A 140,197-nucleotide genomic window follows, 5' to 3' on the forward strand; every position below is an offset into this window, starting at 1 on the left:
GGCTGGGTCCCCTTTCCTCTCTGGCTGTGGGAGTGGAGGGGGACTTCCACAGGAGATGGAGGAGTTCCCCGGGCCCTGGTACCTGTGCGCTGCAGCGTCTCCTTGCCGTGCTCCTGGTACCAATATCTGTTTCCTTTCAGGTCATCCAAATCAGAAAAACACATACTTCATCCCTACTCCAGTCCAATGCATAGGATAGATAAGTTGGCCTTGGTCCTTGTGTCTGGCAAGAGAATTCCAGCAAGACAGGAACATCATAAAGGTCAGAGGAAAGTTTGTTAGAAGAAACACTATGGAAAAGATGGCACCTGCATGTCCTCCCTGCCAAGAGCACCTGCAGCCTAGAGCACAGGGCCAGCCCACTGGGACCATCTGCTCGTCCAGCAGGGAAGGGTGGATGTGTGCATCCCTTGGCTGAAAGCAGGCACAGAGCACAAACAAGCATGGCACCAACCGGTGTGTGGCCCTCGTCCAGAAATTTAACAAGCCATCACTTCACCAAAATATCTAGTGTTGGGCCAACGTCCAATGATCAGAAGCCACAACCATCAGTGACAGTTCTGATGCAGACCCCAGCGAGACCCAACCGCTCCACAGCCTGAAGAACAGGAAGAAGGAAAACTTGCACCACCCAGCAGAGGCAAATCCAAAGTCTAGCAAAATCCCTGCTTAGGAATCCACTAGTGCTCAAAGAGGTGAGAAGGAGCTAGCCCAAATGACCCTTGCTCCTCATGCTAACTGCATTGCTGACCCAAAAAGAGATGACATTTGTGAATGAATCAGCTATATTGATCCACCAGGTTCTGCATGAGAAGGTGATTTTTTCCCCATCAGATTATCTGCTTAAACCACCAAAGGTTACTTTCCACACCAGAATCTACCACTGCAACAGCAGTCAAGAGCCAGGGAGCCCTCAGACCCAACATCCTTACACACGTATACAGGGTTAGCTGCGTCTTGTTCCCTTCTGATACACTACAACCTTGCAGATCATGTGGTTGGAAGCACAGCCACTCAGTATTTGACCAACAGAGCAGAATATGACAGGATAGCCAGACAGTGGACACAGAGATACCCCACTGAATTCAAACCATTTGTATGCAGTGTAAAGGAACCATAGTCTTCTTCTCACTCTGCTTCAAATCTTTATACTCTTTACAATGTGGGCTTCTGTGCATATGTTATACTGACTCTACTCTCTGCTTTTATGCTTTGGAGACTGGGAGACTCACTCAAAAGGTAAATGCTATCAAGAGTAGCACTTTGTAGCTGTCGATTAATTATGTTTAAAATGTCTAATTAGCCAGTTCTGGTGGCATTACCCACCAATTGGCTTCAATCTGAGGATAGAGGTTCAAAGCCAGCCAGGCAGGAAAGTCTGTTAGATTCTTATCCCCAATTATCTGCCAGAAAACCAGAAGTAGTACCATGGTTCAGGGTGGTAGAGCAATAGCCTTGAGCAAAAGATCACAGAGACAGTTCTCAGGACCTGTGTTCAAGTTCCTCAACCAACAAAAAATAAAAAAGAAAGTAAGAAAATATCTCTTTGTACCTGGTTGCTAGTGGCTCATGCCTGGAATCCTAGTGACTCAGGAAATCCTAGTGAGTCTAAGGAACAAGGTTCAGTCTGTGAGACTGGTATCTTCAATTAACTACCAAAAAGTCAGAAGTGGTGCTGTAGCTTAAGTAGTAGAGTACTAGTGTTGTAAGGGAACTCAGGTCAAGAAACACAGAAGCCACCACTTAAGAGGCCCAATTAGGAGTCTTTATTGGAGAGCAGTTAGACTGCTGATAGACTCTTTCTCAAAGACCAGCAGCTACAAATGCAGCTAGCACAAAGCTTATATGACCAGGGGCTGGGAAGGTGGCTCAGTGGTAGAGTACTTGCCTTGCATGCCTGAGGCCCTGGGTTCGATTCCTCAGCACCACATAAGAAAAAAGCTGGAAGTGGCGTTGTGGCTCAAGTGGTAGAGCGCTAGCCTTGAGCTGAAGAGCTGAGGGACAGCACCCAGGCCCAGAGTTCGGGCCCCACGACCGGACCAAAAAAAAAAAAAAAAGCTTATGTGACCAAATCCACATGAGTTGTGAGGAATTTATCCTAACAAAAGTAGTGTACAGAAGCAAAGATAACCAGATGAAGACACTTAAACCTAATAAAGCTGTGGAAAAGAAGCAAAGACAATTATCTAAGGGAAGGAAGACTTTCCTGGAGCTTAGCAACTCAGGACACCTGTGTAATCCAAAGAATGTCCTCTATCACCTCTAGAGATTTTCAGAGCTGTGTGGAAAGCCCCTGTGCCCAGCAAGGCACCAAGATGGCTGTAAGGACAAGGCCTATTGCTTCAAGCATATTGCTTGTTCCCAACCTCCTAACTTCACTGGCTTTAAGAGAAAAAACACCTCAGGGACAACTCCCAGGCCCTGAGTTTAAGTTCAAGACCAGGTCCGTATTCTACTGACAAGTCTTGTTTTTGAGGAGCTATCTATCTATCTATCTATCTTTCTATCTATATGCTGATCCTGGTGCTTAAACTAAGATTTTGAGTGCTGTCTAGAGTTTTATTTTTATTTTTGTCAGTCATGGGGCTTAAACTCTGGGCTTGGGTGCTGTCCCTGAGCTCTTCAGCTCAAGGTGAGCACTCTGCTGCTTGAGCCCATAGAGCCACTTCTGGTTTTCTAGTGGTTTATTGGACATAAGAGTCTCATGGACTTTCCTTCCCGGGCTGGCTTTTTTTAAAGTTTTTTTTTTTTGTGTGAAAAAACTATACAGGGGGTTACAATTACATAAGCAGTGTAATGAGTACATTTCTTATCAAGCATTGTTGCTTCCTCCTTTGTTTCCCCTTACCATCCCTGCCCTCCCATCGGCCCATCCCCTATACATGAGTTCCTTTTATTGCCAGTCCTGGGGATTGAATTTAGAGCCTGGGCACTGTCCCTCAGCTTCTTTTGCTTAAGGCTAGCACTCCACCACTTGATCCACAGTGCCACTTCCAGCTTTTTCTGTTTCTGTGGTACTGAGAAATGGAACCCAGGGCTTCATGCATGCTAGGCAAGCACTCTACCACTAAGTCACATACCCAGCCCCCCCAGGCTGGCTTTGAATCATGATCCTCCTATCTCAGCCTCCTGAGTAGCTGGGATTTTATGTATGAGCCACTGGTGCTTGGCCTTATTTTTTATTTTAAGGGTAGCACCCTACAACTTGACCCACAGCTACACTTGGAGCTTTTAGTGGTTAATTAGAGATAAGAATCTCCTGGGTTTACTGCCCTAGTTGACTTTGAGCCACAATCCTCAGATCTCAACCTCCTGAATAGCTAGGATTACTGGCATGAGCCACTGGGGCTTGGTCTCAATGTATTTTTTGTGATGTACTAAGGACACTTGTCCTCAAGTCTACAAAATGTGTGTGTGTGTGTGTGTGTGTGTGTGTGTAGCTAGTCCCGGAGACTGGAACTCAGGGCCTGAGCACTGTCCCTGAGTGTCTTTTGCTCAAGGCTAGCACTCTACCACTTGAGCCACAGCACCACATCTAGCTTTTTCTGTGTAGGTGGTACGGAGGAATTAAATCCAGGGCTTCATGCATGCTAGCTCTGCAAGCACTCTACCACTAAGCCATATCCTCAGCCCTATCAAAAAAAAATTTTTTTTACACATGACAGAGGTTTTATTCTTTTTTTTTTTTTGCCAGTCATGGTACCTGAACTCTGGGCCTGGGCACTGTCCCTCAGCTCTTCAGCTCAAGGCTAGTACTCTACCACTTGAGCCACAGCACCACTTCAGATTTTACTGCCCAGGCTGCTTTGAACTATGAACTCACATCTGAGCATCCTCAGTAGTTAGGATTCCAAGTGTGAGCCAGCAGTGCCTAGCCAGTGCATAGTTTTCTTAGTAATCTCAATAAGATATACTTCACATAAAACAACCATTTTAATCCCTCAGCATTAACTAATTCACAGTATTATAAAATAAATCATATCATATTTCACTCAAATTGTATTAATATGGCATAAATTGTACTATTTCATTTACATTAGTATATATTTTCTCGTTCCTGGGGCTTGAACTGAGGGCCTTGGCACTCCCTGATCTTCTTTGGCTCAAGGCTAGGCTAGCAGTCTACACTTGCACCACAGTCCAACTCAGCTTTTTCTTTTTTTTTTTTAATTATTCCAAGCAGTCTTATTAAATAAGGTGTATAGAATGAGATATCAAATCAGGAAAGAGAGATGGAGAGAGATGATTCTTTTACATTGAAAACACACCAGCTTTTTCTGAGGAGGTCAAAGTCTCATAGCCTTTCTTTTCAGGGCTGGCTTTGAATCACAAACCTCAGATCTGAGCCTCCTGAGTGCCTAGGATGACAGCTGTGAGCCACCAGCCCCTGGCTGATTTTCATGATTATAAAGCTAACTACTCAGGAGGCTGAGTGCAGAGGTATCAAGGTTTGAGACCAGCCTGACCAATAAAGTTGAAGAGACTCTTTCTCAGCAATTACACGAAGATATAATAGGACTCCACGTGAGTGTCAAGGGGGAGAGCACCAGCCTAGCAAGCTGGACACCTGAGTTCCAGCTCCAGAAACACCGCCCCTCCCCTGCCCGGCCTTAAAAGGGCGGTTGGCGCCCTCTAGCGTCGCGGCTCCCGCACAGCCCTGGTTGCCAGCTTTGCAGCGCTGTTGTGGGGCTGATGCCAGCTTCACCTTCACTATGGCCTCTGCTGCCTTCCTCCTCCTCCAGGCCTGCAGGTCGGTTCCTGCTGACTCCAGCCGCCCACCGCCCCGCCCTCGCCTCCCCGCCGAGCAAGCCCGCTCCTGTGGCTGCGATGCGCTGTGCCTTTCCGCTGCCTCCAGCCCCGCCCGCAGCTGCTGTCCACACCCCAAGCCAATGCTGCTCCTTGTGGGTTCCAAGCTGCCTGGCTGGCGGCCTTCACTCCAGGCAGCTGGACATGGGGCGGGGACAGACTCCAGGAGGGAAATAAAATCTCTGCCAACACCACAGCACGTGTAGAGAAAGGAAACTTTCAGCGCGGTGCTTGCCAAGGCCTAGCAGGAACCATGCTCCAACAGAACTTAACAGTGCTCCAACAAAGCTCCACTCTGCCTGTGCTCCCGGGCGCGGGGTCCCTGCTTCTGCTTCTGGAGCTGGCGCTGCTGGTGTTGGTGGGGATGGTGGTGGGGGTGGAATTCCGGGGTCTGGCTAGAACATGGGTAAGGGTCATGTGTCCATAGGGCCCATGTGAGGATGAGCAGGTGTCAGGCATGGATTGTTAAGGAAGCAGATCATCATCATCCACCTGCCTTGCTGGGCTAGTCCTGCTTGCTGCCTCTTAAAGCAGTTGTCCACACAGGCAGCGCTGAAGCTGTTCTCAGAGTTCTGCCTTCTTTTTTTTTTTTGTCGGTTGTGGGGCTTGAACTCTGGGCCTGGGCGCTGTCCCTCAGCTCTTCAGCTCAAGGCGAGTGCTCTACCACTTGAGCTACTTCCGGTTTTCTGGTGGTTTATTGGAGATAGGAGTCTCATGGTCTTTCCTGCCCAGGCTGGCTTTGAACCGCGATCCTCAGATCTCAGCGTCCTGAGTAGCTAGGATTACAGGCATGAGCCACCAGCGCCCGGCTAGTTCTGCCTTCTTTTGCAAAAAATAATGTATCCTGTCATTGCTGGAGTTTTGTTGTTGTTGTTGTTTACACATTCTGGCACTTTTCTTGTTCTATCTGCATGTTAAGCACAGAACTGATCATTAGATTTCCTGTCTCAGCTGCTGCACTCAGGTTCTGCCCTTTCTTCCTGTCTCATTGCTTAAGGATGGGGACGCATTTCCCTAGGGAACAGAAAGGGAATCTCCTTCAGATCAGAGCTGAGTGTAAATGATTGCATTAGGTGAGCCAAACCCTAGAGACTGATGGGGTCATAACATACACTTGCAGAGGGGATGGGATTTGTACCCAGAGCCTAGCACAAGTCCTCTTCCACTGAGCTACATCCACAGCCCTTCGTTAATCACCAAGGCATTGCTGCCTAATACCTGTATTCCTAGCTACTCAGGAAGGTGAGATTTGAGGATTAAAGTTTGAGGCTAATCTGAACAAGAAAGTCTGTGACTATTACCTCCAATTACCTACCAACAAATCCAGAAGTGCAACTGTGCCTCTAGTGGTAGAGTGCTAGCCTTGAGAGAGGGAGAGAAAAAAAACAAGGATAGTGCCCAGGGCCTGAGGTCAAGACACAGAACAGGTACAAAATAGTTTTTTTTGTTTCTTTTAAAATTACTCTCTGAAGTGGAACCGGCTGGCCTTGAACTTGGTATGCAGCACATGCTGGCCTCTGATCATATTTCTCCCACCACACTGGCACCAGAAGAATGTGTTTTGCTGAAATGAATGATGCTAATGTGTTGTGAGTTTGATGATGCTACAAGTGCAAATTCCGGGTTGACTCTGGGAACGCTGAGACTTATTACTCACCCAGAGCTGGCAAGCATGTGGAAATTCCTTTCCAGAGTAGCCACCCAAGTTTGTATGGACACTGCAAATATGTTTCTAGAACAGAAGTTCCAACCTATCACAGAGGACATTGTAAAGCCAGAGAGAGTGGGGCTGATGGGGTCAGGTGGCCAGGATAGTGAGAACTAGGGAGACAGCAGGAGAGTGCACTGAGCCCAAGAGAGCACAGCTGCTCATGGTTCCCAGGGGAGAATTAACCACAACCTGACCTGCACAGGGCTGCAGCACAGCAGGGAGCAGCCTGCAGGTGGCAGGCCTGTCCCTGGACACTGGCCCAGCTAGATGTGGACAGAGAGGTCTCCTTGACGGAAGGGGTTCCCTGTGTTCTGTGCAGTGCAGCCCAGGGCTTGGCAGGCAGAGGACACTTAATCAATGTCAGTTGCTGGAAGGAAGGAGCCTTGTTCTCTGCATTGCAAAGTGGAGAAAATGACAACCCCAAGCCCTTCTAGCTCTCCTTCCAGTTGCTCAGATTCTTCTCTTGCCTTTCCTTGTACTTCTCAGCATCCCTGAGAACTCTTGTACTTTCTGAACTGCTTCAGATTTATAACAGTCTCCGTGTGTGTGTGTGTGTGTGTGTGTGTGTGTGTGTTTGTATGCTGATCCTGAGACTTGAACTCAGGGCCTGTCCCTGAGCCTTTTTACTCTAGGCTACTCCTCTACCACTTGATTCACAAGTTCACTTCTAGCTTTTTGAAGGTTAACTGCAGATAGAGGTCTTCAGGACTTCCCTATCGGGGCTGATGCCAAACCACAATCTTCAGAACTCAACCATGTAGGTAACTAGAATGAGTGATGTGAGCCACCAGCATTTAGCTCAGTCCTGAAAGTTTTAGTCCTATCCATAAATTAGATGTCAAGAAAGGCTTTAAATAATGATTTTACCACCCATGGTGCCACTACACCTATTGAGAGTATAAATTGGAATCAACCACAATGGCATCCAAACCACTTACCTGAGAATAAGTGAAGAGGGATCAGGAATTTGTTACTTGCTGTGTGAATATTCTGGGAAGCACAATTCAGCCTTATACCTCCAAATTGGGATAAGGCCAACAGACCCAAAAACTTAACACAAATTTGAATGGATGAGATAAACTGAGTGTATTACCAGCCATGTACAAAGCAATAGATGCCTGTGCCTCCAAAGGGCTGTATTTACCCAAAATTTTCCAAGTACCAAAGTTGACATCTTCCTGCCTACTCTGCAATTAGGGAGGGGTTGTGTTTGTTTGGTTTTGGGGTGTTTTTTTCCTCTGTCTTGAGTCTTGAACTCAGAGCTCTTTTGCTCAAGGCTAGTGTTGCACTAGTTTGAGCCACAGCAGTTCCTTGGGTTTTCATATGGTTCATTGGAGATGTGTCTCATGGACTTCTCTGCCTAGGTTGGCTTTGAATGGCAATTCTTAGATCTCAGCCTCCTGAGTGTGTAAGATACTGGGCATGATCCACCAGAGCCAGGCTTCAGCACTTATTTATATGGTTCTACATTGATTAAAAACAAAACCCGACAACAATAAAGCAGGACTTGGGGTTGTGAAGACTTGTACTTGGCTCAGTGGTAGAGCGCTTGCTTTGTATGCATGAGGCCCTGGGTTGGATTCCTCAGCACCACATAAGCAAAAAGAAAAAAGGCCCGAAGTGGCACTGTGGCTCAATTGGTAGAGTGCTAGCCTTGAGCTGAAGATCTGAGAGACACTGTCCAGGCCCAGAGTTCAGGCCCCAGGAACAGACACCCTCCCTTCCCCCCCCTCCCCCCCCCCCCCGCGCCCCCCCCCCCCACAAAAAAAGGCTGGACTTATATCGGCATCGTGTGGTCACATTTGAAAACTACAGGCCTGGATAGATTAAACCTATACTCTGGGACATTTGTATGTCTATCCTTTTTTTCTTCTTCATTAAACACCTTCTTCGACTTAAAATATATATATCAGAGATTGAAAATGTGGCTTAGTGGTAGAATGCTTGCCAACATGGATGAAGCCCTGGCTTTGATTTCCCCAACCACATGGAAAAGGCTGAAAGTGGCAGTATGGATTAAAAGGGTAGAGTTCTAGCTTTGAATAAAGGAAGCTCAGGGAGAGTGCCCAGGCTCTGAGTTCAAGACCCAGACCTGACTATATATATATATGTATATATATATATATATATATATGTATATATATATATATATGTATATATATATATATATATACATATATATATATATATATATATATATATATCAACTGAGAGCAAGTAGCTCATGCCAGAAGTGATGTTGTGGCTCAAATTGGTAGAATACAAGCTTTGAGTGATAAAACTCTGGGACAGTGCCCAAGCCCTGAGTTCAAGGCCCAAGAAATGACACAAAAAGAAAATCACTATCAAAGTCAGGTAGTGTGGACCCTGCTATACTCCTACCTACTCAGGAGGCAGAGGTCTCCCATTCATGGCTTCAACAAGCACTGACAGGAAAGTCTGGGGCTTCTTATTTCCCAAAAGCACGAAGGGAAGCTGTGGCTCAAACGATACAGTAACCTTGACCTAGAACAACCTTAGGGGCAGCACACAAGCCATGAGTTCAAGCCTCAGGACTAGCACATATATAAAAAAATAAAACCCTCAAGTGAGAATTTTTTCTTCAGGTCTCTTCTCAAAGGCTCAACACAGGAAATCCCAGATTCCAGGCAGTCCACAGAACACAGGTAAGGACTTTGCACAAGGAGATCTTCCAGTTTACCGATACTTTCTCTAGATATCGTCTTGGAGAATTTCACCACAACTCAGAAAAGTTCCCTCCACGTCATGATGAACACCTAGTACACAGTCAGCTCTGTCCCCACGCCCACACCATGTCACCTGTCCTGCAGCACTGCCTTCCTCCTGCATGTCATGGTCCTTCCTTGCTCTCTTACACACCCTGCCACCTTTCTCTTCTGCTAGCACACATGCTCCACAACCATGACAGTTCTGACCTCCTTTGACTTTCTGAGAGATTCCAAATTCAATCTGCAGACCAATGTCAAACGCCTCAGAACCACATTGTTAAGTAGTCAGAGCACAGGCCCTGCTGTCTGGCAGGAGATTCCTGTGTTAATTTGTTTCTGAGAATGAAGCTGAGCAGAAGGGAGTGTTTTGGTCAGGGTTGAAAGGACCAAGTCAGCCTTAGAGGGAAGGCAGGGCACAGCAGGAAGCACAGCGCCTCTCGTGGCAGCAGGAGGCAGAGCAGGGCAGTAACAGGGTGCAGAGAAAACACAATCCCCAAGGAACCCACACACAGTGGAGTCCCACTACCACAGTCCACCAGCTTCCAGAACTCTCTTCAGGTTTTCAATTTACCACCTGATGACACTCTCCCTAGGTCAGAGCTCTCATGACCCATTCTCCTTGAAATGCCCTGACACACACATGTGGACATGAACTCCACTAACTTGCAGATCCTCTCAGCCAATCAAGATGGTACCGTAATCCCTTCCTGACTCTGCTCTTCAATCCAGAAATGTGGGTGGGAGCAGAGCTGGGACTAACCAGAGCTGAGGGCAGGTGGAGGGAAGGTGGGCAGAGAAGTTGCAGAGGATCAGGAAGGGAGCTCACAGGAGAAACCTGACATCCCTCCTCTCTGCTCTTCCCACAGGTGGCTCCCTTGAGGGCACTGGGGACAGCACAGACCCACACTGGAGGCAGCAGTGCTAGGAGGAAAGCAAGCTGCCTCACATTGCCTTTCTCCTCACCACACACACCCTGTGCAAGGCTGCCTGGTGCTTTGGGAGGCAGTGACAGGAACACACCCCTGCTGCTGTCACAGGGACACCCAGAAGGCCAACAAAACACCAGCTCATGCAGGATGACAAGAAGGGACACAAGTATGGAGAAGAACTGATGGTGCCTTAGTAGAGGACTCAGGCCTGAGCCTAGTCTCACCTACACAGTCTGTGCTGTGGCCTAGACAAAGGAAAAGCTCCTCTGATCATAGGTGCTCATGGAGAAGGTTCTAGAAAAACAACACAACTGAGGAGCAGGGAAGACAACCCAGGTGAGGACTGAATACATGACAGTCCAGAATGCACTGAGCTCCTATCCACACCTGCCTGTTCTCAGCCTAACCCTGGCCCCGCCCACAACACAGCTCAGCAAACAGGATGATTCTGGAATTTAATCATGTTTGATTTTCTTTCTCAATTTTGGGAATCATTCGTTGATTTATTCAACCTTTTTCCACGACAACGATTTGAAACACAGACCCACATCCACATTCTCTTTATCAGTGGGGAAGCAGCAGCTGCAGCTCAGAGCAAGGGAAAGTGAAGTCAGGGTTGGGGAAGCCCTGGCCCCGCCTCTGCTGGAGCAGCAGCTGGAGGGGAAAGAGACCCAGGTCAGTGTGGGGAGGGTCCTGGTGCTCAGGGCTGGGCTGGCTCCTCAGTTCCTCACAGGAGGCTGACAGCACACAGAAGCCTGCACACGGTCAGATCCCAGGTACAGGAAGAGAAGTCAGGAGCTCATGATGTCCCAGGAGGGAGGAGGAGAGGCAGGAACAAATGCTGTGCCTCTCAGACCACACAAAGCAGCTGTGTCACACTGCAGGAGAAAAGCACAAGCACAACAATGCAGATCAGTCACTGTTAGCGACACACTCTGAGCAGGCCACTAACACCCAATGCATAGACCCTGCAACTACAACACAGCCTTCCCTGGGCCTTAGCCCTGCCCCCCATCTAGGGTCTGCAGGTTGTCACCTTTTTCAGCTCTGAGGGAAGCATCAGAACCCTGGTCACTGTCGTCTCCTGTGGTGGAAGAGAGGAACTGGTTAGAGAACACAGGCGTCACTGGAGGAATTCCGGGGTGCATGAGCTCCCACAGGTCCTGTCTGCACCACAATAAAGGTCACCTCCTCCCCCATGGCACTCACTTGCAGCCTTATCATAGCCTTCTCTCTTGTCACCTATAGGGAGAAACACCATGTGAGAGGCAGGACACAAGCAGTGCCATGAGGGCCTGGATGAATCCAGGGAAGTTTCTAGAAATGTGACCATAGAACCAAGGAAGCATCAGGAGACAGGAGTGCAACAGTTGGGAAGAGAGACCCCAGGACCTCCTGGAGTGTGAGCTCAGTGGGCAGCTGAGTCCCTGTGGGCCTGAGTGCTGCAATCAGTTCCCATCACCACCCTCAGGAGGGGGAATTTTGTGTCCTTCGTTTTGCAGGTGATTTACAGAAGAGGAGCTGTCAGGCTGGGGAAGGCCCTGAGTGTGCTGCAACTTCCATTAGGAGTGCAGCTCACACTTCTGCCTGGGGCCTGAAACCCACAAGTGGCCCAGGAACTCAGACCTCCACTTTCCTACCTCTAGTCCTCTTCCTCCACAGCACAAAAACCACCAAAGCTACAATAACCAGAAAGATGCCCACACCAATGACAATTCCAGTGTTGTGAATGGTGGGCTGAGCAGGCGGCTCTGGGAAGAGAAGGGAAAGGAGGATGAGCACTGTGAACCCAGCTCTCAGTCCTTACCTGCTGAGAGCTGCACATGCCTCCTGCTGTCTCTGAGCACAGCTGTGCTCTGTGCCCTCAGCCCTGCTTACCCCATGTCAGGCTGAGGGGCTCAGGCAGCCCCTCATGCTGCACATGGCATGTGTATCTCTGCTCCTCCCCAGAAGGCACCACCACAGCTGCCCACTTCTGGAAGCTTCCATCTCCTGCAGGCCTGGTCTCCACCAGCTCCATTTCCTGGGTCTGCTCCTCTCCATCCCGCAGCCAGGTCAGGGTGATCTCCGCAGGGTAGAAGCCCAGCGCCCAGCACCTCAGGGTCATCTTATGTTCAGAGGTGGGGTGGAGGGTGATGTGTGCCTTTGGGGGATCTGAGAAGAACCCAGAAATTCAGATGCATCTCCTTGTCTCCCATGGACCACCGTGCAGGTCAGTTGACCATGCTGAGGATACACAGCACAGTGAGTGGGGGCAGGGATGGATGATCCAGGCTGGAACTAGGCTTCTGGAATCATCTCCTAAGCCTTGCAGAGTCCTAGACTCAGTTGAGATCTCCATGGCCAGAAGCCCCTGATCTCTCAAGAGTTACTTTTCTCTGTCCTGGGTGGAGATAAGAGAGACTTTCTTCAAAAACGTGGAAGAGACTTCTAGCCGCATGGGGCCCTGGTTGAGGACAAATGCTGAGAGCCTCCTAGTGCTTCCAAGGGCCACTGCCAGAGTGGAAGGGCCAGCTGCACACTTGTTTCAGGGACAGTCTTCCCCTCCATGCGTGGAGAGATGAGGAGAGGAAAGAGAGGAAGATGGAGAGAGAGAGATATAGTGTGTGTGTTTCACTGTCGTGAGGTCAAGGTGGATTCCAGAGCCACTGTGTGACACAGCATGTGCAAGGCAGGGGCTCATGGTCCTCTGGGCAGGGGAAGGGGTGTGATGGGCTGGGTCCCTTTTCCTCTCTGGCTGTGGGAGTGGAGGGGGACTTCCACAGGAGATGGAGGAGTCCCCGGGCCCTGGTACCTGTGCGCTGCAGCGTCTCCTTGCCGTGCTCCAGGTATCTGCGCAGCCCCTCCACGCACCTGTGCTCCAGGTAGGCCCTCCAGCCCTCTGCCACACCGGCCTCCTCCCACTTGCGCCTGGTGATCTGAGCCGCCATGTCGGCCGCAGTCCAGGAGCTCAAGTCCTCGTTCAGGGCGATGTAGTCCTGGCCATCGTAGGCGAGCTGATAGTACCCGCGGAGGAGATGGCTGTTTGCGCTCAAGTCGCAGCCATACATTCTCTGTAAGGTGTGAGAAGCTGCCCCGCCCCAACGGTCAGCCCTGCGCCCCGCTGGGACTTTGGCCTACACGGAGAGGACACCGGCCCCACCCCGCGGCTCTTTCCCGGGGTGCCGGTCCCCCGCAGCGCCCGCAGCCTGGGCTGAACCTCAGTCCTGAGACCCCGGGGGCTCGGGCTGGTCAGCGGGAGGCGGGGAGGGGTCGTGACCTCCGACCCGGCGGCGTCGCTCACTGTCCGCGCTCTGGTTGTAGTAGCCCAGCAGCGTCTGCAGCCACACTTGGTAAATCTGTGCGCTGTCCTTGCTGATCCGCGTCACCTGCTCCCAGTACTCGGGCGGCTCCCGCTCCACCCACGGCGCCCGCGGCTCCATCCTGGGGTTCGCGGCGTCGCTGTCGAAGCGCACGAACTGCGCGTCGTCCACGTAGCCGACGGCGATGAAGCGGGGCTCCCCGAGGCCGGGCCGGGACACGGCGGTGTCGAAATAGCGCAGGGAGTGGGGGCCTGCGGGCGGGCGCGGGTGAGAGCCGGGAGCGCGGCGGGAGCGGAGAAGGGGTTCGGCACGCGGGAGACGCAAAGGGGGTGCGAATGACCCCGGCGGCGCCCAGCGAGGGCCCCCGAGGACGGGTCAGGCGGAGGGGACGGGGACGCGGCTGCCCGGGCCCTGCCCCCCGACGGCGCCTCACCCCACCGCCACCCCTCGCTCTACCCTGCGGACTCGTGTTGCCCACGGGTCCCAGACTCACCCGCCCAGGTCCCGGTCAGCGCCAGCACCCACGACAGCAGCCGCAGGACGGATCCGGGCGCCATCAGCCCAGCCCCAGAATCCGGGGAGAATCTGAGTGCTCATAGCTTCGCGGGGGACTTTAGAACCGGGAACCCCAGTGACACTGATTGGCTTCTCTAGAACCCGACAGCCAATAGTCGCGAGAACTGTGGTCGCGTCATCAGTGTCCGGGCAGAATCGGCTGAGCTTTCCCACCCAGAGCAGCTCTGTTTCTGAGAAGCTGAGATCTAGGCCAGGACACCTGAGCTTTGTCCTGATCCCTGTCCTCCTGCACCAGCACTCTATCCTAGCCTCTTCTGGGTTTGGCCTGAGGGCGAAGTCAGAGGTCCTCAGAGACTTTGCTTCTGTGATCTATGCACACTCACACATTCATGTCGACCCCAAAGGTATTTGTATCATATGGGTTCTGTTACTATTCACTGTTAGGGCTGGGAATATGGTGTAGTGGTAGAATGCTTGCCTAGCATTCTAGGCCCAAGACTGGCTAAAAAAAAAAAAATCACTTCTAGATATGAGAGTCTTTATTTTTTTCTTTTTTTTTTTTTTGCTGGGGTGGGGGGGTGGGTCCGGTCGTAGGCCTGAACTCTGGGCCTGGGCACTGTCCCCTGAGCTTCTTTAGCTCAAGTCAAGTTATCACTCTACCACTTGAGCCACAGCACCACTTCCAGCTTTTTCTTCATATGTGGTGCTGAGGAAATCAAACCCAGGACCTCCTGCATGCAAGGCAAACGATCTACCACTGAGCCACCTCCCAACCCATAAAACAGTCTTTAAAGCTGATGGCTCATGCCCTGTAAGCCTCTCTACTTTTGAAGCAAAGATACGAGGATAGAGGTTCAAAGCCAGCCAGGGCAGCAAGGTCCTTGAGACTCTTATCTCCAATTAACTACCAGAAACTGGGAAGTGGTACTGGGATTCTAGATGATGAATTGCTAGTTTTGAGTATAAATGCTCAGGGACAGCACCCAGGTCTGAACTCAATCCCCTTTGACCAAAACAACAACAGGCCTTCAAAGTACTTGACTTGGGGCTAGGAATGTGGCTTAGTGGGAGAGTGCTTGCCTAGCATGCATGAAGCCCTGGGTTCAATTCCTTCATTCCACATAAAAAGAAAAAGCCAGAAGTAGCACTATGGCTCAAGAAGTACAATGCTAACCTTGAACAAAAAGATGTTCAGGGACAGAGCCCAGACCCTGAGTTCATCAAGCCCCAAGACTGGAACAAACAAACAAAAAGCTTGACTTTTCCTGCTCCTAGTGGCACATGATTTTAATCCTAGTTACTCAGGGGTCAGAGATCTCAGAATCCCAATTGGCAGTCAGTTGGGTCAGGAAACTGGGAGATACTTTTCTTTTTCCTTTTTTTTTGCCAGTCCTGGGGCTTAGACTCAGGGCCTGGGCACTGAACCTGAGTGTCTTTTGCTCTAGGCTAGCATTCTACCACTTGAGCCACAGCAGCACTCTTGCTTTTTCTGTGTATGTGGTACTGAGGAATCCAAATCCAACCCAGGGCTTCATGCATGCTAGGCAAGTATACCAGTAAGCCACATTCCCAGCCCTCTTATCTCCAATGAACTACTCAAAAAACCAGAAGTGATGCTGTGGCTCAAATGTTAGAGAGAGCACTAGCCTTGAGCAAAAGAAGGTCATGGACCATGCCTGGTCCAATGACCAGCAAAGATAAATAAATACATGACTTGACAGAAATGGAGGACAGAGGGTGAACAAATGCAGCAGTGCTATGCACTAGATGTGCATGTGAAAAATAAACTATACAACTAGTGGGTGATGCCAGAAGGGAAAAACTGGGAAGGCAAGGGAAGGGCTGACATTGTCCAAAAGGAAATGTTCTGTTCACCTGACTTCTGAAACTGTAACCGCTGTGCGCTCACCTTTAACATAACAATATAATCTTCAATTGTTTATAATTCTAATAAGTTTTTTCAAGTTAACAGAAAGAATTGTTTATTAGTCTTGTGTGGTTTTGTGTGTTGCTGCTAGTTTCAGGCCCTGGGTGCTGTCTCTTAGCTATTTTGCTGAAGGCTACCACTCTGCCAATTGAGACAGAGCTGCACTTTTGACTATTTTGCTGATTAATTTGCAGTCTAGAATATCATGGTTTTCCTATTCTGATTGGCTCTGAATTTTGTAATGGTGCCAACATGGACAAAATCCACTTGGCTTTTTCACTCACAGCTGGTACTCTACCACTTGAGTCAAACCTCCAGTTCCACGTTTTTGTTGGTTAATTGTAGATAAGAGTCTCTCAGATTTGTCTGCCAGGGCTGGCTTCAAATATTTTTTTTAATTAAAAAAATTATTTTTTGGGTCCTGTCATGGGGCCCGAACTCTGAACCTGGGCGCTGTCCTTCAGCTCTTCAGCTCAAGGCTAGCACTCTACCACTTGAGCCCCAGCGCCACTTCCAGCTTTTTTTCTCCTGCTTATATGTTGCTGAGGAATCGAACCCAGGGACTCAAGCATGCAAGGCAATTGCTCTACCAGGGAGCCACCTTCCCAGTACCTAGCTTCAAATCTTTTTTTTTTTTTTTTGTGGTCCGGTCGTGGGGCCTGAACTCTGGGCCTGGGCGCTGTCCCTCAGCTCTTCAGCTCAAGGCTAGCGCTCTACCATTTGAGCCACAGGGCCACTTCCGGCTTTTTTCTTTTTGCTTATGTGGTGCTGAGGAATTGAACCCAGGGCCTCATGCATGCAAGGCAAGCGTTCTACCACTGAGACAACTTCCCAGCCCACTAGCTTCAAATCTTGATCCTCAGACTTCAGTCTGATTATCGGTGTGAGCCCACAGTGTCTAGTTGGTACTGTGATATTTTGAGATATACCACTCTAAAATCTGAAGAGCTTACGTGCAAAGAAAATCTCTTCTTCATAAGGAAAAAAGTAGAACTGGAAAGATGTAAGTTCTGTAATAGACAGGAGATTCCACAGCTCACACTGCCTCATCTTCGCCAGGGCTGGGTTCTAGGAGGCTGCTTATACACCAAACTGTTCCTGCAACCATCTCTGGGAGGTATCCCCAACACAGCCACTCACCCTTTGTGTTGAGAATCCCTTTCCCTTAAGCTAGCTTGATTCAGTTTCTAGTACTCAGAACCAAAAACCTCTCAATAATGTTTTCATGTTTGTCTTCTGCTTTTCCATAAAACTGTTTGATCTACAAGAAGTATAATTTTTTTTTTGAGTGTGTGTGTGTGTGGGGGGGGGTTAGTCGTGGGGCCTGAACTCTGGGCCTGGGTGCTGTCCCTCAGCTCTTCAGCACAAGGCCAGTGCTGTACCACTTAAGCAATAGTGCCACTTGTAGTTTTCTGGAAGTGGAGATAAGAGTCTCACGGACTTTCCTGTCCAGGCTGGCTTTGAACCGTGATCCTCAGATCTCAGCATCCTGAGTAGCTAGGATTACAGACCTGAGCCATTGGCACCCAGCTGGGAAGAAATTTTTTGTCTGTTTTGTTCACTTGTGATAATCTAAGTACTTATAATAATACCTGGCCCATCATTGATGTTCAAAAATGTTTACTGAATAACAAATATTAGCCTTTCTTAACAGTATTTTCCATGCCAAGTTTTATTCAGTGTATACTTCCCATTTACTGAAGAAATTTCAGCCCTGCAATTTGGTCTTTATTATCTGTCCACGCTGCTTTGGAAAGATTTTCAAAGTCACTGTTTCCAACTATTTTTCTCCTCCTCCTTTGCATGGTTGAAGCTGATGAAGGAGTTTTTTTGGCCGGACCCACATGCCTTGTCTTGGGAGGATTAAGAGCAGCATCGCCCTCTAGTGGAACAGGGCTTTGTAGGTCAGAACCCCACGCAGGTGTGGTTTACAGAAATCCAAGAGCATTAGGGGCTGGGATATTGTTCAGCTGTGGTCAGGGCCAAGCAGACAGCAGCAATCTGTAATGGAGGCTAGAGTTGGGACTACTTTCTTGTTGACCCCCAACAAGAAAGGGAAAACTGAGTTACCACAGCTTCAATCCTCAGATCTTGGCCTCTTGAGGAGCTACAAGTACAGCCTTGCTTCTGACTTTAATGGGAAATTGGAGACAAGTCTCTCAGATTTGTCTGCCCAGGATGGCTTCAAACCACAATCCTCAGATTTCAGCCTCCTGAGGATTACAGGTGTGAGCCACCATCACTCAGCTGATTCCATGTTATTTTCTCAGAACGGAAAGAAAAAGACAGCTGTTGAGGGATGCGAAGTTGAAGCCCTCCACTAGACCAGTGGCCTTTGTCTCTTGTTCTTGGCTTCCCTCACTGAAAATAATTTGCTCTTGTTCCATCCATGTCCTTGAAAATTCCATTATTTTGTCCTTTGAAATGGCTTCATAATATACCATTGTATATAGGTACCCCAATTTTTGGATCCACTCCTCAGGAGTGGGGCATCTGGGTTGTTTCCAAAACTTCTGCCATCTAATATGGAGTGTGAAAAAGTAAGTTGGGTCCATGGCATGGAAGAGTGCTTCTCGGTGAGTAGACTTCTTCAGTGATGGAAACAAGGAACAGCTTTGCCACCAGGCCTCACTGTCCTAAACCCACTAAGCAATTGTCACTTGTCACCAATTGATTCCAGTTTCCTGTCTGTTTACAGACACATACACAGCCAAGCAACAGCCCCATCTCTTCATCAGCTGCATGCACACACACACACACACACACACACACACACACACACACACACACATACACACACACACACAAACCTGCTTATCTCCATGAAAACTTGCAGCTAGCAGCTGCAAGTCACTTAGCCAGGGCTAAGTTCCTCTGAGGTTTGCTTTTAATTAAACCTGTTGTTTCTCAATGTCATTGCTCATTCAAACCTTAAGCCCTTTTCTGACAAACTTGTTGGATGCAAGGCAAGTGACACACAAGAAGAGATCTCAGGGGCTAGGAAGGTGGCTCAATGGTAGAGCTCTTGCTTTGCATGCCTGAGGCCCTGGGTTCGATTCCTCAGCACCACATACGCAAAAAGAAAAAAGCCAGAAGTGATGCTGTGGCTCAAGTGGTAGAGCACTAGCCTTGAGCTGAAGAGCTGAGGGACAGCGCCCAGGCCCAGAGTTCAGGCCCCACCACCAGATTTCCTTCCCCCCCCCCAAAAAAAAGAAGAGATCTTAGAAATAGTGTCCCGACCCGCAGGATGTCAACGAGGGCGGTGAACCTAAGCGAGAAGGAATGAAGGAGCAAGAGACATGAAGAATGACAGCAAGACAGGGATTCTGATCAAGCTGCCAATTTTTATTTTTCACACAGGTGTATTTATATGCTTGGAATAAGGAAGCTTTTTCATTGGCCGTTAAGGAAGCTTTTTCATGGGCCGTAGCAGCTGCAGGATGTTTGCTTAGGGCAGGGGGAAAGGGTGGTCTTTAGCAGTGGCAGGATGTTTGCTTAGGGCAGGATGAGGGTCGGATTCTGTAAACTCAGCCTCAAGATGTTCCAGTGAGATAGTCAAGTCTATCATGTTGAGAGACTCAACCTTTGGCTCCCGACATCTCCCCCTTTCTTATTTAGAAAATTGACTATTAATTGTTGGCTGCTCTTTTTAAGGGGGTGACAGAGGCTCTGTTCTTCTAAGGGCCCAGGGTTTTTCTCCGCTCCTGAGCGAGCGTCCTCACTCAGGGAGGGGAATTTTACAGGCCTTGGCATGTTTTTTGAGGAGACGGCTTATGGGTATGTATGCCAACCGTCATGCACCAGAGCTTGCCACTCAGGGGTCTTGGGTTTTGGGATCTCGCGGATCCATCCCCCTGCAGTCTTACGTGCACCCTTGATTTGAGCATTTTTTCTTCCTCCCATAGGTGCATCCTCCCCCAAGCGGAGGGGCCTATAGGAGGAGGGGCGAACCTATCCCTTATGGCAATAGGTCTTGACTGTTGAATGGTCAGGAGTTATGAATAAGGAGAAGGGTTTTCTAAATAAGAAAAAAAAGGGGGGGGGGTTCCCACTGGAACAAGCTCATGGCAAAACACTAATTAAAGCCTGGGGTAAATCCTAGATCTCAATGCCTTGGTCTGCCATATCAAGGCGATGGTGATGAACCTGTATGGGCTTAGAAGCCAAGAGATCAATCTGTTGTTTAATAAAAGTTACAAGCCTATTTAAAGCAATCCTCCAATGTTGGTCTGTACTGTTGCGCGAAGGTAAGCCACTTTGTTTCCACAGTCAACCGTTTGGCTCCAGGTACGGGGGGGGGGGGGGCGAAAATAATCCCCCTTTGCATTCACAGGGGACACCAAAAAGAGTGGTCATGAGATTTTTTGTAGCTGGAGGGCCAAGGCCACCATATACAAAACCCCTTTAAAAGAAACATTTCAAACAGGAGGGTCCACATCTGGAGTTCTAGCTGCATCTGTAAGAGAAAAGGAATCATCCTCAGGGGGAAGGTTTCCCCTGGGTTGTGGTAAGCCATTAACCTGTTTTATCAAGCGTTCTGGCAGCCACCTGGGGGCCAATACTAAAAATCCGAATACCCAAGCCCATGTTTATCTGTTTTTTGGGTAGCTTGGATGGGCTCAACGGTTCCTTGTCCTGATTTTCTAAGACCCATACCAGGGACAAGATCCATACGGAGCATTTGATGCATAACCACAGAATTGGGACTAGCAAGAATAACTTCCATCTGGGTCAAGATATCCCGGCCCCATAGGTTAACAGGTCAGGAACAACAAAAGTAGTAACAGTTCCCCTATTGCCCTCTTTGTCAGTCCAATTAAGATCCCTGGAGCTGACCAAAGGGTTTTTTGACTGCCCTATGCCTTTAAGGTCAGTTAGGAACGAGGTAAGGGGCCATCTTGGCGGCCAATATTTTTGGGAAATAACTGTGGCATCCGCACCAGTATCCAAAATTCCCTGAAACTCCTTTCCTTCAATTCGCAGGGTGAGGGTGTTTCTTTTTGAGTGATAGGCTGAACCCAATATGCATCAGAAGACCCCAAAGAAGCAGTTCCTCGTGGTGTGGTCTAAGCAGTGGAAGAACCCCCTGAATTTAATGGGAGCAGTACCAATTGTGCAAGCCTAGTTCCAGCTGGAATAGCTGCAATCCCATTAATGGCCGTGGCCAAAATTTTTATTTCTCCTGTATAATCATTATCAATAATACCAGGAAAAACTTGGACACCTTGTAAGGTAGCAGAGGCTCTTCCAAGAATAAGGGCACACATATGAGGCGGAGGGGGTCCCAGGGTCCCAGTAGGTATTATTTGAGGTCCTTGTACAGAGTCTAGTACTGTGTCAGTGGCAGCACAGAGGTCCAGTCCTGCACTGCCTGGGGTTGCCCGCTGGAGGGAGGCAATCGTGGAGACAGGTGGGGGGCTTGTGTAGGACAGGGAGTTTGGGAGGGGACAAACCCTATTGCCCCTGGGCTTGTCTTGGGGATAGTCGGGGCCAGCCCGAAAAACGAGAGAGAATGGGTTGTCCAAGGGCATTTGTTTTGGATCTACATTTGTTGGCCCAATGACAGCTCTTACCACATTTGGGACAAACAGTGGCAGGGAGTGGTCTACCTGTAGCTTTGGAGGGCACTGCCCCTTCACTTTGTTTGCCAATGGGACATTCGCGTGCAGAATGGCCAGGTTGTTTACAATTAAAACAAGTACAAGAGCCGGGGACTGAACTTTGAAATGCCTTGGTAAAGGCAGCACCTATGGCGAGCCCCATGGCATGAGCGGTCCCTACTCCAGCACAAAGCCTGACGAATTAAGAGAGGTCACCCTTGTTTTTATGTGGCCGGAGGACATCTTGACATGTCGGGTTAGCATTTTCAAAGGCAAGATGTTTAACAAAGGCACTTTCACTTTCACTTGGCCCAAGAAGCCTTTCTGCAGCCAAGTTAAGCCGCGAGACAAAGTCACTGTAGGGTTCATCTGGCCCCTGTCTAACTTTTGCCAGGGAAGTAGTAGCCGATCCCTTTTGAGGGAGACGCTTCCAAGCATAAAGGCCAGCATTTTGAATTTGTGCCAAAAGTCCGGTAGGAAAGCACGCCTGTTTAACATTGGTATCAAAGGGCGCATTACCCAAAAGTTTAGTATAGGTCCAGGTTTTTGAAGATGTTTTAGCCAAATTTTTTTGCGCGGTCTCTCTACATTGTTCCTTAAAGTCTGCATTCCATAAAACAAAATCACCCCCACTAAGAGTGGCGCGGGCCAGGAACTTCCAAACATTAGGGGTGAGCCAGCGCGCACTTTGGTTCTCTAACAAGGCTAACGTATAAGGGGCAGTCGGGCCATATTGGGCACATGCATTTTTAAGCTTTTCAACAAACCGGAGGCTAAGCCTCTTATACTCTTGTTGGCCTTTTCCCTGGGTGGGTTGTTCCTCTTCATCCCCTGTATCCTGTTCCTCATCTTCCTTTTCCTCCTCTTCTGATTCATCCTCCTCACCCTCTGAGGTCCTATCTGTCTGGCTCTGAGTTACTGGAAAGGCGAGAACTGATTGATGGTGTGATCTAACCTTAATTTTATTAGGCGGTTTTGGCGTATCTGCCAAGGCCAGTGTGTGGAGTTCATAATCAAGGGACCGCAGTTCTTTTAAAAGTTGAAGGTGTTCTCGTAAAGGGGCCAGGTTAGGTAAAGGGGGGAGAGAAAACATCTGGAGGGGCAGTGGGCCCTTGAAGGGCCAGGCCACAAAAGGAAGGGGGCGCATAGGAGGGATGCGGAATATTTGGGGTAGAGGGTTTAGTCTGAGGTAGAGGGTGACTGAGTAAGGGGGGCCAATCAGGCTGGCGATATTGGGCTGCCTCCTCTTCCAGGGTGGCCTCCTCCTCAGGACTTAAATTATCCTGAGGGGAACGGGCAGCCTGGAGTACAGGATAAAAATGTTCATCTACCTTTTGAGAGGGAGTTTCAAGCTATTTTAGGGAGGTTTTAGATTTTTGAACAGGATTTTCAGTAAATTGACCAGAAGGCATATTTAATACAACCGATGGGCAAGCCGCGGGGGGCCGAGAGGCATGTTGGAGAACCTCCTCTCCCGTTTTTACAAGTTTTAAAATTCCACTATCAAATAGAGAACATTTTAAAATGTCATTAATCAAATTCCAATAGGAAAAGGTGGTAGCAGGAACCTTTTCCGGACCAAAGGTTTCATAATAATCTTTTAAACAATCTCATACTCTTTGCCATCTTTTTGCATCTATGATTCCTTCAAAGGGGAGCCAAGGACACAAGTCCTCTATGAATGAGAAAAATAATTGTAAATCCCTTTTCTTAACCCGCGTTCCCCGTGTCTTGAAGGCCTCCTTGAGGTCTGACAGAAATAGATCATGTGACGACATTGCTTGTCCCATGGTGGGTCACTCACCATGGGCCGTCCCCACTCTCCTCCTGGATCTGTCTCTCCGCGGGGGTCTGTCGAGGCGATCTCGGACTGTACTTGGCCAAGTTTTCCCGGAGGACAGTGTTCCTTCCTTAGTCAGAGGCTCGTGCCCCACGTTGGGTGCCAGTTTGTCCCGACCCGCAGGATGTCAACGAGGGCGGTGAACCTAAGCGAGAAGGAATGAAGGAGCAAGAGACATGAAGAATGACAGCAAGACAGGGATTCTGATCAAGCTGCCAATTTTTATTTTTCACACAGGTGTATTTATATGCTTGGAATAAGGAAGCTTTTTCATTGGCTGTTAAGGAAGCTTTTTCATGGGCCGTAGCAGCTGCAGGATGTTTGCTTAGGGCAGGGGGAAAGGGTGGTCTTTAGCAGTTGCAGGATGTTTGCTTAGGGCAGGATGAGGGTCAGATTCTGTAAACTCAGCCTCAAGATGTTCCAGTGAGATAGTAAAGCCTATCATGTTGAGAGACTCAACCTTTGGCTCCCGACAAAATAGCAATGTGTACACCACAGTACCAATATCTTTTACCTTTCAGGGCATCCAAATCAGGAAAAGACATACTTCATCCCTACTCCAGTCCAATGCATAGAGTAGATGAGTTGGCCTTGGTCCTTGTGTCTGGCAAGAGAATTCCAGCAAGACAGGAAAATCATAAGGGTCAGAGGAAAGCTTGTTAGAAGAAAAGACAGCACAGAGAAGTGAGAAGGATCTAGCCCAAATGTCCCTTGCTCCTCATGCTAACTGCATTGCTGACCCAAAAGGAGATGACATTTATGAGTGAATCAGCTATATTGATCCACCAGGTTCTGCATTAGAAGCTGATGTTTGTTTGTTTTTTCATCAGATTATCTGCTTAAACCACCAAAGGTTACTTTCCACACCAGAATCTACCACTACAACAGCAGTCAAGAGCCAGGGAGCCCTCAGACCCAACATCCTTACACACGTATACAGGGTTAGCTGCGTCTTGTTCCCTTCTGACACACTACAACCTTGCAGATCATGTGGTTGGAAGCACAGCCACTCAGTATTTGAGCAACAGAGCAGAATATGACAGGATAGCCAGACAGTGGACACAGAGATACCCCACTGATTTCAAACCATTTGTATGCAGTGTAAAGGAACCAAAGTCGTCTTCTCACTGTGCTGCAAATCTTTATACCCTTTACAATGTGGGCTTCTGTGCATGTGTTATCTGACTCTATTCTTTGCTTTTATCCTTTGGAGACTGGGAGACTCTCTCAAAAGGTAAATGCTATCAAGAGTATCAATTTGTAGCTGTAGACTAATTATGTTTAAAATGTCTAATTAGCCGGTTCGGGTAGTTTTATCCACCAACTGACTTAAATCTGAGGCTAAAGGTTCAAAGCCAGCCATGCAAGAAAGTCTGTTAGATTCCTATCCCCATTTCTCTGCCAGAAAACCGGAAGTAGTACTATGGCTCAGAGTGGTAGAGCATTAGCCTTGAGCAAAAGATCTCAGGGACAGTTCTCAGGCCCTGTGTTCAAGCCCCTCGACCAACAAAAAATAAAAAATAGAAAGAAAATATCTCTTTGTACTTGTTGCTAATGGCTCATGCCTGGAATTATTAGTGACTCAGGAAATCCCAGTGAGTCTAAGGACTACTAGTCTGTGAGACTGGTATCTTCAATAAACTACCAAAAAGTCAGAAGTGGTGCTGTAGCTTAAGTAGTAGAGTACTAGTGTACGGGAACTCAGGTCAAGAAACACAGAAGCCACCACTTAAGAGGCCCAATTAGGAGTCTTTATTGGAGAGCAGGTAGACTGCTGATAGACTCTTTCTCAAAGACCAGCAGCTGCAAATACAGCTACCACAAAGCTTATGTAGAACAAATCCACATAAGTTGTGAGGAATTTATCCTAACAAAAGTAGTGTACAGAAGCAAAGATAACCAGATGAAGACACTGAAACCCAATAAAGGTGTTAAAAAGAAGCAAAGACAATTATCTAAGGGAAGGAAGACTTTCCTGGAGCTTAGCAACTCAGGACACCTGTGTAATCCCAAGAATGTCCTCTATCAGCTCTAGAGTGTTTCAGGGCTGTGTGGGAAGCCCCCTGTGCCCAGCAAGGCACCAAGATGGCTGTAAGGACAAGGCCTATTGCTTCAAGCATATTGCTTAGCCCCAACCTCCTAACTTCACAAGCTTTAAGAGAAAAAAACCTCAGGGACAGATCCCAGGCCCTGAGTTTAAGTTCAAGACCAGGCCCATATTCTACTGACAAGTCTTGCTTTTGAGGAGCTATCTATCTATCTTGGCATTGATCCTAGTGCTTGAACTAAGATTTTGTGTGCTGTCTCAGAGCTTTATTTTTATTTTTATATTTTTGTCAGTCATGGGGCTTGAATTCTGGGCTTGGGGGCTGTCCCTGTGCTCTTCAGCTCAAGGCAAGAGCTCTACCACTTGAGCCACAGTGCCACTTTCCATTTTCTAGTGCTTTAATGGAGATAAGGGTCTCACTGTCTTTTCAGCCTGAGCTGGCTTTAAACCGTGATCCTCAGATCTCCGCCTCCAGAGTGGCTAGGATTACAGGCATGAGCCACCAGCACCCGGCCTTATTTTTTATTTTAGGGCTAGCACCCTACCACTTGAATCACAGCTACACTTGGAGCTTTTTGTGGTTAATTAGAGATAAGAATCTCATGGGTTTTACTGCCCTAGTTGACTTGGAGCCACAATCCTCAGATCTCAACCTCCTGAGTAACTAGAATTCCTGCATGACCCATTGGGACTCGGTTTCAATATATATTTTGTGATGTACTAAGGACACTTGTCCTAAAGTCTACAAAATGTGTGTGTGTGTGTGTGTGTGTGTGTGTGTGTGGTGTAGCCAGTATTGGGGGCTGGAACTCAGCACCTGAGCACTGTCCCTGAGTGTGTTTTGCTCAAGGGTAGCACTCTACCAATTGAGCCACAGCAGCATGTCTAGCTTTTTCTGCCTAGATGGTACTGAGGAATTAAATCCAGGGCTTCACCCATGCTAGCTAGGCAAGCACTCTACCACTAAGCCACATTCTCAGCCCTATCAAGTATTTTTTTAAACATATGACATAGGTTTTACTCTTAAATGATTTAGTAATATATAATAAGTTCTTAAGTCCTAGCATCTAGTCTTTTTTTTTTTTTTTTTGCCGGTCATGGTGCCTGAACTCTGGGCCTGGGCACTGTCCCTCAGCTCTTTAGCTCAAGGCTAGTGCTCTACCACTTGAGCCACAGTACCACTTCCAGCTTTTTCTGCTTATGTGGTGCTGAGGAATCGAACCCAGGGCCTCATGCATGCCAGGCAAGCACTCTACCACTGAGCCACCTTCCCAGCCCCATCTAGTCATTTTGATTAAGGTAAACTAATAGTAGGCCAAACAAGTACATTAGTATTCATTGCTCTAACACTTACCCAGAATAGACTCTTTAAGGCTGGCTGCTGCTTTGTACCAGTTACAAATCACCACTTACTACTTTTGTATAGAAAAAGCCCCTGACCATTTAGAAAGTGTGAGGGAAAACATTGCTTGATCCCTTCTTTCTTCATAGGATTATACTTTTTTGTTTGATCCTATTAAAATCTAAGAAAATCTACCCCAAGTAATTGTAACCCCTCTGTAAAGTATTTTCACAATAAACATAAAAAAAAAAGAAAAGAAAAAGGTGACACTAATACATTCCTTGAGCTGAAAACAGACAATATACACTTATTAAATTCCTGAAAATTAGAGGTAAATAGATGGCCCTTTGAACAAATACCAAATTTATTCAAAGGACCTAGACTGAATACTCTGCAAAAAGTTCAGGGACCTACAACAGTGTCCAGAAATGATGGAATGTCTCCCAGAACAGAGGGGAGGGCGTCTACACACCACCCATAGAAGGAGCTTCTCCTGTCCTATCCATGGATGTGACAGTGCTTGTAGATTTCTGATTGGATGTCACACACAAAGGCCAAGAGGGTTTCTAGAACTTCCTCCCTGTTCTGCCGGAAGTCATTCTAGAGGATGCTCATCTTCTCCTTGGTCTCCTCCTAACTGCTGCAGCTGCCATGGGATCCCAGTGCCCAGCTTCCTTGGCCTTGAACTCTATCTCCCTCTGCAGGCCGTGCTGTGCCATTTCAGCCTGGGCTTCCCTCTGGCCTGCCTCACCCTTTGGTTCTTTAGTTTGTGGATCTTGGACACCTTCTCCATGGCATGCATCTCAGCCTGCAGCAGCTGCTGAATCCCCTGTCCACAGTGGAGGGGACGCAGAGGCAGAGCAAAGGCCCTACTAAGTATTATGCTGTATCTTAGCTAATTCATTCTCTGTATGCAGTCACAAAAGTAGCTGTGGATGACTGGGAATGAAGGCATTTGTATTAAGCCGGGATCTCTTTCTCCACTCCTTGGTTCATGCCAGTGACAGTGTTTAACGTTTGTCAGTTTGTAATGGGAGAATTTCCTTTTATTTATTTTTTGTTTTCTTTTTCCTTTTATTTTTTGTAGCTCGGAGAACACTGATGTATCATGTCAAACACAATGACTTTGCTCCTGAAGGCACAGTGTCCTGTCCTAACGTTTCCTGCAGTCTTGAGAGAGATGATTGCTGATGAAACACAAGTTGTAGATGTGAAGACAGACAGCAGCTCAGCCCATCTCAGCCATCCTGCACCACCTTCAGGATTACAGAGATTGTGGCCTTGGTGTTGAGTCTGGAGAACTGAAGTCTTTTTGTTTTTTTCTTGGTTAGTTGTGGTGCTTGAACTGTGGGCCTGATCACTGTCTCTGAGCTCTTCAGCTCAAGGCAAGCACTCTAAGACTTGAGCCACAGTTCATTTCTGGTTTTCTGGTGCTTAATTGGAGAATAGAGACTCAGGGACTTTCCTGCCCTGGCTGGCCTTAAACCATGATCCTCAGACCTTGCCTCCTGAGTACCTAGAATACAGGAGTGAGTCACTGGCCCCTGACTTTTTTTTTTCATACCTGAGGTTTGAATTCAGGGCTTGGGCTCTGTCGTTGAGCTACTGCTCCTGCTTCCTCCTCCTCCTCGTCCTACTCGTCCTCCTCCTCCTCCTCCTCTTCCTCCTCCTCCTCTCCTTCTTTCTTCTTCTTCTTTTTCTCAAGGCTAGCACTCTACTACTTCAGCCACAGTGACACTTCTGGCTTTTTCTGTGTATGTGGTACTGTGTTGTACCAAAGCTTCATGCATGCTAGGCAAGTACTCTACCACTAAGCAAAGTACTCTACCACTAAGCAACATTCACAGCCCCCAACTCTTTTTTATATTAAAATACCTACCAATAAACCTAACCAAGAAGAATAAAGACCTCTACCATGAAACAAAAGGAGTTGATGAGAAAGACCTCCCATGTTCATGAATGGGCAGAGTTAAAACTGTTGAGCTGCTTGGAATGGGTGGGTTTTTAGGAAGAGAAGTGGTGCTGTGGCTCAAAACAATAGAGCGCTAGCCTTGAGTACAAAAACTCAGAGACAGTGTCCAGACCCTCAGTTCAATTCCAGGACAACCTCCAGCCATCAAAAAAAAAAAAAAAAAAAAAAAAAAGGAAGAGAAGGGCAAGGAACCGGTTTGAATGAGCCTGTGTGAATCCTCTGTAGCTCTCAATTGGGTGCTCTTTGGCCATGAGGCGAGTAGGGTTAAGGATTAGAGTCTCAGCAATTGAATCTGGTGGTTTGGATAATTTGCATATCCCCAGTGCTGGGATTACAGGCATGTGCCATCACACCTGCTGGCCCACACTGCTTCAGGATCTGCCCTGAGTCTGGGTGAAAGTTCTGCCAAGCCCAGAGCCAGCTAAGCAAAGCTGCCCCTGCTTCCATGCTGACATCTCACAGCATGATGTCTACTCAAAGCAGCAAAGGCTGACACATTTCCCTAAAACAGGAGGTAAGAGGAGATCTTTTACTTATCTTTCTCTGTGACTCTGTCAGTGTCTTTATCTCTCCCTCCTCTCTCTCTCTCCATCTGTCTTGAACCTAGGGCTTCTTACAAACTGAGCTTGCTTGCCTAACTGGCACTCTACTACTAGAGCCACAAGTCGACCCCAGCCTTTTTACTGGTTACTTGAAGATGAAATCTCTCAGATTTTACTGCCCAGGCTGGCTTTGAACTATGATCCTCACATCTCAGCCTCCTCAGTAGCTAGGATTCCAAGTGTGAGCCAGCAGTGCCTAGCTGGTGCATATTTTTCTTAGTAATCTCAGTAAGATATGCTTCACATAAAATCTTTTTAATCCATCAGCATTAACTAATTCACAGTATTATAAAAATAAATCATATTATATTTCACTTAAATTGTATTAATATAGCATAAATTGTACTATTTTATTTGCATTACTATATATTTTCTCCTTTCTGGGGCTTGAACTGAGGGCCTTGGCACTGTCCCTGAGCTTCTTTGGCCCAAGGCTAGGCTAGCAGTCTACACTTACACCACCGTCCACTTCAGCCTTTTCTAGTACTTTATTGGAGATCAGAGTCTCATAGCTTTTCTTTTCAGAGCTGGCTTTGAATCACAAACCTCAGATCTGAACCTCCTGAGTGCCTAGGATGACAGCTGTGAGCCCCTGGCTGATTGTCATGATTATAAAGCTAACCACTCAGGAGGCTGAGTGCAGAGGTATCAAGGTTTGAGACCAGCCTGACCAGAAAAGTTGAAGAGACTCTTTCTCAGCAATTACGCGAAGATATAATAGGACTCCATGTGAGTGTCAACGGGGAGAGCAACAGCCTAGCAAGCTGGACACCTGAGTTCCAGCTCCAGAAACACCGCCCCTCCACGGCCCGGCCTTCAGAGGGCTGGTGACGCCCTCTAGCGTCGCGGCTCCCGCACAGCCCTGGTTACCAGCTTTGCAGTGCAGTTGCTGGGCAGATGCCAGCTTCATTTTCACTATGGCCACTGCTTTCTCCACTGAGCTGGCAGGTCGGTTCCCGCTGACTTTAGACGCCCATGGCCCCCGCTCTCGCCTCCCCAACACTTCCAGCTTTTTGGGAGTTAACTGGGGATAGAGGTCTTCAGGACTTCCTTACTGGGCTAATTCCAAACCACAATCTTCAGATCTCAGCCTCCTAGGTAACTAGAATTAGTGATGTGAGCCACCAGCACTTAGCTCAGACCTGAATGTTTTAGTCCTTATCAATAAATTAGATGTCAAGAAAAGCTTTGAGGGCTGGGAAGGTGGCTAGTGGTAGAGAGCTTGCCTTGAATGCATGATGCCCTGGGTTCGTTCGATTCCTTAGCACCACATAAGCAGGAAAAAAAAGCCAGAAGTGGCGCTGTGGCTCAAGTGGTAGAGTGCTAGCCTTGAGCTGAAGAGCTGAGGGACAGCGCCCAGGCCCAGAGTTCAGGCCCACGACTGGACTACCCCCCAAATAAAAGGCTTTAAATAATGATTTTACCACCCACGGGGCTACTGCACCTATTGAGAGTATGAACTGGAGTCGACCAGACTGGGATCCAAACCCACTTACTGAAAAGGGGTCTCATCTATTTGTTATTTCCTGTGGGAATTTTCTGGGGAAGCACAATACAACCTTATACCTCCAAATTGGTATAAGGCCCACAGACTGCCCAAAATTGCACAAATTTCAATTGATGAGAAAAACTGAGCATAATGCCAGCCATATACAAAGCAATGGATACCTATGCCTTGAAAGGGCTGTATTTATCCAAAGGTTTTCAAGTACCAAAGCTGACATCTTTCTGCCTCAGAACTATTGTAGGTTTTTTGTTTGCTTTGGGTTTTTTTTCCCCATCTGTTCTGAAGCTTGAACTCATGGTCTGGGGACCAACCCTGAGCTCTTTTGCTTAGGTTAATGTTCTACCACTTTGAGCCACAGCAGTACTTGGATTTTCTTATAGTTCCTTCGAGATGTGTCTCGTGGACTTTTCTTCTTGGACTGGTTTTGAATGGTGATTCTCAGATCTCAGCCTGCTGAGTAGCTAGGATACTGGGCATGATCCACCGGAGCCAGGCTTCAGCACTTACATAGTTCTAAATACATAGTTCTAAATTGATAACAAACACCTACAACAAAAAGCTGGAGTTATATCGCCATCATGTGGTCATATTTGGAAACTACAGGCCTGAATAGATTAAAACTATGCTCTGGGACATTTCTGTTTATCTTCTGTGTTCATTTTCATTAAACATCTCCTTCCACTTAGAAAAATGTCAGAGATTTGAAATCTGGCTTAATTGTAGAATGCTTGCTAACATGCATGCAGCCCTGGATTTGATTCCTCCTACCACACAGAAAAAGCTGGAAGTTGCCCTGTGGCTCAAGGAGTGGAGTACTAGCCTTGGACAAAGAAGCTCAGGGACAGGCCCTGAGTTCAAGTCCCAGAACTCGCAAAGAAAATGTCAGTTGAGGGTTGGTGAGTTATGCCAAAAGTGCAATTGTGGCTCAAAGTGCTCTAGCACTAGCTTTGGGTGAAAAAGCTCAGGGACAGTGCTTAAGCCCGGAGTTCCAGCCCAACAAGTGACAAAGAAAATCACTATCAACGTCAGTAGTGTAGATCCTGCCTATACTCCTACCTACTCAGGAGGCTGAAGTCTCAGAATCATGGTTTGAAACCAGCACTGACAGAAAATTCTCTGGGATTCTCCTTTTCCAAAAGTAGGAATTGAACCGTGGCTCAAGTGGCACACTAACCCTTACCTAGAACAAGCTTAGGGGAAGCACACAGCCATGAGTTCAAGATCCAGGACTGGAAGCATACAGAAATCCCTCAAGTGAGAATCTTTTCTTCAGACCTCTTCTCAAAGATGCAACTCAGCAAATCCCAGATATCTGGCAGTCCACAGAACACAGGTAAGATCAAACCCCAGGGACTTTGCACAAGAGGATCTTTACGTTACCAACACTTTCTCTAGATATCCTCTTGGGAAATTTTGTCACAAGTCTCAAAAATTCCCTCCCAGGTCATGATGAACACCAGTCCCACAGGTAGATCTGTCCCCACACCCATACCCAGACCCACACCATATCATCTCTCCATTAGCACTGCCTCCTCCTGCATGAAACGGCCCATCCTTGCTCTGTTAGAGACCCTGCCACCTGCCCCTTCTAATAGCACACATGCTCCACAGGATGCCGGTTCTGACCTCCTTTGACTTTCTGAGGGATTCCAAATTCAATCTGCAGACCAACTCCAAAGTCCTAAGAACCACACTGTTAAGTAATCAGAGCAACAGCCCTACTGTCTGGCAGGAGATTCCCGTCTTAATTTGTTTCTGAGAATGAAGTTGAGAAGAAGGAAGTGTTTTGGTCAGGGTTTGAAAGGACTGAGTCGACCTGGCAGGAAGGGCAGGGCAGAGCAGAAGCACAGCGCCTCTCCTGGCAACAGGAAGCAGAGCAGGGCAGTAACAGTCAGGGCCCAGAGAAAAACACAGCCCTCAAGGAACCCCACAGTGGGGTCCCATCTTCCACAGTCCACCAACTCCCAGAACTCTCTGCAGGTTTTGAATCCATCAGTGGATGACACCACTCTCTAGGTCAGAGCCCTCGTGACCCATTCTCCTTGAAACCCCCTGACACACATGTGGACATGAACTCCACTAACTTCCAGATCCTCTCAGCCAATCAAGATGGGGACCATAATCCCTTCTTGACTCTGCTCTTCAATCCAGGAATTTGAGTGGGAGCAGAGCTGGGACTAACCAGAGCTGAGGGCAGGTGGAGGGAAGGTGGGCAGAGAAGATGCAGAGGATCAGGAAGGGAGCAAACAGGAGAAACCTGACATCCCTCCTCTCTGCTCTTCCCACAGGTGGCTCCCTTGAGGGCACTGGGGACAGCACAGAACCACACTGGAGGCAGCAGTGCTAGAAGGAAAGCAAGCTGCCTCACATTGCCTTTCTCCTCACCACACACACCCTGTGCAAGGCTGCCTGGTGCTTTGGGAGGCAGTGACAGCAACACACCCCCTGCTGCTGTCACAGGACACCCAGAAGGCCAACAAGACACCAGCTCATGCAGGATGACAAGAAGGGACACAAGTATGGAGAAGAACTGATGGTGCCTTAGTAGGGGACTCAGGCCTGAGCCTAGTCTCACCTGCACAGTCTGTGCTGTGTGCTAGACAAGGAAAAGCTCCTCTGATCATAGGTGCTCATGGAGAAGGTTCTAGGCAAACAACACAACTGAGCAGCAGGGAAGACAACCCAGGTGAGGACTGAATACATGACAGTCCAGAATGCACTGAGCTCCTATCCACACCTGCCTGTTCTCAGCCTAACCCTGGCCCCGCCCACAACACAGCTCAGCAAACATGATGATTCGGGAATTTAATCATGTCTTATTTTCTATCTCAAGTTTTGGGAATCATTCATTGATTTATTCAACCTTTTTCCATGGCAACAATTTGAAACACAGACCCACATCCACATTCTCTTTATCAGTGGGAAAGCAGCAGCTGCAGCTCAGAGCAAGGGAAAGTGAAGTCAGGGTTGGGGAAGCCCTGGCCCCGCCTCTGCTGGAGCAGCAGCTGGAGGGGAAAGAGACCCAGGTCAGTGTGGGGAGGGTCCTGGTGCTCAGGGCTGGGCTGGCTCCTCAGTTCCTCACAGGAGGCTGACAGCACACAGAAGCCTGCATTGGGTCAGATTCCAGGTACAGGAAGAGAAGTCAGGAGCTCATGATGTCCCAGGAGGGAGGAGGAGAGGCAGGAACAAATGCTGTGCCTCTCAGACCACACAAAGCAGCTGTGTCACACTGCAGGAGAAAAGAACAAGCACAACAATGCAGATCAGTCACTGTTAGCGACACACTCTGAGCAGGCCACTAACGCCCAATGCACAGACCCTGCAACTACAACACAGCCTTCCCTGGGCCTCAGCCCTGCACTCCATTTAGGGTCTCCAGTTGTCACCTTTTTCTGCTCTTAGGGAAGCATCAGAACCCTGGTCACTGTCGTCTCCTGTGGTGGAAGAGAGGAACTGGTTAGAGAACACAGGCGTCACTGGAGGAATTCCGGGGTGCATGAGCTCCCACAGGTCCTGTCTGCACCACAACAAAGGTCACCTCCTCCCCCATGGCACTCACTTGCAGCCTTATCATAGCCTTCTCTCTTGTCACCTGTAGGAGAAACACCATGTGAGAGGCAGGACACAAGCAGTGCCATGAGGGCCTGGATGAACCCCTAGCCTTGACCTCATGGGAAGTTTCTAGAAATTTGACCATTGAACCAAGGAAGTATCAGGAGACAGGAGTGCAACAGTTGGGAAGAGAGACCCCAGGACCTCCTGGAGTGTGACCTCAGTGGGCAGCTGAGTCCCTGTGGGCCTGAGTGCTGCAATCCGTTCCCATAGCCACCCTCAGGAGGGGGAATTTTGTGTCCTTCGTTTTGCAGGTGATTTACAGAAGAGGAGCTGTCAGGCTGGGGAAGGCCCTGAGTGTGCTGCAACTTCCCATTAGGAGTGCAGCTCACACTTCTGCCTGGGGCCTGAAACCCACAAGTGGCCCAGGAACTCAGACCCCCACCTTCCTTCCTCCAGTCCTCTTCCTCCACAGCACAAAATGCACCACAGATATAACAACTAGAACTGCAAAGATGGCCACACCAATCTTGGGAATGATGGGCTGAGCAGGCGGCTCTGGGAAGAGAAGGGAAAGGGGAATGAGGGCTGTGAACCCAGCTCTCAGTCCTTACCTGCTGAGAGCTGCACATGCCTCCTGCTGTCTCTGAGCACAGCTGTGCTCTGTGCCCTCAGCCCTGCTTACCCCATGTCAGGCTGAGGGGCTCAGGCAGCCCCTCATGCTGCACATGGCATGTGTATCTCTGCTCCTCCCCAGAAGGCACCACCACAGCTGCCCACTTCTGGAAGCTTCCATCTCCTGCAGGCCTTGTCTCCACTAGCTCCATTTCCTGGGTCTGCTCCTCTCCATCCCGCAGCCAGGTCAGGGTGATCTCCGCAGGGTAGAAGCCCAGCGCCCAGCACTTTAGGGTCACATAATGGTTGGAAAGGGGGTGGTGGGTCACGTGGGTCCGGGGACTCTCTGAGATAGATAAAGTAGAGAGGATCCATGTGCAGCCATGTTGAGTAACATCTGATGTAACGAATGACAGGAGCCAGAACTCCAGCCCCTCCAATGGTGTCATCTAGGTGGGGTGGAGGGAACCCATCTAAGCTAAGCAGGGACCCAAAAGAAAGGCCTGGGATTTCATTCCCAACATCCTTCACGGGCTCCATTTTCTGGCTCTCAAGCCTCACAGCTGTGTCTCTAATGGGAGAAGCCCAAGTGCAACAAAACCCCCAAGAGATAAGGAATGTGCCTACCAGTCTCCTGAGACACATTGTCCTCCAGGGAGGACTTCCGAAGATAGCAGGGAGTACTGCCCAGGAGACTCCAGAGGGAAGTTACCCTCAACATGAGCCTCACCCTCCACAATAGAGAGCCACACCCCTGTGCAGGGGTTGTCCTGAGAGAAGAGTAGGGGCCTTGCTGGGGCCATGAGGATACTGGGAAGGGGAGCTGGGCGACATCATTACCTGTGTAGTTCAAATTGTGCCTTCCGAGCTTCAAATATTTCTTCAGCCACAAGATGCATTCAGTCTCCAAATAGATCTTGTCGTGTTCTATGTTGTTCCCAGAGGCCTTCCACTTCTGTGTGGTGTACCTGGCAGGGGATGAGGCTGCCAAGTATTCCTCAGAGTCCATATCCAAGATGAGGTAATCTTCACCGTCATAGCCATACTGCCAGTGCCCGCTCTTCCTGCCATCTTCCTGCAGCTCACAGCCATAGATGAACTGGAGGGTATGGGAGCCTACCATCCCCCCAGGAAAGGCATGTCAAGGAAGTCAGGCAAATACTCAAGGCCTCTCCACCATGGTCCCCGCCCCCTCCCCTCCCCCCACTCCTTCCTTCCCTCCCCCACTTGATCTCTTGGCCAACCTACCTTCTTTTCTTTTCCTTCTTTCCCTTTCTTTTTCTTTCTTTCCCTTCCTTCCTTCTTTCTTCCTTTTTCTTTTATCTCCTTCCTTCTTCCTTTTTCTTTTATCTAAGACTGGGACTCTAACTTGGTATCTGATGCTTTCACTCATGGGCTGATGCTCTACCACTTAACCACTCCTGTAGCCTCTCTCTCTCTCTCCTCTCTCTGTCTCTCTCTTCTGGTGTTCTTATCTTGCTGTTGGCTCTGCAATCTTTTTTTTTTTTTTTTGGGTCCGGTCATGGGGCCTGAACTCTAGGCCTGGGCACTGTCCCTCAGCTCTTCAGCTCAAGGCTAGCGCTCTACCACTTGAGCCACAGCGCCACTTCCGGCTTTTTTTTTTCTTTTTGCTTATGTGGTGCTGAGGAATCGAACCCAGGGCCTCGAGCATGCAAGGCAAGCGCTCTACCACTGAGCCACCTTCCCAGCCCCGGCTCTGCAATCTTTTGTGCTGGGCTCTAGCATGTAGTGGGAAAGCCTTCATGGAAAGGTAAAGACTGGGGTGTTTTCATGAACTGTGCTGTCTAGATAACACATTCAGCTCTCTACCTCATGTACATGGATTAGAGAATATTCCACAGGTCTCTGCTTTGCTGACTGACTCCAACTATATGTGTGATTTCCTAGAAATAGAATTCTAGTACACAGTGTTACCATAAAAGGACACACTGTATTTCACTTTCCATGAAGTACTCAAGGAAAACAGACTCAGCATTAACAAGCAGTAACTTCTGTTGAAAACTCTGAAGACTTCCAAAGCCAGATAGAACTAACTCTGAGATTGCTCCATTTTGAATTGTGTCCTATTCTGAGATTTCACGGCCCACAGATCTGAGCAATCTAAATCACACTCACATGTTATACTGAACACTACTATACATCACTTATTCCCTGCTTTTCCTTGAGCCCTTTGAAAGTTGGGAAAGTTTACCTGTTCCTTCCGGAGCCTCTGGTAGCAAATGAAGCAGCTTCATCGTCAGGCTTCATTATATCACTCATTGGGGAAGTGAGTGTGTGTGTGTGTGTGTGTGTGTGTGTGTGTGTGTGTGTGTGTGTGTGTGTGTGTGTGTGTGTGTGTGTGTCTTGGGATTTGAACTCAGAACATGGGTGCTGTCCCTTAGCTTTTTTGCTCAAAGATAGTGCTCTACCACTTGAGCCACAACTCCACTTCCAGCTCTTGCCTGGGCTAGCTTCAAGCCATGATCCTCAGATCTCAGCCTCCTGAGCAGCTAAGATTACAGGCATGAGCCACAAGTGCCTTGCATGCTCACTGGTTTAAGGACCCTTCACAGACTGGGAATGTGGCTTAGTGGTAGAGTGTTTGCCTAGCATGCATGAAGTCCTGGGTTCAATTTCTTAGTACCATATAAACAGAAAAGGCTGGAAGTGGTGCTATAGCTCAAGTGGTAGAGTACTACTCTTGTTCAAAAGAAGCTCAGGACAGTGCCCAGGCCCTGAGTTCAAGCCCCAGGGCTGGCAAAATAAAAATAAAAAATAAAGACCCTTCACAAATGTGTTATCAATTCACAATAGCTCATGGAATTAGTCATGGTACAACAAATGAATGACCAATTCCATGCATTGACCAATGCATGGAATATATATATGCACAATTGGATATATATGTGTGTGTGCATGTGGGTTTTTTTCTTTTGGAGGGCACTAGAGTTTGAATTCAGATACTTGAGCTTACTAGGCAGAAGCTCTATCACTTGAGTCATGTCTCCAGTCTTTCTTTCATTGCTTCTCAAATAGGGTGCTGCATTTATACCCAGACTTGCCTAGCCTGGACTACAATCCTCCTATTTGTGCTTCCCACATAGCTGAGATGACAGGCATGCGCTGCCATTTCCAGCTTTTTTTTTTTTTTTCCAGTCCTGAGGCTTGAATTCAGAGCAGGGGCACTGTCCCTGAGCTTCTTTCGCTCAAGGCTAGCACTCTACCACTTGAGCCACAGAGCCATTTCTGGCTTTTTCTTTCTATGTGGTACTGAGAATTGAACCTAGAGCTTCATGAATGCTAGGCAACCACTCTACCATTAACCCACATTCCCAGTGCCCACCCCCCCTCTTTTTTTTTTTTTTGGTCGGTTGTGGGGCTTGAACTCTGGGCTTGGGCGCTGTCCCTGCGCTCTTCAGCTCAAGGCGAGTGCTCTACCACTTGAGCCACAGCACCACTCCCAGTTTTCTGGTGGTTTATTGGAGATAAGAGTCTCACGGACTTTTCTGCCCGGGCTGGCTTTGAACCATGATCCTCAGATCTCAGCCTCCTGAATAGCGAGGATTACAGGCGTGCGCCATTGATGCCAGGCTCTCTCTCTCTCTCTCTCTCTTTTTTTCAGTGTGGAGCTTGAACTCGGAGCCAGAGTGCTGTCCTTGAGCTCTTTTTGCTCAAGGCTAGCTCTACCACTTTGAGTCATAGCATCATTTCTGGTTTTCTGGTAGTTTATTGGAGATAAGAGTTTCAAGGACTTTCCTGCCCGGACTGGCTTTGAATCTTGATCCTCAGATCTCAGCCTCCTGAGTGGCTAGGATTACAGGCGTGCGCCACCAGCGCCCGGCTATAGAATATTTTCATTCATAGACAAGTATAATGATTCTAATCAAACATGTTATAATGATTCTCATCAAACATGGTATAATGATTCTCATCAAACATGGTATAATGATTCTCATCAAACATGGTATAACGATTCTCATCAAACATGGTATAATGATTCTCATCAAACATGGTATAATGATTCTCATCAAATATGGTATAATGGTTCAGATCAAATGAAATGTTTTCGTTCATAGTGAATATAACAGCTCAGATCAGTGGAGGATTTCATGCATAGGTAAGTATGGCATAATGCTCCGATCATAAAGAAATATGGAATAACATCATTTACAGGAAAACAGGTGGAACTGGAGATCATCATGTTAAGCAAAATAAGCCAGACTCAAAAGACTAATATCACTTCGTCTTTCTCACATATGGAATCTAGATTAAAAAACAACAACAACAACAAAAAAGACATGAAAGTCAAAAAGGGACTAGTGTGGGGAGAGAGGGGAGTGGGGTGATGAGGGGTGAGGGGTGAGGATGACCTAATGAAGTGGTGTTTCTGCATAGTAGTTGTCAGGGCTTTGAGGACAAGCATGGGTCCTTCTGCTTTTCTAATTCCTTCCTCCAGCCCCCAAAGATGCATGCTGCTGGCATCTGGGACAGCCAGACTGTGTGATGCTTAAGGTCAAACAGACCCTGATGGTTGAGACCTTGCCAGTTGTCTCAAGTGACAACTTGTCAGGAGGTTTGCCGCCAGTCTCCAGCCCCTGAGGGTGGGATAATGTGAGGTCTGCTTCCCACCACTCTGTCATGGCACTTACCTGCACGCTGGGGGTGTGTGGAGGCCAGGCTCTTGCTCAGAGTGTTGTTGTAGTAGTTCTGCACATTTCTCAGACTTAACTGGAAAATCTTCATCCGGTTTATGAAGATTTTAGTCTCATCGTCAAAGTAACTCACGTCTTCTGTCAACCAGTGAACCAGTGGCTCTGCTTTCTCCTTCTCACTGTTGTAGCGGATGAAGGGCAGATCGTTCACCAAGCCAGTGGCCAGAAAAGCAGGGACTCCTGGACTGGACTCCGACACAGCCAAATAGAAATACTGCAGAGAGTATGACCCTGCAGTAGGAAGCGTGCATCCACAGTGAGTGACAGAATTTATTGAGTGAGAACTAGCTCCCAATATGTGTATATGTGTGTGAATGTATGTGTGAGTGCTCACATGTATGTGTTGTGCATATGTGCATCTGTATGTTCATGTGCATATGTGTGCATGAATTTACATATGCATGCTTATGTGTGCTGTGCAGCTGTGCACACCTTAAGTGCATGTTCATGTGTGCATGCCTGTACTTTGTGTATGCATGTACTTTATGCATATATATATGCAGGCCAGTTGAATGTTTACATGTATACACTTGTATGTGCACATTAGTACCTATGTATGTGTGCACCTGCATATGTGCATGTTTGCATACACATGTGTGCTTGTGTAAGTTGAATGTTTACATCATCTTTGCACCTGTGCATGTGTATGTGAGTAGACACACACACACACACACACACACACACACATGAATGTACAGACATGTGTTTTACCTGTCAAAGTAACAGAACATATTACATGTATGAGAATCCATGTGTGTGCATGCATGGCTGCACACACATATCAATGTAGGTATATGTACATGAGCATGCATTCATATACACACATGCACTTGGCATACTACACAATGCATATATTTTGTGCACACATGTGTGTGCATGAATATATATGTGCATACAGTAGAAGAGGCAAGACACAGTGTAAAACAGTGGGAACAGAGAACAACCTATAGGTCCAAGAAAATTGTTATTTTTTTGGGTGAGGGTTCCAGTCCTACGACTTGAACTCACTACCACTTGAGTCACAGCTCCACTTCCAGCTTTTTAGTAATTATTTGGACATAAAGGTCTCAGGGACTTTCCTGGCAGACTTGCTTTGAACCGAAATCCTCAGATCTCAGCCTCCTGAGTAGCTAGGATTACAGGTTTGTGCTATTGGTGTACGGCTAGCCCAAATGAACTCTAATTCCATAGAGTCTGTGCTAACAGATTTTAGAAAAGGGGCAAAATGTTTGCTTAAGGCCTCATCAGAAAGTTCCTGTGGAGAATGGAGACATGGCTCAAGTAGGAGAGCACTTGCCTAGCATGCTCAAGGCTCTGGATCCAGTCCCAGGGAGAAGTCCCCACAAAGATGTTCTCAATTGAGACAGAGGGATTTTGAGCAATAGATATTTCAAAATACCCTCAGAGTATGGGCTGAGATCAAAGTTCTGTGAAACAGGATTTTCCTCCAGTTCTGACTGCAGCATCTGGAGCCTGGGTGGGCCCCTGACTCAGGACCCCTGACTTCAGATGCTTCACTGGGAACTGGAGAAAAAAGCCAATAGGTTAGAAACCCTGATAAAGACTCAGAGACTCTGTTCTGCTAGGCAAATACTACCTTGAGCCACACTGCCTGTTCCTTTTGTTGTTAGTTTTTGGGTTTTTTTTTTGGTTTTGTTTTGTTTTGGGTTTGCTTGGGTAGGCCTTGAACTATTATGCTCCAGTCTCTGCTTCCTGAGATTCTCCTCCTCCTCCTCTTTCTTTCTTCCTTCTTCCCCCACCCCCCACTTTCTTTTTTAATACCAGGGTTTGAGGTCATGGCTTCATGCTTGCTAGGTCGGTGCTTTAGTGCCTCAAAGATATTTCTTTTTTTTTTTTTGTCCAGTCGTGGGGCCTGAACTCTGGGCCTGGACGCTGCCCCTCAGCTCTTCAGCTCAAGGCTACCGCTCTACCACTTGAGCCACGGCGCCACTTCTGGTTTTTTCTTTTTTGCTTATGTGGTGCTGAGGAATTGAACCCAGGGACTCATGCATGCAAGGCAAGCGCTCTACCACTGAGCCACCTTCCCAACCCCCTCAAAGATATTTCTAAACGTCTACTGCTCCAGATCCCTCTATTCCTCAATCAAGATTGTATGTGTGTATCTCTGTGTGTGTATGTGTGTGTTCCTGAGGCTTTAACTAGAGCCTGGCACTGTACCTGAGGATTTTGGGGGGTTTTGTTTTTGTTTTGTCGGTCATGGGACTTGAACTCTGGCTTGGGAGCTATCCCTCAGCTCTTCAGCTCAAGGCCAGTGCTCTACCGCTGGAGCCACAGGCCCACTTCCGGTTTTCTGGTGGTTTATTGGAGATAAGAGTCTCAAGACTTTTCTGCCCGGGCTGGCTTTGAACTGTGATCCTCATATCTCAGACTCCTGAGTAGCTAGGATTACAGGCATGAGCCACTAGCACTTGGCTCAAATGAACAGCCCGGCTGTTTTGGGGGTTTTGTTGTTCATTGTCTAGTGCTCTACCATTTGGGCCACAGCTCCATTTCTGGCTTTTTTCTTTTTACTTGGAAATTGCAGTCTCATGGACTTGCCTGTTCAGGGCTGGCTTCAAACTGCAATCCTTAGATCTCAGCCTCCTAGATAGCTAGGATTCTAGGTGTGAGCCACTGGTGCCTGGATGCTCCAGAGACTTTTGAGTGCTTATTATTCTCTCATCTGGAATACTTTGTCTCCACCTTTTGGCTACTATTGGTCTTGTGCCAAAGTCTGAACTCAGGGAGGCCTCACCTCTCTTGCCACCTCTCAGCCCAAGAAAGACATACATATGTCCCAATACTCAAGGAACATCCGTTGATTATGTATTCACTATGTGCTTGGGAATAAATTGCATCAGATGAGTTCTCTTTTTTGTTGCTCATTGCATTCTTAGTGTGTATAACAATACATTAGGTAGCTAGAGGGAAGGAGACTTGCTAGGATGAAAAGGATTGTCTCATGTAGTTGTAGGGCAAATACAAACTGTATCACACAATGGTGAGAGCACATTGCAAATCTGTAGGATAAGTAGGCTGGGAGCAAACATCCCATGGAGGTAATGTAGAGGGAGAATTCTTTACTTCTCATGGACCTCAGTCTTTGTCTCTTAAAGTCTTTAACTGATTGAAAAGGGCCTACCCACATGTAGGGAACAACCAGCTTTACTCAAAACTTACTGATTTAAGTGTAAATGTCATCCCTATCACTCTCACAAAAACATCCAGAATAGTGTTTGATAAACTAGCTGTTATATTATGGGATGGCCAAGTTGACATATAACATTAACTATCAAGCTGGGTCCTGGTGGCTCACACCTGTAATCCTAGCTACTCAGGAGATTCTGAGGATCTGAGTTGGAGCCAGCTGGGGCAGGAAAGTCCTCGAGATTCTTATCTCCAAAGGCAGGAAGGGGCTAAGTGGCTCAAATGATAGAATGCTAGCCTGGAGCACAAAGAGGCTCAAGGGCAGTGCCTCAGGCCCTGAGTTCAAGCCCCAAAACAGACCCCCCCCCCAAAAAAAAGTAGCCCGGCACCATTGTCTCACGTCTATAATCCTAGCTACTCAAGAGGCTGAGATCTGAGGATCACGGCTCAAAGCCAGCCCAGGTAAGGAAAGTCCGTGAGACTCTTACCTCCAATAAACCACTCAGAAAACCGGAAGTGGTGCTGTGGCTAAAGCAGTAGAGCAGTCGCCTTGAGCTGAAGAGCTGAGGGACAGCGCCCAGGCCCAGAGTTCAAGCCTCATAACCGACCAAAAAAAAAAGTAACCACAATCCAAGAGCCAGTGGCTCATGCCTGTAATCTTAGTTACTCAATAAAGATTATGGTTCAAAGCCAGCCTGGGTAGAAAAGTCCCTGTAAGACTCTATCTCTAACTTCTCAAAAACCAGAAGTGAGACTGGCTAACAGTAAAGCACCAGCCTTGAGCAAAAAGAGCTCCAAGACAGTGCCCAGCCCAAGTCCAAGCCCATGACCACAAACAAAAAAGGTGAGGGATGCGCTGAGTTGGGCGCTGCTGGCTCAGGCTTCTAATCCTAGCCACTGCGGAAGCTGTGAGCGGATGTCAGTTTGAAGCCTGCTGTAATAGGAAAGTCCATGAGATTCTTCTCACTCGAGAAAGGAAGTGGAGCTGTGGCGTAGTAGAGCGCTAGCCTTGAGCAAGCCCCATAACCGACAATCAAAAACCCCACAAATAAAAACAATAAAGCTCCAGAAACGCCAAATCTGAGTACCCAGGGTGCTGAACTAAGATCTGCATCGCTCCTGCCAAGATTTTGGGAAGCCACCGCTAAGAAACAAAAGGCCGTGAGGTTCTGGGTGGCAGCGCTCTGCGTCCTCCCCCCTGCCCGCCCTCTCCTCGAGCCTTGCCCGCTCCCTACTCACGGGGTCGCACCGAGGTGAGGACTGAGGCGAGGACCATGGCAACCCGCAGCATCGCGGGGCTCAGAGCCCCAGGAGTCGGGTCCACACCGCGGACCCAGCCTCCGACTTCAGGTCTCAGGAGCGTACCCTGTTGGTTTCACTTTCATCAAGAGTCTCAGAGCAGAACTTGGGTGGTGTAAGAGCGCTACGACACGTCCGCAGCCCCGGGGCTAGTAGGAGGGGGCTGCCCCAGAGGCAGAGAGTCTGTGTGATCCCCCTCCTTGGGCTTAGGGACCCCCTGCACCGTCCTGGCGGCCTCTCTTCGTGTTTTCTTCCTGACCAAACAGGACTTTGCCACCCAGTGGAAGAGCTGGTCCCTGGAGATAAGAGTCTCATGGGGGAGAGGGGAGGGTGAGGGAAATAGAAAGTCAACGCAAGAGAGGGGATTGGTCAGATTAGCTTTTAAAAAAATGCATAGCCCTACCACCGAGTGTACTCAGTGTTCAACCTGCCCCTGTCCTTCCCACCTGTTTTTCTTTTTTGGTACTAGGGGGTTTGAACCTCTGGTTTTATGCTGGCCTAGGCAATTCTCTCCCCCTTGAATTCCCATCTGTGCCTCACGTTTCCTTGCTTTCTTCTTCCCGCCCTGTCTTCCTCTCTCCCCTTCTTTCTTTCATGCTGGAGATTGAACTCAGCTGCTCTACCACTTTTTTTGCTTTGTTTTTGGGGGTGGGGGTCTGGAGTATGCCCTGGAGATTCCCCCCCCCTCATCCCCCTCAGTTTCAAACTCCCAACCCGTGCCAGCTGCTGCCTGGACACTCATGACCAGACCAGGCCTCCAGTTCTCGCTCCTATTGGATGCTGGGTTCCTAGAGAAGCCAATCAACTTCCCCAAGCTTAAGTTCTCCCATGGCGCCCCAAACTCTCCTCCTGCTTTCTCTCGGGAGCCCTGGCCCGCACTGAGACCTGGGCAGGAGAGTGCGGGGTCGGGAGGCAACCGGCCTCTGCGGGGGGAGCAAGCAAGTTTCTGCCTCTGTCCCTTCTCCGCTCTCCCACGCCTTCTCCCGCAGCCCCACAGTTCCGTCTAACGAGGCCGTGCGCCTCTCTTCCTCTCCTGGCCGTATTAAGCTGAGACACCCCGATCCCCAGGTTCCACCCTAAGGGCTCTCATCCGCTCCGGCCCGCCCCCCTCCCTGCGGTATTTCCACGCCTCCGTGTCCCGGCCGGGCCTCGGGAAGCCCCGCTTCATCGCTGTGGGAGCCGCAGCGCCGCGGGAGCCGCCCACGCGGCGGCCCACAGTTAGCGCCCGGTCAGCGCCCGGTCCTACCGAAGGAACCCGCGGAACCTGTGGGGCTACTACGAGTTCCGTGAGTCACTCTGTGCTGGGTTGGGAGTCTGATCTCTCCACGGCCCCCGACCCACGGATCTGACCAGAATCACTCAGAGTTTCCAGGTTCAAACCTAGGCTTCAGGCTTGGCCTGAAGAGTCCGTTGGAACGCCCACCCAGGCTTTCATTTTCATTCACAGCCGAATTCCCCAAGCTGAGCTGGGCGGCGCTTACCATCGGGGCGGGGTCGTGGGCGGGGCTGGCAGCAGGCGGGGCGAATGGGAGGGGCTTCTGGGAGGGGCGGTGATGTGTGGGCGTGGTTTGCGGGGGTGGGCGGTGCCTGGCGGGGGATGGCCGCGGAGAGGGGCAATGATGGGCGTGGCTGACTGCCCTGGCCTGAGCCTCACATCACACTGACTATGATATATGGCTGGGAAGCAGAGACAAATGGGCATTTCCTCGGTGGGTATCGTCAGTACGCCTACGAGGGCCAGGATTAGCTGTTTCTGAATGAGGACCTGCTCTCCTGGACTGCAGCAAACCTGCCTGCTCAGATGACCCAGAACAAGTGAGAGGCAGTGGGGGAAGGGTGGAGTAGTTCTGGCTCCTCAGATACCTGGAGGTAACCAAAGTAACTGACTACCAGGCCCTTTTGGCATGTGTGTGTGTGTGTGTGTGTGTGTGTGTGTGTGTGTGTATACACACACACGCTTGCATTGAGGGCCTTGGCATGGTCCTTGAGATTCTTTTGTTCAAGGCTAGCACTATACCACTTGAGCCACAACACCAGTTCCAGCTTTATCTGTGTATGTGGTACTGAGGAATTGAACTCAGGGCTTCATGCACGCTAGGCAAGCACTCTACCACTAAGCCCCATTCCCAGTCCCATTCAGGATCTTAACAAGGAACAAGAGATGATCAAAACCTGGCTCTTATAATAATTGCTCCTTAACCCAATTGTCCAATCCATTCTTAGGGTGGTCGCATGGCACTGCTGCAGTGGTTCGTGGGTGGGAGACAATGGGTTACTAAAGTATCTGAATTTCTGGATTTCCCCCTTGGATTCTGGATCCCTCCCCCCCCCCCCCATCCCTCAGAGACACACATAACCCACCACTCCCTCTCTGACCATGAGGTCACCCTGAAGTGCTGGGCCCTGGATTTCTACCCATCAGAGATCACGCTCTCCTGGCAGAGAGATGGAAAGGACCAGACCCAGGACATGGAGCTGGTAGATACTAGGCCTACTGTGGAGCACATGGGCAGCAAATATGGCGCTGGGAGGGGGTTGAGTGGGCAGAGCCTAATTTACTGTAGAGCACATGGCCAGCCAAGATGGCTCTGGGAGGGGGTTGAGTGGGCAGGCCCCAATTGATCTTCTGATCAGTGCCTAACCAGCCCGTGAAGGCTCAGGTGAATGATAGGGTGTGACCTTGACAGTGATTGGTTCCTCTTCCTCCCTTACCATGCCACCCACCCTTGTTGTCTTTAAAAGGGGCTGCTCTCTGTTAATAAACGAGTTTTTCTACCTGCTGGATTTGGCTCTCCGCTGTGTCTGATTGTCTCCTGGGCTGAGGGAGGCTGGGGAACGGGAGAGCGCCGCACTTACCTTTCCTCGGACCCCGTCTGTCTTTTGTGGGACGGACGAAGACCCAACAGCCTACAGGAGATGGAACCTTTCAGAAGTGGGCAGCTGTGGAGAGAAGCAGAGATACACATGCCATGTGCAGCATGAGGGGCTGCCTGAGCCCCTCATCCTGACATGGGGTAAAAGAGAGGGGTGTGGGCACAGCCTATGGAAAGCAGGAGCAATCTGGAGCTAGGGGTCAAGGTCCCTCCCCTTTCCTTCCTTTCTGTTCCTAGAGCTTCCTTGTTGTTCCACCCTGCCCATCATGGAAATTGTTACTATCCTTGTTCTTCTTGGAGTTGGGGTGGATGTTATGAGGTGGGGGAGGGAAAAACAGGAGGTCAAGGGGCCAGGTCTGAGGCCTTGTCCCAATGGGGGCTTCAAGTCCTAGCTAGAAGTGTGCTCTACCATAGTAATGGGAAGTAGCACCATGCAAGATACTTAGCCAGCCTGGGATCTCATTTGCTGACACCAGTGGGTATCAATCATATGGAAATAGAAGACAAAAATTTCGGGCTGGGAAGGTGGCTCAGTGGTAGAGTGCTTGCCTTGCATGCATGAGGCCCTGGGTTCGATTCCTCAGCACCACAGAAAAAGCCGGAAGTGTCGCTGTGGCTTAAACAGTAGAGCGCTCACCTTGAGCTGAAGAGCTGAGGGACAGCGCCCAGGCCCAGAGTTCAGGTCCACAACCGGCAAAAAAAAAAAAAAAAAAAAAAATTCACCCTTGGGCTGGGAATATGGCTTATTGGTAGAGTGCTTGCCTAGCATGCATGAAGCCCTGGGTTCAGTTCCTCAGTACCACATATACAGAAAAAGCTGTAAGTCATGCTGTGGCTCAAGTGATACAGTGCTAGCTAGCCTTGAGCAAAAGAAACTCAGGAACAGTGCCCAGGTCCTGAGTTCCAGCACCAGGACTGGCCAAAAACAAAAAAATTCACCCTTGTGACAGTGGTGATGGGACCTGATTTCCAGCAATGAGAGATGAGAGAAAGTCCCTGCTGAAGACAGATCTCTCAGAAAGGAAGCATATTTCTTTCTTCATGTTTCTGGATCTTTCCTAGGTCTGCAGTCACAGTTCTGGACACTCTCCTGGGGCTCAGGACTAAGGAATTCCTCTACACTTCAATGGCCCTTGTTTCTCACAGATTGATTTTTCCCACAGATGGAAATAAGGGCAGCTATGTTATGTTCAGGCTGAGAACATGTATGTTGGGTCAAAGTGTTGTGCCCAGGTCGCAGGACCCCCACCAAGAAGACCACCGAGAGTCAGACTTTACAGCTGTTTTAAGGTTTTATTCAGATGGGCTGCAGCTCGGGCCTCGTCCTACACTCCGACACAGCGGAGCCTAGGAGGAGAGCCCCAAGCTAAGGATTTGCAGGGCTTATAAAGGCTCACAATCAGGTGTTTGACTCACTACGTGCTGCTCTGCTAGCTGAAACAAGCAACAAATGGTCACTGCCACAAGTACTTTAACCCTTCAAATAATCCAGAAGAACTGTGGGATAGTATAGACAGAAGCTCATGGGAGCTCACCCTCCCCATAACTACTCCATTGTCCTGACATCCTATGGGCTCTGACTACCTTCTGCTTTGTTCTACTTCAAGCAGGAACAGTGCCCAGGTCTGTGATATGTCTCTTACAACTTAAAAAGGTGACGTTCTGTAGGGTCTGATGTAGGACAGGGGTTGGGGCAGAGGGCAGACTCCTTGGTTAGGAGGACTCTAGATTGGACTATTTGAATGTGTGGTAGGCTGCTCAGAGTGTCACCCTGTACAGTCACTGCTCTGAATGATGATTATTTTCTTTTACAGTGGAAAGACTGGGCCATATTAGACACATTCAGGTCCCTCCTGCTTCCTTCTGTGACCTCAAGAGCCCTCTGGCTTCATTTTCTACAATGGGCTCTGACTGTACCCAGGTATCTGCATCCTATCAGCATCCTGTGAGAAAATGAGGAGCCCAGCCCAGCCCCAAGCACTGGGACCCCTCCTCACACTCACTTAGGTCTCTTTCCCATCCACCTGCTGCTCCAGCAGAGGCGAGGCCAGGGCATCCCCATCCCTGACTTCACGTTCGGTTGGTCTCTACTGCAGCTTCTTGCTTCACTATTGACAGGGAGAGTGTGGATGTGGACTTATTCTTCCAATTCTTGTCATGAGATGAGGTTGAAGAGTTAATGAAATCACAGGATGATTCATAAAACCTGAGAAGCTTCCAGAATCGTCATGTTTGCTGAGCTGAGTGTTTTGTCCATGGGGACGGGGGAAGGCTGTGTTCAGCTGACTGAGGACAGGGCTGTGGAGAGTTGTAGCTCAGGCCACCCTGGGATGTGATGTGGTTGCTTCTCAGCTGCTTTTTAGTCCCATTCTTTCAGTAGAACATTGACCTACCAGGACCTTAGACTACATGTCCTGGTTCTAAATCCAGTACTGGGGGCAGCCAGGGCTGTTTAGTACATCCATTTTTTTTTTTTTTACTTTTTTCATTTTTTAGCCAGTCCAGGGGTTTGAACTCAGGGCTTGGGCACAGTCCCTGAGCTTCTTTTGCTCAAGGCTAGCACTCTACCACTTGAGCCACAGCACGACTTCCAGTCTTTTCTGTGTATGTGGTACTGAGGAATTGAACCCAGGGCTTCATACATGTTAGGCAAGCACTCTACCACTAAACCACATTCCCAGCCCCTAGTCCATCCTTTTTACTTTATGTTTTTATACAGAATCATGCCTGTTCTTGTTATTTTGTATGGATTCTGCTGTCATTTCCCTCTGGGCATGTCCCATCTCCTAGAGGGAGGTGTTTTTCCTGTCATTGTCTCCTTTGTCCATGGAGACCTTCACCACTATGGTATGGAGAAATGAGTTTTTCTACCTAAGTAGCTTTTGCTCCTTCAACCATTGTTTCTTCGGTGGGATTTTCTGTCATTTTCCCAATATTTTTTTAAATGAGGCTGACTATGGGAATAGCAAAGAGGAAGGATCTCATACTTTCTCATTTGAGACAAACACCTGTTTAGTTTCTAAGTTGTCCACTCACCTGCCCTCCCCTCTGCCCATAGCTACTAATCCCAGCCCTGACTGCAATCCAAATTCATGGAGTTATTATTGTTATTATTATTACTTTGAAACAATCTCTCTATGTAGCTCAAGCTGGTCTTTCTTGAATTTGTGATCCTTCCTAAGTGCTTAGATTACAGGCATGTGCCATTCCTGGAGACTGGGCAGCCTCACTGCTGCCCTGCAAGCCACCCTTGCCACATGTGTCTGCACAGTCCCAGCCTGTGTGTCACCATGTCCTGGTCAGAGATTGACACACGGTCATGTGACGCATAAAACCTACACTGTCCAAATATCATGACATAGGAGAAAGTGGACTTTTCTCCTTCATGAAAGGAAAATACATCTCTGTCTCCTGACAAGGCTGGTTGGTTTGACATTTCTAACCTAAAAAGAGCACAGGGACTAGAGGTAGATCTTAGAAGGAGGGGAAAAAAAACCCCAATAGATTTCACTTCATGGTACAACAACATGAGATTAGATCTGTGTCTGGCACATTGTGGCACCTCAATTTAACTGAAGGATGTTATGACATCTCCCCCAAATCCTGGTAGACAAATTCCATTTTAGAGCAAGTTGCCATTTACTGTGTCACCCTGCAAGACAGTGAGCCATCCTCTCCATAGTTCAGAGACCCACAAAATCCTTATAATGGAAAAGGAGATAAACTTGTAACTATCCCAGAGCTGGGGTTTTGACCACCTAAAGCTGTTGTGCTGGGTGTTGGTGACTCATACCTTTAATACTAGCTACTAAGGAATCTGAGATCTGAGGATCGAGGTTCAAAGTCAGCCCAAGCAGGAAATTCCATGAGACTCTTTATCTCCAATTTACCACCAAAAAGCCAGATATGGAGTTATGGATCAAAGTGGTAGAGTTCTAGCCTTGGGCCAAAAGAGCTCAAGGACACTGCCTTGGCCTGAGCTCAAGGCACAGCACCTACCAAAATAAAACAAAACAAAACACCTGTGGTTACCTGTATTTTTCGCTAGGTGGCTATCATAAGGTTTCTGCTATAGCCTTACAGCCACATAATTTTTGGTATTCAGTACAGCTGGTGATCAAGGTTTTTAGACACCTGGACTGGTGGTTTGTGCCTGTAATCCTAGCTTCTGGAGAGATGGGGTTTGAGGCCAACCCCCTGTTAAAAAGCAAGACTCCCCTCCCCTATCTTACTAACAAGCTTGGTAGGGTGGTACATACCACACCAAGCTATGGTGGAGGAAACACACAGGATGTGGTCAGAGACCTACCAAGGGCAACAGTGGGAGATGCTGTCCAAAAAATAACTAAAGCAAAAAGGCTAGGGGGTGGAGCAAAAAATAACTAAAGCAAAAAGGCTAGGGGGTGGAGTGCCTGCTTAGCCAGCAAAGCCTAGTGTCCAAACTCCAGATGGACTAAGTGAGGTAGGAGTTTGCACTCATTTCTGTATGCATCTTACAGTTGTCTGTGACATGCAGCACACAGACAAATACAGGCCACAGAATGCACTTTCAATGCACTGTATTCTACTCTGGGGTCCAATTAACAGCAGGAAGCTGGGCATTGGGGGCTCATGCCTGTAATCCTATTCAGAAGACTGAGATCTTAGCTGAAAGCAATCCCAAGCAGGAAAGTCAGTGTATCTCCAATTAACTACCAAAAAGTCAGAAATGGCACTGTGGGGGCAAAGTGGGAAGAGTAATAGCCTTAAGCAAAACAAGCTTAGGGACAGCTCTTAGGCCCTGAGTTCAAGCCCCAGGATTCTCTCTCTCTCATTCTCTCTCTCTCTTCCTCTCTCTCTTTTACACACACACATAGACAGACAGACACACATACACAGCACATAACAAAGGTCACTGAAAAGAAAAACACTGAGAGGATGGTGCCTCACACCTGTAATCCTAGCTACCCAGGAGGCTGAGATCTAAGGATCTCAATTTAAAGTCAGCAAGAGCAGGAAAGTACATCAGACTCTCATCCCCAATTAACCAGCAAAAAATAAAAATAAAAAAAATGAGAAGAGGAGCTATGGCTCAAGTGGTAGAGCACCAATCTTGAGCAGAAAAAGTTCAGGAACAGCACCCAGGCCCTGAGTTCAAGCTCCAGAACCAACACACACACACACACACACACAAAACACCCATGCACACACAATCTGAGAGACTCATCTCCAATTAACCAGTAAAAAGTCAGAAGTAGAGCTGTGTCTCAAGTGGTAGAGCAACATCTTGAGCAAATAATCTAATCAAGAGCATGAGGCCCTGAGTTTTAAGTCCTGGTACCAGCAAACTAAAAATAAATAAAGTAAAATAAAACTTATTTTCAAGCCAGGCATGATAGCATACACCTTTAATTCCAATACATGGGAGTTTGAATCCAAAGTTCAAAGCCAGCCGAAGCTATAGAGCTACACCTTGTCTCAAAAACTGCACCTAAGACTGAGAATTGAGGATTATGATTCAAAGCCAGCCCTGGCAGGGAAGTCTGTGAAATTCTTTTTTTTTTTTTTTTTTTGGTCAGTCATGGGGCTTGAACTCTGGGCCTGGGTGCTGTCCCTCAGCTCTTCAGCTCAAGGCAAGTGCTCTACCACTTGAGCTACAGCGCCCCTTCCAGTTTTCTGAATGGTTTATTTATGAGTCTCCTGGACTTTCCTGCTTGGGCTGGCTTGGAACCTTGATCCTCAGATCTCAGCCTCTTGAGTAGCTAGGATTACAGGTGGCACCCTGCAGTCTGTGAGACTTATCTCCAGTCAATGCTCCCAACAGCAGAAAGTGGAGCTGAGGCTGTGGTTCAAGTGCTTGAATGCTAACCTTGAGGACAAAAGCTCAAGGACAGCACCCAAGCCCTGAGTTCAAGCCCCAGGGCCAGCACAAAGAAAGAAGGAAAGAAAAAACAACCACCACAGGAATACAAAACCAAAAACAAAAGCACCCAAAACCAAAGAAACCAAAATTATTATTTCTCTTAACATGTAACTATTAATATTCTACATTTGGGGGGGGTCCAGTCATAGGCCTGAACTCTAGGCCTGGGTGCTGTCCCTCAACTCTTCAGCTCGAGGATAGCGCTCAACAACTTGAGCCACAGCACCAGTTATGGCTTTTTTTTTTTTCTGCTTATGTGGTGCTGAGAAATCGAACTCAGGACGTCAGGCATGCAAGGCAAGCGCTCTACTACTGAGCCACCTTCCCAATCCCCTAAATAAGAATCTTTAAAGAAGGGTTCATGTCGAACATAGTGAATATTGACAGGCAGAACCCACACTAATGTGTGAGTGTGCAGAGCTCCTAGAACCAAACCCTCTGAGAACCTCTGACTTGGTCCCCAGACCAGGAACCCAGGAAAGTCTGGGGCAGAGTTTTTGTGCTGGTGCGGGAGGACAGGGATCAGGACAAAGCCCCAGGTGCCTGAGCCTAGATCTCAGCGTCTCAGACTCAGAGCAGCTCTGGGTGGGGAAGCTCAGCACTGGGGATTCCCGGTCTCCCCAGTTTCACTTCTTCTCCAACCTGTGTCGATGACTTCTGCCCGGACACTCGTGACGCGGCCCCAGCTCTCGCTGCTATTAGCGGAGCCGCCACAATGCCGGGTTACCGATTCCCCCACGGAGGCGCTGGACTCAGAGTCACCCCAGATTCTCAGGACAGGGGTCATGGCGGTGGCAGTGACTTGGACCTGGGCCGGGAGTGCGGGGGGGTTAGGAGAGAAAGGACTTCTGTGGGAGGAGCGAAGAGGGGGGCGTGCAGGGTCAGGGTGCAGCGGGAGGCGCGCGCGCGGCCGAGGTCACCGCCTGCAACGTGGTCCTGAGCGACCTCAGGCCGGGTCGGAGGTCACGACCCCTCTGCCTTTCCCAAGGACGGGTATGAATCCCCCGGAACCCCAAATCCCAGACTAACCTCCCATTGCAGGGTCCAGGGGAGCGGCGAGGATTGCGGCGGCGGCGAAGTTTGCTTTTCAGCTGGTCCCGGGCGGGGCGGGGCCAGGAGGGCGGGCCCGACGGCGAGGACGCGAGCCGGGCCTCCAACTCTCCCGTGCCAGTCGACTGTGACTTGGGGCCAGGGTGCCTCCCAGCGGGGTACCGTCAGCGCGCCCGCGACGCCCAGGATTCCATCTCCCTGAACCAGGACTTGAGCTCCTGAAGCACGGCCGACGTGGCCGCTCAGATCACCAGGCACAAGCTGGAGCCAGCCACCGTGGCAGAGAGCTGGAGGGCCTGGAGTGACTGCTCAGACACCTGGAGAATGGCTGAGGCTCTCTCGTGAGCCTCCATCTTCTGCAGATCTTCAAATCCTCTCCTCCCACCAGGGCAAGAAAATAGGACCCACCGGGGCTAGGAAGATGGCTCAGTGGTAGAGTGCTTGACTAGCATACATGAGACCCTGGGTTCGATTCCTCAGCACCACATAAACAGAAAAGGCCAGAAGTGGTGCTGTGCCTCAAGTGGTAGAGCTCGAGTTGAAGAGCTGAGGGACAGTGCCCAGGCCCAGAGTTCAGGCCCCACAAACAGAAGAAAGAGAGAGAGAGAGAGAGAGAGAGAAAGAAAGAAAAGAGAAACTAGGACCCACCTTAGGACACTACTTTCCTTGGGCCTAGCGGGAATCGAATCTTCCTGACTTTCTAGTTGCTCCATCAGAGAGTGACTCTGACACTTGGCCCTGATCTCAGGACAAGACATGGAGAGGAAGACACTGCCTGAAATGACTGGCCAGCACAGGCCCCCCTGACTCTGGCAGAAACCTTGGCATCTGTGGAGACTGCAGCTTTTGTGAGTCTTAACTCTACACAGGACAGAGCCAGGAAGTTCCTCTAAGATACCTGGATCCTCTGACCTGTCTCAACCCCATTCAATACCTTAACAGGGAATAGATTATCAAAACCTAGACGTTACAATCCCTCCTCAACCCTATTGTCCAGTCCAGTCTCAGGCTGGTCACACATGGTGCTGCTTCAATAATAGCTCATAGGAGACAATGAGCTACTGAAGTATCTGGATTTCCCCCTCCCCCCCAGATGGCCCAGAGACACACATGACCTCCCCCTCCCCCTGACCATGAGGTCATCTCGGGGTGCTGGGCCTTATGCTTCTACCCATCAGAGATCACCCTCACCTGACTGAGAGATAGGAAGGACCAGACCCAGGACATGGAACAGGTAGAGACTAGGCCTGCAGGAGATGGAACCTTCCAGAAGTAGGCAGCTGTGGTGGTATCTTCTGGTGAGGAGCAGAGATACACATGCCACACCCAGCATGAGGGGCTGCCTGCGCTCCTCACCTTAACATGGGGTAAGGAGAGGATGTGGGCACAGAACTGTGGAAAGGAGGAGCCCATCTGGAGACCCTCAGCAGGGTCTGATCTGAAAGGTGGTGGTCAGGACCTTCTCACCTGCCCATCCCTTACCTCTCCCCTAGATCTTCCCTTTCAAACCACTGTCTCCATCCTAGGAATTGTCACTGGCCTGGTTCTCCTTGGAGCCATGGCCATTGGAGCTATGGTGGCTGTTGTGATGGGAACGAGGGGCAATGAAGGTAGGAACAAGGTCTGAGTTCTTGTCCCACTTGTATATTCATATCTCCAGTTAAGTGTGCTTTGCCTCCTTCCACGCTAAGCTACTTACCCAGCCTGATGACCGGGGGCTGACTCCTCTTCTTTTGTTAAATCACATGGGAACTAAGGACATATCATGCTCCTGATGGTGGTGATGAGGGCATGTTGCCCAGCAGTGCAAGTCCATAAGGGAAGGCCTCTACTAAGTCAGACTTCCAGGACGACCATTGGTTTTCTTCCTTCCTTGCTCTTCTCCTCATCTCTACTGATTTTTTACTGGTCTGTGAAAACTTGCCTAGACCTCAAGGCGTTCATGGCCCTACCTGACCTCACACATTGCTTTCTTCTCACAGGTAGAGAGACAGCTATGCTTAGGTTGCAAGTGACTATAAAGGAAAGAAGGAAGAAGGAGGAAGGAGGAAGTAATCGCTGGGACCCTTGAGACAGTTGGGAGCCCATGGGAGCTCATCCACCCCATAATTTCTTTTTTTTTTTTTTGTCGGTCATGGGGCTTGAACTCTGAGCTCTTTAGCTCAAGGCTAGCACTCAACCACTTGAGCCACAGTGCCACTTCTGGTTTTCTACTGGTTATATTGGAGATAGAGTCTCACAGACTTTCCTGCCTGGGCTGGCTTTGAACCATAATCCTCAGATCTCAAGCCTCCTGAGTAGCTAGGTAGGTTTCCCCTGAGTTCTAAATGCTCAGTAACTGCATCAAGATTTTTTTTTTTTTTTTTTTTTGTCAGTTGTGGGGCCTAACTCTGGGCCTGGGCGCTGACCCTCAGCTCTTCAGCTCAAGGCTAGTGCTCTACCACTTGAGCCACAGTTCCACTTCCGGCTTTTTCTGCTTATGTGGTGCTGAGGAATCGAACCCAGGGCCTCATGCGTGCAAGGCAAGCACTCTACCACTGAGCTACTTTCCCTGAGTAGCTAGGATTACAGGCATGAGCCACCAGCACCTGGCCCATAATTTCTTTTAGCCATGTCTCTTGTAGGCTCTGACCAGCTCTTGTTTGGTTCTTCTGCCATAGGCAGAGACAGCTCTCAGGGTTCTAAAGCTTCTCTCACAGCTTAAAAAGGTGACAATTATCCTGCGGCTTGGAGAAGGGATCTAAAAGGGATATGGAAGACTCTCTTATGGTTCTATGGGAACTCTGGATTGGGACATAATGTATGTTTGGTCCTTGCTTAGTGTCACACCTTATACTGCTCTGACTTCATGAATATATTTACTTATTTATTTAGTCAGTCATGGGGCTTGAACTCTGGGCCTGGGCGCTGTCCCTCAGCTCTTCACCTCAAGGTGAGCGCTCTACCACTTGAGCCACAGCACCATTTCCAGCTTTTTCTGCTTCTGTGGTGCTGAGGAATTGAACCCAAGGCCTGATGCATGTAAGGCAAACATTCTACCACTGAGCCACCTTCCCAGCCCCTGATTTCATGAATTCTTTTTTCCTTCAATGATGTTATATCCCATTCTGTATTAGCACTGAAAGATGTACAACTTATTCCTGCCTTGTGTCCTCCCTCCTGGGACATCAAGAGCTCCTGGCTTCTCTTTTTGCACCTGGCTTGGACTGGGTCTAAGTGTCTGAATCTTAGAGATACCTGTTAGGTTTCTATCTTTGCTGCCCCCATCTGCCATTGCTCTACTAATAGTAGCACAACTGCTGCCATCCTGTGAGGAAATGAGGAGCCCCACCCAGTCCTGAGCACCAGGACCCTTCCCCACACTGGCCTGGGTCTCTTTCCCCATCCACCTGCTGCTCTAGCAGAAGAAGGGCTGGACATTCCCATATGTGACTTCACTGTAGGTTGCTCTCAGCTATAGCTTCTCAGTTTCCTATTGACAAGGAGAATGTGGATATGGACTTGTTTTTCAAATTCTTGTCATGAGAGCAGGTTGATAACTGAAGGATGAAGGGTAAAACTTGAGACAGAATATAAAACCTGGAAACTGTCTAAAAATCATATGTTTGCTGTGCTTGGTGTGTTGTAGGTAGAGACAAGAGAAGGCAGGTAAGTATGGACAGGGCTGTGAAGAGTTGTCTATGCTGGGTTTTTTTGTTTTTTTTTTTTTGGGTCCAGTCGTGGGGCCTGAACTCTGGGCCTGGGCGCTGTCCCTCAGCTCTTCAGCTCAAGGCTAGTGCTCTTCCACTTGAGCCACAGCACCACTTCTGGCTTTTTTTCTTTTTGCTTATGTGGTGCTAGGGAATCGAACCCAGGGCCTCAGGCATGCAAGGCAAGCGCCCTACCACTGAGCCACCTTCCCAGCCCTATGCTGGGTTTTGATGTAGTCAGTCTTCATCTGGGTCCATCACCATTAACTTCAGGGTCCTGGGAGAAACAGTTGACTGGTAGATATTCTGCTCATATCTAGGGCCAGATCATTAAAATGAAAGCCAAAAAAGCCAGAGAGACCCAGAGGACCATGTTTGCTGGCTGTAGAAGTTACAGAAATGAGGAAAAAGACAGCTCCATCTGAAGAGCCAGGCTCAGCCTAATCCACATTCCAGGGAGCCAAGGATCCAGCAAGAGGCATGTGTCTTGCTTTCAGGGCTCCTGAACAGCAGGCTCAGAGTACCACTTCCATAGAAAGGAGGCTGAGAGGAGTAGCTGGGAAGGAGGCTCAGAAAAGGATGCTGGGTAAGTCATCAAGAAATGAATGAGGAAAAGGAAAACAGGGTCTCCTGCCTGAGCCTGAGATTTCCCACTGATCACACCTAGCAGAGTGGCTGGCTAGGCTCCCCTACAGCAGCTCAGCTTTCCCCCTCTCCAGGGACAACCTGGACATTGTGTGCATATTACCCAATTGGCATACCTCAACAGCTGTCTTTTTGTTTCAGTTCTGAGAAAATATTATTGAATCAACTAAGTGATGGTGGCTCACACCTGTAATCCTAGCTACTAAGAAGGTTGAAATCTGAGGATTGTAGATTGAAGCTATCCTGAGGAGACAAATTGAAGAGACTCATCTCCAAATAACCATGAAAAAGTCAGAATCAAGCCTGTAATCCTAGCTATTCAAGAGGATTGACGTTCAAAGCCAGTCAGAACAGGAAAATCCATGAGATTCTTATATCCAAATTAATCAGGAAAAAAAAAGCCAAAAGTGGAGCTGTGGCTCAGGTGGAAGAGTACCAGCTAGCCTTCAGCAACATATCTAAGGGACAGCCTCCCAGACCCTGAGTTCAAGACCCATCCGTGCTAGCGCACGCATGCACATGCACGCACGTACTCACACACAATACAGACAAAAAATACCCACCATGAAATAAACAATTATTTCTGTTAACTTGGAATTAATTATTAGTATTATAAACAAATCAAGTATTGTTTTATTATTATGATAAAGATGATGTACAGAGGGGTTAGAATTATAAAAGTCACATAAAGAATACATCCCTGGAGCTGGGAAGGTGGCTCAGTGGTAGAGCGCTTGCCTTGCATGCATGAGGCCCTGGGTTTGATTCCTCAGCACCACATAAGCAAAAAGAAAAAAGCCGGAAGTGGCGCTGTGGCTCAAGTGGTAGAGCGCTAGCCTTGAGCTGAAGAGCTGAGGGACAGCGCCCAGGCCCAGAGTTCAGGCCCCACAACCGGACCCCCCCCCAAAAAAAAGAATACATCCCTGTCCTTACTCTCCTGTCCCCACTCATAAGTTGTATAGTTCATTTTCAACATTTGTGTCTAGGGAGTACAGATGATGAATTTGTTCACACCTTGTCTCTCCATTTCTGTCACTTTTTTTTGTTCTTGTTTTTTTTGGTGCCAGTCCTGGTGCTTGAACTCAGATCCGGGGAACTGTCACCTGAGCTTTGGTGCTCAAGGCTAGCACTCTATCTCTTGAGCCACAATACCAGTTCTGGCTTTTTCTGTGTATGTAGTACTGAGGAATCGAACTCAGGGCTTCATGCATGCTAGGCAAGCGCTCTACCACTAAGCCATATTCCCAGCCAAATTTTTTTTCGGGGGATTGGTCGTGCCACTTCTGGTTTTCTGGTGGTTAATTGGAGATAAGAGTCTCATGGAGGGCTGGGAAGGTGGCTCAGTGGTAGAGCGCTTGCCTTGCATGCCTGAAGCCCTGGGTTCGATTCCTCAGCACCACATAAGCAAAAAAAGAAAAAAACCCGGAAGTGGCGCTGTGACTCAAGTGGTAGAGTGCTAGCCTTGAGCTAAAGAGCTGAGGGACAGCGCCCAGGCCCAGAGTTCAGGCCCCATGACTGGACCCCCCCCCCCCCAAAAAAAAGTCTCATGGACTTTCCTGTCTGTAGCCCAACTATTTTAAGGAACTGTTTTTTGTTTGTTTGTTTGTTTTTGTTTTGAGGGTCATGGGGCTTGAACTTTAGGCTTGGATGCTGTCCCTCAGCTCAAGGCTAGTGCTGTACCACTTGAGCCACAGCGCCACTTCTGGCTTTTTCTGCTTATGTGGTGCTGAGGAATTGAATCCAGGGCCTTATGCATTCGAGGCAAGCACTCTACCACTGAGCCACCTCCCATCCCCACCCCGTTGTTGTTTTTGTTGGTCGGAGATTTGAACTCAGGGCCTGGATGTTATCCCTGAGCTTTTTCTACTCAAAGCTAGCACACTATCACTTGAGCCACAGCTGCACTTTTGGTTTTCTGGTGGCTAATTGGAGATTTGAGTCTCAGGGACTTTCCCTGGGGGCTAGATTTAAACCTTGGTCTTCAAATCTGAGCCTTCAGAGCAGTTAGCATTACAGGACATGAGCCACCAGCTTTAAGGACTGTTTCATGTCTAGCATACTGAATACTGACAGACAGAATCCACATGGAACAAATAACTTTGGGTTACAGGTACAAAAGTCAGGTATAGAGAACATTTCTGCTGGGCACTGGTGGCTTATGCCTGTAATCCTAGCTACTTAGGAGGCTGAGATCTGAGGATAGTGGTTCCAAGCCAGCCTGGGCAGAAAAGTCTGTGGGACTCTTATCTCCAATTTACTACTAGAAAATGGGAAGTGGCGTTGTGGCTCAAGTGGTAAAGTGCTTCACTTAAGCTAAAGAGCTGAAGCACAGCACCTAGGCCCAGAGTTCAAGACCCAAGACTAACCCCTCCCCCAAAAAAAGAGTACATTTCTTTTTGGATGTCATTCTTTTTGGTCACCCCTTCTCTTGCTCTCCCAGTTTTTCCTTTCTGTCCATCCACAAGTTGTATAGTTCATGTTTCACATTAGTGTCTAGTGAATACCAATAATGTATTTGGTCATTCTTTGGCCTTCCATTTCTGTCAAATATTTATTTTTGCCGATTCAGGGACTTAAACTCTGGGCACTGTCCTTGCGCTTTTCTTTTTTTTTTTTTTTTGGTCGGTTGTGGGGCTTGAACTCTGGGCCTGGGCGCTGTCCCTCAGCTCTTCAGCTCAAGGCAAGCTCTCTACCACTTGAGCTACAGCGCCACTTCCGGTTTTCTGGTGGTTTATTGGAGATAGGAGTCTCACGGTCTCTCCTGCCCAGGCTGGCTTTGAACCGCGATCCTCAGATCTCAGCCTCCTGAGTAGCTAGGATTACAGGCGTGAGCCACCAGCGCCCGGCTGTCCTTGCGCTTTTCTACTCAAAGGTAGCCCTCCATTATTTTGAGCCACATCTCTGCTTTCAGTTTTCTGCTGGTTAACTGGAGATTAGTGTCTCAAGAACTTTCCTGCCCTGGCTGGCTTTGAACCTCAATCCTCAGATCTGAGTGTCCCCAGAAGCTAGCATTACAAGACATGAGCCACCAGCTTTAAGATCAGTTTCATGTCTCACATCCTGACTACTGACTGACAAACCCGCACAATACAAATAAACTTGGGGGTCACGGGAATGTATGCCTGTGCAGACATCATGGAAGCAAACCATGTGAGAAATTCTGACTTGGTCCCCAGACCAAAACCCATAAGAGGCTGGGACAGAGTGCTGGTGAAGGAGGACAGGGACCAGGACAAAGTCCTAGGTGACCGGGCCTAGATCTCAGCGTCTCACAGCCAGAGCTGCTCTGGGTGGGGAAGTTCAGCACTGGGGATTCCCAGTCTCCCCAGTTTCACTTCTTCTCAAACCTGTGTCGGCCGCTTCTGCCCGGACACTGGTGACACGTTACCAGCTCTCGCGGCTATTGGCTGTGGGGTTCTAGAGAAGCCAATCAGTGTCACTGGGGTTCCGGGTTCTAAAGTCCCCCGCGGAGCTACTGGCACTCAGAGTCTCCCCGGATTCTGGAACTGGGCTCATGGCGCCCGGATCCGTCCTGCGGCTGCTGTCGTGGGTGCTGGCGCTGACCGGGACCTGGGCGGGTGAGTCTGGGGCCCGTGGGCAACACGAGTCCGCAGGGTAGAGCGAGGGGTGGCGGTGGGGTGAGGCGCCGTCGGGGGGCAGGGCCCGGGCAGCCGCGTCCCCGTCCCCTCCGCCTGACCCGTCCTCGGTGCCCTCGCTGGGCGCCGCCGGGGTCATTCGCACCCCCTTTGCGTCTCCCGCGTGCCGAACCCCTTCTCCGCTCCCGCCGCGCTCCCGGCTCTCACCCGCGCCCGCCCGCAGGCCCCCACTCCCTGCGGTATTTCGACACCGCCGTGTCCCGGCCCGGCCTCGGGGAGCCCCGCTACATCGAAGTCGGCTACGTGGACGAGGCGCAGTTCGTGCGCTTCGACAGCGATGGCGCGAACCCCAGGATGGAGCCGCGGGCGCCGTGGGTGGAGCGGGAGCCGCCCGAGTACTGGGAGCGGGAGACGCGGAACTGCAAGGACAACGCACAGACGAACCGAGTGAACCTGCAGACTCTGCTCGGCTACTACAACCAGAGCGCGGACGGTGAGCGACGCCGGCGGGTCGGAGGTCACGACCCCTCCCCGCCTCCCGCTGACCAGCCCGAGCCCCCGGGGTCTCAGGACTGAGGTTCAGCCCAGGCTGCGGGCGCTGCGGGGGACCGGCACCCCGGGAAAGAGCCGCGGGGTGGGGCCGGTGTCCTCTCCGTGTAGGCCAAAGTCCCCGCGGGGCGCGGGCTGACCGTGGGGGCGGGGCAGCTTCTCACACCATCCAGAGCATGTATGGCTGCGACGTGAGCGCAGACGGCCGTCTCCTCCGCGGGTACCATCAGCACGCCTACGATGGCCAGGACTACATCGCCCTGAACGAGGACTTGAGCTCCTGGACCGCGGCCGACATGGCGGCTCAGATCACCAGGCGCAAGTGGGAGGAGGCCGGTGTGGCAGAGCACTGGAGGGCCTACCTGGAGCACAGGTGCGTGGAGTGGCTGCGCAGATACCTGGAGCACGGCAAGGAGACGCTGCAGCGCACAGGTACCAGGGCCCGGGGACTCCTCCATCTCCTGTGGAAGTCCCCCTCCACTCCCACAGCCAGAGAGGAAAAGGGACCCAGCCCACCACACCCCTTCCCCTGCCCAGAGAACCATGAGCCCCTGCCTTCCACATGCTGTGTCACACAGTGGCTCTGGGCGCCACCTTGACCTCACCACAGTGAAAGACTCTCTCTCTCTCTCTCTCTCTCTCTCTCCCTCTCTCACTCTCACTGTCTCTTCCCATCTTCCTCTCTTCCCTCTCCCCATCTCTCCGTCCATGGAGGGGAAGACTGTCCCTGAAACAAGTGTACAGCTGGCTCCTTCCACTCTGGCAGTGGCCCTGGGCAGCACCAGGAGGCTCTCAGCATTTGTCCTCAACCAGGACCCATTGTGGCTAGAAGTCTCTTCCAGTGCTTTGGAGAAAGTCTCTCTTATCTCCACCCAGGACAGAGCAAAGTAACTCTTCAGAAATCAGGGGCTTCTGGCCATGGTGGTGTCAACTGAGTCTAGGACTCTGCAAGGTTTAGGAGATGATTCCAGAAGCCGAGTTCCAGCCTGGATCATCCATCCCTCCCCCACTCGCTGTGCTGTGTATCCTCAACATGGTCAACTGACCTGCACGGTGGTCCATGGGAGGCAAGGAGATGCATCTGAATTTCTGGGTTCTTCTCAGATCCCCCAAAGGCACACATCACCCTCCACCCCACCTCTGAACATAAGATGACCCTGAGGTGCTGGGCGCTGGGCTTCTACCCTGCGGAGATCACCCTGACCTGGCTGCGGGATGGAGAGGAGCAGACCCAGGAAATGGAGCTGGTGGAGACCAGGCCTGCAGGAGATGGAAGCTTCCAGAAGTGGGCAGCTGTGGTGGTGCCTTCTGGGGAGGAGCAGAGATACACATGCCATGTGCAGCATGAGGGGCTGCCTGAGCCCCTCAGCCTGACATGGGGTAAGCAGGGCTGAGGGTACAGAGCACAGCTGTGCTCAGAGACAGCAGGAGGCATGTGCAGCTCTCAGCAGGTAAGGACTCATCCTCCTTTCCCTTCTCTTCCCAGAGCCGCCTGCTTGGCCCACCATTTCCCAGACTGGCATTGTCATTGGCGTGGTCATCTTTGCAGTTCTGGTTATTGTAGCTGTGGTGTTTTTAGTGCTGTGGAGGAAGAGGACTGGAGGTAGGAAGGTGGAGGTCTGAGTTCCTGGGCCACTTGTGGGTTTCAGGCCCCAGGCAGAAGTGTGAGCTGCACTCCTAATGGGAAGTTGCAGCACACTCAGGGCCTTCCCCAGCCTGACAGCTCCTCTTCTGTAAATCACCTGCAACACGAAGGACACAAAATTCCCCCTCCTGAGGGTGGTGATGGGAACTGATTGCAGCACTCAGGCCCACAGGGACTCAGCTGCCCACTGAGCTCACACTCCAGGAGGTCCTGGGGTCTCTCTTCCCAACTGTTGCACTCCTTCTCCTGATGCTTCCATGGTTCTATGGTCACATTTCTAGAAACTTCCCTGGATTCATCCAGGCCCTCATAGCACTGCTTGTGTCCTGCCTCTCACATGGTGTTTCTCCTACAGGTGACAAGAGAGAAGGCTATGATAAGGCTGCAAGTGAGTGCCATGGGGGAGGAGGTGACCTTTGTTGTGGTGCAGACAGGACCTGTGGGAGCTCATGCACCCCAGAATTTCTCCAGTGATGCCTGTGTTCTCTAACCAGTTCCTCTCTTCCACCACAGGAGATGACAGTGACCAGGGTTCTGATGCTTCCCTCAGAGCTGAAAAAGGTGACAACCTGCAGACCCTAAATGGGGGGCAGGGCTAAGGCCCAGGGAAGGCTGTGTTGTAGTTGCAGGGTCTATGCATTGGGTGTTAGTGGCCTGCTCAGAGTGTGTGGCTAACGGTGACTGATCTGCATTGTTGTGCGTGTTCTTTTCTCCTGCAGTGTGACACAGCTGCTTTGTGTGGCTCTGAGAGGCACAGCATTTGTTCCTGCCTCTCCTCCTCCCTCCTGGGACATCATGAGCTCCTGACTTCTCTTCCTGTACCTGGGTTCTGACCGTGTCCAGGCTTCTGTGTGCTGTCAGCATCCTGTGAGGAACTGAGGAGCCAGCCCAGCCCTGAGCACCAGGACCCTCCCCACACTGACCTGGGTCTCTTCCCCTCCAGCTGCTGCTCCAGCAGAGGCGGGGCCAGGGCTTCCCCAACCCTGACTTCACTTTCCCTTGCTCTGAGCTGCAGCTGCTGCTTCCCCACTGATAAAGAGAATGTGGATGTGGGTCTGTGTTTCAAATTGTTGTCACAGAAAATGGTTGAATAAATCAATGAATGATTCCCAAAACTTGAGATAGAAAATCAAACATGATTACATTCCAGAATCATCATGTTTGCTGAGCTGTGTTGTGGGCGGGGCCAGGGTTAGCCTGAGAACAGGCAGGTGTGGATAGGAGCTCAGTGCATTCTGGACTGTCATGTATTCAGTCCTCACCTGGGTTGTGTTCCCTGCGCCTCAGTTGTGTTGTTTTCCTAGAACCTTCTCCATGAGCACCTATGATCAGAGGGGCTTTTGCTTTGTCTAGGACACAACACAGACTGTCCAGGTGAGACTAGGCTCAGGCCTGAGTCCTCTACTAAGACACTATCAGTTCTTCTCCATACTTATGTCCCTTCTTGTCATCCTGCATGAGCTGGTGTCTTGTTGGCCTTCTGGGTGTCCTGTGACAGCAGCAGGGGGTGTGTTCCTGTCACTGCCTCCCAAAGCACCAGGCAGCCTTGCACAGGGTGTGTGTGGTGAGGAGAAAGGCAATGTGAGGCAGCTTGCTTTCCTTCTAGCACTGCTGCCTCCAGTGTGGGTCTGTGCTGTCCCCAGTGCCCTCAAGGGAGCCACCTGTGGGAAGAGCAGAGAGGAGGGATGTCAGGTTTCTCCTGTGAGCTCCCTTCCTGATCCTCTGCATCTTCTCTGCCCACCTTCCCTCCACCTGCCCTCAGCTCTGGTTAGTTCCAGCTCTGCTCCCACCCAAATTCCTGGATTGAAGAGCAGAGTCAGGAAGGGATTATGGTCCCCATCTTGATTGGCTGAGAAGATCTGGAAGTTAGTGTTTTTCATGTCCACTTGTGTGTGTCAGGGCATTTCAAAGAGAATGGGTCATGAGAGCTCTGACCTAGGGAGAGTGTCATCAGGTGGTAGATTGAAAACCTGAAGAGAGTTCTGGAAGCTGGTGGACTGTGGTAGTGGGACTCCACTGTGTGTGGGTTCTTGGGGATTGTGTTTTCTCTGCACCCTGTTACTGCCCTGCTCTGCCTCCTGCTGCCACGAGAGGCGCTGTGCTTCCTGCTGTGCCCTGCCTTCCCTCTAAGGCTGACTTGGTCCTTTCAACCCTGACCAAAACACTCCCTTCTGCTCAGCTTCAATCTCAAAAACAAATTAACACAGGAATCTCCTGCCAGACAGCCAGGCCTGTGCTCTGACTACTTAACAATGTGGTTCTTAGGCCTTTGGCATTGGTCTGTAGATTGAATTTGGAATCCCTCCGGAACTCAAAGGAGTTCAGAACTGTCATGCTTGTGGAGCATGTGTGCTAGCAGAACAGACAGGTGTCATGGTGTGTAAGAGAGCAAGGAAGGACCATGACATGCAGGAGGAAGGCAGTGCTACAGAGCAGGTGACATGATGTGGGTGTGGGGACAGAGCTGACTGTCGTACTAGGTGTTCATCATGACCTGGGAGGGAAATTTTATTTTTTGGGGTCCAGTCGTGGGGCCTGAACTCTGGGCCTGGGTGCTGTCCCTCAGTTCTTCAGCTCAAGGCTAGCACTCTACCACTTGAGCCACAGTGCCACTTCCGGCTTTTTTCTTTTTGCTTATGTGGTGCTGAGGAATGGAACCCAGGGCCTCAGGCATGTAAGACAAGAGCTCTGCCACTGAGACACCTTCCCAGCCCCTTGATGGTTTTATTTTTTTGTATATGTGGTAGTCCTGGGGCTTGAACTCATGGCTTGTGTGCTGCCCCTCAGCTTGTTCTTGGTCAAGATTAATGTCCTCTTTGAGTCACAGCTTCCCTTCCTGCTTTTGGGAAATAAGAAGGCCCCCAACTTTCCTATCAGTGCTGGTTTCAAGCCATGAATCAGAGAAGTCTGCCTCCTGAGTAGGTAGAAGTATAGCAGGATCCACACTACGTGATGTTGATAGTGATTTTCTTTTTGTGTCATTCCTTGCGGCTTGAACTCAGGGCTTGGGCACTGTCCCTGACCTATATCACTCAAAGCTGGTATTCTATCATTTGCGTCACAACATCACCTCTGACATGAGCCACTAGCGCTCAGCTGGCATTTTCTTTTTGCCAGTTTTGGGACTTGAACTCAGGGCCCGGGCACTGTGCCTGAGCTTCCTTTGTTCAAAGCTGTAACTCCACCCTTTTAACAATAGTGCCACTTCCAGCTTTTTATATGTGGTTGGAGGAATCAAAGATGGGGCTTTATGCATGTTGGCAAACATTCTACCACTAAGCCACATTTCCAATCTCTGAAATGTTTTTTGAAGTCGAAGAAGATGTTTAATGAAGAGGGGAAAAAATGGGTAGATATACAAATGTCCCAGAGTATAGGTTTGATCTATCCAGGCCTGTAGTTTGCAAATGTGACCACACGATGGCGATATAAGTCCAGCCTTTTTTGGGGGGCGTGGGAGGACCTGCCTAGGGGCCTGAAATCTGGCCCTGGGCACTGTCCCTCAGCTCTTCAGCTCATGGCTAGCGCTCTACCACTTCAGCCACAGGGCCACTTTTGCCTTTTTTTTTTTTTGTTTGCTTATTTGGTGCTGAGGAATTGAACCCAGGGCCTCATGCATGCAAGGCAAGCACTCTACCACTGAAGCACCTTTCCAGCCCCCAGTCCAGCTTTATTGTTGTCAGTTTTTTGTTTTTAATCAATGTAGAACCATATAAATAAGTGCTGAAGCCTAGCTCTGGTGGATCATGCCCAGTATCCTACCCACTCAGGAGGCTGAGATCTAAGAATTGCCATTCAAAGACAACCCAGGCAGAGAAGTCCATGAGACACATCTCCAATGAGCCATAAGAAAACCCAAGGAACTGCTGTGGTTCAAAGTAGTACAACACTAGTGTTGAGCAAAAGAGCTCTGAGTTCAAGACTCAGAACAGATAAACAAAAAAAATACCCGCAAACCAAACAAACACAACCCACCCCCCACAATACTGCTGACTAGGCAGGAAGTTGCCCACTTTGGTACTTGCAAACTTTGGGTAAATACAGCCCTTTGGAGGCATAGGCATGTATTGCTTTGTACATGGCTGGTATTACACTCAGTTTATCTCATCCATTAAAATCTGTGTAAGTTTTTGGGTCTGTTGGCCTTTTCACAATTTGGAGGTATGAGGCTGCATTGTGCTTCCCAGAAAATTCACACAGCAAGTAACAAATTCATGACCCCTGTTCACTTATTCTCAGTAAGTGGTTTGGATGCCATTGTGGTCAATTCCAATTTATACTCTCAATAGGTGCAGTGGCCCCATTGGTAGTAAAATCATTATTTAAAGCCTTTCTTGACATCTAATTTATTGGTAGGACTAAAACATGCAGGTCTGAGCTAAGTGCTGGTAGATCACATCACTAATTCTAGTCACCTAGTAGGCTGAGATCTGAAGATTGTGGTTTAGCATCAGCCCAGTAAGGAACTCCTGAAGACCTCTATCCCCAATTAACCCCCAAAAAGCTGGAAGTGGACTTGTGAGTCAAGTGGTAGAGGATTGCCTAGAGTAAAAGGTCAGGGACAGGCCTGAGTACAAGTCCCAGGATCAGCACACACACACACACACACACACACACACACACACACACACACACACACACATACACGGAGAATGTAATAAATCTGAAGCAGTTCATACTGTACAAGAGTTCCCAGGGATGCTGAGAAGTGCAAGGAAAGGCAAGAGAAGAATCTGAGCAATTGGAAGGAGAGCTAAAAGCGCTTGGAGTTGTCATTTCTCCACTTTGCAATGCAAACAACAGGGCTCCTTCCTTCCAGCAACTAACATTGATTAAGTGTCCTCTGCCTGCCAACCCCTGGGCTGCACTGCACAGAACACGGGGAACCCCTTCCCTCAAGGAGACCTCTTTGTCCACATCTAGCTGGGCCAGTGTCCAGGGACAGGCCTGCCACCTGCAGGCTGCTCCCTGCTGTGCTGCAGCCCTGTGCAGGTCAGGTTGTGGTTCATTCTCCCCTGGGAACCTATGAGCAGCTGTGCTCTCTTGGGCTCAGTGCACTCTCCTGCTGTCTCCCTAGTTCTCACTATCCTGGCCACCTGACCCCATCAGCCCCAGTTTCTCTGGCTTTGCAAAGTCCTCTGTGATAGGTTGGAACCTCTGTTCTAGAAACATATTTGCAGTGTCACAGACAAACTCATGTGGCTACCCAGGAAAGGAATTTCCAAATGCTTCCCAGCTCTGGGTGAGTAATAAGTCTCAGCGTTCCCAGAGTCAACCAGGAATTTGCACTTGTAGCATTATCAAACTCACAACACATTAGCATCATTCAATTCAGCAAAACACATTCTTCTGGTGCCAATGTGGAGGGGCCTGCCTGTAACACCAGGTGGGAGAAGTATGCATGATCTGCATAGCAAGTTTAAGGCCAGCTGGTGCCACATCACTCAGTAATTTAAAAACAAACAAACCAAACTATTTTGTGGCTGTCCTGGGTATTGACCTCAGGGCCTGGGCACTGTTCCTGATTGTTTATTCTCTCTCTCTCTCTCTCTCTCTCTCTCAAGGCTACCACTCTACCACTAGAGTCACAGTGGCACTTCTGGATTTGTTGGTAGGTAATTAGAGGTAATAGTCACAGACTTTCTTGCTCAGGTTAGCCTCAAACTGCTATAATCAAATCTCAGCTTCCTGAGTAGCTAAGATTACAGATATGAATACCAGTGCCTTGGTGAATAACCAAGGCTATGGATGTAGCTCAGTGGAAGAAGACTTGTGCTTGACTCTGGGTACAAATCCCCAGCCCCAGAACAATAAAAGTAGAATAAAATCCCCTCTGGAAGTAAATTTTATGACCCCATAACTCTCTCAGGTTTGGCTCAACTATTGCAGTCATTTACACTCAGCCCTGAGCTGAAGGAGATTCCCTTCCTGTGCCCTGGAGAAATGCTTCCCAATCCTTAAGCAATGAGACAGGAAGAAAGGGCACCACCAGAGTGCAGCAGCCGAGACAGAGGAATCTAGTGATCAGTTTTGTGCCTACCAATGTAGATAGAACTAGAAAAGTGCCAGAATGTGTAAACAACAACAACAACAAATAAAACATAAAACCCCAGCAATGACAGGATACAGTATTTTTTGCAAAAGAAGGCAGAACTCTGAGAACAGCTTCAGTGCTGCCTGTGTGGACAACTGCTTTAAGAGGCAGCAAGCAGGACTACCCCAGCAAGGCAGGTGGATGATGATGATCTGCTTCCTTAACCATCCATGCCTGACACCTGCTCACCCTCACATGGGCCCTATGGACACATGACCCTCACCCACGTTCTTGCCAGACCCCGGGATTCCACCCCCACCATCCCCACCAACACCAGCAGCGCCAGCTCCAGAAGCAGAAGCAGGGACCCCGCGCCCCGAAGCACAGGCAGAGTGGAGCTTTGTTGGAGCACTGTTAAGTTCTCTTGGAGCATGGTTCTTGTTAGGCCTTGTCAAGCCCTGCGCTGAAAGTTTCCTTCCTCTAAACGTGCTGTGGTGTTGGCAGAGATTTTACTTTCCTGCTGAAGTCCGTCCCCGCCCCATGTCCAGCTGCCTGGAGTGAAGGCCGCCAGCCAGGCAGCTTGGAACCCACAAGGAGCAGCATTGGCTTGGGGTGTGGACAGCAGCTGCGGGCAGGGCGGGAGGCAGCAGGGACGGCACAGCGCATCGCAGCCACAGGAGCGGGCTTGCTCGGCGGGGTGGCGAGGACGGGCCATGGGCGGCTGGAGTCAGCAGGAACCGACCTGCAGGCCTGGAGTAGGAGGAAGGCATCAGCGGCCATAGTGAAAGTGAAGCTGGCATCTGCCCCACAACAGCACTGCAAAGCTGGCAACCAGGGCTGTGCGGGAGTCGACGCTAGAGGGCGCCACCCGCCGTTTTAAGGCGGGGCCGCGGAGGGGCGGTGTTTCTGGAGTTGGAATTCAGGTGTCCAGCTTGCTAGGCTGGTGCTCTCCCCCTTGACACTCACGTGGAGTCCTATTTTCGTGTAATTGCTGAGAAAGAGTCTCTTCAACTTTTCTGGTGAGGCTGGTCTCAAACCTTGATACCTCTGCACTCAGCCTCCTGAGTATTACATTTATAATCATGCCAATCAGCCCGGCTCTGGTGGCTCACAGCTGTCATCCTAGGCACTCAGGAGGTTCAGATCTGAGGTTTGTGATTCAAAGCCAGCCCTGAAAAGAAAGGCTATGAGACTCTGATCTCCAATAAAGTACTCAGTAAAAGCTGAAGTGGACTGTGGTGTGAGTGTAGACTGCTAGCCTAGCCTTGAGCCAAAGAAGAACAGGGACAGTGCCCAGGCCCTCAGTTCAAGCCCCAGGAAGGAGAAAATATATAGTAATGAAAATGAAATAGTACAATTTACACCATATTAATACAATTTAAGTGTAATATAATATGATTTGTTTTTATACTACTGTGAATTAGTTAATGCTGAGGGATTAAAATGGTTGTTTTATGTGAAATATATCTTACTGATATTACTAAGTATGTAAGGTCCGCACCTGGATGGCAAGCCGACTCCACCCTCCTCCAAGCAAAGTCTCCACCCAGTACCTGCATTACCATCACATCTGCATCTGCTGAGGTTCTATCTGAATTTGATGTGGCCACACCTTTCTCTGCCCATACCCTAGATAAGGCCTAGCCCAGTTACCAAAGCTCTTTCTCAGCCCTTTCCCAGTCCTCTTAGCTCTTTTTCCAAGCTCTCTCTCTTTCCCAGCTCTCTTTCCAACCTCTATTCCCAGCGCTGTCTCTTTCTCAGGCCTTTCCCAGCGGCATGGAGTGCCAACCTGGCTTGGTCCCAGCAGGTCTACTGAAAAAAACTACCCCTTACCGGAATACCACCTGCATGGTGCTGTTCTTACTGGGCTACCTCTTTTTTTTTGGGGGGGGGGGGGTGTCCGGTCCTGGGGCCTGAACTCTGGGCCTGGGCGCTGTCCCTCAGCTCTTCAGCTCAAGGCTAGCTAGCGCTCTACAACTTGAGCCACAGTGCCACATCTGGCTTTTTTCTTTTTGCTTATGTGGTGCTGAGAAATCGAACCCAGGGCCTCATGCATACAAGGCAAGTGCTCTACCACTGAGCCAGCTTCCTAGCCCCTGAGCTACCTCTTTTTTTTTTTTTTAATTTTTTTTTTTTGTCGGTCATGGGGCTTGAACTCTGGGCCTGGGCGCTGTCCCTCAGCTCTTCAGCCCAAAGCAAGCGCTCTACCACTTGAGCTACAGCGCCACTTCCAGTTTTCTGGTGGTTTATTGGAGATAGGAGTCTCACAGTCTCTCCTGCCCGGGCTGGCTTTGAGATCCTCCGATCTCAGCCTCCTGAGTAGCTAGGATTACAGGCGTGAGCCACCAGCACCAGCTGGGCTACCTCTTTTTAAAAACCTAACAAGTAAACTATGCACTGGCTAGGCACTGCCGACTCACGCTTTTAATCCTAGCTTCTGAGGAGGCTGAGATCTGTAGATTATAGTTCAAAGTCACCCTGGGCAATAAAATCTGAGAGATTTCATCTTCAAGTAACCAGTAAAAAGGCTGGGCTTGACTTGTGTCTCTAGTGGTAGAGTCCCAGCTAGGCAAGCAAGCTCAGTTTGTTAAGAAGCCCTAGGTTCCAGACAGATGGAGAGAGAAGGAAGAGAGACAGAGAAAGAGAAAGAAACAGTGACAGAGTGACACAGAGAGATAAGTAAAAGATCTCCTCTTACCTCCTGTTTTAGTGAAATGTGTCAGCCTTTGCTGCCTTGAGTAGACATCATGCTGTGAGATGTCAGCATGGAAGCAGGGTCAGCATTACTTAGCTGGCTCTGGGCCTGGCAGAACTTTCACCCAGACTCAGGGCAGATCCTGAAGCAGTGTGGGCCAGCAGGTGTGATGACACATGCCTGTAATCCCAGCACTGGGGAGGTGGAGGCAGGAGGAATGAGTTCAAAGCCAGCCTGGGCTTCATACTGACACATTCCTGGCTGGGGGTGGGAGGGGGAGGAGTGTAATATAAGCAATGTGGAACAAGGAAGTGCAGGGACTAGACCCCTGCCCTCCCAGAGGCCTGGCCTGCACCAAGCTAACCTTGAAATATTTGGGTGAGAGTGCTTTAACTTTTTTTAGCACTGAGTTTGACTTCAGAACCTAGCAAACTAGACAAGAAATATTCCTCCCAAGCTTAGCAACCCTCATTGAGCACCTTTGATATGCAAATTACCCAACCCACCGGATTCAATTGCTGAGACCCTACTTGCCTCAGGGCCAAAGAGCAGCCAACTAAAGGCTCCTCAACCCCAACAGCTACAGAGGATTCACACAGGCTGATTTCAACCGGTTCCTTTCCCTTCTCTTCCTTTTTTTTTTTTTTCCATTTTGATGGCTGGAGGTTGTCCTGGACTTGAACTGAGGGACTGGACGATGTCTCTGAGCTTTTGTATTCAAGGCTAGCACTCTACCATTTTTTTTTTTTTTGGGGTCTGGTAGTGGGGCCTGAACTCTGGGCCTGAGCGCTGTCCCTCAGCTCTTCAGCTCAAGGCTAGCGCTCTACCACTTGAGCCACGGCGCCACCTCCGGCTTTTTTTCTTTCTTTTTTGTTTTTTGCTTATGTGGTGCTGAGGAATCGAACCCAGGGCCTCAGGCATGCAAGACAAGCACTCTACCACTGAGCCAACTTCCCAGCCCCAGCACTCTACCATTTTAAGCCACAGTGCCACTTCCTGCCCTTCTCTTCCTAAAAACCCACACATTCCAAGCAGCTCAACAGTTTTAACTCTGCCCATTCATGAACATGGGAGGTCTCTTCCATCAATTCCTTTGGTCTTGTGTAAGTTTCATGGTAGAGGTCTTCATTTTTGGTTAGGCTTATTGGTATGTATTTTAATATAAAAATAGTCTGGGGCTGTGAATGTCACTTAGTTGTAAAGTGCTTGCCTTAGATGCATGAAGCCTTGGTTCAACACATTACCACATACACAGAAAAAGCAAGAAGTGGCACTGTGACTGAAGTGGTAGAGTGCTAGCCTTGAGCAAAAGAAGAAGCTCAGGGACAGAGCCCAAGCCCTGAATTAGAGCCTCAGGTCTGGCAAAAAAAAAAAAAAAAAAAAAAAAAGTTGGAGGCTAGTGGCTCATTCCTGTAATCCTAGGTACTCAGGAGGCAAGGTCTGAGGATCATGGTTCAAGGCCAGTCTGGGGAGAATAGTCCCTGAGACTCTTTTCTCCAATTAACCACCAAAGAACCAGAAACGAAACTGTGTCTCAAGTGTTAGAGTGCTTGTCTTGAGTTGAAGAGCTCTGAGACAGTGCTCAGGCCCACAGTTCAAGCACCACAACGAAACAAGAAAGAAAGAAAAAAAAAAAAGACCAGTTTTGCCTATTCTACACCAAGGCCACAATCTCTGTAATCCTGAAGATGGGGCAGGATGGCTGAGATTGGTGAGCTGCTGTCTGTCTTCACATCCACAACTTGTGCTTCATCAGCAATCATCTCTCTCAAGACTGCAGGAAAGGTTAGGACAGGACACTGTGCCTTCAGGAGCAAAGTCATTGTGTTTGACATGATACATCAGTGTTCTCTGAGCTACAAAAAATAAAAGGAAATCCTCCCTTTACAAACTGACAAAGGTTAAACGTTGTCATAGTGCATGAACCAAGGAATGGAGGAAGAGATCTGGGCTTAATACAATGTCCTCATTTCCACTCATCTACAGCTGCTTTCGTGACTGCATACAGAAATTGAATTAGCTAAGATGCACTCTAATATTTTTTTTGGGGGGGGGTCCGGTCGTGGGGCCAGAACTCTGGGCCTGGGCGTTATCCCTCAGCTCTTCAGCTCAAGGCTAGTGCTCTACCACTTGAGCCACAGCGCCACTTTCTGGCTTTTTTTCTTTTTGCTTATGTGGTGCTGAGGAATCGAACCCAGGGCCTCATGTGTGCAAGGCAAGCGCTTTACTACTGAGCATCTTCCCATCCCTGCACCATAATATTTAGTAGGGCCTTTGCTCTGCCTCTGCGTCCCCTCCTCGTGGCTGGTGTATCACAAGGGAATTTGGAGCTGCTGCAGGCTGAGATGCATGCCATGGAGAAGGTGTCCAAGGCCCACAAACTAAAGAAACAAAGGGCAAGGCAGGTCAGGGAAGCCCAGGCTGAAATGGCACAGCCCGGCCTGCAGAGGGAGATAGAGCTCAAAGCCAAGGAAGCTGGGCACTGGGATCCCATGGCAGTTGCAGCAGTGAGGAGAAGGAGACCAAGTAGATGAGCATCCTCTAGAATGACTTCCAGCAGAACAGGGAGGAAGTTCTAGAACACCCCTTAGCCTTTGTGTGTGACATTCAATCAGAAATCCACAAGCACTGTCACATCCATGAATAGGACAGGAGAAGCTCCTTTCGATGGGTGATGTGTAGACGCCCTCTGCTCTGTTCTGGGAGACATTCCATCATTTCTGGACGCTGTAGTAGGTCCCTGCACTGTTTGCAGAGTAGCCAGTCTAGGTTCTTTGTATAAATTTGGTATTTATCCAAAGGGTCATCTTTTTGCCTCTTATTTCTCAGGGATTTAATGAGTATATATTGTCTGTTTTCCTAGGTCTTTAGACTCAAGCAATGTGTGTCACTTTTTCTTTCTTAGATCTTAATAGGATCAAACCAAAAAGTATAATGCAATGAAGAAAGAAGGAATCAAGGAATGTTTTCCCTCACACCTTCTAAATAGGGGATTTTTCTATGCAAAAGTAGTAAGTGGTGATTTGTAACTGGTACAAAGCAGCAGCCAGCCTTAAACAGTCTATTCTGGCTAAGTGTTAGAGCAATGAGTCCTAATGTATTGTTTGGGCTGCTGTTAGTTTACATTAATCAAAATGACTAGATGTTAGGACTTAAGAACTTATTACATATTACTGAATCATTTGAGTAAAACCTATGTCATGTGTTTAAAAAAAAAACATTTGATAGGGCTGAGGATGTGGCTTAGTGGTAGAGTGCTTGCCTAGCTAGCATGCATGAAGCTCTGGATTTGTTTCCTTAGTACCACATAAACAGAAAAAGCTACACATGGCACTGTGGCTCAAGTGGTAGAGTGCTTCTCTTGAGTAAAAGACACTCATGGACAGTGCTCAGGCCCTGAGTTCCAGCCCCCAGGACTGGCTACACACACACACTTGGTAGACATGAGGACGTGTCCTCAAAAAATATATATCAGAGGGCGGTGCGAGCACGCCGGAGCAGAGGCTGGGGCCGGGTGGAGGTCAGGCCTGATGGGCGCTGCGGCCCCCGGCCCCCAGCGTGGGGCCCCCGGCGTTTGGGCCGGGTCTGTCTCCTTGCTCTTTTCGGCAGGACCCCTCCGTCCAGGGGCCGGCGCGGGCCTGGGCGCGCTCCCTCCCGCACGTGCGCGGCCGGGGGCAGAGGGAGGAGCGGGGAGACCCCGCGGGGCCTGGCGAGAGCCGAGGCGCCAGTAAGACCCTCGGGGTCGCGGCCGGGGAGGGGGGGGAACCTGCTCAGGCCCAGCCCCTTCCTCCCCTCCGCCCCCGCTCGCTTGCGCACGCCTCGCCGTTGGACCAGGGGCGGCCGCCGCTGCCGCCGCGGGACGGGGCGAACGTGGACCCCTCCGACAGCCCGAGCCGCGGCCGCCTCGGAGACTCAGACCCGCCGCCGTCGCCGCCGCCTCCCCACCCCCCGGCCCGCCGCGGAGCGGTCCGTCCTGGCCGGCCCCGCCGAGCCGCGCGCCTTAGCCGCAGGTCGCGCGGAGCAGTGGACGCCATGGCTGGAGCCGGTGCGAGGCGCTGAGGTGCTGAGGCGCTGCCGCGGGGCCGGAGCCGGAGCCGGAGCCGGAGCCTGCGGCGCGCGGGCTCGACCAAGCAAGCGAGCGGGCGGGGGCCGGCGCGGCGATGTGCCCTGAGGAGCGCTGCGCGGCTGGGCTGGGCAAGCTCCGCTCCTGGTGGCATGTGCCGACCATCGCGCACTTCTGCTCGCTCTTCGGCACCGCCTTCTGCCTGCCGGACTTCGAGATCGAGGAGTTAGAGGCAGCTCTTCACAGAGATGATGTGGAGTTTATCAGCAATCTGATTGCCTGCTTGCTTCACGGCTGCTATCAGCGAAGGCCAACTTAAAGGAATTCTACACAATCAATGAGATCAACAACCTAGTCAATCCAATTTAGTTATTAAGAAGGCAAAAGCAATGGATTGGCTGCATATTTGATCCAGTTTTGTTATGGGAGATATTTCAGTCAGAGAGTCATGGCTATAAATTTTCTTGGAGAGGAAATCTGGGTGGAAAAACAAATAGTCATGTTAGCTAATAAATGTTGCTTTTCAAACCTGCAAAAAAATATATATATATATATCATAAAAAAATATATTGAAACCAAACCCCAGTGGCTCAAGTCATTAATCCTAGCTACTCAGGATGTTGAAATCTGAGGATTGTGGCTCAAAGTCAACTAAGGTAGTAAAGCCCATAAGATTCTTATCTTTAATTAAGCACAGAAAGCTCCAAGTAGGGGCTGGGAAGGTGGCTCAGTGGTAGAGCGCTTGCCTTGCATGCAGGAGGCCCTGGGTTCGATTCCTCAGCACCACATAAGCAAAAAGAAAAAAGCCGGAAGTGGCGCTGTGGCTCAAGTGGTAGAGCACTAGCCTTGAGCTGAAGAGCTGAGGGACAGCGCCCAGGCCCAGAGTTCAGGCCCCACAACAGGACCCCCCCCCCCCAAAAAAAAAGCTGCTAGTGTACCTGTGGTTCAAGTGATAGGGTAGTAGACTTAAAAGAATAAATAAGGCTGGGCGACAGTGGCTCACACATATAATCCCAGCTACTCCGGAGACTGAGATCTGTTGGTTCTGGTTCAAAGCCAGCCCGGTAGGGCTGGGAATCTGACTTAGTGGTAGAGTGCTTGCCTACCATGCATGAAGCCCTGGGTTCGATTCCTCAGTACCACATAAACTGAAAAAGCTGGAAGTGGCACTGTGGATCAAGTGGTAGAGTGGTAGCCTTGAGCAAAAGAAGCTCAGGGACAGTACCCAGGCCCTGAGTTCAATCCCTAGGCCTGCCAAAAAAAAAAAAGAAAAGAAACTCCTGTATGGGGGTTGGGGGAATGGGAGGGCAAGGATGGGAAGGGGAAACAAAGGAGGAGGCAACAATGCTTGATAAGAAATGTACTCATGGGCTGGGAAGGTGGCTCAGTGGTAGAGCGCTTGCCTTGCATGCAGGAGGCCCTGGGTTCGATTCCTCAGCACCACATAAGCAGAAAAAAAAGCCAGAAATGGCACAGTGGCTCAAGTGGTAGAGTGCTAGCTTTGAGGTGAATTGCTGAGGGACAGTGCCCAGGCCCAGAGTACAGGCCCCACGACTGGATCCCCACCCCCACCCCCGAAAAAAAAAAGAAGGAAATGTACTCATTACCTTGCTCATGTAATTGTAACCCCTCTGTACAGTATTTTCACAATGATAATAATAATAAAAAGCCAGCAGGAAAGTCTGTGAGACTCTTATCTCCAATAAGCCACTAGAAAACCAGAGTGGCGCTCTGGCTCAAGCGGTAGAGCACTTGCCTTGAGCTGAAGAGCGCAGGGACAGCACCCAAGCCCAGAGTTCAAGCCCCATGACTGACAAAAAAATAAAAATAAAAAAAGCTGAGACAGCACTCAAAATCTTAGTTCAAGCACTAGGATCAACACCAAGATAGATAGGTAGCTCCCCAAAAGAAAGTCTTGTAAGTAGAATATGGGCTGGTCCTGAACTTAAACTCAGGGCCTCAGAGCTGTCCTTGAGGGTTTTTTGTTTTTTTTTTTTTCTCTCTTAAAGATAGTGAAAGCCGGGCACCAGTGGCTCAGGCCTGTAATCCTAAATACTCAGGAGGCTGAGATCTGAGGATCCAGGTTCAAAGACAGCCTGGGCAGGAAAGTCCATGAGACTCTTATCTCCAATAAACCACTAGAAAACCGGAAGTGGCGCTGTGGCCCAAGCCATAGAGTGCTCACCTTGAGTTGAAGAGCACAGGGACAGCGCCCAAGCCCAGAGTTCAAGCCCCACAACTGACCAAAAACAAAGAAACAAACAAACAAAAAACTAGTGAAGTTAGGAGGTTGGGTCTAAGCAATATGCTTGAAGCAATAGGCCTTGTTCTTACAACCATCTTGGTGCCTTGCTGGGCACAGGGTCTTTCCACACAGCCCTGAAACACTCTAGAGCTGATAGAGGACATTCTTGGGATTACACAGGTGTCCTGAGTTGCTAAGCTCCAGGAAAGTCTTCCTTCCCTTAGATAATTGTCTTTGCTTCTTTTTAACACCTTTATTAGGTATAAGTGTCTTCATCTGGTTATCTTTGCTTCGGTACACTACTTTTGTTAAGATAAATTCCTCACAACTTATGTGGATTTGGACTGTATAAGCTTTGTGCTAGCTGCATTTGCAGCTGCTGGTCTTTGAGAAAGACTTTATCAGCAGTCTACCTGCTCTCCAATAAAGACTCCTAATTGGGCCTCTTAAGTGGTGGCTTCTGTGTTTCTTGACCTGAGTTCCCTCACAACACTAGTACTCTACTACTTAAGCTACAGCACCATTTCTGACTTTTTGGTAGTTAATTGAAGATACTAGTCTCACAGACTGAACCTTGTTCCTTGGAGTCACTAGGATTCCAGGCATGAGCCACTAGCAACCAGCTACAACGAGATATTTTCTTTTTCTTTTTTCTTTTTTGTTGGTCAAGGAACGTGAACACAGGGCATGAGAACTGTCCCTGAGATCTTTTACTCAAGGCTATTGTTCTACCACTCTGAGCCACAGTACTACTTCTGGTTTTCTGGAAGATAAGTGGGGATAAGAATCTAACAGACTTTCCTGCCTGGCTGGCTTTGAACCTCTATCCTCAGATTTAAGCAACTGGTGGCTAATGCCATCAGAACTGGCTAATTAGACAGTTTAAACATAATTAGTCTACAACTACAAAGTGCTACTCTTAATAACATTTACCTTTTGAGCGAGTCTCCCATTCTTCAAAGCATACAAGCAAAGAGTAGAGTCAGTATAACACATACACAGAAGTCCACATTGTAAAGGGTATAAAGATTTGCAGCAGAGTGAGAAGACGACTTTGGTTCCTTTACACTGCATACAAATGGTTTGAATTCAGTGGGGTATCTCTGTGTCCACTGTCTGGCTATCCTGTCATATTCTGCTCTGTTGGGCAAATACTGAGTGACTGTGCTTCCAACCACATTATCTGCAAGGTTGTAGTGTGTCAGAAGGGAACAAGATGCAGCTAACCCTGTATACGTGTGTAAGGATGTTGGGTCTGAGGGTTCCCTGGTTCTTGACTGCTGTTTCAGTGGTAGATTCTGGTGTGGAAAGTAACCTTTGGTGGTTTAAGCAGATAATCTGATGGAAAAAACAAACAAAACATCAGCAGAACCCGGTGGATCAATATAGCTGCTCCGTTCACAAATGGCATCTCCTTTTGGGTCAGCAATGCAGTTAGCATGAGGAGCAAGGGACATTTGGGCTAGCTCCTTCTCACTTCTTTGAGCACTAGTGGATACCTAAGCAGGGATTTTGCTAGACTTTGGATTTGCCTCTCCTGGGTGGTGCAAGTTTTCTTTCTTCCTCTTCTTCAGGCTGTGGAGCAGGTGGCTCTCACTGGGGTCTGCATCAGAACTGTCACTGCTGGTTCTGGATTCTCATCATCAGACTTTGGCCCATCCCTGGATATTTGGTGAAGTGATGGCTTGTTAAATTTCTGGACGAGGGGCACACACCGGTTGGTGCCATGCTTGTTTGTGCTCTGTGCCTCCTTTCAGCCAGGGAATGCACACATCCACCCTTCCCTGCTGGATGAGCAGATGGTTCCAGTGGGCTGGCCCTGTGCTCTTGGCTGCAGGTGCTCTTGGCAGGGAGGACATGCAGGTGCCATCTTTTCCATAGTTTTTCTTTTAACAAGCTTTCCTCTGACCTTTATGATGTTCCTGTCTTGCTGGATTCTCTTGCCAGACACAAGGACCAAGGCCAACTCATCTATCCTATGCATTGGACTGGACTAGGGTTAAAGTATGACTTTTCCTGATTTGGATGACCTGAAAGGTAACAGATATTGGCACTGTGGGGTGCTCATTGCTATTTCTGAGATCTCTTCTTATGTTACTCGACTTGCATCCAACAAGCCTGTCAGAAAAGAGCTTAAGGTTTGAATGAGCAATGAGATTAAGAGACAGGAGGTTTTATTAAAGTAAACCTGAAAGAGACTTAGCTCTGACTAAGTGACTTGCAGCCATAGGCTGCAAGTTTTCATGAAGATAAGCAGGTGTGTGTATGTGTGTGTGAGTGTGTGTGTGTGCACTTGTACATACGTGTGCATGAGCATGCAGCTGATGAAGAGAGGGGGCTGCTGCTGATTGGCATGTGTATGTGTCTGTAAACAGACAGGAAACTGGAACCAATTGGTGACAAGTGACAATTGTTTAGTGGGTTTAGGACAGTGAGGCCTGGTGGCAAAGCTGTTCCTTATTCCCATCACTGAAGAAGCCTACTCTTCACCAAGAAGCACTCTTCCATGGCTTGGACTCTGCTTACTTTTTCACACTCCATATTAGATGGCAGAAGTTTTGGAAACAACCCAGATGCCCAACTCCTGAGGAGTGGATCCAAAAATTGTGCTACCTATATACAATGGAATATTATGCAGCCATTCCAAAGGACAAAATAATGGCATTTGCAAGGACATGGATGGAACAAGAGCAATTTTTTTTTAGATAGGGCATGGGGCTTGAACGCTGGGTTTGGGTGCTGTGCCAGCATTGTTTTGGGCTAAAGGCAAGTGCTCTACTGCTTGAGCCACAGCGCCACTTCCAGTTTTCTAGTGGTTTATTGGAGAGTTTCACGAACTTTCTTGCTCGGGCTGGATTTAAACCACGATTGTCAGATCTCAGCTTCCTGAGTAGCTAGGATTGCAGCTATCAGCCACCAGGGTCTAGCTAGAGCAAATTATTATTTTTTTTGGGGGGGAGGAGGTCCAGTCGTGGGGCCTGAACTCTGGGCCTGGGCGCTGTCCCTCAGCTCTTCAGCTCAAGGCTAGCGCTCTACCAGTTGAGTCACAGCGACACTTCTAGCTTTTTTCTTTTTGCTTATGTGGTGGTGAGGAATTGAACCCAGGGCCTTGAGCATGCAAGGCAAGCGCTCTACCACTGAGCCACCTTCCCAGCCCTAGAGCAAATTATTTTGAGTGAGGTCAGCCAAGAACATATAGACAAAGGCCACTGGTCTAGTGGAGGGCTTCAACTTCGCATCCCTCAACAGCTCTCTTTCTCTTTCAGTTCTGAGAAAATAACATGGAACCAGCTGAGTGATGGTGGCTCACATCTGTAATCCTCCGGAGGCTGAAATCTGAAGATTGTGGTTTGCAGCCATCCTAGACAGACAAATCGGAGAGACTTTTCTCTAATTTCCCATTAAAGTCAGAAGCAAGGCTGTAACTGTAGCTCCTCAGGAAGCCGAGATCTGAGGATTGACGCTGTGGTAACCCAGTTTTCCCTTTCTTTTGGACCCCACTTGTAGTCCCATCTCTAGCCTCCATTAGAGATTGCTGCTGTCTGCTTGGCCCTGACCACAGCTGAAGAATATCTCAGCCCCTAATGGTCTTGGATTTCTGTAAACCACACCTGCGTGGGGTTCTGACCTACAAAGCCCTGCTCCACTGGAGGGCGTTGCTGCTCTTTGTCTTCCCTAGACAAGGCATGTGAGTCTGGCCAAAGAAAACACCTTCATCATCTTAGCTACTCAGGAGGCGAGATCTGAGGATCGCGGTTCAAAGCCAGCCCGGGCAGGAGAGACCATGAGACTCCTATCTCCAATAAACCACCAGAAAACCGGAAGTGGCACTGTAGCTCAAGTGGTAGAGTGCTCGCCTTGAGCTGAATTGCTGAGGGACAGCGCCCAGGCCCAGAGTTCAAGCCCCACGACCGACAAAAAGAAAAAAAAAAGAAAACACCTTCATCACCTTCAACCATGAGAAGGAGGAGGAGGAAGATAGTTGGAAACAGTGACTTTGAAAATCTTTCAGAAGCGGTGTAGACAGATAATAAAGACCAAATTGCAGGGCTGAACTTTCTTTCTTCAGTAAATGGGAAGTATACACTGAATAAAACCTAGCATGGAAAATACTGTTGAGAAAGGGTAATATTTGTTATTCAGTAAACACTTTTGAACATCAATGATGGGTCAGGCATTATTATAAGCATTTAGATTACCACAAGTGAACAAAACAGACAAAAAAATATGCTCCTAGCTGGGTGCCAGTGATTCAGGCCTGTAATCCTAGCTATTCAGGATGCTGAGATCTGAGGATCACGGTTCAAAGCCAGCCTGGACAGAAAAGTCCATGAGACTCTTATCTCCACTTCCAGAAAACTGCAAGTGGCGCTGTGGCTCAAGTGGTAGAGTGCTCGCTTTGAGCTGAAGAGCTGAGGGACAGCGCCCAGGCACAGAGTTCAGGCGCCACAACTAACCCCCCTCCACACACACACACACACACACACACACACTCAAAAAAGTTATTCTCCCTTGTAGAGCCAACAGTTTCATGGGAAAGCAGAAGACAAACATTATTGAGAGGTTTTTGGTTCTGCGTACTAGAAATTGAATCAGGGGCTGGGAAGGTGGCTCAGTGGTAGAGCGCTTGCCTTGCATGCCTGAGGCCCTGGGTTCAATTCCTCAGCACCACATAAGCAAAAAGAAAAAAGCCAGAAGTGGCGCTGTGGCTCAAGTGGTAGATCGCTAGACTTGATCTGAAAAGCTGAGGGACAGCGCCCAGGACCAGAGTTCAGGCCCCACGACTGGACCCAAAAAATAAAAAATAAATAAAAAAAAAATAGAAATTGAATCAAGCTAGCTTAAGGGAAAGGAATTCTTGAGACAAAGGGTGAGTGGCTGTGTTGGGGATACCTCCTAGAGATGGTCGCAGGAACAGTTTGGTGTATAAGCACCTTCCTAGAACCCAGCCCTGGCAATGATGAGGCAGTGTGAGCTGTGGAATGTCAACATCCTGTCTATTACAGAACTTACACCTTTTCAGTCCTACTTTTTTCCTTATGAAGAAGAGTTTCTCTTTGCAAGTAAGCTCTTCAGATTTTAGAGTGGTACACCTCAAAATATCACTGCACCAACTAGATACTGTGGGCTCACACTTATAATCAGACTGAAGTCTGAGGATGAAGATTTGAAGCCAGCCCTAGCAGACAAATCTGAGACTCTTACCTACAATTAACCAGCAAAAACGTGGCACTCTATGTATGGCTCAAGTGGTAGAGTGCCAGCTGTGAGTGACAAAGCCAAGTGGATTTTCTCTACGTTGGTGCCATTACAAAGTTCAGAGCTAATCAGAATAGGAAAACCATGATATTCTAGACTGCAAATTAATCAGCAAAATAGTCAAAAGTGCAGCTGTGGCTCAATTGGCAGAGTGGTAGCCTTCAGCAAAATAGCTAAGAGGCAGCACCCAGGGCCTGAAACTAGCACCAACAAACAAAACCACACAAGACTAATAAACAATTGTTTCTGTTAACCTGAAATTACTTATTAGAATTATAAACAATTGAAGGTTTTATTGTTATGTTAAAGGTAAGCGCACAGCAGTTACAGTTTCAGAAGTCAGGTGAATAGAACATTTCTTTTTGGACAATGTCACCCCTACTCTTGCTTTCCCAGTTTTTCCCTTCTGGCCTCACCCACTAGTTGTATAGTTTATTTTTCACATACACATCAAGTGCATAGCACTACTGCATTTGTTCACCCTCCTTTCCTCCATTTTTGTCAAGTCATGTATTTATTTATCTTTGCTGGTTATTGGACCAAGCATGGTCCATGAGCTTCTTTTGCTCAAGGCTAGTGCTCTCTCTAACATTTGAGCCACAGCACCACTTCTGGTTCTTTGAGTAGTTTATTGGAGGGGAGAGGGCTGAGAATGTGGTTTACTGGTATGCTTGCCTAGCGTGCATGAAGCCCTGGGTTGGATTCCTCAGTACCACATACACAGAAAAAGCAAGAGGTGGTGTTGTGGCTCATGTGGTAGAGTGTGAGCCAGAGCAAAAGCCACTCAGAGACAGTACCCAGGCCCTGAGTGTAAGCCCCAGGACTGGCAGAAGAAGAAGGAGGAGGAGGAGGAGGAGGAGGAGGAGGAGGAGGAGGAGGAGGAGGAGGAGGAGGAGGAGGGGGGGGGGGGGGGGAGGAGGAGGAGGAGGAGGAGGAGGAGGAGGAGGAGGAGGAGGAGGAGGAGGAGGAGGAGGAGGAGGAGGAGGAGGAGGAGGAGGAGGAGGAGGAGGAGGAAGAAGAGAGAAAGAAAGAAAAAAGAAGAGCATTTCCCAGTTTCCTGACCCAACTAACTTCCAACTGGAATTCTGAGATCTCTGACTCCTGAATAATTATGGTTAAAATCATGAGCCACTAGCAACAGAAAAATGTCAAGTTTTTTCTTTGTTTGTTTGTTCCAGTCTAGGGGCTTGATGAACTCAGGTCTGGGCTCTGTCCCTGAACTTTTTTTGCTCAAGGTTAGCATTGTACTACTTGAGCCATAATGTTACTTCTGGCTTTTTCTTTTATTGTGGAACTAAGGAATTAAACCCAGAGCTTCATGCATGCTAAGGCAATCACTCTCCCACTAATCCACATTCCTAGCCCCAAGTCAAGTACTTTGAAGGCTTGTTGTTGTTTTGGTCAAGCTTGATTGAGCTCAGACCTGGGTGCTGTCCCTGAGCATTTATACTCAAAGCTAGCACTTCATCACTTAGAATCCCAGCACCACTTCTGAGTTACTGGTAGTCAATTGGAGATATGAGTCTCAGGAACTTTCCTGCCCTGGCTGGCTTTGAACCTCTATCCTCAAATCTTTGCTTTCCAAGTAGAGAGGGCTACAGGGCATGAGCCATCAGCTTTAAAGACTTTCATATCTAAAAGTCATTTTTTGTTTTTTGGCCAATCCTGGGCCTTGAACTCAGGGCCTGGGCACTGTCCCTGATTTTCTTTTGCTCAAGTCTAGTTAGCACTATACCACTTGAGCCACAGCACCACTTCCAGATTTTTCTGCATATGTGGTACCGAGGAATAGAACCTAGAGTTTCAAACATGCTAGGCAAGCACTCTACCATTACACCATATTCCCAGCTCTAATAGCGAATAGTGACAGAACTCATATGATACAAATACCTTTGGGGTCGACATAAATGTGTACAGAGATCCTAGACGCAAACTCTTTGAGAACCTCTGACTTCGCCATCAGGCCAAACCCAGAAGAGGCTGGGACAGAGTGCTGGTGCGGGGGACAGGGACTAGGACTAAGCCCAGGTGCCCAGGCCTAGATCTCAGCATCTCAGAGCCAGAGCTGCTCTGGGTGGGGATTCCGAGTCTCCCCAGTTTTACTTCTTCTCCAATCTGTGTTGGCCGCTTTTGCCCAGATACTGGTGACACTAACAAGCTCTCGCTGCTATTGGCTGTCGGGTTCTAGAGAAGCCAATCAGTGTCACTGGGGTTCCGGGTTCTAAAGTCCCCCGCGGAGCTACCGGCACTCAGAGTCTCCCCGGATTCTGGGGCTGCGCTCATGGCGCCCGGATCCGTCCTGCGGCTGCTGTCGTGGGTGCTGGCGCTGGCCGGGACCTGGGCGGGTGAGTCTGGGACCCGTGGGCAACACGAGTCCGCAGGGTAGAGCGAGGGGTGGCGGTGGGGTGAGGCGCCGTCGGGGGGCAGGGCCCGGGCAGCCGCGTCCCCGTCCCCTCCGCCTGACCCGTCCTCGGGTGCCCTCGCTGGGCGCCGCCGGGGTCATTCGCACCCCCTTTGCTTCTCCCGCGTGCCGAACCCCTTCTCCGCTCCCGCCGCGCTCCCGGCTCTCACCCGCGCCCGCCCGCAGGCCCCCACTCCCTGCGGTATTTCTACACCGCCATGTCCCGGCCCGGCCTCGGGGAGCCCCGCTACATCGCCGTCGGCTACGTGGACGACGCGCAGTTCGTGCGCTTCGACAGCGACGCCGCGAACCCCAGGATGGAGCCGCGGGCGCCGTGGGTGGAGCGGGAGCCGCCCGAGTACTGGGAGCGGCAGACGCGGATCAGCAAGGACAACGCAAAGATTTACCGACGGAGCCTACAGAATCTGCTCGGCTACTACAACCAGAGCGCGGACGGTGAGCGACGCCGCCGGGTCGCAGGTTACGACCCCTCCACGCCTCCCGCTGACCAGCCCGAGCCCCCGGGGTCTCAGGACTGAGGTTCAGCCCAGGCTGCGGGCGCTGCGGGGGGACCGGCACCCCGGGAAAGAGCCGCGGGGTGGGGCCGGTGTCCTCTCCGTGTAGGCCAAAGTCCCCGCGGGGCGCGGGCTGACCGTGGGGGCGGGGCAGCTTCTCACACCATCCAGATCATGTTCGGCTGCGACTTGAGCGCAGACGGCCGTCTCCTCCGCGGGTACCGTCAGGACGCCTATGATGGCCAGGACTACATCGCCCTGAACGAGGACTTGAGCTCCTGGACCGCGGCCAACATGGCGGCTCAGATCACCAGGCGCAAGTGGGAGGAGGCCAGTGTGGCAGAGCGCTGGAGGGCCTACCTAGAGCACAGGTGCGTGGAGTGGCTGCGCAGATACCTGGAGCACGGCAAGGAGACGCTGCAGCGCACAGGTACCAGGGCCCGGGGACTCCTCCATCTCCTGTGGAAGTCCCCTCCACTCCCACAGCCAGAGAGGAAAAGGGACCCAGCCCACCACACCCCTTCCCCTGCCCAGAGGACCATGAGCCCCTGCCTTTCACATGCTGTGTGACACAGTGGCTCTGGAATCCACCTTGACCTCAAGACAGTGAAAGACACACTCTATCTCTCTCTGTCTCTGTGTCTGTCTCTCTGTCTGTCTCTGTCTCTCTGTCTCTGTCTCTGTTTCTCTCTCTCTCTTTCTTTCTCTCTCTCTTCATGCATGGAGGGGAAGACTGTCCCAGAAACAAGTGTGCAGCTGGCCCCTTTTACTCTGGCAGTGGCCCTGGGCAGCACCAGGAGGCTCTCAGCATTTGTCCTCAACCAGGACCCATTGTGGCTAGAAGTCTCTTCCAGTGCTTTGGAGAAAGTGTCTCTTATCTCCACTCAGGACAGAGCCCAGTGACTCTTGAGAGACCCAGGGCTTCTTCGGTGATCTCAACTAAGTCTAGGACTCTGCAAGGCTTAGGAGATGATTCCAGAAGCCGAGTTCCAGCCTGGATCATTCATCCCTGCTCCCTCTCTGTGCTATGTATCCTCAACATGGTCAACTGACCTGCACAGTGGCCCGTGGGAGGCAAGGAGATGCATGTGAATTTCTGGGTTCTTCTCAGATCCCCCAAAGGCACACATCACCCTCCACCCCACCTCTGAATTTTTTAAGATGACTCTGAGGTGCTGGGCGCTGGGCTTCTACCCTGCGGAGATCACCCTGACCTGGCTGCGGGATGGAGAGGAACAGACCCAGGAAATGGAGCTGGTGGAGACCAGGCCTGCAGGAGATGGAAGCTTCCAGAAGTGGGCAGCTGTGGTGGTGCCTTCTGGGGAGGAGCAGAGATACACATGCCATGTGCAGCATGAGGGGCTGCCTGAGCCCCTCAGCCTGACATGGGGTAAGCAGGGCTGAGGGCACAGAGCACAGCTGTGCTCAGAGACAGCAGGAGGCATGTGCAGCTCTCAGCAGGTAAGGACTGAGAGCTGGGTTCACAGTGCTCATCCTCCTTTCCCTTCTCTTCCCAGAGCCGCCTGCTCAGCCCACCAGTCCCAAGACTGGAATTGTCATTGGCGTGGGCATCTTTGCAGTTCTGGTTGTTGTAGCTGTGGTGGTTTTTGTGCTGAGGAGGAAGAGGACTGGAGGTAGGAAGGTGGAGGTCTGAGTTCCTGGGCCACTTGTGGGTTTCAGGCCCCAGGCAGAAGGGTGAGCTGCACTCCTAATGGGAAGTTGCAGCACACTCAGGGCCTTCCCCAGCCTGACAGCTCCTCTTCTGTAAATCACCTGGAAAACGAAGGACACAAAATTCCCCCTCCTGAGGGTGGTGATGGGAACTGATTGCAGCACTCAGGCCCACAGGGACTCAGCTGCCCACTGAGCTCACACTCCAGGAGGTCCTGGGGTCTCTCTTCCCAACTGTTGCACTCCTCTCTCCTGATGCTTCCTTGGTTCTATGGTCACATTTCTAGAAACTTCCCATGAGGTCAAGGCTAGGGGTTCATCCAGGCCCTCATGGCACTGCTTGTGTGCTGCCTCTCACATGGTGTTTCTCCTACAGGTGACAAGAGAGAAGGCTATGATAAGGCTGCAAGTGAGTGTCATGGGGGAGGAGGTGACCTTTGTTGTGGTGCAGACAGGACCTGTGGGAGCTCATGCACCCCGGAATTCCTCCAGTGACGCCTTGTTCTCTAACCAGTTCCTCTCTTCCACCACAGGAGAGGACAGTGACCAGGGTTCTGATGCTTCCCTCAGAGCTGAAAAAGGTGACAACCTGGAGACTCTAAATGGGGGGCAGGGCTGAGGCCAAGGGAAGGCTGTGCTGCAGTTGCAGGGTCTATGCATTGGGTGTTAGTGGCCTGCTCAGAGTGTGTGGCTAACAGTGACTGATCTGCATTGTTGTGCTTGTTCTTTTCTCCTGCAGTGTGACACAGCTGCTTTGTGTGGTCTGAGAGGCACAGCATTTGTTCCTGCCTCTCCTCCTCCCTCCTGGGACATCATGAGCTCCTGACTTCTCTTCCTGTACCTGGGTTCTGACCGTGTCCAGGCTTCTGTGTGCTGTCAGCATCCTGTGAGGAACTGAGGAGCCAGCCCAGCCCTGAGCACCAGGACCCTCCCCACACTGACCTGGGTCTCTTTCCCCTCCAGCTGCTGCTCCAGCAGAGGCGGGGCCAGGGCTTCCCCATCCCTGACTTCACTTTCCCTTGCTCTGAGCTGCAGCTGCTTGCTTCCTCATTGAGCAAGGAAGGACCATGACATGCAGGAGGAAGGCAGTGCTGCAGGACAGGTGACATGGTGTGGGCGTGGGGACAGAGCTGACTGTGGTACTAGGTGTTCATCATGACCTGGGAGGGAAATTTTGAGAGTTGTGATGAAATTGGCCAAGAGGATATCTAGAGAAAGTGTTGGTAAACTGGAAGATGTCCTTGTCCAAAGTCATTTCCTGTGTTATGTGCACTCCCCTGAATCTGGGATTTGCTGAGCATTCTCACTTGAAGGTTGTTTTTTTTTTTTACTTTATTATTATTATTATTATATGGTCCTGTTGTGGGGCCTGAACTCTGGGCCTGGGCACTGTCCCTCAGTTCTTCAGCTCAAGGCTAGCGCTCTACCACTTGAGCCACAGCGCCACTTCCGGCTTTTTTTTCTTTTTGCTTATGTGGTGCTGAGGAATCGAACCCAGGGCCTCATGCATGCAAGGCAGGCGCTCTACCACCGAGCCACCTTCCCAGCCCCTTGACGGTTTTATTTTTTTGTATTTGTGCTAGTTCTAGGGCTTGAACTCATGGCTTGTCTACTGCCCCTCAGCTTGTTCTTGGTCAAGGTTAGTGTGCTGTTTGAGTCACAGCTTCCCTTCCCGCTTTTGGGAAATAAGAAGGCCCCGGACTTTTTTATCAGTGCTGCTTTCAAGCCATGAATCAGAGAAGTCTGCCTCCTGAGTAGGTAGGAGTATAGCAGGATCCACACTACGTGATGTTGATAGTGATTTTCTTTTTGTGTCATTCCTTGCAGCTTGAAATCAGGGCTTGGGCACTGTCCCTGAGCTATATCACTCAAAGCTGGTACTTTATCATTTGAGTCACAACATCACTTCTGACATGAGCCACTAGCTCTCAGCTGGCATTTACTTTTTGCCAGTTGTGGGACTTGAACTCAGGGCCCGGGCACTGTGCCTGAGCTTCCTTTGTTCAAAGCTATAACTCCACCCTTTTAACAATAGTGCCACTCCCAGCTTTTTCTATGTGGTTGGAGGAATCAAAGCCAGGGCTCCATGCATGTTGGCAAGGATTCTACCACTAAGCCACATTTCCGATCTCTGAAATATTTTTTGAAATCGAAGAAGATGTTTAATGAAGAGGGAAAAAAATGGGTAGATATACAAATGTCCCAGAGTATAGGTTTAATCTATGCAGGCCTGTAGTTTCCAAATGTGACCAAAGGATGGCGATAAAAGTCCAGCTTTTTTTTTTTTTTTTTTTTCTCGTGGACCTGTCTTGGGGCCTGAACTCTGGGCCTGGGCACAGTCTTTCAGCTCTTCAGCTCATGGCTAGCACTCTACCACTTGAGCCACAGCGCCAATTCCGGCTTTTTTTTTTTTTTTTTTTTGCTTATGTGGTGTTGAGGAATCGAACCCAGGGCCTCATGCATGCTAGGCAAGCGCTCTACCACTGAGCCTCCTTCCCAAAGCCCTGGCTTTTTTGCTTTTTGCTTATGTGGTGTTGAGGAATCGAACCCAGGGCCTCATGCATGTAAGGCAAGCGCTCTACCACTGAACCACCTTTCCAGACCCAAGTTCAGCTTTTTTGTTGTCATTTTTTTTTGTTAAAATCAATGTAGAACAATATACATAAGTGCTGAAGCCTGGCTCTGGTGGATTATGGCCAGTATCCTACCCACTCAGGAGGCTGAGATCTAAGAATTGCCATTCAAAGCCAACCCAGGCAGAGAAGTCGGTGAGACACATCTCCAATATGCCATAAGAAAACCCAAGGAACTGCTGTGGCTCAAAGTTGTACAACACTAGCGTTGAGCAAAAGAGCTCTGAGTTCAAGACTCAGAACAGATGAACAAAAAAACACCCCAAAAGCAAACAAACACAACCCACCCCCCACAATAGTGCTGAGTAGGCAAGAAGTTGCCAACTTTGGTACTTGGAAACCTTTGGGTAAATACAGCCCTATGAAGGCATAGGCATGTATTGCTTTGTACATGGCTGGTAATACACTCAGTTTATCTCATCCATTCAAATTTGTGTAAGATTTTGGGTCTGTTGGCCTTTTCACAATTTGGAGGTATGAGGCTGCATTGTGCTTCCCAGAAAATTCACACAGCAAGTAACAAATTTTGACCCCTGTTCACTTATTCTCATTAAGTGGTTTGGATGCCATTGTGGTCGATTCCAATTTATACTCTCAATAGGTGCAGCCCCGTGGGTAGTAAAATCATTATTTAAAGCCTTTCTTGACATCTAATTTATTGATAGGACTAAAACATTCAGGTCTGAGCTAAGTGCTGGTGGCTGACATCACTAATTATAGTCAACTAGTAGGTTGAGATCTGAAGATTGTGGTTTAGCATCAGCCCAGCTGAGGAAGTCCTGAAGACCTCCATCTGCAGTTAACCCTCAAAAAGCTAGAAGTGGACTTGCGAGTCAAGTGTTAGAGGATTAGCCTAGGGTAAAAGTTCAGGGACAAGGACAGGCCTGAGTTCAAGTCCCAGGATCAGCACACACACACACACACACACACACACACACACACACACACACACACACACACTCACAGAACGTAATATATCTGAAGCAGTTCAGAATGTACAAGAGTTCTCTGGGATGCTGTGAAGTGCAAGGAAAAGCAAGAGAAGAATCTGAGCAACTGGAAGGAGAGCTAGAAGCGCTTGGGGTTGTCATTTTCTCCACTTTGCAATGCAGACAACAGGGCTCCTTCCTTCCAGCAACTAAAATTGATTAAGTGTCCTCTGCCTGCCAACCCCTGGGCTGCACTGCACAGAACACGGGGAACCTCTTCCCTCAAGGAGACCTCTCTGTCCACATCTAGCTGAGCCAGTGTCCAGGGACAGGCCTGCCACCTGCAGGCTGCTCCCTGCTGTGCTGCAGCCCTTTGCAGGTCAATTGTGGTTCATTCTCCCCTTGGAACCCATGAGCAGCTGTGCTCTCTTTGAACTCAGTGCACTCTTCTGCTGTGTCCCTAGTTCTCACTATCCTGGCCACCTGACCCCATCAGCCCCAATTTCTTTGGCTTTGCAAAGTCCTCTGTGATAGGTTGGAACTTCTGTTCTAGAAACATATTTGCAGTGTCACAGACAAACTGGAGTAGCTACCCAGGAAAGGAATTTCCAAATGCTTCCCAGCTCTGGGTGAGTAATAAGTCAGCATTCCCAGAGTCAGCCTGGAATTTGCACTTGTAGCATCATCAAACTCACAACACATTAGCATCATTCATTTCAGCAAAACACATTCTTCTGGTGCCAATGTGGAGGGGCCTGCCTGTAATACCAGGTGGGAGAAGTATGCATGAGCCGCATAGCAAGTTCAAGGCCAGCCGGTGCCACTTTGCTGAGTAATTTAAAAACAAACAAACCAAAAACTATTTTGTGGCTGTCCTGGGTCTTGACCTCAGGGCCTGAGCACTGTCCCTGATTGTTTATTCTCTCTGTCTCTCTGTCTCTCTCTCTGTTTGTCTCTCTCTCTCAAGGCTAGCACTCTACCACTAGAGGCACAGTTGCACTTCTGGATTTGTTGGTAGGTAATTGGAGGTAATAGTCACAGACTTTCTTGTTCAGGTTAGCCTCAAACTGCCCACCTTCCCTCCACCTGCCCTCAGCTCTGGTTAGTCCCAGCTCTGCTCCCATTGGAATTCCTGTATTGAAGAGCACAGTCAAGAAGGGATTTTGATCCCCATCTTGATTGGCTGAGAGGATCTGGAAGTTAGTGGAGTTCACGTCCTCATGTTTGTGTCAGGGCATTTCAAGGAGAATGGGTCATGAGAGCTCTGACCTAGGGAGAGTGTCATCAGGTGGTAAATTGAAAACCTGAAGAGAGTTCTGGAAGCTGGTGGACTGTGATATCTGGGACTCCACTGTGTGTGGGTTCCTTGGGGATTGTGTTTTCTCTGCACCCTGTTACTGCCCTGCTCTGCCTCCTGCTGCCACGAGAGGCGCTGTGCTTCCTGCTGTGCCCTGCCTTCCCTCTAAGGCTGACTTGGTCCTTTCAACCCTGACCAAAACACTCCCTTCTGCTCAGCTTCATTCTCAGAAACAAATTAACACAGGAATCTCCTGGCAGACAGCAGGGCCTTTGCTCTGAATACTTAACAATGTGGTTCTGAGGCCTTTGGCTTGGTCTGCAGATTGAATTTGGCATCCCTCAGAAAGTCAAAGGAGGTCAGAACTGTCACGCTTGTGGAGCATGTGTGCTAGCAGAAGAGGCAGGTGGCAGGGTGTGTAAGAGAGCAAGGAAGGACCATGACATGCAGGAGGAAGGCAGTGCTGCAGGACAGGTGACATGGTGTGGGCGTGGGGACAGAGCTGACTGTGGTACTAGGTGTTCATCATGACCTGGGAGGGAACTTTTCTGAGTTGTTGAGAAAATGGAGAAACTGTTGGTAAACTGGAAGATCTCCTTGTGCAAAGTCCTTACCTGTGTTCTGTGGACTGCCCAGATCTGGGATTTGCTGAGTTGAGCCTTTGAGAAGAGACCTGAAGAAAAGATTCTCACTTGAGGGATTTTTTTTGTGTGTGTATGTGCTAGTCTTGGGGCTTGAACTCATGGCTTGTGTGCTGCCCCTTAGCTTGTTCTTGGTCAAGGTTACTGTGCTGTTTGAGTCACAGCTTCCCTTCCTGCTTTTGGGAAATAAGAAGCCCCAGACTTTCCTATCAGTGCTTGTTGAAGCCATGAATCAGAGAAGTCTGCCTCCTGAGTAGGTAGGAGTATAGCAGGATCCACACTACCTGATGTTGATAGTGATTTTCTTTTTGTGTCATTCCTTGCGGCTTGAACTCAGGATTTGGACACTGTCCCAGAGTTTTATCACTCATAGCTAGTACTCTACCTGTTTGAGCCACAACATCATTTCTGGCATGAGCCACTTGTTCTCAGACGATATATATATATTGTCAGTTCTGGGACTTGAACTCAGGTCCTGGGCACTGTCTCTGAGCTTCCTTTGTTCAAAGCTATCACTCCACCCTTTTAACCATACTGCCATTTCTAGCCTTTTCCATGTGGTTGGAGGAATCAAAGCCAGGGTTTCACGCATGTTGGCAAGCATTCTACCACGAAGCAATGTTTTCAATCTGTGATTTATTTTTTTTAAGTCGAAGATGATGTTTAATGAAGAAGAAAAACAAAAGGGTAGACATACAAATGTCCCAGAGTATAGGTTTAATCTATCCAGGCCTTTAGTTTCCAAATGTGACCACACTATGGTGATATAAGTCCAGCCCTTTTTGTGGGACGGTGGAGGGTGAGGGGGTCTGTTCCTGGGGCCTGAACTCTGGGCCTGGGCACTGTCCCTCAGCTCTTCAGCTCAAGGCTAGCGCTCTACTACTTGAGCCACAGCACAATTTCCGGCTTTTTTTCTTTTTGCTTATGTGGTGCTGAGTAATCAAACCGAGGGCCTTATGCATGCAAGGCAAACACTCTACCACTGAGCCAAGTCCAAGTCTCACCAACCCCAAGTCCAGCTTTTTTGTTGTTGTTATTTTTAATCAATGTAGAACCATATAAATAAGTGCGGAAGCCTGGCTCTGGTGGATCATGCCCAGTATCCTACACACTCAGAAGACTGAGATCTAAGCATTGCTATCCAAAACAAATCAAGCAGAGAAGTCCATGAGACACATCTCCAATGAACCATAAGAAAATCCAAGGTACGGCTGTGGCTCAAAGTAATACAACACTAGCCTTGAGCAAAAGAGCTCTGAAATCTAGACCCAGAACAGATGTAAAAAACTCCCCAAAACCAAACAAACACAACCCCCCACAATAGCGTTGACTAGGCAGGAAGATGTCAACTTTGGTACTTGGAAACCTTTGGGTATACAGCCCTTTGGAGGCACGGGCATCTATTGCTTTGTACATGGCTGGTATTACACTCAGTTTATCTCATCCATTAAAATCTGTGTTAAGTTTTTGGGTTTGTTGGTCTTATCCCAATTTGGAGGTATAAGGCTGCATTGTGCTTCCCAGAATATTCACACAGTAAGTAACAAATTCATGACCCCTGTTCACTTATTCTCAGATAAGTGGTTTGGATGCCATTCTGGTTGATTCCAATTTATACTCTCAATAGGTGCAGTGGCCCTATGGGTGGTAAAATCATTATTTAAAGTTTTCCTTGACATCTAATTTATGGATAGGACTAAAACATTGAGGTCTGCGCTAAGTGCTCACATCACTAATTCTAGTTACCTAGGAGGCTTAGATCTGAAGATTGTAGGGAAGTCCTGAAGACTTCCATCCCCATTTATCCCCCAAAAGCAGAATGTGGACTTGTGAATCAAGTGGTTGAGGAGTAGCCTAGAGTAAAAAGGCTCAGGGACAGGCCCTGAGTTCAAGTCTCAGGATCAGCATACACACACACACACACACACACACACACACACACACACACACACACACACACACACACACACACACAGAATGTAATAAATCTGAAGCAGTTCAGAATGTACAAGAGGTCTCAGGGATGCTAAGAAGTGCAAGGAAAGTAAAATAAGAATCTGAAAAACTGGAAGGAGAGCTAGAAGCACTTGGGGTTGTCATTTTCTCCACTTTGCAATGCAGACAACAGGTCTCCTTCCTCATTCCTTCCAGCAACTAACATTGATGAAGTGTCCTCTGCCTGCCAACCCCTGGGCTGCACTGTACAGAACGCAGGAAACCCCTTCCCTCAAGGAGACTTCTCTGTCCACACCTAGCTGAGCCAGTGTCCAGGGACAGGCCTGCCACCTGCAGGCTGCTCCCTGCTGTGCTGCAGCCCTTTGCAGGTCAGGTTGTAGTTCATTCTTCCCTGGGAACCCATGAGTAGCTGTGGTCTCTTGGGACTTAGTGCACTCTCCTGCTCTCTCCATAATTCTTATGATCCTGGCCACCTGACCCCATCAGCCCCACTTTCTCTGGCTTTGCAAAGGCCTCTGTGATAGGTTGGCACTTCTGCTCTAGAAACATATTTGCACGGGTGGCTACCCGGGAAAGGAATTTTCAAATGCTTCCTAGCTCTGGGTGAGTAATAAGTCAGCATTCCCAGAGTCAGCCTGGAATTTGCACTTGTAGCATCAGCAAACTCACAACACATTAGCATCATCCATTTCAACAAAACACATTCTTCTGGTGCCAATGTGGTGGGTCCTGCCTGTAACACCAGGTGGGAGAAGTATGATCAGAGGCCAGCATGAGCTGCATAACAAGTTCAAGGCCAGTCTGTGCCACAATGCTGAGTAATTTAAAAACAAACGAACAAACAAAAAAGTATTTTGTGGGTGTCCTGGGTCTTGACCTCAGGGCCTGGGCACTTTCCTGATTCTTTTTTCTTTCTCTCTCAAGGCTAGCACTCTACCACTAGAATCACAGTTGAACTTCTGGATTTGTTGGTAGGTAATTGGAGGTAATAGTCACAGACTTTCTTATTCAGGTTAGCTCAAACTTTACTCCTCAAATCTCAGCCTCCTGAGTAGGAAGGAATACAGGTATGAGGCACCAGTGCCTCAGTGAATAACCAACGGCTGTGGATGTAGCTCAGTGGAAGAAGACTTGTGCTAGGCTCTGGGTACAAATCCCAGCCCTGGGCTGGGAAGGTGGCTCAGTGGTAGAGCACTTGCCTTGCATGCCTGAGGCCCTGGGTTCAATTCCTCAGCACCACATAAGCAAAAAGAAAAAAGCCAGAAGTGCCGCTGTGGCTCAAGTGGTAGAGCGCTAGCCTTGAGCTGAAGAGCTGAGGGACAGCGCCCAGGCCGAGAGTTCAGGCCCCATGACTGGACCCAAAAAAAAAAAAAAAAAACAAATCCCAGCCCTAGAAAAATAAAAGTAGAAGAAAATCCCCTCTGGAAGTGTATGTTATGACTCCATAACTCTGTAGGGTTTGGCTCACTTAATACAGTCATTTACACTCAGCCCTGATCAGAAGGAGATTCCCTATGCCTTAGGGAAATGCTTCCCAATCCTTAAGCAATGAGACAGGAAGAAAGGGCACAATCTGAGTACAGCAGCTGAGACAGGAAATCTAACGATCAGTTCTGTGCTTAACATGCAGATAGAACAAGAAAAGTGACAGAATGCGTAAACAACAACAACAAAACCCCAGCAATGAAAGGATACAGTATTTTTTTTTTTTTTGGTCGGCCGTGGGGCTTGAACTCTGGGCCTGGGCGCTGTCCCTCAGCTCTTCAGCTCAAGGCGAGCGCTCTACCACTTGAGCTACAGCACCACTTCCAGTTTTCTGGTGGTTTATTGGAGATAGGAGTCTCACAGTCTCTCCTGCCCGGGCTGGCTTTGAACCGCGATCCTCAGATCTCAGCCTCCTGAGTAGCTAGGATTACAGGCGTGAGCCACCAGCGACCGACAGGATACAGTATTTTTTGCAACAGAACGGCTTCAGCGCTGCCTGTGCAGACAACTGCTTTAAGAAGCAGCAAGCAGGACTACCCCAGCAAGGCAGGTGGATGATGATGATTTGCTTCCTTTACAATCCATGCCTGACACCTGCTCATCCTCACATGGGCCCTATGGACACATGACCCTCACCCATGTTCTAGCCAACCCCGGAATTCCACCCCCACCACCATCCCCACCAACACCAGCAGCGTCAACTCCAGAAGCAGAAGCAGGGACCCCGCGCCCGGGAGCACAGGCAGAGTGGAGCTTTGTTGGAGCACTGTTAAGGTCTGTTGGAGCATGGTTCCTGCTAGGCCTTGGCAAGCCCCGCGCTGAAAGTTTCCTTCCTCTAAACGTGCTGTGGTGTTGGCAGAGATTTTCCTTCCCTGCTGGAGTCCGTCCCCGCCCCACGTCCAGCTGCCTGGAGTGAAGGCCGCCAGCCAGGCAGCTTGGAACCCACAAGGAGCAGCATTGGCTTGGAGTGTGGACTGCAGCTGCGGGCGGGGCGGGAGGCAGAGGGGACAGCACAGCGCATCGCAGCCACAGGAGCGGGCTTGCTCCGCGGGGAGGCGAGGGCGGGGCTGTGGGCGGCTGGAGTCAGCAGGAACCGACCTGCCGGCCTGGAGGAGGAGGAAGGCGGCAGCGGCCATAGTGAAAGTGAAGCTGGCATCTGCCCCTCAACAGCGCTGCAAAGCTGGCAACCAGGGCTGTGCGGGAGCCGGGACGCTAGAGGGCGCCACCCGCCCTTTGAAGGCCGGGCCGCGGAGGGGCGGTGTTTCTGGAGCTGGAACTCAGGTGTCCAGCTTGCTAGGCTGGTGCTCTCCCCCTTGACACTCACGTGGAGTCCTATTATATCTTCGTGTAATTGCTGAGAAAGAGTCTCTTCAACTTTATTGGTCAGGCTGGTCTCAAACCTTGATACTTCTGCACTCAGCCTCCTGAGTAGTTAGCTTTATAATCATGACAATCAGTCTGGTGCTGGTGGCTCACAGCTGTCATCCTAGGCACTCAGGAGGTTCAGATCTGAGGTTTGTGATTCAAAGCCAGCCCTGAACAGTAAGGCTATGAGACTCTGATCTCCAATAAAGTACTCAGAAAAAGGTGAAGTGGACTGTGGTGGAAGTGTAGACTGCTAGCTTAGCCTCCAGCCAAAGAAGAACAGGGACAGTGCCCAGGCCCTCCGTTCAAGCCCCAGGAAGGAGAAAATATATAGTAATGTAAATGAAATAGTACAATTTACACTATATTAATGCATTTTAAGTGAAATATAATATGATTTTTTTATGCTACTGTGAATTAGTTAATGCTGAGGGACTAAAATGGTTGTTTTATGTGAAATATATCTTACTGAGATTACTAAGTATGTAAGGTCCCCACCTGGATGGCGAGCAGACTCCACCCTCCTCCAAGCAAAGTCTCCACCCAGTACCTGCTTAGACAACTGGGACACCTGGAAGAGATCACATCTGCATCTGCTGAGGTTCCATCTGAATTTGATGTGGCCACACCTTTCTCCACCCATACCCTAGATAAGGCCTGGCCCAGGTCCTAAGGCTCTTTCTCAGCTCTCTTAGCTCTTTTTCCCAACTCTCTCTCTTTCCCAGCTCTCTGTCTTTCCCAGCTCTTTCCCACCTCTTTTCCCAGTGCTGTCTCTTTCTCAGGTCTCTCCCAGGCCTTTCCCAGTGGCATGGAGTGCCAACCTGGCCTGGTCCCAGCAGGTCTACTGAATAAACCTACCCCTTACCTGAATACAACCTGCATGGTGCTGTTCTTACTCGGCTACCTCTATTTTTCTTTTTCTTTTTCTTTTTTTTTGGGGGGGAGGGGGTCCGGTCGTGGGGCCTGAACTCTGGGCCTGGGCGCTGTCCCTCAGCTCTTCAGCTCAAGGATAGCGCTCTACCACTTGAGCCAAAGTGCCACTTCTGGCTTTTTTCTTTTTGCTTATGTGGTGCTGAGGAATCAAACCCAGGGCCTCATGCATACAAGGCAAGTGCTCTACCACGGAGGCACTTTCCCAGCCCCTCGGCTACCTCTTTTTAAAACCTAACAAGTAAACTATGTACTAGCTAGGCATTGCCGACTCACACTCTTCATCCTAGCTTCTGAGGAGGCTGAGATCTGTGGATCATAGTTCAAAGTCACCCTGGGCAATAAAATCTGAGAGATTTCATCTTCAAGTAACCAGTAAAAAGGCTGGGCTTGACTTGTGGCTCTAGTGGTAGAATGCCAACTAGGCAAGCAAGCTCAGTCTGTTAAGAAGCCCTACATTCCAGACAGATGGAGAGAAGAGGGAGAGAGACAGAGAAAGAGAAAGAGACAGTGACAGAGTGACACAAAGAGATAAGTAAAAGATCTCCTGCTTACCTCCTGTTTTAGTGAAATGTGTCAGCCTTTGCTGCCTTGAGTAGACATCATGCTGTGAGATGTCAGCATGGAAGCAGGGTCAGCATTACTTAGCTGGCTCTGGGCCTGACAGAACTTCCACCCAGACTCAGGGCAGATCCTGAAGCAGTGTGGGCCAGCAGGTGTGATGACACATGCCTGTAATCCCAGCACTGGGGAGGTGGAGACAGGAGAAATGACTTCTAAGCTAGCCTGGGCTTCATAATGACACATTCCTGGTTGTGGGTGTGGGAGTGTAATATAAGCAATGTGGAACAAGGAAGTGCAGGGACTAGACTCCTGCCCTCCCAGAGGCCTGGCCTGCACCAAGCTAACCTTGAAATGTTTGGGTTATGGGGCTGGGAAGGTAGCACAGCGGTAGAGTGCATGCCTTGCAAGCATGAGGCCCTGGGTTCGATTCCTCAGCACCATATAAACAGAAAAAGCAGAAAGTGGCGCTGTGGCTCCAATGGTAGGGCTCTAGCCTTGAGCTGAAGAGCTGAGGGACAGCGCCCAAGCCCAGAGTTCAGGCCCCATGACTGGCAAAAAAAAAAAAAGAAATGGTTGGGTTAGAGTGCTTTAACTGCAGTGAGTTTGACTTCAGAACCTAGCAAGCTAGACAAGAAATACTCCTCCCAAGCTTAGCAACAGCTCAAGAAAGTAATACAATCTCCATTGAGCACCTTTGATATGGAAATTATCCAACCCACCTGATTCAATTGCTGAGACCCTACTTGCCTCAGGGCCAAAGAGCAGCCAACTAAAGTCTCCTTAACCCTGAGAGCTAAGGAGGATTCACACAGGCTGATTCCAACCGGTTCCTTTCCCTTCTCTTCCTTTTTTTTTTTCCGTTATGATGGCTGGAGATTGTCCTGGATTTGAACTGAGGGACTGGACGCTGTCTCTGAGCTTTTGTACTCAAAGCTAGCACTCTATCATTTTGAGCCACAGCGCCACTACCTGCCCTTCTTTTCCTAAAAACCCACACATTCTAAGCAGCTCAACAGTTTTAATTCTACCCATTCATGAACATGGGAAGTCTCTTCCATCAATTCCTTTGGTCTTGTGTAAGTTTCATGGTAGAGGTCTTTATTCTTCTTGGTTAGGTTTATTGGTAGGTATTTTAATATTAAAAAAAATGTTAGGCTGTGAATGTTGCTTAGTGGTAGAATGCTTGCCTAGGATGCATGAAGCCTTGGTTCAATACAGTACCACATAACCAGAAAAACCAGAAGTGGCAAGGAGTGCTAGTCTTGAGCAAAAGAAGAAGTTGAGGGACAGAGCCCAAGCCCTGAATTCAAGCCTCAGGTCTAGCAAAGAAAAACAAAAAAAGTTGGAGGCCAGTGGCTCACTCCTGTAATCCTAGGTACTCAGAAGGCAAGGTTTGAGGATCATGGTTTAAGACACACCCAAGTGGGAAATCCCTGAGACTCTTTTATCCAATTAACCACCAGAAAACCGGAAATGAAACTGTGGCTCTAGTCTTAGAATGCTTGCCTTGAGCTGAAGAGCTCAGAGACCGCACTCAGGCCCACAGTTCAAGCACCACAACCAAACAAAACACAAAACAAAACAAAACAAGACCAGTACTCCCTATTCAACACCAAGGCCACAATCTCTATAATCCTGAAGATGGTGCAGTATGGCTGAGATGGGCTGGATTCTGTCCCTGAACTTCTTTTTGCTCAAGGTTAGCATTCTACTACTTGATCCATAGTGCCACTTCTGGCTTTTTCTTTTTATGTAGTACTGAGGAATTGAACCCAGGGCTTCATGCATGCTAGGCAAGCACTCTCCCCCTAATCCACATTCCCAGCCCCAAGTCAAGAACTGTGAAGGCCTCTTGTTGTTTTGGTCAAGGGGGATTGAGCTCAGACCTGGTTGCTGTCCCTGAGCTTTTATACTCAAAGCTAGCACTCCATCACTTAGAACCCCAGCACCACTTCTGAGTGTCTGGTAGTTAATTGGAGATGATAGTCTCAGGGACTTTCCTGCCCTGGCTGGCTTTGAACCTCTATCCTCATATCTTTGATTCCCAAGAAGCAAGGATACAGGACATAAGCCATTAGGTTTAAAGACTGTTTCATATCTAGAAGTTATTATTTTTTTTGGCCGGTTCTGGGCCTTGAATTCAGGTCCTGGGCATTGTCCCTGAGCTTCTTTTGCTCAAGGTAGTTAGCACCCTACCACTTGAGCCACAGCAACACTTCTCGCGTTTTGTATCTGTTGTGCTGAGGAATGGATCCCCTAGTTTCAAACATGCGAGGCAAGGACTCTACTACTAAGCACATTCCCAGCCCTAACAGTGAATAGTGACAGAACCCATATGATACAAATACCTATGGGGTCGACATGATTGTGTGCAGAGATCATAGAAGCAAACTTTCTGAGGACCTCTGACTTCACTCTCAGGACAAACCCAGAAGAGGCTGAGACAGAGTGCTGGTGCTGAGGACAGTGATCAGGACAAAGCCCAGGTGCCCAGGCCTAGATCTCAGCGTGTCAGAGCCAGAGCTGCTCTGGGTGGGGAATCTCAGCACTGGGGGATTCCCAGTTTCCCCAATTTCACTTCTACTCCGCTTCTGCCCGGATACTGGTGACGCGGCAACAGCTCTCGCTGCTATTGGCTGTCGGGTTCTAGAGAAGCCAATCAGTGTCACTGGGGTTCCGGGTTGTAAAGTCCCCCGCGGAGCTACTGGCACTCAGAGTCTCCCCGGATTCTGGGGCTGGGCTCATGGCGCCCGGATCCGTCCTGCGGCTGCTGTCGTGGGTGCTGGCGCTGACCGGGACCTGGGCGGGTGAGTCTGGGGCCCGTGGGCAACACGAGTCCGCAGGGTAGAGCGAGGGGTGGCGGTGGGGTGAGGCGCCGTCGGGGGGCAGGGCCCGGGCAGCCGCGTCCCCGTCCCCTCCGCCTGACCCGTCCTCGGTGCCCTCGCTGGGCGCCGCCGGGGTCATTCGCACCCCCTTTGCGTCTCCCGCGTGCCGAACCCCTTCTCCGCTCCCGCCGCGCTCCCGGCTCTCACCCGCGCCCGCCCGCAGGCCCCCACTCCCTGCGGTATTTCGAAACCGCCTTGACCCGGCCCGGCCTCGGGGAGCCCCGCTACATCGCCGTCGGCTACGTGGACGACGCGCAGTTCGTGCGCTTCGACAGCGACGCCGCGAACCCCAGGATGGAGCCGCGGGCGCCGTGGGTGGAGCGGGAGCCGCCGGAGTACTGGGAGCAGGAGACGCGGAGGTGCGAGGACAATGCACAGTTTTACCGACGGGGCCTACAGAATCTGCTCGGCTACTACAACCAGAGCGCGGACGGTGAGCGACGCCGCCGGGCCGGAGGTCACGACCCCTCCCCGCCTCCCGCTGACCAGCCCGAGCCCCCGGGGTCTCAGGACTGAGGTTCAGCCCAGGCTGCGGGCGCTGCGGGGGGACCGGCACCCCGGGAAAGAGCCGCGGGGTGGGGCCGGTGTCCTCTCCTTGTAGGCCAAAGTCCCCGCGGGGCGCGGGCTGACCGTGGGAGCGGGGCAGCTTCTCACACCCTCCAGAGCATGTATGGGTGCGACATGAGCGCAGATGGCCGTCTCCTCCGCGGGTACTGTCAGCACGCCTACGATGGCCAGGACTACATCGCCCTGAACCAGGACTTGAGCTCCTGGACCGCGGCCGACATGGCGGCTCAGATCACCAGGCGCAAGTGGGAGGAGGCCGCTGTGGCAGAGCACCACAGGGCCTACCTGGAGGGCACGTGCGTGGAGGGGCTGCGCAGATACCTGGAGCACGGCAAGGAGACGCTGCAGCGCACAGGTACCAGGGCCCAGGGACTCCTCCATCTCCTGTGGAAGTCCCCCTCCACTCCCACAGCCAGAGAGGAAAAGGGACCCAGCCCACCACCCCCCTTCCCCTGCCCAGACGACCATGAGCCCCTGCCTTCCACATGCTGTGTCACACAGTGGCTCTGGAATCCACCTTCACCTCACCACAGTGAAACACACACACTTTCTCTCTCTCTCTCTCTTGCTTTCTCCCTCTCTCTCTCTCTCCCCCCATCTTCCTCTCTTCCCTCTCCCCATCTCTCCATGCCTGGAAGGGAAGACTGTCTCTGAAACAAGTGTGCCGCTGGCCCCTTCCACTCTGGCAGTGGCCCTTGGAAGCACTAGGAGGCTCTCAGCATTTGTCCTCAACCAGGACCCATTGTGGCTAGAAGTCTCTTCCATGTTTTTGGAGAAAGTCTTATCTCCACACAGGACAGAGCAAAGTAACTCTTAAGAAATCAGGGGCTTCTGGCCATGGTGATCTCAACGGAGTCTAGGAATCTGCAAGGTTTAGGAGATGATTCCGGATATCTACTTCCAGACTAGGTCATCCATCCCTCCCCCACTCGCTGTGCTGTGTATCCTCAACATGGTCAACTGACCTGCACGGTGGTCCATGGGAGGCAAGGAGATGCATGTGAATTTCTGGGTTCTTCTCAGATCCCCCAAAGGCACACATCACCCTCCACCCCACCTCTGAACATAAGATGACCCTGAGGTGCTGGGCGCTGGGTTTCTACCCTGCGGAGATCACCCTGACCTGGCTGCGGGATGGAGAGGAACAGACCCAGGAAATGGAGCTGGTGGAGACCAGGCCTGCAGGAGATGGAAGCTTCCAGAAGTGGGCAGCTGTGGTGGTGCCTTCTGGGGAGGAGCAGAGATACACATGCCATGTGCAGCATGAGGGGCTGCCTGAGCCCCTCAGCCTGACATGGGGTAAGCAGGGCTGAGGGCACAGAGCACAGCTGTGCTCAGAGACAGCAGGAGGCATGTGCAGCTCTCAGCAGGTAAGGACTGAGAGCTGGGTTCACAGTGCTCATCCTCCTTTCCCTTCCCTTCCCAGAGCCGCCTGCTCAGCCCACCAGTCCCAAGACTGGAATTGTCATTGGCCTGGGCATCTTTGCAGTTCTGGTTATTGTAGCTGTGGTGGTTTATGTGCTGAGGAGGAAGAGGACTGGAGGTAGGAAGGTGGAGGTCTGAGTTCCTGGGCCACTTGTGGGTTTCAGGCCCCAGGCGGAAGTGTGAGCTGCACTCCTAATGGGAAGTTGCAGCACACTCAGGGCCTTCCCCAGCCTGACAGCTCCTCTTCTGTAAATCACCTGCAACACGAAGGACACAAAATTCCCCCTCCTGAGGGTGGTGATGGGAACTGATTGCAGCACTCAGGCCCACAGGGACTCAGCTGCCCACTGAGCTCACACTCCAGGAGGTCCTGAGGTCTCTCTTCCCAACTGTTGGACTTCTCTTTCCTGATGCTTTCTTGGTTCTATGGTCACATTTCTAGAAACTTCCCATGAGGTCACGGCTAGGGGTTCATCCAGGCCCTCATGGCACTGCTTGTGTGCTGCCTCTCACATGGTGTTTCTCCTACAGGTGACAAGAGAGAAGGCTATGATAAGGCTGCAAGTGAGTGCCATGGGGGAGGAGGTGACCTTTGTTGTGGTGCAGACAGGACCTGTGGGAGCTCATGCACCCCGGAATTCCTCCAGTGACGCCTGTGTTCTCTAACCAGTTCCTCTCTTCCACCACAGGAGACGACAGTGACCAGGGTTCTGATGCTTCCCTCAGAGCTGAAAAAGGTGACAACTGCAGACCCTAAATGGGGGGCAGGGCTGAGGCCCAGGGAAGGCTGTGTTGTAGTTGCAGGGTCTATGCATTGGGTGTTAGTGGCCTGCTCACAGTGTGTCGCTAACAGTGACTGATCTGCATTGTTGTTTCTCCTGCAGTGTGACATAGCTGCTTTGTGTGGTCTGAGAGGCACAGCATTTGTTCCTGCCTCTCCTCCTCCCTCCTGGGACATCATGAGCTCCTGACTTCTCTTCCTGTACCTGGGTTCTGACCGTGTCCAGGCTTCTGTGTGCTGTCAGCATCCTGTGAGGAACTGAGGAGCCAGCCCAGCCCTGAGCACCAGGACCCTCCCCACACTGACCTGGGTCTCTTTCCCCTCCAGCTGCTGCTCCAGCAGAGGCGGGGCCAGGGCTTCCCCATCCCTGACTTCACTTTCCCTTGCTCTGAGCTGCAGCTGCTGCTTCCCCACTGATAAAGAGAATGTGGATGTGGGTCTGTGTTTCAAATTGTTGTCATGGAAAAATGTTGAATAAATCAATGAATAATTCCCAAAATGAAGATAGAAAATCAAACAGGATTACATTCAGGAATCATCATGTTTGCTGAGCTGTGTTGTGGGTGGGGCCAGGGTTAGGCTGAGAACAGGCAGGTGTGGATAGGAGCTCAGTCCATTCTGGACTGTCATGTGTTCAGTCCTCACCTGGGTTGTCTTCCCTGCTGCTCAGTTGTGTTGTTTGCCTAGAATATTCCCCATGAGCCCCTACGATAACAGGAGGTTTTCCTTTGTCTAAGACACAGCACAGACTGTGCAGCTGAGACTAGGCCTGAGTCCTCTACTAAGACACCATCAGTTCTTCTCCATACTTTTGTCCCTTCTTGTCATCCTGCATGAGCTGGTGTCTTGTTGGCCTTCTGGGTGTCCTGTGACAGCAGCAGGGGGTGTGTTCCTGTCACTGCCTCCCAAAGCACCAGGCAGCCTTGCACAGGGTGTGTGTGGTGAGGAGAAAGGCAATGTGAGGCAGCTTGCTTTCCTTCTAGCACTGCTGCCTCCAGTGTGGTTCTGTGCTGTCCCCAGTGCCCTCAAGGGAGCCACCTGTGGGAAGAGCAGAGAGGAGGGATGTGAGGTTTCTCCTGTGAGTTCCCTTCCTGATCCTCTTCATCTGCCCACCTTCCCTCCACCTGCTCTCAGCTCTGGCTAGTCCCAGCTCTGCTCCAATCCAAATTTTGGATTGAGAAGCAGAGTTAGAAAGGGATTGCCATCCCCCATTTTGATTGGCTGAGAGGACCTGGAAGTTAGTAGAGCTCATATTCACGTGTGAGTGTCAGGGCATTTCAAGGAGAATGGGTCATGAGGGCGTTGACCTAGGGAGTGGTGTCATCCATTGATGGATTCAAAACTTGAAAAGAGTTCGGGAAACTCGTTGACCCACTGTGGATGAGGTTCTTTGGGGCTGTTTTACTCTCTGGGCCCTGTTATTGCCTTGTTCCACCTCCTGCTGTCAGGACAGGTGCTGTGCTTCCTGATCAGCCCTGCCTCCCCCCCAGGATGGACTCAGTCCTTTCAAATCCTGATAAAAACACTTCCTTCTGCTCAATTTCATTCTCCCCATATAAATTAATACTCGACTCACCTGTCAATCAAGCCATTGCTTTGATTACCTAACAATTACTTAACAGTGTAGGTTTGTGTGTGTGTGTGTGTGTGTGTGTGTGTGTGTGTCTGTTTGTGTGTGTTTTGCCAGTCCTGGGGCTTGAACTCAGCTTCTTTTGCTTAAGGCTAGCACTCTGCCACTTGAGCCACAGCACCACTTCCAGCTTTTTCTATGTTGAACAAGGCATCAAACTCAGGGCTTCATGCATGATAGCCAAGCACTCTACCACTAAGCCACATTCTCAGCCCAACAGTGTAGCTGGGCTTTGGGATTGGTTTCCTGATGGAAAAGTTTGGAGAAGCCCAGGATGCTGGCAACAGTGCTTCTGGTGGGTGGCCAGCCCACAGTGTCCAGTGCACTGTGGACATTGCACACCCCTTCCTGAGGCTGCAGATAGGAAGGAGGAACTCTATTGAGACCCACTGTCAAAGCCAGAGCATTTCTTTGGGAACAAATACAATCTATGGACCCAGGACCATCTTTGCTGAGAAGGAACTTGTTCTCATGAGCTGAGGAGAGTAGGACAGGGGAGAAGAGAGAGAGCTAAGCAGGAAAGAAAGAGGAAGAACTTGTGAGAACTGCTCCCCCAAGTGGTCCTGAGCTTCCTGGGGGAGGTCCTGGTGCTGTAGCTGTCACTCACCAGCAGGTGGCCAAGACTGCAGTAAAGACAGTGTCTGCCCAAGAGGGTGGGGTTCTGCTGTGATTGACTGTCCATTCAGTAGACTTAGGGTGAGCACTGAGGGTTTGGCTCATTAGTTTGTATCAGAGATTCATTCAGGAAGTCAAATGTCAGAACTGCCGTCCTTGTTCTAGTGTTCTAATGAGAAGAGGCAGGTGCATGCTCTCTATGAGACCCAGCCCCTGAAGAAAAGATTCTTAAGTGAGGATTTTTCCCCCCCTGTCATGAGGCTTTAACTCTGGGGCTCAGTGCTTTCCCTGAGCTCTTCAGCTCTAGGAGAGCACTCTACAACTTGAGCCACAGTACCACTTTTGGTTTTTTGGTGGCTAATTGGTCTCACAGACTTTCCTGCCGGAGCTGGCTTTGAATGGTGATTCTTAGACCTCAGCCTCCTGAATAGTTAGTGTGACAGGTTTGAGCCACTGGCACCTGGCAGCTGACTTTTTTTAAGTTCAAGAAAATGTGTAATGAGGGCTGAGAAGGTGGCTCAGTGGTAGAGCGCTTGCTTTGCATGCATGAGGCCCTGGGTTCGATTCCTCAGCACCACATAAGCAAAAAGAAAAAAGCCAGAAGTGGCGCTGTGACTCAAGTGGTAGAGCGCTAGCCTTGAGCTGAAGAGCTGAGGGACAATGCCCAGGCCCAGAGTTCAGGCCCCACGACTGGACCTCCCCCCCGCCAAAAAAAAAAAAAAAAAAAGAAAATGTGTAATGAAGATCAAGACATACAAATTTCCCAGAGTATGGTTTGAATCTATCCAGACCTGTAGTTTCCACATTTGACCGCATGATGGTGATATAAGCCCAGCTTTTTGGTTGTCAGTTTTTGCTATCACTGTAGGTCCATATAAATAAGTGCTGAAGCTTGGTGCTGGTGGCTCATGCCAGTTATCCTAGCTACTCATGAGGCTGAGGTCTGAGAATGACCATTCAAGCCAGCCCAAGCAGAAAGCTCCATTATTCTCATCTCCAACTAGCCTTGAGAAAACCAGAAATGGTGTGGTGGCGCAAAGTGGTAGAGCACTAGCCTTGAGCAAAAGAGTTCAGGGCTGGCACTCAGGTCCTGAGTTCAAGCCCCAGGACAGATTTTTTTTTTTAAAAGTTCTGATTGGCAACTTTGGTGCTTGGAAACCTCTGGGTAAATACAGCCCTTTGTTGGCATAGCCATCTATTGCTCTGCATATGATCCATATTATGCTCACTTTTATATCATCAAACTAAATTTGTGTCATTTTGGGGGTTTTTGGCCTTATGCCACTTTAGAGGTACTTCCCCAGAAAGTTCACACCGCATATATCAAATAAATGACCCTTTTAACATTCTCAGGTAAGTGGTTCGGCTCCCACTCTGGTTGTCTCCGGTTTATACTCTCAGATAAGTGCAGTATCCTTGTGGGTGGTTAAAATGATTATTTAAAGCCATTTCTGGTGGTCTAATTTACTAATAGGATCAAAGCTCTGAGCTAGGTGCTGGTGGCTCACATCTGTAATTCTAGTTACTCAGGAGGCTGAGATCTGAAGACTGTGGTTTGAAGTTAGCAGAGTAAGGAAGTCCATAAGACACTTATCTCCAATTAACCACCAAGAAGTTGGAAGTGGAGTTGTGGGTCATGTGGTAGAGGGCTATCCTAGAGCAAAAAGGTTCAGGGACAGGCCCTGAGTTCAAAGTCCCAGGATCAGCACAGTCTCTCTCTCTCTCCTCTCTCTCTCTCTCTCTCTCTCTCTCTCTCTCTCTCTCTCTCTCACACACACACACACACACACACACATACACAGAGCCAGTGCTGGTGGCTCATGTCTGCAATCCTAGCTGTTCAAGAGGCTGAGCTTTGGGATCCTGGTTAAAAGCCAGCCCAGGCAGGAAAGTCTATGAAACTCCAATTTTTAATAAACTATTCAGGAAAAGCTGCAAGTGAGGCTGTGGCTCAAGTGGTAGAGTGCTAACTTTGAGCAAAAGAAGTTGAAGGACAACACTCAGGCCCTGAGTTCAAGCTCCAAGACCTGATGCACACACACAAAAAAGTACTCAAGTCTGAAAGAGACAAAGGAAACATATATGCACTGACATTTTATACGAATTTGTATGCTAATATGTGCCCATTTGTAGGTGGACCTACCATAGCAGTACTCAACCTGGTGCATCAACAGCAGGTGACTCAAGTGTTTTACAGACTCCAAGACTTGACCAAAATGGTGAGATAAAATGAGTTTAATAGAGGTCACATATATAAATAAAGGATAGTAGATCAATATATAAGAAAATTATCTGCATATCTATGTTTACACTGTTCACAATAGACAATCTAATCAGCTAGGAGGCCCAATAACAGGCGAGTGGAGAAAGATGATGAAATATAGTTATGTATTCACATACATATACACTATAGAATATTACACAGCCACAAAAAATATAAAATCATGTCATGGGAGGAAAATGAATGTAATTGGAGGATATCATACTGAGTGAGACAAGATGAGCTCAAAAAGTAAAATAAAATATATTTTCAATAGACCTAAAAGACATACATGTACATACACATATACAAATCCATATGCACAATTATATGTGTATATAATAAATCCTTTGTTATCACTATATTAACAAAAATATTATATATTAACATATTAAATCAATATTAAGGAATTATTACAATATTATTACTATAGGAATATATTATTATTATATCATTTCCTATATTATAGCATGTATTGTATATTAACATATTATGTAATTGTGGATAAACATAAATATGAAACTAAAAGACTAGGAAGAGAAAAGGAAGGAAGAAAAGAAAAAATATAGAGGGTGAATAATTGTGTAAAACAATGAAAAAAGTATGAAAACAGTATAAAGATACTCATTGAACGCTGCTGACCAATAGGGAATAGAGCATAGAGAAAGCGAAATAGAGTCTATTGGGGGTGGGTACTAGTGGGAGGAGCTGGGATAGGGAAGAGGAGGAAGGAGATGGAAAACTGGGGAAATGGATTATTTGCAACTGTGGAACCCTGGTCCTTTGTAAAATTGCCATGGGCAAGACTGTCTGTGGTAGCTGCCTGATTTGCAACAATAGCTTCCTCATTTTGCTCTACTTAGACCCTGGCCCCCTCCCTCTGCTCTCCTTGTCTCTCCCACTCTGCCTGTAGATACAAGGTAATTGGTGGTCTCTGCTGGGATGATTAAATCCTGATCTGACCTGATCTGACCTGTCTCTGTCTTCTTTCTTTCCTTTCATCCACTCATGGCTAGTGTTAGAAGTAGCTCAGGATGTTGGGGTGTCGTGTAGGAATAAGGACACCAACAGGAAAGTAGCTAGGCAAGACAAAAGTTGGTTTTTGCAGAAGGGTGCAACATCAGCAGGCAGGCTGCCCCTTCTTTGTCCCTAACCCAGCAGGATCTGCCCCTTTGCTCTCATTGGCCAAGCTCAGGTTCACACTCTGCAAAAGGATGTGGCTTAACTAACAGGATGCCACTAAAATTCAAGGAGCTTCTCACAGGATGTCTTTATTAAAGTGCTACAGGAAAAAAGATATAACTAAGGTGTAATTAACAGGGCCAAGCCTCCTGACTAAAGCAAGAATCCGGGCTGGCAAGGTGGCTCAGTGGTAGAGCGCTTGCCCTGCATGCATGAGGCCCTGGGTTCAATTTCTCAGCACCACACAAGCAGAAAAAAAAAAAAAGCCAGAAGTGGCGCTGTGGCTCAAGTGGTAGAGCGCTAGCCTTGAGCTGAAGAGCTGAGGGACAGTGCCCAGGCCCAGAGTTCAGGCCCCACAACCGGACCACCCCCCCAAAAAAAATAAAGCAAGAATCCTTCAGAAAAAACAATTCTCTCAAGAATATTAGCAGCTGGGCAGCAGTGGCTCATGCCTGTAATCCTAGCTACTTAGGAGGCTAAGATCTGAGGATCGCAGTTCAAAGCCAGCCAGGGCAGGAAAGTCCGTGAGACTCTTATCTCCAATAAAAACCACTAGAAAACCGGAAATGGCGCTGTGGCTCAACTCAACCGGTAGAGTGCTCGCCTTGAGCTGAAGAGCTGAGGGACAGTATCCAGGCCCAGAGTTCAAGCCCCATGATCAACAACAACAACAACAACAACAACAAAAAAACAGGAAAGAAGCAAATTACTTTGATAGAAGATAGGCTTTTCTCACAATAGAAAAGATGTGGAAATATAACAAATATAACAACAGTCCTTCCTCCTCATATAACTAATATAAGCTAATTACAAAAAAAAAAAAAAAGAGGCAGTGTGTTAGTGGTAATCCTAGTTACTGAAGAAGCTGAAATCTGAGGATTACAGTTTGAAGCCAGCCTGGACAGGAAAGTCCTTGAGACTTTCAACTCCAAATAACTACCAAAAAGCTATAAGTGGGGCTCTGGCTCAAGTGGTAGAGTGCTACTCTTGAGTTAAAACCATAGGACAGGTACACACACACACACACACACACACACACACACACACACACCAGACTTTATGAAAGAACAACACATATGAAACACAATCAAGTTGGAAATTATAATAACAGGAATTATATAAAAAACATAATATTCTAATTAAAAATCAAAATTAGTATTTTTTTGTCAGTTGTGAGGCTTGAACTCTGGACCTGGGCTCTGTCCCTTAGCTCTTCAGCCCAAGGCTAATGCATTACCACTTGAGCCACAGTACCACCTCTGAGTTTTGAGTGGTTAATTAGAGATAAGGGTCTCACAGGGATTTTCTTGCCCGGGCCAGCTTTGAACTGTGATCCTTAGATCTCAACCTCCTGAGTAACTAAGATTACTGGTGTTAGCCTGGAACGTTAGCATTTTTTCAAAATAAATAGCCAGTATAAACAATGGCCAAGAAATTTTGAAAAGAGAGCTATCTAACATTTAGAAATTGAAATTAAAATCTCATTGGAATTTCTAGATAAGAACAATTTGACACAAGAAGACTAGGGGAGAACTAACAGAAATCCTAGAGGATTTAGCTCAAAGGAAAAACATTAGGTACATGTTGAAAGGAAAGGAAAAATAAAGGAACAAAAACAAATGTAGGGGGCTGGGAAGGTGGCTCAGTGGTAGAGTGCTTGCCTTGCATGCATGAGGCCCTGGGTTCGATTCCTCAGCACCACATAAGCAGAAAAAGCTGGAAGTGGTGCTGTGACTCAAGTGGTAGCGGGCACTATGACTGGCAAAAAAAACAACAACAACAAAAAACAAATGTAAAGGTATGATGTAGTTGAAACTAAGGTTAACTCTTTTTTTTCCCCTAGTCCTGGGGCTGGAACTCTGGGCCTGGGCTCTGTCCCTAAGCTTCTTTTAGCTCAAGGCTACCATTCTACCAGTGAGTTCACAACAGCACTTCTAGCCTTTTCTGTTTATGTGGTGCTGAGGACTCTGAGGAATGGAACCCAGAGTTTCATGCATGCTAGACAAGCACTCAACCATGAAGCCACCTTCCCAGCACCAAGGTTAACTCTGGACAGAATAAAAATGTCAGATGAGCTAGATGTCAGTAGTTCACCCCTGTAATCCTACCTTCTCAAGAGGCTGAGATCTGAGATTTGGATTTCTTTCTTTCTTTTCTTTTCTTTTTCTTTTTTGTCGGTTGTGGGGCTTGAACTCTGGGCCTGGGAGCTATCCCTCCGCTCTTTAGCTCAAGGCTAGAGTTCTACCACTTGAGCCACAGCACCACTTCCGGTTTTCTGGTGGTTAATTGGAGATAGAGTCTCATGTACTTTCCTGCTCCAGCTGACTTTGAACAATGATCCTCAGATCTTAGCCTCCTAAGTAGCTAGGATTACAGGCAGGAGCCACTAGCACTTAGCTGAGATTTGGATTTCATTGTCAGCCCAAGGAGGAAAGTCTGTGAGACTCTTATCTCCAGTTAACCATCAAAAGCTGGAACTGGAGCTATAGTTCAAGTGGTAGAGTGCTGGATCAGGGACAGCACCCAGGTCCTGAGTTCAAGCCCAAGAACAGGCACCAAAAATAAATAAATAAAAAGACAGTTCACTAAAATGTATTTTTTCTCTCTTCTTCCTACTGTCACACTGCATTTCTTTTCTGACTACAAAGTTCAAAGTAAACTTCTCACTCATAATGTAGTCTATTTTGTTTGTCTTGGACATTTCAGTACGGGCATATGAAGACAGCATACTGTGAAGCTCTCTAAGGTAATCTCCCACTTTGTTGCAGGACTGTTCATGTGCAGACGCTCTAACCTTGGAAGTACTGAATGTGGAGTTTTCAGCAATGGGCAATTTCCACAAGAAGAATGGCATTAGTGAAGTCAGTGAGATCTGACTGTTTATTCCTTTCAGAACCATGGACAGATCCAGTCACAGGGCCTAGGATGTGGGAAGCAGGAGCTTCAACTGGATGCCATCAGATTAGCAGAGAGGAACATTTAAAATACGTTTTCACACACACACACACACACACACACACACACACACACGCGCGCGCGCGCAAACATAAAGAATGTAGTAAATGCCAAGCAGTTCAGAATGAACAAGAGGTCCCAGGGATGCTGAGAAGTGGAAGGAAAGGCAAAGGAAGAACCTAAGCAACTGGAAAGAGCTAGAAGCGGTTGGGATGGTCACTTTCTCCACCTCGCAATGCAGACAGCAGTGCCCATTCCTTAAATGTAGATTAAGTGTCCTCTGTCTGCCAACCCCTGGGCTCAACTGCATAGAGCTCAGGGAACTCCTTCTCTCAAAGAGACCCTGAGAAGTCTGGGTTAAGTGCTTTAACTGCACTGATAGTTTGATTTCAGAGCCTAGCAAACTAGGCAAAAAATATTCCCCCCAAGGAAAGCAACCTCTAAAGAAAGTAATACAATCTCCAGGGAACACCTTTGATATGCAAATTACCCAACCCACCTGATTCATTAGTGAGACTCTAATCCTTAACCCTACTTGCCTCAGGGCCAAATAGCGGACAACTAGAGGTTCCTTAACCCTGAGAGCTACAGAGGATTCAAACAGGCTGATTCAAACACTGGTGCTTGTTCTCTTCCGCTTTTTATTTTTATTGGTGTGTGTGGGATGGGGGGGTTGTGTTGCTCATGGGACTTGAACTGAGAGCCTGGATGCTGTCTCTGAGCTTTTGCATTCAAGGCTAGCACTCTACCACTTTGAACCAAAGCCCACTTCCTGCCCTTCTCTTTGTAAAAACCCACACATTCTAAGCAGCTCAACAGTTCAACTCTGCCCATTCATGAACATGGGAGGTCTTTCCCATCAATGCCTCAGTTTGTTTGTTTGTTTTTGTTGGTCGTGGGGCTTGAACTGGGCCTGGGCACTGTTCCTCAGTTCTCCAGCCCAAGGCTAGCGCTCTACCACTTGAGCTATAGCACCACTTCGGTGGTTTATTGGAGATAAGAGTCTCAAGTTTATTCTCAAATCACTTAGTTGATTGGTTATGGTTTCATTGAACTCCTTTTCCTTCTGACAGGCTCCATTCATCATTCCCTTCCTGGTCTCCCTGGATTCCTTCAGCTGTCTGTTTATGGATTCGGTGAATGCCTCTATTGGTCTTTGTCTATTCTCATCCCTGTGTTCTCAGCCTGCTCATGCAATTCCTATATTAATCTTTGATTAACTTCCTCATGCTCCCTCATGAGATTCCTGTATTAATTTTTGGCTAGCTTCATCGTGCTCTCAAAGTTCCTGTATTAATCTTTGGTTAGCCTCGTCTTGCTTCCTGTCACGCTCACACTGAGTCCTTTTCAGGTTTTCAATCTTTTCATTCACGATGTTTGCCAGTAGTGTTTGTAGAGCTTTATGGGAACTCTCCTCTGGATTGTTCATTAACTGTTCTGTCACCTGATTATCAAAAGTGGGAGCTGAGATACCTGAACTTGCCATTTTTCTTGTGTTTCTCCAGCTTGTTCTGCCCATTTGGTATGAAAGTAACACTAATTTCGTGCTAGAACACTATTTTAAGGCAAGCACCAACCAGAGTCCTGTAGTTGCACAGTCAAAATGGCTGCAGTACAATCTAGTTCAACAGATACAATCTCTTCAATATCAAACAACTATGGAGGGGCTGGGAAGGTGGCTCAGTGGTAGAGCGCTTGACTTGCATGCTTGAGGCCCTGGGTTCGATTCCTCAGCACCACATAAGCAAAAAGAAAAAAAGCAGGAAGTAGCGCTGTGGCTCAAGTGGTAGAGCGCTATCCTTGAGCTGAAGAGCTGAGGAACAGTGCCCAGGCCCAGAGTTCAGGCCCCCTGACCGGACCAAAAAAAAAAAAAAAACAAACAACTATGGATTAATGGGATAAGAACATCAAGGAGGGATTCAGAAGACCAAAAATTAATAGGTTTAGGGAGAATTGTGGGGAAAAATAGGATTAGAGGGATGTGGAGAGGTAAAAGGAAAGAATGAATTTAACCAAGTCCTTACCTCAGAGAAGAAGTGAATCATAAACAAGACCACACTAAAGCTACCATCACAACTATGTTTATTGCAGCATTATTTATTGTTTGGTTTTTGTTTTTTTTTTTGGGGGGTCCGGTCATGGGGCCTGAACTCTGGGCCTGGGCGCTGTCCCTCAGCCCTTCAGCTCAAGGCTAGCACTCTACCACTTGAGCCACAGCGCCACTTCCGGCTTTTTTCTTTTTGCTTATGTGGTGCTGAGGAATCGAACCCAGGGCCTCTGGCATGCAAGGCATGCGCTCTACCACTGAGCCACCTTCCCAGCCCCTGCAGCATTATTTACCATAGCTAATATATGGAACCAACCCAGATGCCCCTCAGTAGATGAATGGATCAAGAAAATGTGATATATATATATATATGAATTTTATGCCTCCATTAGAAAGAATGACATTTCCCCATGTGTTAAGAAATGGAAAGACTTGGAAAAAAATATATTAAGTAAAGTAAGCCAGGCCCAAAGAAACATAGGTCCCATGGTTTCCCTTATTTGCAATATTGCAATAACTAATATATTTCTGGGACAAGCAGAAGAGGTCAAAAGTTATGTACATATGACCAGATAAGATGATGTTAAGCAAAATGAACCCCAAGATAGGGACACAAGTGGTTTTTTCTTTCTTGCTATTGTTTCTAACATACTTATAAGATACCATGTGATTTTTGTTGTTGTTGTTGCTTTGTATATTCCTCCCCCATGGTATAACCCCTGTTTTCACTGTATTTGATGTCTGTCTAATTTAGGGAGGGGAAGGGAAAAAACAAAATGTTTAAGTTGGGATACAGGTTGACCCCTTGTAACAGTGAGATGTACAAGACACTATGTTGAAAAACGAACTTTACAATTTAGGTGTGGGGGAAGTGTAGTTGTGGCAGTGGGAGGTAAGGGATGGTAGGGGAAACACAAGGGAGGAAGCAACAATGCTTGATAAGAAATGTACTATTACCTTGTTCATGTAACTGTAACCCCTCTGTACAGTATTTTTACAATAAAAACATGTATATATATGTATATATACATATACATGTATATATATATATATATATATATATATATATAGAGAGAGAGAGAGAGAGAGAGAGAGAGCCTCATGGACTTTCCTTGCCCAGACTGGCTTTGAACTGCGATCCTCAGATCTTAGCCTCCTGAGTAGCAAGGATTACAGGCGTGAGCCACCAGTGTCCGGCTTATGCCTTCTGTTTTATAAGTTTTATTGGAGAAGTCATTAATCTTATTGGATAGGTTTATTACTAGGTATTTTAATTTAAAAAAAAGTTTGGTTGTCCTGGGGTTTGAACTCAGGGCTTGGCATTTGCTGGGTAAGTGCCTGACCACTTGAACTGTGCAGGCTGCAGGCAGACACTGGGTCTGGGTGGCTCATACCTGCAGTCCTAGCTAACCTCAGGAGGCAGAGATCTGAGGATCAATAGTGTTTGTTTTTTTTTTAATAAAAATTTATTGTAAAGGTGATCCACAGAGGGGTTCCAGTTACACAATTCAGGTAATGAGTGCATTTCTTTTTGAACAGTATAACTCCCTCAAGGTTGTTTATTTTATTTTTTATTTTTGCCATAACTGGGGCTTAAATTCAGGGCTTGGGCACTGTTCCTGAGTCTCTTTGTGCTCAAGGCTAGCACTCTAGCCACTACCACTTGAGCCACAGGACCACTTTGGTGTTTTTTTCTGAGTAGTTTATTGGAGATAAGTCTCATGGGCTGCGCACCAGTGGTTCACCCCAGTAATCCTAGCTACTTAGGAAGCTGAGATCTGAGGATCACGGTTCAAAGCCAGCTCAGGCAGGAAAGTCCGTGAGACTCTTATCTCCAATTAACCACCAGAAAACCAGAAGTGGCACTGTGGCTCAAGTGGTAGTGGCCCTTGTCTTGAGCTGAAGAGCTGAGAGACAGCGCCCAGGCCCAGAGTTCAAGCCCCATGACTGATCCCCCACCCCATTGACATTTCTGCTTGGGTTGTCTTCGAAGTGCGATCCTTAGATCTCACCCTCCGGGAGTAGCTAGGATTACAGGTGTGAGCCACCAGTATCTAGCTTCAATTGTGGTTTGAATCTAGCTTGGGCAGGAAAGTAGGAAAGTCTCCAGACTCTTCTCTCTAATTAGTCACCTAAAAGCTGGAAGTGGAGCTGTGGTTCAAGAAATAGAGGGCCCTGCCGGGCGCTGGTGGCTCACGCCTGTAATCCTAGCTACTCAGGAAGCTGAGATCTGAGGATCGCGGTTCAAAGCCAGCCCGGGCAGGAAAGACCGTGAGACTCCTATCTCCAATAAAAACCACCAGAAAACCCAAAGTGGCGCTGTAGCTCAAATGGTAGAGCGCTCGCCTTGAGCTGAAGAGCTGAGGGACAGCACCCAGGCCCGGAGTTCAAGCCCCACGACCGACCAAAAAAAAGAAAGAAATAGAGGGCCCAAGCTGAATTCAAGACCCAGGATTGACACACCCATACACAAAAGTAGGCTGCCAGGGAATCAGCCCAAACATCTTACAGGTGGTAGGATAAGCTGATAAACCAAAACCTGCTGGACATTGAAATGAGGCCAGTGGGCTACAAAACAATGAGCAAGTAAGAAGGATAATAGAATGTGGAAATAAGGATGGAACACTAAATCTTTGGTCCTGAGACCGTACAGGAAATAGAAACACACCAATCAGAAAACTCTCCAAGGACTGCAGTTCTCCCTACTTAACCCTAAGGCCTCTATCTTTGTAATCCTGAAGTGGGGCAGGACGGCTGAGGTGGGCCGAGCTGCTATCTGGCCATGGACTGTCTTTCACTTTCACTGCCACATTTCTTTCCCCCCCTCAGGATTTTTCAATTTAATTGTTTTTGTTTTATTTTTTGGTCGGTCGTGGGGCTTAAACTCTGGGCCTGGGCACTGTCCCTCAGCTCTTCAGCTCAAGACAAGGGCTACTACCACTTGAGCCACAGCTCCACTTCTAGTTTTCTGCTGATTAATTGGAGATAAGAGTCTCACAGACTTCCCTTACCAGGCTGACTTTGAACTGAGATCCTCAGATCTCAGCCTCCTGAGTAGCTAGCATTACAGGTGTGACTCAAGGGCACCTGCTTTCAATTTATTAATTCTTTCATTTGTCCTAGTCTTCAGTCTTCATATCTACAACTGTGTTTCATCAGCAATCATCTCAGAAACACCTTCTGACAAGACTGCAGGAAACATTTGGAGAGGGCAATGTGACTTCAGTGTTTGAGATGATATATCAGTGCTCGCTAAGCTACAAAGAGTAAAAGGAAATCCTCCCATCACAAACTGACAAAGGTAAAACACTCTCACAGTGGCATGAACCACAGATAGGAGAAAGATCTGGACTTAATACAAATGACATAATTTCCAGTAACCTGCAGCTACTTCTGTGTTGGGAGCCAAAAGTTGAGTCTCTCAACATAATAGGCTTAACTATCTCACTGGAACTTCTTGAGCCTGAGTTTATAGAATCCCACCTTTTCACCCCGCCCTAAGTAAATACCCTGCAGCTATTAATGACCACCTTTTCACCTTGCCCTAAGCAAGCACCCTGCAGCTGATTTGGCCAATGAAAAAGCTTCCTTAATGGCCAATGAAAAAGCTTCCTTATTCCAAGCATATAACTACCCTTGTGTGAAAAATAAAAATTGGCAGCTTGATCAGAATCCCTGTCTTGCTGTCATTCTTCATGTCTCTTGTCCCTTCATTCCTTCTCTCTTAGGTTCATTGCCCTCGTTGAAGTCCTGCGGGTCGGGACACTTCTGTAATTTCATAAGATAATGAATTAGGCTAAAATGCACTATAATATTTGGCAAACTTCAGGACCAAAATCCTTAGTACATCAAAAAAATATATTTTGAGGTCAGGATCCAGTGGGCTCATGCCTGTAATCTTAGCAACTCAGGAGGCTGAGATCTGAAGATCATGTTTTGAAGCCAGTCTAGGCTGAAAAAACCCCATGAGACTCTATCTTCAATTAACCACTCAAAAACCTGGACCACCAACACCAACACCAACAAAAAAAGAAAAAGAAAGGGAGAGAGAGAGAAAGAAAGGAAGGAAGAAAGAAAGAGAGAAAGGAAGGAAGAAAGAAAGAAAGAAAGGAGAGAAAGGAAAAGAAAAGAAAAAGAAAAGAGTATCTATACATATTTGAAACGGGGCACCTGTGGCTCACGCCAGTAATCCTAGCTACTAAGATGGTTGAGGGGCTGGGAAGGTGGCCCAGTGGTAGAGTGCTTGCCTTACACTCACAAGGCCCTGGGTTTGGTTCCTCAGTACCACATATGCAGAAAAAGCCAGAAGTGGCACTGTGGCTCAAGTGGTAGAGTGCTAGCCTTGAGCTAAAGAGCTGAGGGACAGCGCCTAGGCCCATAGTTCAGGCCCCCATGACCACCACCACCACCACCACCAACAACAAAAAACAACAAAAAAAGAGAAGGTTGAGATCTGAGGATGGTGGTTCAAAGCCAACCAAGGAAGGAAAGTCCATGAGACTCTTTTTTTTTTTTGTCAGTTGTGAGGTCTGATCTCTGGGCCTGGGTGCTGCCCCTCAGTTCTTCAGCTTAAAGTTAGTGCTCTACTACTTGAGCCACAAGCCACTTCAAGCTTTTTCTGCTTATGTGGTGTTGAGGAATTGAACCCAGGGCCTCATGCATGCAAGGCAAGCACTCTACCACTGAGCCACCTTCTCAGCCCCAAGCCCATGAGATTCTTATCTCTGATTAACCACCAACAAGCTAGAAGTGGAGCTGTGGCTCAAGTGGGAGGGTACAAGCCTTGGGAAAAAAAAGCTACAAGACAGCACTCATGCCTTCAGGCCTTTAATTCAAACACAAGGACCAACACCAATAGATTAGATAGATAGATAGATAGATAGATGATAGATAGATAGAAACTCCAGAAAAGCAAGACTTACAAGGACACTATGATGGTCTTGGTTAAATTCAGGGCCTGAGAGCTGTCCCTGACCTTTTTTGTTTTTCCCAGTCCTGGGGTTTGAACTCAGGGCCTGGGCACTGTCCCTGAGCTTCTTTTGCTCAAGGCTAGTGCTCTACCACTTGAGCCACAGTGCTACTTCTGGTTTTCTGTGGTTTAATAGAGATAAGATTCTCATGGAGGGGCTGGGAAGATGGCTCAGTGGTAGAGTGCTTGCCTTGCAAGTATGAGGCCTGGGTTCGATTCCTCAGCACCACATAAGCAGAAAAAACCGGAAGTGGCACCATGGCTCAAGTGGTAGAGTGCTAGCCTTGAGCTGAAGAGCTGAGGGACAGCACCCAGGCCCAAAGTTCAGGCTCACGACTAAAAAAAAAAAAAGTCTCATGGACTTTCCTGCCTGAGCTGGCTTTGGCTTAGAACTGCAATCCTAAGATCTCAGCCTCCTGAGTAGCTGGGATTACAGGCATGAGCCACCAGTGCCCAGATGGCTACAATATTTTAGGGAGATAAGCAGGAGTGAGTTTGTGTGTGTGTGTGTGTGTGTGTGTGTGTGTGTGTGTGTGTGTGGACAGGAAACTGGAATTCCTTAGTGGGCCTAGGGTGTTGAGCCCTAGTGGCAAAGCTGTTCCTAGTTCCCATCACTGAAGAACCCTACTCCTCACCTAGAAGCACTCTTGCACTACATGGACTCTACTTTTCCACACTGATTGTAGATGGCAGGAGGCATGGCTACACATGGTTGGTTTTCAGCCTTCTTCCAGGTGCTGCCCCAGCTTTCTTCAGAGTTACTAAGTATCAAGTGCTTCTTCCTCCTACCAGGTTCTCACTTAGTTCTCCAGCCTGCTTTTCTCTTTCTTTTCTTTTTTTTTTTTTTTTTTGCCGGTCGTGGACCTGAAATCTGGGCCTAGGCGCTGTCCCTCAGCTCTTCAGCTCAAGGCTAGCGCTCTACCACTTGAGCCACAGCGCCACTTCCGGCTTTTTCTGTTTATGTGGTGCTGAGGAATCGAACCCAGGGCCTCAGGCATGCAAGGCAAGCACTCTACCACTGAGCCACCTTCCCAGCCCTCCAGCCTGCTTTTCACTTACCAGCTTTACTCTTCTTTCATTGGATCTCTCTTTCTCCTACTGGGTTGGGTCTCTCCGTTAGATCTTTCCTTTGGACAAAATGTATTCCAAGCATAGTTTCTGACAAAGTCCCTGCCCCTGTGTCTCCTTTCTAAGGAGATTTAGCACTTTCCTATCTTCTGGTGTAGGGGACTTACTTGTAGTAAGGTTTGAACACAGGGCCTGGGTGCAGTACCTTTGCTTTTTCTGCTCAAGGCTGGCACCCTACTACTTGAGCACAGCTCTACTTTTGGCTGTTCGGTGGATGACTGGAAATAGTTTCATGGACATGCGTGTGCTGGCTTCAAACTGAGATCTTCAGATCTCAGCATCTTGAGCATCTAGGATTATAGGTATGAGTTCATGAGGTGCACTTTTATTTTTTGAAATCAACAGAGAGCTTTATATACAACGTGCATGCTTCCTTTCAAGAAAATTAAGATTCAATTACTGGCAAGGGAAACAAAACAACAGAAATACCTCCAAAAAGAATTTTATGACACAATAAGATTGAAGTTTATCAATAAAAAAGAATTTTTTTAAACTTCACTGTCAGAAGATGAAAGATGTAGGTCTTTTAAATATTCAAGGCATCATTTTTGTAAAGCGGAACAACTCTTGACAACTATGTCATCTACCTGACAGGGAGAACAGTAAGTCCATAAAAGTGTATATATTATTTTTTTTTGTTGTTGTTTTGGTTGAACTCTGGACCTGGGCACTGTCCCTGAGCTCCTCTGCTCAAGGCTTGCTCTACCACTTGAGTCATAGCACCATTTCCAGTTTTCTGGTGACTTATTGGAGATGAGTCTCATGCACTTCCCTGCCTGGCTGGCTTTGAACCACAATCCTTAGATCTCAGCCTCCTGAGTAGCTAGTGTTACAGGGGTGAGCCACCAGTGACTGGTGAAGTGTGTATATTCTAAAAGAACTCGTGGCCTAAAGTCACAAGTCAGTTAAGCACTGACTTATGCTGAGTTCTGGTGCTTTGGTCTGCTGTTAAGTATTTTCTCTTTGCAACCACTTATGAACACAGCCCATGTAGTTATTCCATGTTTTTCAGGGAACAGTCCTTTAGTGAGGTGTCACCAAGACTTTGCCCTGTGTCCTAATCCTAGTGGATACAGGGTCCTCCTCTGTACACAGACCACCTATCCCAGAAATGGAAGCCTATGGGAACACTGAAAGGTCCAGTCTTGCTTGCCAACGTGGAATGAGCCATTTCAGCTGAGAAGCCAAAATCTCAAATGGTAATTAGTAGACATCTTCAGAATGATTATCAGACTTCATCCTTTCTCAAGGCCTGCTCTTCCCACAATGCTTAAGACTCTTCTATGGAGCCAAGTGTCAGTGGCTCACTCCTGTAATCCTAGCTACTCAGGAGGCATCGTGGTCCAAAGCCAGCAGAGCAGGAAAATCCATGAGACTCTTATCTCCAATTAACCACTCAAAAACCGGAAGTGGTGCTGTGGCTCAAGTGTGGAAGAGCATTCTCCTTGAGCTGAAGAGCGCAGGGACAGCAGTCAGGCCTTGAATTCAAGGCTCAGGACTGGGGGAAAAAAATCTTCTATGGGGCCTAGAGGGCATCTTCTTTCTAGCTTGGAAGGAAATAGGTTTCATGAGCTTAATGAGCCCATCACTACTCACCTCTTAACTGAATTTGCAGGGAATTTTTGTTGTTGTTTGTGTTTGTTTTTAATTTTTTGAGATGAAGTGATTACATAAACCTCACAGAATTGTAGGATAGTGCTACTTAAAAGTCACAAACACATTTTCACCTTCACAAGGCATGAGGTGCACTTTCTTTTTTTGGGGGGGGGGGGGTCCAGTCATGGGCCTGAACTCTGGGCCTGGGCGCTGTCCCTCAGCTCTTTAGCTCAAGGCTAGCGCTCTACCACTTGAGCCACAGCGCCACTTCCAGCTTTTTTTTTTTTTTTTTTGCTTATGTGGTGCTGAGGAATCGAACCCAGGGCCTCATACATGCAAGGCAAGCGCTCTGCCACTGAGCCACCTTCCCAGCCCCATGAGGTGCACTTTCAACCCACTTTTAACCCTGAAAATGGAAGCTGCTTAATGGGACCAAAAGGCCTATGGAAACTAGAATCTCCCTGTCATGTGGAAGGACAAAGATGTAAAGATGAAAGGCAGATATGACAGTGAACAAGAAATACAGACAGAAATAGGAAAAGCAAAATTGAAATTCAGTTGAAACGCCACTGAACAGAATCACAGACTCATGCAAACACAATTCAACTTTATTTATGTGGAAGGAGAGGTAAATCCATCCCTGGCAACTGTAGCAGCCTCAGGATGTGTTTTCTCTTTAGAACTCTTTAGGGCTGTGTTTGGCAGGGGCTGTGGTGGTTTGGAATCTGGGTAGAAGAACAGAATCAGAGCAGAATTAATTGTCTAAGATTGTGGCACCTTTTATACCAACAAGACCCAGCTGTCCATCTACATCTCCATGCCTCCCCTGGGTTATCAATATTTTTCCTACCATGGCTCACCTGTCTGGTTCCCTAGCTGGGCCTCAGGCCGGTCTCCCCAAAGCAGATGATTGGGGTCATTGAGGAAGCGCTGGCTGCGCCAGCAAGTTAGGCAAGTCTGCACTGTCCAACGCTGTCCCCTGCGGCCTGGGGTAAAGGTGGGAGAAAGGAAGAGTGTCTAGGCCGCTGAGGAGAAAAGGTCTGCACCAGTTTTGCCTCCCCTGTTTTTTAGTAGGAATCTCACCCCTACCTTTCTTTTGTAACTCAATCAATCTTTTGTAACTCTTTTACGATGCATTTTAAATTCCTTAATTGGACTCAAGATCTGCTGTAGCCCTCTTTAACATCACCTCTTTCTTGCCCCTGCTTACCTCAAATTCCCACCTCTGGAACCCTCATTTTTTTTTTTTTTTTGGACAGTACTGGGGCTTGAACTCCGTGCTTAGGCTTCTTTTGCTCAAGGCTAGCACTCTACCACTTGAGCCACAGTGCCACTTCATGGTTTTTCTTTTTTTTTGGGTCCGGTCGTGGGGCCTGAACTCTGGGCCTGGGCGCTGTCCCTCAGCTCTTCAGCTCAAGGCTAGCACTCTACCACTTGAGCCACAGTGCCACTTCCGGCTTTTTTCTTTTTTCTTATGTGGTGTTGAGGAATCGAACCCAGGGCCTCATGCATGCAAGGCAAGCGCTCTACCACTGAGCCACCTTCCCAGCCCCACTTCTGGGTTTTTCTGTTTATGTGGTACTGAGAAATGGAACCCAGGGCATCATGCAGGCTAGGCAAGCACTCTACTACAAAGCCATCTTCCCATTTCTTGAGGGCAAGCAATCCTCAACCATGCCTAGAATTCCTGTTTTTGACGAACCTCACCAATATTGGTATGAAAACAAAACAATCTACTTTCTCAATGAAAGCCCGCCCCCTTTTCTTCTACACTATTTAAATTGTTCTTGGTCCAGGCACTAGTGGCTCACACCTATAATAATAATAACTACTCAGGAGGCAGAGGTCTAAGGATCATGGTTCATTGCCAGATCTCGCAGGAAATTCAGTGAGACTTTTTTTTGGGGGGGGGAGGGGGGGTCCGGTCGTGGGGCCTGAACTCTGGGCCTGGGCCCTGTCCCTCTCCCTCAGCTCTACAGCTCAAGGCTAGCACTCTACCACTTGAGCCACAGCGCCACTTCCGGATTTTTTTTTCCTGCTTATGTGGTGCTGAGGAATCGAACCCAGGGCCTCATGCATGCAAGGCAAGCGCTCTACCATTGAGCCACTTTCCCAGCCCCATCGGTGAGACTCTTATCTCCAATTAACCACCAAAAACCAGAAGTGGAGCTGTGGCTCACATTAGTGGAGTCCTAGCTTTGAGCAGAAAAAGCCCAAGGACAGCACCTGGCCCTGAGTTCAAACATGATCGGCAAAATTAAAAAACAGAAAGTAAATTGTTCTTAATCTATAATTTGAATAACAATGAGGAACCTAGCATTTGAGAAATCTTAGAAACTTGACACGTTTTATTTTTCTGTGAGTCCTAGGGCTTGAACTCAGGATCTGGGCACTGTCTCTGAGCTTCTTTTGCTCAAAGGTAGCTGTCTATCAATTGAGCCACAGCACCACTTCCGACTTTTTCTGCTCATGTGGTACTGAGGAAATGAACCCAGGGCTTCTACCACTAAGCCACATTCCCAGACCAACTTGACACTTCTTGACGAATGGTTACTGCGCGTATGAGGCTCCTCTTAGGGCACGATCAATTGTCAATGGACCGGGTAGGGGAACAAAAAGCCAAGTCCTGACGTTAGTTTCAGTGGAGCTGGAAAAGCCTGACTCCAGCAACTCCAAACCTCCCCCCCGCCCCCCCCCCCCCCCCCCCCGTCTAAGGGGAGGGAGGAACGGTTTGGTCGCCCGCCTTGCCCTCCCCAGGGCTCCTTAATCGCTCCGAGGCTGCGGCAGGACTTACGTCTCTGGCGCTGAGTACAGGTGAGGCCGGGGATGAGGAGGGAGGAGCAGCCGCGACACACAGTCCTCTTCACCGAGGGGTCCCTGGGGGCGGAAGCAAAGGCGATCGGACCCCCCCCCCCCCCCCGCTGCGTCACCCCTCCGGGCCGGCCCCCGCCCGCTCCCGCCCATCGCCGGCCCGCGCGCCTCTCACCGCCGCAGGACGAGCCTCTTGGCGATGGTCTTCTCCGTGTAGCAGTAAAACCTCGCTAGAGCCTGGTTCTCGGGGTCCTGCGCTAGGACACAGTGCGCGGCCTGGGGACGCCAAGCGATCACTATGGGGCCGACGGCACCGGGCCCCGTTCCCCACGCTATCCTCGCGGACTCACCTGGTACAAGAAGCTGAGCCTCTGGAAGGCCTCACGATCCTTCACCTGCCCCGCCATAGCTCAGAGGGAAGACGTACGCGCAGGCCCCGCCCCGGAGCCCCGCCCCCTGAGCTCGCGCGGCGCCTCCTGGGAAACGTAGTACCTTGGCCCGAAGGCCCACAGGGGCACTTTTGTCAACACATCCCCCCAGGGGTTCCAGGGCTCCTTTATTGGATTTCTTCCAGACTTCCTCAAAACTATAATCATGTATTAAGTAGAGACTAGAGAGGCTAGCATAGTAGGAGAGGATCTTAGGAGTTGGACATTTCCAGGACAGAAATCTAGTTTCTTCATGGAGCTAAATTGGGAGAGTTTTTTTTCTTTTTCCATTTTTTTTTTTGGGGGGGGGGTCCGGTCGTGGGCCTGAACTCTGGGCCTGGGCACTGTCCCTCAGGTAGCGCTTGAGCCATAGCACCACTTCTGGCTTTTTTCCTTTTTGCTTATGTGGTGCTGGGGAATCAAACCCAAGGCCTCATGCATGCAAGGCAAGCGCTCTACCACTGAGCCACCTTCCCAGCCCCTAAATTGGGAGAGTTTATCTCCCATCTCTTTCTCCTGAAGCCAAAGGTAGGTGCCTGGAAGATCTACAGACCGAAGAAACAGAGGTTTAATCTTTTAACTATTGGTTTCCCTGTAAATCCTAGCTAATTAGGATGCTGAGATCTGAGGATGGCAGTTTGAAGCCAGTGAGGGCAGTAAAGTATGTAAGACTCTTACCTACAATAAACTAATTTTTTTAAAAAGCCAGACGTGCCAGGAGCCTGTGGCTCAGGCCTGTAATCCTAGCTACTCAGGAGGCTGAGATCTGAGGATCACAGTTTAAAGCCAGCCTGGGCAAGAAAGACTATGAAACTTTTTGGGGTCCGGTTGTGGGGCCTGAACTCTGGGTCTGGGCGCTTGTCCCTCAGATCTTCAGCTCAAGGCTAGCACTCTACCACTTGAGCCACAGCGCCACTTTCGGCTTTTTTTCTTTTTGCTTATGTGGTGCTGAGGAATTGAACCCAGGGCCTCATGCATGCAAGGCAAGTGCTCTACCACTGAGCCACCTTCCCAGCCCCAAGCCATGAAACTCTTATCTCCAATAAACCACCAGAAAACTGGAAGTGGTGCTGTGGCTCAAGCAGTCGAGTGCTAGCCTTGAGCTGAAGAGCTGAGGGACAGTGCTCAGGCCCAAAGTTCAAGCTCCATGACTGACAACAACAACAACAAAAAACAGAAGTGGAGCAGTGGCTCAAGTGGCAGTGCACTAGTCTTGAGCAAAAGCAGCTCAGGGACAGCACCCTGAGTTCAAGCAGACATGTACACACAAAGCACTGGTGCTTGTGGGGGTGAAAGTGGAAAGGATCAACATGGAAATACTATGGAACGTGGAACAAGGATGGAGGGGAGTGGCCTAGGCCCTCAGAAAACACAAGCTTACTTCCATTTTTGTATTTAACAATGAAATACATTTGGTATTACACGGCCTGGCCACAAAACAGGTGATCTTCACAGCATAAAAACCTGTTAAACTTGTCAACAGTATCTTCTACCAGTCCTTCCCCACCAATACAGCCCAACCCAAGCCAGACAGACAACACTCCTTCCTCTGATGGCTTGATGTCTCCCATTTGTTCTGACATCCTTTGTTTTCCTCTGACTCAGTTAATGACTACTAGTGCCTGAGGTCAGAAGCTGAGGGATGCAAACTGGGGAATGGAAGGGTTGGGGTTGAAAGAAGTATATTGATTTCTAAGAAGTGCAGTGTGAGTCAGAAGAAGGTAAGACTCCTCCCCCCCACCCCCACCCCCCTTTCCATTGCAGACCTCTGCCAGGCTGGATAGAGAACCAGCCTCTAGCCCACAGGATGGAAATTAGCTAAGGCTTCCTCAGTGTAGTGTTTCACATCAAGCGTGTGGTTAAAATTTAGATTCCCAGGCCCATCCAGACCTCAGTCAAGCACTTAAGGCCCATTAATACGTGTTTTTCACACTCAGGGATTCTTACACATCAAGGTAAGACCATTATCAAATTATCACACAACACAGAGCTCACTTCAGTGGATCCTTTGTTCATATTGTTTAACAACCGAAGTATCTTGCCACAAAGAACCACAGTCAAGGCACAAAGGTAAGAGGAGGAGAGTAGACAAAGTCCTGTTGAGGTGGTAGGAGGAACTCAATGCCCTCAATAAACTGCAGTTTCTTGTCTCAGTCTTCAGAGCAGCAGATAATCCCAGTTGTTTTAGTTTGGTTTGACATGCATCACTTTACCTTTTTTGACAGTGTATGTACCCTACAGGTTGTTTATTTTGGCCTAAGATAAAAAATGATATACATTCTCTGTAAAGGGGAATGGCGAAAGGTGAAGGATGCCAACAAACACGCACAAGGCTGTTGTTAACCCTCAGTTCTGGGTCAGATGCTCACAGGAAAAAGGAAGTTGCCTATCTGGTCCTTCCTTATATATACCAACTTCTACCCTGTCATTAGGGTGAGAAAGACTGCTTCAGACTCTATCACCCTTCCTTCTTTCCTTTCTTCCTTCTTAAGACACCTGAACCAGGTAACAGGGCTGACTACTTGGGAGTAGTTACTTAGTGACATTCTTTAGGGGCTTTAAGTAGACATACCTCTTTCTTCTAATACCTGACTCTACCAATTTCTCTTGGGAAAACTGTGGAAGAGTAGATGTGTCTAGCATGATCTCTTCTACCTCACCACTGGAGAGGAGCCACGTAAGCAACTTCTTGGAGACAACCAACTGTAAGGAAGCAGGTAAGAAGCAAGCTCTACAGGGACTTGAGTTCTTCCCACTCTTTCCTTCTCCCTATGTTCCTTGTTCACTACTTCTGGCCAGTCCTACTCATAGTGGCAACCTTACCCTGGGAATAAGATCAAAGACATCTCCATCTTCTTTATTAGTTTCTAGGGTTATGTTCCTTTAGCCCTCTTCCCTGATCGTCCTTCTAACATTCTTGGTGCTCAGTCTCTGTCCTCAGGCAAAATTGCATAACTCCTGGACCTGTGACAGCAACTATCCTTCATGTTTTTTCAATGTTCCTTAAGGAACAAAATGGAATCGTTTTTTGGGTCAAAAAACAAACAAACAAAAAACAACCAAAACCAAACAAACCACCAAAGGTTTCAGTTTCATTTTGTTTGGGCAAGTTGGACCCTCTCCTAGACTTCTTTGTTTCTGCAAAAGCCTCTCCATCCTTCCTGACCTGTCCTTGTGCAATAGAAAACCTGATGGATGACAGGGCTACAGTTCCCTGGCAACCAGCCCCCCTTCCTACAGTGAGGAGGAGACGCAGCTGTGTTGTCATGCAGCCCAGGCCTACTTATTCCTCTGCACAAAACATAGTGACCGCCAGGGTGTTTTTCCAAGATGACTCAGACCTGGAACTCGGCAAACACCAAGACATTCCAGCGGAACACAGGAATAAAGGCCCATAGCTCTTGACCCTGCCTCATCCCAATAAAACCTATTTGCCAACCTGTCACTCCCAATCTGTTGGTGGCCGGATGGTAAGTGGTGCAGCATTCTTCCGACCAGCCCGGATGCCTGGATAGAAGAGGGGCCAAAGTTTCTCTGTAAAAGTATCAGTGAAGGTGTAGATATGAGAGCGGTCTGTGACGTTGTAAAAAGACAGCGTGCCAGCCTCATAGTCTAGGAATATGCCCACTCGCTTGGGCTTCACTTTGATGTGCAAAGGGGTAAAAGGTGTGGTGGTGGCTGCGTATTTGTCCCCATTCCACAGGCGCACCCGCCAGTAGCCAGTCTCAGGGAGTGGAGTCAGTTCGCCCTTTCGACTCACGGAGTCCCTGCACACACCCACTGCCCAGTGGGTCTTGTCGCCTACTTCCACCTCCCAGTAATGTCGACCTGAGGTGAAACCTTCAGTAGCTAAGACGCAAGGGTAGTAGGTGAAACGCTGGGGTGTGTCAGGGAGATCTCGGAGTCTTGTCTCTACAAACTTGACACTCTTACGATCTTCTGACAGTACGAGGTTAGGATGAGCTGTCTCAGGGTCCAAGGTCACATCCGCTGAGAAGAAGCCAGAGAAGGGAGGTAAATGAGGACACTTTTTCACTTTTCCAGCCTGCAAGTACATAGTTTGGATCCTTAAAAACACCAGATGAAGCTGGGCACTGGTGGCTCACGCCTGTAATCCTAGCTACTCAGGAGGCTGAGATCTGAGGATCACAGTTTAAAGCCAGCCCAGGCAGGAAAGTCCATGAGACTATCTCCAATAAACCACCAGAAAACTGGAAGTGCTGCTGAGACTCAAGTGGTAGAGCCCTAGCCTTGAACTGAAGAGCTGAGGGACAGTGCCCAGGCCCAGAGTTCAAGCCCGACGAATGACAAAACAAAACAAAACAAAACAAAAACACTAGATGGTGGGCTGGGAAGGTGGCTCAGTGGTAGAGTGCTTGCCTTGCATGCATGAGACCCTGGGTTTGATTCCTCAGCACCACATAAGCAGAAAAAGCTAGAAGTGGTGCTATAGCTCAAGTAGTTGAGCGCTAGCTAGCCTTGAGCTGAAGAGCTCAGGGACAGCCCTCAGGCCCAAAGTTCAGGCCCCATAATAAAAACAGAAAAACATGGCCAACTTTCTCAATCCCTGGTCCTGCCTAAGGGAAGGGAAAAACAATGGATTCACTAACTCAGACCCTAAAATAGGTAAGGGCTCCCTTAACTCTGCAGGGCTCTAAGTTAATGGTCTATCTTCTTCCTTTCCCACAGCAGCATTTATCTCTGTGTGGAGAAGTACAAAAGAGGAGGTCTGCAGGCCAGAAAGAAAGGGAAGACACTTATCTCCAATTAACCACCAAAAACTGGAAGTGGCACTGTGGCTCAAAACCTAGAGCAAAAAGAGCTCAGGCCCTGAGTTCAGCCCCATGACTGACCAAAAAATATGAGGGCTGAGGCTCAAGTGGTAGAGTACTGGCCTAGTAAGCAAAAAGCCCTGAGCTCAAATCTCATTATGACACCAAAACATAAACAAACAAATAAATAGAAAAAGAAGCATGTGTGTGTGTGGGGGGGGGGGGGGAAGAATATGCTTTCCCTGCATATGTATTAATAATAATAATGACATTCTTTTTCATTCTCAAGATTTGTCCCAGCTAAGGTAATAAATTATATGGTCACTCTATCTTATGACTTAGGTAAATTCTAACCTAAGCCACAAAGGTTCTACCTTTCTGGGTCCCTATTTATTTATTTATTTATTTTGGGTCCGGTTGTGGGCCTTGAACTCTGGGCCTGGGCACTGTCCCTCAGCTCTTCAACTCAAGGCTAGCGCTCTACCACTTGAGCCACAGCACCACTTCCGGCATTTTCCTTTTTGCTTATGTGGTGCTGAGGAATCGAACCCAGGGCCTCATGCATGCAAGGCAAGCACTCTACCACTGAGCCACCTTCCCAGCCCCTGGGTCCCTATTTAAAAGGTGTGGATGTTAAGTTAAAATAGATGACATCTAAGGTTTCTCACTGTGAGACTCAGGGTGAGACTGAAAGCTAGGTAACTAGTGTGGGAGAAGGAAGAAATTAAGAGCCCATAGGTAGGACCTAAAAACTTCCTTTTCTCTGCTAGTTTCTTTTTGGGAACAACTTACCAATTAGCTGTTTAAGGATTTTCCTTAGGGCAAAGTACTGTCGGGGAAAATGGCTGAAGTTCTTTTTCAGCTCTATGGATACTGAAGTCACCGCCATGGTCTTTACCTTCTCACATCTAGGAGAGACACGGAGGTAGGAGAAAAGACAGGATCAGAGGAAGCTTAAGTCAAGTAAATATGTTGTCATATTTAGGGAAAAACTGAAATTTTCTATCTTCCCACTTTCTCCCTCCTCCTTGATGTCAATTGCTTTCTTTTGTTATCTGTAGAGAGCTATATGGTAACCTAGACAGTTCCTTATGTTGAGAATGAGCCTCAGAACTTCTTAGGGGCATTCTTGTATTTCATGAAAATTAATAATCATCTTTCTGGTTCTCTCAGCCCTTTCCTCCTGACATCTTGTTTGGAAAGAATCCAACCAGAGCACAAATAGAATCTGGTTCTACATTATCATTTCCTATACCTGTAAGGTCAGCCCTGGGAAGGGGAAGCAGACTCCTCCCTCTTGGCTAAGTCTCTGCCCAGTACCTCTGTCACCTAAGTAACTGGCACACCAGGAGACAATCCCCTCCTCCTCCCTGCTACTCCTCCGAGGTCATGTCCTAGGCAGCTTCATCATCGGTCAGCCTCCCATCAGACTGTGGGAGGGTCCCAGGCCCTGAGGTACCTGTATCTGGTGCACACACCTTCTCCTCAACCCCCTTCCCTATTTAAACCCAGGCCAGAACTCAGCACCCCCCTTCTGACCATGCCTCTCCACCATGTGTGGTGGGGCAGTAGTTTGGTAAAAAACAAACTAATCTTCCTGCCTGAATACTACGTGGAGTTCTCTTAATTGGCTACTAATTAAACCTACCTATTTGATTTACCTTACATTACCAACCATGTCCTCATGCTCCAAGGGGAAAAGGCCAGTGGTTGTTACTCCTAGGGAATTGTGCTTCCTGCATGCAATGACTCTTTCCTCACATTCTTCCCAGATCTTGCATGACCATCTCATTCTTTCTCCTCCCAACTCATTTCTTGATCCCTTAACCCAAAACTTAAACTCACTCAAAGTGACATACAAATCACTTACTTTTCCAGGGTACTTTTGACATCCTAGAGGGAAAGAGAAATAAAGAGAGAAATATTTGTCTTGATATTCAAGGATCATGAGGACAAAAGGTTATACTTCTATCCAAAGTTCTAGATCAGTAAAACAGTCCCTGGGCAAGCCCTGCACCAGTGGCTCATGCCTGTAATCCTTGCTACTCAGGAGGCTGAGATCTGAGGATCCTGGTTCAAAGCCACCTTTCCCAAATTCACGAGACTCTTAATCTCCAATTAATCACCAAAAAAAAAAGCGGAAAGCTGAGCTGTGGCTCAAGTGGTAACTAAAGCATTAACTTTGAACTAAAAAAGCTCAGGGATAGCGCCCAGGCTCTGAGTTCAAGCCCAGGGGAAAGGAAAAAACCAAAAACAGTCCCTGGGCAAACTGTGGGTCACAACTCAAGGGGAAGAGCTTCAGCGGGAAATGAGCATCTCTGCCAGCCTAAACCTACTTTTAACTGTTGGTTATCATGAAGCATGGTAGTTTGTATCATTCCCAAATGATTTCTCATATGTTTGTCTTTGCTCCTCCAGGACACTGGTAGCTCCCAGCAAGAAACAGGAATTTGGTCAGCTCCTTACTTTGTCCTTCCAGTACTGACTAGTTTCCATGATGATCAGTATAGACAATTCCAGGCTGGTGGCATAGGAAAATAATCATGCTTTCCCATTGCAGTTTGGTAGCCCCTATCTGTTACTGCCCAGTACATTAGTAAATGTGTGCTAGCCCTGATTTGGGGTAAAGAAGAGAAAGACAAAGCTGGGCACCAGTGACTCATGCCTGTAATCCTAGCTATTTAGGAGGGTGAGATCTGAGGATTGCAGTTCAAAACTTTCCTGGGGCAGGAAAGTCCGTGAGACTCTTCTCTCCAATTAATCACCAGAAAACCGGAAGTGGCACTGTGGCTCAAGTGGTACAGTGCTCCCCTTGAGCCTGAAGAGCTCAGGAACAGCACCAAAGCCCAGAGTTCAAGCCCCATGACCGACAAAAAAAAAAAAAGACAAAGACAATAAACCTCTGCTTCACAAGGATTTTCAGTTTAATGTGGAAAGCAGATGCACCTACTTCAAAGGACACAGGAAATAATATATTAAAAATATAACAATATATAATATGTGAATAAATATACATTGCAGCTTTTCTAATTTAAATAGATTATTTGATATCTAAGATAAAACAATCAAACTTGCCAACATTGTGCATATTTATCTATTTATTTTTTTTCAGTCATAGAGCTTGAACTCAGGGCCTGGGTTCTGTCCCTTAGTTTTTGTGTTCAAAGTTGGCACTCTATTACTTTGGCCACAGCACCACTTCTTGTTTTCTGGTAGTTAACTGGAGTTTCATGGACTTTCCTGGCTGGGCTGGCTTTGAACCATGATCTTCAGATCTCGGCCTCCTGAGTAACTAGGATTACAGGTGTGAACCTCGGTGCCTGGCCAACACTATGCATCTTTATAGAGCAGAACTATTTAAACATTTTAGAGGTCTCATTGACATATCAAAAATAAGATACCATACATACTTTCAAATATCCTTAAGTTATGTTTCTATTCTTTTTAACATGAGGTAAGTCACATTCTAGAACTGGAAAGCAACAGTAATTGCATTTTATAAAACTTTTAAAAGAAATTTCTTTTGTGCTGCTAGTCCTGGGCTTGAACTCAGGGCTTAGGTGCTACCCTTGAGCTTTTTTGCTCAAGGATATGTTCTACTACTTGAGCCACACTCCACCTCCAGCATTTCTTTTTTTTTATTGGGTCCAGTCGTGGGGCCTGAACTCTGGGCCTGGGCACTGTCCCTCAGCTCTTCAGCTCAAGGCTAGTGCTCTACCACTTGAGCCACAGTGCCACTTCCGGCTTTTTTCTTTTTGCTTATGTGGTGCTGAGGAATTGAACCCAGGGCCTCATGCATGCAAGGCAGGCGCTCTACCACTGAGCCACCTTCTCAGCCCCATTTTTTTTTTTTTAACTTTTATTTTTTGGTGATAGACTGGAGATAAAAAGAGTTTCCAGGATGGGGCTGGGAAGGTGGCTTAGTGGTAGAGTGCTTGCCTTGCATGCCTAAGGCCCTGGGTTTGATTCCTCAGCACCACATAAGCAAAAAGAAAAAAGCCGGAAGTGGCGCTGTGGCTCAAGTGGTAGAGCACTAGCCTTGAGCTGAAGAGCTGAGGGACAGTGCCCAGGCCCAGAGTTTAGGCCCCACGACCAGACCTCCCCCCCCCAAAAAAAAAGAGAGAGAGTTTCCAGGAAAGCCAATGTTCATGGCTCTCGCCTATAATGCTAGCTACCCAGGAGGCTGAGATCTGCAGATCACAGTTCAAAGCCACCCCAAGCATAAAGTCCTAGAGATAGAGACTCTTATCTCCAATTAACCACCAGAAAACCAGAAGTGGTGCTGTGACTCAAAGTGGTAGAGTGCTAACCTTGAGCACAAAAACTCAGAGACAATGCCCAGACCCTGAGTTCAAACCCTATGACTTAAAAAAAAGTCTCATAGACGTTCCCACCTGGGCTGCCTTGGAACTTCTATTCTTAGAGCTCAGCCTCTGGAGTAGATAGGATTATAGACATGTGCTGCAGGCCCTGGCTTTATAAGACCTTTAAGGTATAGGTTTTCACTAAGTAGTTCAGACTTTCCTTCTCTAAAGGAGTTTTTTGTTTTGTGTGTGACTTTTTTTTTTTGTACAAATGAAGCATATGATTGTTGACAAGATATAAATAGCACAAAAATGATACAAGTACATGGAGAAGTCAGAAAAGCCTTCCTATAGAAAAAGGAACTTTAGAATATGTCTAGAAGAGAGAGCTGGGCTTAGGGAAGCTGAGCAGGGGAAGAGACCACCCCAGACTGACAGAATAGACTACAAAGCTATACTGTGCTTGGCCTGAGGAGCTATGCAAGGGCAAAGGTCAAACCTTCAGCATCTCGAAGCCAGACTGGAAGCACTTGTCCTCCACCTCAGCAGCCAGGTGGGCTAGGTCCCGGCGCTTGTCCCCCAGATGGGCAGCATTTTCACGCAGTTGCTGTAGAATGTCCTGTTCTTCCTCCTCCAGTCGTGAAAGCAGAATCTGCTGCTCTTCATCCAGCCGCCTATGAAGCTCTTCAAACTCCTTTAAGATCTGCTGTCGGCGATTCTCCACTAGTCTCTGAGAGAAAAGAGGGAGAACTGTGTCAGCAGGGTATGGGGCCGGAAGTAGCCGCTCCCCAACCCATCATGTGCATGAAATAACACAGGCTTCCAGTCTTACTGGAGATGGTTTAACAGGACACACATTTTTCTTTTCCTTTTTCTTTTTTTTGGGTCCGGTTGTAGGGCCTGAACTCTGGGCCTGGGTGCTGTCCCTCAGCTCTTCAGTTCAAGGCTAGCACTCTACCACTTGAGCCACAGCGCCACTTCCGGCTTTTTTCTTTTTGCTTATGTGGTGCTGAGGAATTGAACCCAGGGCCTCATGCATGCAAGGCAAGTGCTCTACCACTGAGCCACCTTCCCAGCCCCAGGACACACATTTTTGTCCTTACTGGAATCTTCTGTAAATATCTCCCCTGGTACCAATCTTATTGTCCCCACTGAGGATTGGTAGTGAGGGCCATTGGGGAGAGTAAAACAAAAGTCAATGTTTAAAAAATTAATTTTGCTGGATGTCCTGCCCCATGCCTATAATCGTAGCTACTCAGGAGGCTGAGATTTGAGGATCACAGTTCAAAGCCAGACTGGGAAGTAAAGTCCATGAGACTTTAACCAATTAATCACCAGAAAACCGGAAGTGGCAATGTGGCTCAAACTGGTAGAGCGCTAGCTTTGAGCAAAAAAGTACAGGGACAGGGTTTATGCTCTGAGTTCAAGCCCCAGGACCCACACAAAACAAAACATAAAAGCTCAGGGTCAGCACTCAGGTCTTGAGTTCAAGCCCTAGTACTAGTATGTATACACACAATCCTAGCTTTCTGCTTGTTATGCAATATTAGAAAAATATATTTTAAATAAAAACAAATTTAATATAATTTAAAAATCTCTGAATCTTAACTAATTACTTGCAAAAGCCTTTAACAAGGTTAAAGTTCTAGTTCATCTTCTCTTTTTTTTTGGTTCCGGTCATGGGGTCTGAACTCTGGGCCTGGGCACTGTCCCTCAGCTCTTCAGCTCAAGGCTAGTTCTCTACCACTTGAGCCACAGCGCCATTTCCTGCTTTTCTGCTTATGTGGTGCTAAGGAATCGAACCCAGGGCCTCATGCATGCGAGGTAAGTGCTCTACCACTAAGCCAACTTCCCAGCCCCTAGTTTATCTTCTTATGAACTTGCAGCTGTCTTTTTGGTGTTATGGCATTATCTATTCTCTTCACCAGTCTTTAAGTACAAGGAGGGCGTGGATTGTGTTTTTGTTCATCATTGATATCTATGGTCAAAAACAGGGTTTGGCCTATGTCAAGAGCTAAATAAATTTATTTTTTTCTAGCTGGGTGTGGTGGCTCACACCTGTAATCCTAGCTACTCAGGAAGTTGAGATCTGAGGATTGTGGTTTAAAGCCAGCTCCAGCAGGAAAGGCTGTGAGACTCTCATCTCTATTAAACCACTCAGAAAACTGGAAGTGCACTGTGGCTCAAGTGGTAGAGTGCTTGCCTTGAGCTGAAGAGCTCAGGGACAGTTCCTAGGGCCAGAGTTCAAGCCCCACTACTGACTCCCCCACCCCCGTCCCCTGCCCCCCCAAAAAAAACAAAAATGATTTTTTCTTTTTTGTCTAAGACTGGGACTCAAACTCGGTATCCAACATTTTCATTCCCTGGCTGGTGCTCTACCACTTAAGCTATAACTCTAACCCCAAGAGCTAAATAAATTAATAGATTCAAAAATTGTTACTATCCCTGATTTTGTCACTTATTGGCCTTATGATTTTGGACTAGATACTTAAATCAGTTCTGTTTGCTCCTATACAAACATGGGATGATAATACCGACCTTATAGTGTATCTAAGTTTACCCCTGTAAAAGATGGTCTCAGAATCTTTCCTTTGTCTTTGTAGCCTTTTTATATCTTACCTGTCCCACGTCTAGCCTAAACTCTTAGACCTCCAACATGGGCAGAACTGCAAGACTTAGTATAACCATATAAATTTGGAAGGTCACAGACACCCAGTGTATTAATGCATAGGATTCAGTATTAATTACTGTTTTTGCTGCTACTGATGGGGGTTGAGTCCAACAGAAGAAATAATTCAGATACCAAGATACCATACTGCAAATAAGAAACTACTACGGAAAAGATACAAAAGAATATGAATTCTGATGGGCGCCGGTGGCTCACGCCTGTAATCCTAGCTACTCAGGAGGCTGAGATCTGAGGATCGCGGTTCAAAGCCAGCCCAGGAAGGAAAGTCTGTGAAACTCTTATCTCCAATAAAACCACAGAAAACTAGAAGTGGTGCTGTAACTCAAGTGGTAGAGCGCTCGCCTTGAGCTGAAGAGCTGAGGGACA

At 48.6% G+C, this 140,197-nt stretch overlaps 4 protein-coding genes and 3 pseudogenes across 21 annotated transcripts in view; 3 read left to right on the forward strand and 4 right to left on the reverse strand.

Moving 5' to 3' along the window:
* Positions 1 to 10,960: 10,960 nt before the first annotated feature.
* Positions 10,961 to 14,065, reverse strand: LOC122111325 (saoe class I histocompatibility antigen, A alpha chain-like). Of its 2 annotated transcripts, XM_042684110.1 has the most exons (8): positions 13,971 to 14,065; positions 13,459 to 13,728; positions 12,970 to 13,245; positions 12,054 to 12,329; positions 11,816 to 11,926; positions 11,385 to 11,417; positions 11,212 to 11,259; positions 10,961 to 11,053 (listed from the first exon to the last, which is right to left on the reverse strand). In XM_042684110.1, the coding sequence occupies exons 1-8, from the start codon at positions 14,032 to 14,034 to the stop codon at positions 11,049 to 11,051; spliced, it is 1,083 nt and encodes a 360-aa protein (XP_042540044.1). In that variant the 5' UTR covers positions 14,035 to 14,065; the 3' UTR covers positions 10,961 to 11,048. The 2 variants fall into 2 exon arrangements, with proteins under 2 accessions (XP_042540044.1, XP_042540046.1); XM_042684112.1 differs by lacking the exon at positions 11,816 to 11,926.
* A 13,182-nt stretch (positions 14,066 to 27,247) lies between these two features.
* Positions 27,248 to 30,052, reverse strand: LOC122111169 (annotated as a pseudogene).
* A 3,568-nt stretch (positions 30,053 to 33,620) lies between these two features.
* LOC122111321 (HLA class I histocompatibility antigen, B alpha chain-like) lies at positions 33,621 to 47,095 on the reverse strand. 3 transcript variants are annotated; one of them, XM_042684105.1, is made up of 8 exons: positions 47,012 to 47,095; positions 44,096 to 44,465; positions 39,647 to 39,940; positions 35,838 to 36,113; positions 35,068 to 35,343; positions 34,390 to 34,422; positions 34,217 to 34,264; positions 33,621 to 34,059 (listed from the first exon to the last, which is right to left on the reverse strand). In XM_042684105.1, the coding sequence occupies exons 2-8, from the start codon at positions 44,145 to 44,147 to the stop codon at positions 34,055 to 34,057; spliced, it is 984 nt and encodes a 327-aa protein (XP_042540039.1). In that variant the 5' UTR covers positions 44,148 to 44,465; positions 47,012 to 47,095; the 3' UTR covers positions 33,621 to 34,054. The 3 variants fall into 3 exon arrangements, with proteins under 3 accessions (XP_042540039.1, XP_042540037.1, XP_042540038.1); XM_042684103.1 differs by lacking the exon at positions 47,012 to 47,095 and adding an exon at positions 34,836 to 34,940 and having other exon boundaries at positions 44,096 to 44,461; XM_042684104.1 differs by lacking the exon at positions 47,012 to 47,095 and adding an exon at positions 34,828 to 34,940 and having other exon boundaries at positions 44,096 to 44,459.
* LOC122111170 lies at positions 44,896 to 55,999 on the forward strand (annotated as a pseudogene).
* Positions 56,000 to 61,773: 5,774 nt separating this feature from the next.
* Positions 61,774 to 106,882, forward strand: LOC122111316 (class I histocompatibility antigen, Gogo-B*0101 alpha chain-like). Of its 10 annotated transcripts, XM_042684090.1 has the most exons (9): positions 61,774 to 61,892; positions 62,134 to 62,403; positions 62,616 to 62,891; positions 63,564 to 63,621; positions 88,489 to 88,706; positions 88,834 to 88,950; positions 89,364 to 89,396; positions 89,521 to 89,568; positions 89,727 to 90,046. In XM_042684090.1, exons 1-9 carry the CDS (start codon positions 61,829 to 61,831, stop codon positions 89,729 to 89,731), a joined length of 1,089 nt encoding a protein of 362 aa, XP_042540024.1. In that variant the 5' UTR covers positions 61,774 to 61,828; the 3' UTR covers positions 89,732 to 90,046. The 10 variants fall into 10 exon arrangements, with proteins under 10 accessions (XP_042540024.1, XP_042540021.1, XP_042540022.1 ...); XM_042684087.1 differs by lacking the exons at positions 88,489 to 88,706; positions 88,834 to 88,950; positions 89,364 to 89,396; positions 89,521 to 89,568; positions 89,727 to 90,046 and adding exons at positions 63,946 to 64,062; positions 64,460 to 64,492; positions 106,354 to 106,401; positions 106,549 to 106,882 and having other exon boundaries at positions 61,779 to 61,892; positions 63,564 to 63,839; XM_042684088.1 differs by lacking the exons at positions 88,489 to 88,706; positions 88,834 to 88,950; positions 89,364 to 89,396 and adding exons at positions 63,946 to 64,062; positions 64,460 to 64,492 and having other exon boundaries at positions 61,779 to 61,892; positions 63,564 to 63,839; positions 89,727 to 90,044.
* LOC122111134 lies at positions 72,904 to 75,480 on the forward strand (annotated as a pseudogene).
* An 18,532-nt stretch (positions 106,883 to 125,414) lies between the features above and the next one.
* Positions 125,415 to 140,197, reverse strand: part of LOC122111307 (E3 ubiquitin-protein ligase TRIM39) — a 21,389-nt gene continuing 6,606 nt past the window's right edge. For 4 of the 6 annotated variants that reach the window (XM_042684060.1, XM_042684058.1, XM_042684059.1 and 1 more), the window contains exons 4-7: positions 137,642 to 137,872; positions 134,709 to 134,731; positions 133,631 to 133,746; positions 130,058 to 132,056 (exon numbers count right to left, since the gene is read on the reverse strand). In XM_042684060.1, the coding sequence (XP_042539994.1) occupies positions 131,509 to 132,056; positions 133,631 to 133,746; positions 134,709 to 134,731; positions 137,642 to 137,872 (918 nt within the window). In that variant the 3' untranslated portion in view covers positions 130,058 to 131,508. Of the gene's footprint in view, positions 125,553 to 125,687; positions 125,814 to 127,621; positions 127,705 to 127,813; positions 127,915 to 127,988; positions 128,078 to 130,057; positions 132,057 to 133,630; positions 133,747 to 134,708; positions 134,732 to 137,641; positions 137,873 to 140,197 lie in introns of those variants that run through there. The other 2 variants (XM_042684063.1, XM_042684062.1) reach the window with 2 other exon arrangements.

The sequence above is a fragment of the Dipodomys spectabilis genome, unplaced genomic scaffold, assembly GCF_019054845.1.
Source record: "Dipodomys spectabilis isolate Male_0828 unplaced genomic scaffold, ASM1905484v1 ptg000085l, whole genome shotgun sequence".
Taxonomy (NCBI): domain Eukaryota; kingdom Metazoa; phylum Chordata; class Mammalia; order Rodentia; family Heteromyidae; genus Dipodomys; species Dipodomys spectabilis.

Excerpts from the sequence above, each read along its gene's own strand:
- LOC122111316 (XM_042684085.1), top strand. The coding sequence starts at position 86,682 with ATGGCGCCCGGATCCGTCCTGCGGCTGCTGTCGTGGGTGCTGGCGCTG. Across the intron at positions 88,707-88,833 it reads GCCCCTCAGCCTGACATGGG|AGCCGCCTGCTCAGCCCACC; the intron begins GTAAGCAGGGCT and ends TTCTCTTCCCAG. Across the intron at positions 88,951-89,363 it reads GAGGAGGAAGAGGACTGGAG|GTGACAAGAGAGAAGGCTAT; the intron begins GTAGGAAGGTGG and ends TTTCTCCTACAG.
- LOC122111325 (XM_042684110.1), bottom strand. The coding sequence starts at position 14,034 with ATGGCGCCCGGATCCGTCCTGCGGCTGCTGTCGTGGGTGCTGGCGCTG. Across the intron at positions 12,330-12,969 it reads GGAGACGCTGCAGCGCACAG|ATCCCCCAAAGGCACACATC; the intron begins GTACCAGGGCCC and ends GGTTCTTCTCAG. Across the intron at positions 11,260-11,384 it reads AGGCTATGATAAGGCTGCAA|GAGACGACAGTGACCAGGGT; the intron begins GTGAGTGCCATG and ends CTTCCACCACAG.
- LOC122111321 (XM_042684103.1), bottom strand. The coding sequence starts at position 44,147 with ATGCTGCGGGTTGCCATGGTCCTCGCCTCAGTCCTCACCTCGGTGCGA. Across the intron at positions 36,114-39,646 it reads CACACACCCCCAGCGTGCAG|GCTCCCATACCCTCCAGTTC; the intron begins GTAAGTGCCATG and ends GGGGGATGGTAG. Across the intron at positions 34,265-34,389 it reads AGGCTATGATAAGGCTGCAA|GAGACGACAGTGACCAGGGT; the intron begins GTGAGTGCCATG and ends CTTCCACCACAG.